We start from the raw sequence: 144,179 nt of genomic DNA, 5'->3' as shown, positions 1-144,179 counted from the left end.
ACTCACATGCATACGCACATGGACAAATAAGCAATTAGGCATGCAATCTCACCATACATCACACACATAAAATATTAAAACTGTGTTAAAAGAGCCATACTATTCGGCACAAGCTCTCACTCAGTCAGTCATTCACTTTCTCTCACCACTGAAGTCCTCCACCCCCCTCACATTTCGGATAAGTAGTGTGAGTACAGGAGGGTTTCGTTCATATCTTCACAAATGGCTCTTTTTTCTTCATGACTTGACAATTTGACTTTAGACTGCAGTATAGTATATACCTTGTGACCTTGCATTCGAATACTAGTTCGCTGTACCATATGCGGTAGTTGCAGTGGAGCACCACGAACACCACCACACAGGCACTGTAAGTAGTCTCCGTGATGCTGCACATAGCACACCCTTATCCCACCTCTGGGTGGCCCCATCTATAGTAAAATATGCGTACATTTTGGATCTTAGACCCACAAACTCCACAATCGGCAATCCGCTCAACTCATCTCTCCTTAAGCCAATAACCTTCTTGTTCTGGGGAAGAATATCGTAAGGATTATTGGCTGAGTATGCAGATGTGTCGAATTCATTAGCGTGACACCTCATTACCTCATATGGATCGCAGTTCTTCACCCAGTAGATGAAGCTATCTATATCCACGTAAAGTAACTTTGATTCCACGAAATGAGTTTTATCGAACTCATAGTGGAATCGGTACATGTAAAGCTAGGAGATGTCAGTGTACACATCCACAAATAAATAGGTTTCGTAAACTCTACTGAAACTTTGACTTCTCCACAGCAACAAACTTCTCTTTGAAAATAATGATGCAATTTCTTACATCATAACGCCCCTCCCATTTGGGCCCGCATCTCGTGGTCGTGCGGTAGCGTTCTCGCTTCCCACGCCCGGGTTCCCGGGTTCGATTCCCGGCGGGTTCAGGAATTTTCTCTGCCTCGTGATGGCTGGGTGTTGTGTGCTGTCCTTAGGTTAGTTAGGTTTAAGTAGTTCTAAGTTCTAGGGGACTGATGACCATAGATGTTGAGTCCTATAGTGCTCAGAGCCATTTGAACCAAGCCCTCCCATTTGGTCATAATCAAAATATCGCGTTAATTTCTTACATTTTGCAAGGTTTTACCGAAAGTAGAATTATTCACTAATTTATAAAAATCTTTTTCGGAATCACTAGTCGCATCCTCACTCTTTTCGGTATTTAGTTCAATAAACTCTTTCAACCAGAGGGGCTTCTAGGAGTTAGCCCAGATGATTCTACCTAGCTCCACACCTAGGCTGATGCACTGCTGGAGATTATGATAATGAATTATATGCCTCTGCTTCTGTCCAACAGTGGTCATCAGTTTAGGGACAGTGCTTCCTCATGGAACTTGTTACTCTGGACATAACGACAAGTCGCTTGTCGTTTCATACATAGTAACAGGGTATATGAGGTCTGCCTCCAGCACATACCCTACATCAGAATCAGCTGCCACTCCAATTACCTTTCCACCTAATCTTTGTAATTCGTTTCCGAGCACCCACTGAAACCCAGCAACCGGCAGTGGTTGCATCATGGCGTGCCCATATAAGTTATTCACATCCAAATATAGAATATGACTTGAATCCAGGGGTGCACTGAACCCCGCACCCATACGAGGGTTATTTGCCTTAGTGTGTCTATGGACACACTGGCAAAAGTCCCCCATGAATCCCTCACTAAAAGAAAAGAAGCATATGAGCATCAGTCAGAAGTTCGATATTGCGCCTTGTTTTCTTCAGCACTGGGCACCACGACAACCCAGGTGCTGTGTAGTAAAAGGCGGGCACCAGAGTGTACATACCCATGCATACACTCCAGAACTTTTCAGAAACATCCAAAAACTAGGGCACGTCAGTGTCTATATATAGTCCTGCATATTCACACAAATTGGGCATGTTGATTTCCTGCCAGACGTTGATGGCATGCTCATAATCTGTACTAGCTATGACATTGCTTATGAGAGTATTGGTAAATGCAGATACATTGGGTAGCCTGGTTCCGTCGAGTTTCGAATTACTGTCCAATGCTCGTAAGGAAAAACTCCTTCCCTAATCACAAGTTGAAAAATTTCCTCGTCAGGGTATGCTGATTGCGTGATGTCCATATCCTCCTGAGGTAGGGTGTCAATAAGTTTCTTGAGTGAAGTCTGCTTGAAATTAAAGAGTCAAGGAAGCGGGGTGTAATTTTGACAACTTTCATTTTGAGACAGAAATATTCTTCTCTACACTCTCAGGCAGGACAATGACCTGATATTTATTTATATCGAAATTAACCAACTGGTCAGCTAGAAATTGAGTGTTGTACCAGCTTCAATTATGGAAGAAAACGAATGTGTGTCGTGGTAACTTATATTTCAAATTGCATGCGTTGTGAGATGCACTGCAGAACTTTCCCGTAAGATGACAATGATATCTATCGGGAGTTCAGCTTTTCTATTAATTTCAGCCCACAAATATAACAATGAAGTGCATCACTGTATAAGTTTTCATCCTCCTCCAATATGGTCATGGGGTTATGGGGATGTTGGTGTTGTAAAGCCTATCAACATCTCTTGAGAGTTTTTCAAGCTCAGTGAGCAACCAAACTGCAGGATTATCCTCGACATAAGTTTCATAGCAGTTAAGACCTGAATCATATGATCATACACATTGGTACACTGCTGCATACAGTGCATGTCTTTACGTAAAGGTGGTATGTGATGCTAAGAGGTTCCCTTCACAGCGGGGGATAGGGGCAAGGATACATTCGAACTCAGCATGTACGACAAATGGACAACTCTCCTGGTGATGAGCATTCTTGAATTTAATGAATTCGTTTTCTTTTGAAGACGTAAAGACATATACCTGTTCCTTGGATTCACAGTCATTTAAATGCCTTTTCTAATACTTTTCTTCTGAGAGGGTATTTAGGCACCAAACTCAAAAATTTTCTTTACCCTTGTGTTTACTCATCTGGCAGGCAAGAAGACTGGACGTCTTTCATCCGTACATAATGCTGATTATTACTTTCAGAGAAGAGCAGCATGTTTACATGAAAATCATGCTCACCTGCATATTTAGAAAAATGGAGTGGTCCAACTACAGTCTTCATGCCCTGCTCATCCAGCTTATTTTTCTTCTCCAGGCTATAAATATGAACCAATATTAGAGGCTTTTGTGTCTCAAATTTAGGTATATCCTGAATCATTATGGGGAACTCGACAGTGTCAAAGCTGTAACACGTTAATATTAAGACCTGTTCTGTACCAATGTGTGCGTACCTTATAATTTCCCTCTCAAGCCCGGATCGCCCACCTAAAACAGGCATTGCATTCTTTATTTTGAACGTTAATACATACCTTCTTATCAGCTATATCCTTATGGAGCTTGGTATAACCTGACTCTACTTTTAAAGGATCATAGATATAAATACGGATGCTGAGGTGTGGTATTTGGCTGAGTGCTTTAGCTCACCCTCTTGCTTCCATTTCGGAAAACCAGGTCAGTATAGCACCCAAGGTGGATTCACGATACCACTGAGCGATTGATGTGGTCCGAGATGTAATGCTGCTATCCCCCAAATGTAGTGTAGGTTTCTCTCTTCAGCAGAACCCTGCTGTTTAGGTGGGTTAGTCCACTCGCAAACTACTGCTTTACATTTAATGGGATTATATCTCGGATCATCTAGGGCTTTGAGGAGCTCTGCCACTATCAGTGGGACGCATGTTTCTAGAAACCTGACTGGGTCGCAATAGCTCCAGCCAGATTCTCAATTCTAGTGAAAGAAATACTCCCATCAAAGGCACTAACATTCGTCGAGTATTAAGAAGGGTCATGACGCCACTAATTTCACGTCCTTAACTATCAGGATGGGAGAGAGGACTACCAATAGCCACAGGTTCATTATATTAACACTAAAAGTAGGAGACGACTGCATCCACATGGTGGATGACGGCGTTGAGGAGGAGACACCTGAGGTGAGGGGTATTCGCTGGCGCACACATACAGTCCGTTACCAGCGAGGATCAACAGTCAGAGAAAGAGTAGGATGAGATGGCGGCAGTGAAGCCCAGTGGGAGCACCCTGCTTGCAGTGACGGTGTTTAGCGATGCTACTGCTGCTATTACTGCTGCTATTGCATGCTGGAGCCTTCACCACCACCAACCCGGTGGCTTTGAGATTGTTGCTTTTCTTCTTTTTCTTTTTATTCTTCTTCTTCCTCCAATTGAACCACCCATGGAAACAAGAGGGTATTCGATGGTGCGGGGGCGTGTGCTGCAGCAGCCGCAGCTGATTCTGCCACCTCTTGTGCAGCCTCGAGTGACGCTTTGCACGGTAGTGCATGTCGCTCAGGTGCATGTTTCATTCCTGCCCCTGCATTCCTCTAGGCACTTGTTCCACAGCTAGCTGTTGTGGTGCTGGTGACGACTGTGGTGCCTCTGTGACATATGAGTAACGAAAAAAAAATCAGTACAACACTTAAGATTTTTTAAAAATATGTGCAGTAAGCAAATAACAACATTCGAGAATAATAATAATTATATGATGTAATGACAAGGGTTGCATTATAATCACCTTTCCCATTCTGGATCGAAGGATTGAAAATTTTAGTCAGGTTTTCAAATAGTTCTCCCACCCAACCCAATATTTCGTCATCCTCCTCCAAAAGGGTGAGATGGCGATGTCTTTCATGTCTCTCAGCAGCCGCCACCTCATGCACCCGCTCTGGTATTTGACCCTCGCCTCAGGGCCATCTGTCTTGCTCACTGATACTGCCTACAACAATTAGATATTGAACGTAATTATTTCCTGAAAATGTTAGATTCATACACAGAAAATCGTACTGAAAATTGTATTCTATAGCTCACTGAAATGTAAACAGAAAATTGTATTCCTTAGCTCACTGAAATATAAATAGAAAATCGTATTCTCTAGTTCACTGAAATGACTGATATATTAAACAGACTGAATTTACCAAGCGGGGTAGCCCAGCAGTCTGAGACGTCTTGCCACGGTCCGCGCGGCTCCACCCGTCGGAGGTTCGAGTCCTCCCTCGGGCATGGGTGTGTGTGTTGTCCATAACGTAAGTTAGTTTCAGTTAGATTCAGTAGTGTGTAAGCTTAGGGACCGATTACCTAAGCACTTTGGTCCAATAAGATCTTTCCACAAATTTACAATTTTTACTGAATTTGAAGATCGTATTGTGCTAGTTAGACTGAATCGATGACCCCTTGCTCTCGCCCTCGGCACATATCCATGCATCTCTTTCCTCATCCATAGAAATACCTAGAAAAGGAAAGAATGCGTCTCAGACAACTGAATGCTCCATGTTACGAAAAATAAATGTATATACATTCCCTAGCCCTCATCATAAGAGCCACAGTACATTGTGTGAACGAAAAATATATTTTCTCTAACAGATATATGTTACAAAATATGAATAAATAAATTCACTTACATCCTTGTTGCTCCGACTCGATTATTATTGCTGGAGGCTGTTGCTGCAATAGTCTCTCAGCCTCTAGATCGGACAACATCTCGGGGATGAAAGCTAGAATGACAAGAAAAAAAAAAGGACTGTAATACAAGCTACGAAATGAAAATTCGTCACACACTAAAACCACAGCAGTGAACCTTTCAAAAACTTCGTAGTACGGAGCTATGCTCTACCGACTACGAACTAAACAGTTGCTGTGAGGGATACTAATATAATGGGGCGCACAGATACATTGGATAATTAGAGGAATTAACTTACATCGCAGACTGTCCTGGCGAAGGCGTCTACTACTGCTACCACTGCTGATGCTGTCGCTGGAAATTCTGTGCTTTATTTTTTTCCCGAAAAACAAAATTGGCAGAAGAAAACACAGTCAACCACACAGGTGAAGTGACGATAGCAGAATGAGAGCGACTGCACCGCGGTGATGGTTTATACGAGGTTTATTCGGAAAGTCGCATACCGAATGAACAAGTGTGCCATCGCTCTTACGTCGCACCAATATACTTGGTCATTCAGTATATAGAAAGCGCACTCACACAGACCTTTACTTGCAAGCCACCAGTTGCCACCATCCGGCACAAACAATGGGTGTTTTGAAGACATTTATTCACCGAGCCCACGTCATCTCTGACACCAATAGTTTGCAAAACGGAACTGGAGCACCTGCAGACTGTATTTCTGAAGAATGGGTATTCGTCCCAGCAAGTGGTGAGAGCCCTGCAGACCTGTAAACGACGGAGCAAAGAAGAGGAACAGGCCTTTAAAACGACTGGCTATTTACCATATTCTGGTAATATTTCAGCGTCAATAGGCAGAATTCTAAGAAACTATAAAGTGAAAGCAAATCTTTCGTCGTCCTGCAAAAATTTCGTCGCTGTTGGGATCTGTCAAAGACGACCTAGAGCTGCGGAAGGCAGGTGTTTACAGGATTCCGTGTGAATTTGGCAAATCTTATATAGGGCAAACGATGCATACTGTGCAGGATCGCACTATAGAACATCAGCGGCATACTCGCCTTCTTCAGCTTTGTGGGTCTACCATCGCCAAACACTGAATTTCCACTGGTCATGCCATGAATTACAATGAGACAAAAATTGTGGCACATACGTCTAACTTTTGGAGTTCTATTATTAATCAATCTGTCGAAATATGGCTGTCTGACAATGAGTCTCTTATTAATCGTGACAGTGGTAGTAGTGGAACAACCTTCATACAGGGCCACTCTACATTGTTGACAAATTTATTCAAGATGGCGGCGATGACGTCGTCCAATATGGCGGCGTGTAGATGTGGCAACAGCGCCTGACGTCATTCAAGATGGCGGATTTTGGAGGGAAAAATGGGTCAATTGTGCTACATCCACAAACCTAACCCCCATAAAAATGGCGGGAAGTTTGAATTTTAGCAGGAAAATAGGCCAAAAGTGCTGTTTCCACTAACATGACCCTCCAGAAAAAATTGGCATGAAATTCAAATTCAAAAAGGTTAATGTCTTGAAAACTGTACTTGCCTTTATTATTATCATTTATTATCATTCATCATCATTCATTATCGTTTGTAATTATTTATTATTATTTACATCTTGCACATGTGTACACAGTCCAACTGTATTAGTTCATACCTCTGCCACCAGGGAGTGCCGCCGTGATGTTATTCAAGATGGCGGATTTTGGAGGGGAAAATAGATCAACTGGGCTACCTCCACTAACCTAAGCCACAGAAAGTTGGTGCGAAATTTGAATTTTGGCGGGAAAATAGGTCAATTATGCTATGTCCACTAACCTAACCCTGCAGCAAAATTGGCGCCAAATTCCAATTCCAACACCATAATGCATGCAGAACCTTACTTTTCTTTATTATTATTCATTATTTTTCATTATCATTTATTATTATATATGTTTATTTATTATTATTGGCCTACCTCCACTAGAAAATTGGGCCATATTCCAATTCCAACACGATAATGTCTCCAAAATTGTACTTCTATTTATTATTATTATCATTTATTATTTATTCAAGATGACCGATTTTGGTGGGAAGAAAGCCATTTGCATTACATCCATAACAAAAATCTGTCACAAGTTCAAATTCCAACACCATAATCGGTCACACGTACAAAATAGTCCACATCCTACGAACTTTGACTGTCACTTATGTTTTTCCACTGCTAACACCTATTAAAATCGCGTCAAATAATAAACTGCACTTGTACTAACTTAATTCACATCCTCTGATTTTGCAGGGAAAAAGGACTGAAGTCTTTACTTCAAGCAGTACAGTCATCACTTGTTCTCCAGCAGACTTAGTACACATCCTCGAGATCGCACCAACACCCAGTGCGCTCGCCACTATGTCCAGACTCCAACTGACTTAGTTCAAATTGTCGCCAGTAGAGGAGGCTATCCCTGGCGCCACCGGTCAGTTGTAGCCCGCCACTGGTCCAGCGGCCGCTCGGACCGCACTAGCTGCTGGACCCTGTAAACATGTTTTCACCGGACAAGCTGGAACCCGCCGATGCTGACGTCACACAACTGCCCGTCCATTCACGGTCCACCACGTGGTCGACATAGAATGCATTGCCACACTTTTGGCGCCAAATCTGTTTTGCTCGGACAGGTTGGAGCCTGTCCACGCCTACCTCACGACGGTCAGTTGGCCGCTCGGACCACTAAACATGTTTTGCTCGGTCGAACCTGCCGATTCTGACGTCACAACGGTAGCTTGTCCGTTCACCACGTGTATTCGTCCCTCCCACACATTTCACGCCAAAATTGTTCCCCTGAGAGTGGAATTTCCCCCAACGTCACAACGGTCGGTTAGCGATCCACCACGTGGTTTTGTGGCGGACAAAGAACATGCTTGGCGCCAAAGTTGTTTGCTGGAGAGTGGAATCTGCCCTGGCGTCCCACAACCGCCAGTCCATCACGAGCGTGCACGACAAAGAACTCTCTCTCTGAGTTACTGACTCAAGATCGTCTGCTCTGATGCGCGCGCGCTGTAACCGGACAAGCGCCGCCGTCCGACCGCTTACGTCACACACGCTCGATCGCCGCCTCCATACACGTGCCGGACATAGTCTTCTGTAAACATGCTAACACCCACATCGCGCTTCTAAGCTATCGATTGCCTAAGTACTTAATTGCATTTCAATTTTAATCATATTAAATAATTCAATTTACAATTTCATATAAGTATGGAAAGCGGTTCAACTATCTAATTTCAACTACTTTCAAGGTCGAGACCGCCATCTTTTCCTAGCAACTAGTGCCGAGTTTGAATCCTGGAAGTAAAGAAAGGTCACTTTCGCTTCCGCCACCAGCCTAACAAAATTGTTGCAAAAGAAGCTCATCACCACTAACCTAAGCCTCCAGGACGCAACCTCTTCCTACGGGTTTCTGGTAAATGGACTCAGCCTTCACTAGGCCCACGGATGGTGGAACGAATGTACTTTATTTAGGGATGGAGTATATGTATCACAGAACACACGCACTGACATGTCCCACGCCATACAGACCTGCATTGCACTTCTACATAACTGATTTATAATGCTCTACACACACGCTTGCTAACTGTAAACAGTTAAAAATAACGCATCGCACAGCCTACAGACATGCGAACCACTTGTAAATAATGCAAGACATTTACTTCCAAGCCGGCCGCGGTGGTCTAGCGGTTCTAGGGTCTCAGTCCGGAGCCTCGCGACTGCTACGGTCGCAGGTTCGAATCCTGCCTCGGGCATGGATGTGTGTGATGTCCTTAGGTTAGTTAGGTTTAAGTTGTTCTAAGTTCTAGGGGACTGATGACCATAGATGTTAAGTCCCATAGTGCTCAGAGCCATTTGAACCATTTTTTACTTCCAAATAGCCAAACAACTCTTAATTTTCCAAAAGACTTTCAGTGCAGACCTGCAGACTGCTCCTAAATAATACAGCACAATGACGTGTAGACACGCTAAGTAGTCGTAAACTATTCAAATAGCGCATCTGAAGGCCTACAGACCCGCTCCCGAAATAATGCAATCAACGCTCGCAACCACAGTCCATTGAGTACACAGGAGGTAGCGATAAGTGACGTACACCTCAGATGTCAAACCGCGCTCAGCCCCTGCTCGGCTTCCGCAAGCACGAGGTGGCGGCACCGCCCATTCGTACGTAACACCTGGGAAATTCCTATCCAAATACGTGTTCGTGCTGATGTGATCGTGGGGGAGCGCAACCGCGAGCTGCAGCCGAACGCAGGCCAAAGCTGTATGTAAGCGCCGTTAGTGATCGGGCGTTTACTTTCACACAACGCGCACTCCAAGCAGATCCGCGGGCGTTCGGTCTTCCTCACTCTAACTGCGGTCTGGCGAAGACACTTCAGAATTCCATTCCACGAAAGCAGAACCTGCTTTCCCCCCTTAGCGATTCTAACGCGCAGTAAGTGAGGATTGACTTACGCTTCACAGCGTACGCCACAACCCCACGAACTGAGGCAGCCACAGCTCGCACCCGCCAGCCGCCGCCACCGAACACCGGTGAATCTTGCATTCACACCAGTCTCATATTCGAGGCATCTCCTTGTCTCTGCAGGCCGTGTTGACACACACACATACTTAACTAGCCAGCGCGGCTCTCGCCTCGCCGTGAGATGTCTGCGTGGCCACTCGCCATCTAAAACGTTCTCACCATTATTCTTACGTCACATCTCTCTGCAAAAAATAAGAGCCAAGTCGACCTCTCGGGGACTGTATAGTGTCCCAGAAATAGTTAACGCTTGCTTTCTTCGTGCCTCAGCTTCCATGTACAGCAATTCTCCCCCATAACAGAACATTTTACCAAAATATCGCCTAATCCAGTCTTCCTCCAGGACATAACGTGATAGACTTCCTGCTCGCAACATGCGCAAATGTTCTCACCGCTCCTATATCCCATCACAATCAATCGAGCATTCTCATTACCTCTTATCGAATTTACCAGTCGAATTACTAACGCCCTATCTATCGAAGCACCATCCACCTTTTCTTTCTGGGGATCTCTCTCGTTATTTTGAAAAGATTGCTAATTTACACGGACAGTTCCCTCAGTCTATACACCGCCAACCTGTTCTTTCTTTCTACAAACGCTACACTCAATGCTAATAAACTATTTTACACTGATCACCATTTTTGACAGACAACTAAACGTCCCAAAGTTGTGTACAGGTCATCAAATACAAACGATACTCGCAAGAATATTGGCCTGTCAAACCGATCTGCAACGGGGGAATGTATCACCGAGTACAGTCTCGATCTAGGAAACATTCAGTTCATATCCCCAACCATACCATCACTCTCTTTACATCAGCGAACCCAAGTCACTCTCAGAACTGACGTTCAAAGACATGCTCATTTACCCTTGGCACAAACGCTCTACTTTTTCCGCTTTCTTGCTCGCATTTCTACAGTCATCTCCAGGCTAATCGATTACAAGAACACCCGTATTTTCGCCATAATATTATACAATTTTCGCCGTACTTCTCGATATCAAGCACGCAGCACTAGCCATCCGATCGCTGACGCAACATACTGCGCAAGATATACACTGTAATTTATTCCTCCACAAACACGTAACTTTAGCGAGGCGCAGCGTGCTGTAAACCATTGACTAACTACAAACAAGTAGAGTATTCTGATATTCGCACTCTCCAATACCGACGTCGGTGATCTAACAGATTCCACATGATCAATATTGTTTACAAACCAGATATGGTCTTTCCCACATCTAGAGAACTTGCAAACGTGGGTCCAACACACCACATTCCATATTCCCTCAAGTAAATAAAGGCAACAAATGTGCAGAAGCAGTCGTCCGAACAATTTACATGGGAGGGAATAACGCTCCACCGCAAACGCGCCATCTTCTCAAAGTTACACTTGATCACGAAAGCAGCCCAGGACATACTTAGTTAGCTATTCGGTCGTCTAGAACATGGTAAAGTTAACTATTATACATTCCTACAGTCCAACAGACATCGGCATTCGGAAGACCGTTACCATTAACGTGGGAACGCGAATCAATACCACCACAGACTTTGCATACACGAACACATTCTAGAAAACGCCTCACATATTTCTTCTGTCATTATACTTACAATTAAATCTTACGATCTAGGTCTCAACTGAACGGTATTTGGCAATGAGCGAAGTATTGGAAATACACTCTGTTGAACGCTGTGGCTCTGGAAGTACCTGTACCTTCCTTAGCACTAGACATACTCTTCCCTTCGCTATCACAGTACCCTAAGTCAAATCCGCACCCTCCCTACAACAGCACATAGACATTTCCTTTACACAAACAGATATGCTTTATAAACCTGATCCTCAAATGCGGACATATCACTCACCAGCCCAATGGATTTTGAAAGTCGTTCGTCTAAGGAACGCAGTATGTGACCGATATTTGCAACTCCATCACGTCGCTAGATATTTATTCAGTACGTGTAACGTATTCTGTCTCGATACCATGTTACATGTTCCGTTATACGAGGTGCATTCAAGTTCTAAGGCCTCCGAGTTTTTTCTAATTAATTACTCACCCGAAATCGATGAAACTGGCGTTACGTCTCGACGTAATCGCCCTGCAGACGTACACATTTTTCACAACGCTGACGCCATGATTCCATGGCAGCGGCGAAGGCTTCTTTAGGAGTCTGTTTTGACCACTGGAAAATCGCTGAGGCAATAGCAGCACGGCTGGTGAATGTGCGGCCACGGAGAGTGTCTTTCATTGTTGGAAAAAGCCAAAAGTCACTAGGAGCCAGGTCAGGTGAGTAGGGAGCATGAGGAATCACTTCAAAGTTGTTATCACGAAGAAACTGTTGCGAAACGTTAGCTCGATGTACGGGTGCGTTGTCTTGGTGAAACAGCACACGCGCAGCCCTTCCCGGACGTTTTTGTTGCAGTGCAGGAAGGAATTTGTTCTTCAAAACATTTTCGTAGAATGCACCTGTTACCGTAGTGCCCTTTGGAACGCAATGGGTAAGGATTACGCCCTCGCTGTCCCAGAACATGGACACCATCATTTTTTCAGCACTGGCGGTTACCCGAAATTTTTTTGGTGGCGGTGAATCTGTGTGCTTTCAGTGAGCTGACTGGCGCTTTGTCTCTGGATTGAAAAATGGCATCCACGTCTCATCCATTGTCACAACCGACGAAAAGAAAGTCCCATTCATGCTGTCGTTGCGCGTCAACATTGCTCGGCAACATGCCACACGGGCAGCCATGTGGTCGTCCGTCAGCATTCGTGGCACCCACCTGGATGACACTTTTCGCATTTTCAGGTCGTCATGCAGGATTGTGTGCACAGAACCCACAGAAATGCCAACTCTGGAGGCAATCTGTTCAACAGTCATTCGGCGATCCCCCAAAACAATTCTCTCCACTTTCTCGATCGTGTCGTCAGACCGGCTTGTGCGAGCCCGAGGTTGTTTCGGTTTGTTGTCACACGATGTTCTGCCTTCATTAAACTGTCGCACCCACGAACGCACTTTCGACACATCCATAACTCCATCACCACATGTCTCCTTCAACTGTCGATGAATTTCAATTGGTTTCACACCACGCAAATTCAGAAAACGAATGATTGCACACTGTTCAAGTAAGGAAAACGTCGCTATTTTAAGTATTTAAAACAGTTCTCATTCTCGCCGCTGGCGGTAAAATTCCATCTGCCGTACGGTGCTGCCATCTCTGGGACGTATTGACAATGAACGCGACCTCATTTTAAAACAATGCGCATGTTTCTATCTCTTTCCAGTCCGGAGAAAAAAAATCGGAGGCCTTAGAACTTGAATGCACCTCGTATATCCACTGAGTTAAAGGGATACTCATGGAGAAGGATCACAGCCACAACTGAATCATATCTCGAAACGAGACACCTTTCTCGAACCTATCTGCTACAGTAAAAATCCAACATGGTCTTAGTCAGTCCCTACACATCTGCAACTGCTCCCATTTAAACAGCTTTGCGCATGTGATCATGCCATTTTAAGTCGCAACTGAGCAGAAGTAGTACAAAGCCATATCCACCACCTTCTGCACCCCGTCTAGAAACAGAGCGAACTGAGTTACTGCGACAGGACCGTGTTTTGACCATTCCGCGGAAATGCTCGCATTGTTGTGCGTTCCCAAACTACATACAAGTACTACCGATCCACGTCCATTCAAATCTGTAAGCCCAACATCCTATCATCGTTATTCTCTACCGCCCAACAGACAAAATTAACAACTACAGAAGCTCAAATAACTTCATCCGATATAGAACTCACATAGACGCCATTACTCGCACGTTGATGCAAAACTGCGGTGGGGGTCCAGCGTGGAGAGCTGAGACTCCCATTATTCTTGTACAAGCCACTTCCTACTCGTCTTTTATAATTATGAAGCAAAATGCACTGTTTATATTGCTTACTATGTGGAATAAAGCAAATGTTTTAGACTTGTAATTATGGTCTAAAAGCGACTTCATCAAATGAAAGTAATAGGTAATTAGCGAGACCATTAGATGTGAATCTGAATTACAAATCAACCAAGAGCAGACCTGTGAGAAGTCTGTTACCCAAAAGAAGCCTCTTGTTAATGAAGCCTCTTATTAATGTAGCACACACTCCATTCATTTGAAATCTCCTCCCTTTTACCACTTTGCACAAAATTATGGTAACCTCTAAATTCCTTGAAGAACAGTTACCAATAAGTAAATCTTTTGCAAAGGTGGGATTACGGACATTATCATCTTTCTCTCCTATTAGGTGCTCTTTCTAAAAAAAAAGGTTCAAATGGCTCTGAGCACTATGGGACTCAACTTCTGAGGTCATTAGTCCCCTAGAACTTAGAACTAGTTAAACCTAACTAACCTAAGGACATCACACACATCCATGCCCGAGGCAGGCTTCGAACCTGCGACCGTAGCAGTCGCGCGGTTCCGGACTGAGCGCCTAGAACCGCTAGACCACCGCGGCCGACCGGTGCTCTTTCTACCTCACTTTGATTGCTCTACCTGATTGTCATATATAGTAACTGGGACAGTTGCTGCAAATCATTTTGTAGATGCTTGAGTTTGAGAATAGACCCTCAACACAGTTGAAAGTGTGCACAAGATCTTCTTTAAGTTATTATTCGTAGAAAACGTTACGCTAAATTTACATTTGTTCACCAAAAGACTTTCTACCCTATAGGATATATCGCCTAAAAAGGGGATGGAAATAAATATTATTTTCGTCTTTGTTGTATACAGATCTATTACACTGTAAAGTTCAAACTTTTTTCGTAGTTTTATCACTGAGGATATGATCTACTACATCAAGCTCTTATATATTGCTAATAGCAATAGATTTTAACACATGGATTTCGTTCTGTAGGGTAATAGGTGAAAGAGATGTTGTGGTGGTGGTGGTGGTTAGTGTTTAACGTCCCGTCGACAACGAGGTCATTAGAGACGGAGCGCAAGCTCGGGTTAGGGAAGGATTGGAAAGGAAATCGGCCGTGCCCTTTCAAAGGAACCATCCCGGCATTTGCCTGAAACGATTTAGGGAAATCACGGAAAACCTAAATCAGGATGGCTGGAGACGGGATTGAACCGTCGTCCTCCCGAATGCGAGTCCAGTGTGCTAACCACTGCGCCACCTCGCTCGGTGGTAGAGATGTTGTGATAATGTGGTTAATAGCAGAATGGAAGAATGCTAATTTGTGTGTTTGTGGGTGAGAGGAATCAGTGGGGACAATAGCAGTGTGACAAAGCGAGTTCTGGGACAACTTTGTTATCAAACACATATCAAATTAATTATGCAAATTAATTAACTGATCAATTAATTGGCCCCACCTCAAGATAACATCAGGAGTTTTCCCCAGTCGGCACATGGGTACCCCTCAGAGAGCTCCCAGCCCCTTCTCTCCTCCTGCCTCCCCCTCCCCTTCCCTTCCCCTCCCCTCAACACCTATGATGTAATTGAAGATGGCGTCCCATGGAAAATGATGGGAAATTCGCTCAGTTTGTGTCAAGCTGCTGGGCTGGGAGGAGCTCACGACAGTAGGTTTGCATAGAATGCATAATGCATAGTTTAAAGATATTGTTTGAGAATATTGATTATTTAATTTAGAAATTGCAATATGTCTCGAAGTTGATGGTGGTGTTTAAACAATTTAGATTATGTTAAGCAATTGTGGTAATTTTTTTAATGCTCACAGCGAAAGGAACCATGTTATTACACTATCACAGCCCACAATAAACATATCTGAAAAGCTCTCTCGAACATGCTCCGTCCACTGGAGGCATGTGCCATGCTTGCTGCACCAGCCAGTGTCCAATACACGGCAGCGACAGGTCTGAGCTAAGCACTTCTTGTCATGCAGGCAAATACCTCAGCCATAAGTCTCTCTGGCGGACTTTCTTAATTTGTGGCATGTGGATACCCATTGTCATTAAACACAGACTGCTTCGGGAGTTATTAAAACTGATGTTCGAGCAATGTGAAGAATATTGCCACATACATATCTTGAAGATGTCACAACACTCTGCAAATGTTTTGCTTCAGAAGAAACGCCACAGGAAATATTAATTAAACAATTCGCTTCACAAACCGAATATACACACATAAAAAAAGGTTTTGCATCATCCCAGTACCCAGAACTCCTGAAGACAGACGTTGACTATGGATATTGTATCGCAGACACAGTCCCTTTGACTGTTCAGAGATGTCACTGAACCTGCCCAAAGATGTAAACCACTATGCATAAGCAGCACCAATTAGATGGAGGGGCCCGATAGCCGATCAGCTCCAGCATTTCCACCAGGAAGGAGGTACACGGCTCGTGTTGTCTGTAGTTCAACTATGCGTAAATGGTCAATACCGTGGTTCGATGGCGTCCGCATTGTTACTTTGTGCCAGGAAGGGCTGTCAACAAGGGAAGTGTCCAGGCATCTCAGAGTGAACCAAAGCGATGATGTTGGAACATAGAGGAGATACAGAGAAACAGGAACTGTCAATGACATGCCTCGTTCAGGCCACCCAAGGGCTCCTACTACAGTGGACGACTGCTACCTATGGATTATGGCTTGGAGGAACCCTGACAGCAACGCCACCATGTTGAATAATGCTTTTCGTGCAGCCACAGGACGTCGTGCTACGACTCAGACTGTGCTCAATAGGTTGCATGATGCGGACCTTCACTCCCAACGTCCATGGCTTGGTCCATCCTTGCAACCACGAAACCATGCAGCGCAGTACAGATTGGCCCAACCTCATGCCGAATGGACTGCACAGGATTGGCATCACGTTCTCTTCACCGATGAGTGTCGCATATGCCTTCAACCAGACAATCGTCGAAGACGTGTTTGGATGCAGCCCGTTCAGGCTGAACGCCTTAGACACACTTTCCAGCGAGTGCAGCAAGGCGGAGGTTCCCTGCTGTTTTCGGGTGGAAGTATGTGGGGCCGACGTACGCCGCTGGTGGTCATGGAAGGCGCCGTAACGGCTGTACGATACTTCAATGCCATCCTCCAGCCGATAGTGCAACCATATCGGCAGCATATTGGCGAGGCATTTGTCTTCATGGACGACAATTCGCGCCCACATCGTGCACATCTTGTGAATGACATCTTTCAAGATAACGACATCGCTGGACTAGAGTGGCCAGCGTGTTCTCCAGACATGAACCCTATCGAACATGCCTTGGATACATTGAAAAGGGCTGTTTATGGACGACATGGCCAACCAACCACTCAGAGGAATCTACGCCGAATCGCCGTTGAGAAGTGAAACAATCTGGACCAACAGTGCCTTGATGAACTTGTGGAAAATATGCCACGACGAATACAGGTATGCATACATGCAAGAGGACGTGCTAATAGGTATTAGAGCTACCGGTGTGTGCAGCAATCTGGACGACCACCTCTGAAATTTTCGCTGTATGGTGGTACAACACGCAATGTGTGGTTTCCATTAGCAGTAAAAAGGGCGGAAATGATGTTTATGTTGATCTCTGTTGCAAATTTCTGTACAGGTCGCGGAACTCTTGAACCGAGGTGATGCAAACCTTTTTTTATGTGTGTTCATCAAATAACTACTCGAAATACAGAGAACACTGTGAGAGCCATAGTTGGAATTTAGAGGTTACCATAATTTTGTGCAAAGTCGTAAAAGGGAGGAGATTTCAAATGAATGGAGTGTGTACTACATTAATAAGAGGCTTCATTAACAAGAGGCTTCTTTTGGGTAAGAGACTTCTCACAGGTCTGCTCTTGGTTGATTTGTAGTTCAGATTCACATCTAATGGTCTCGCTAATTACGTATTACTTTCATTTCATGAAGTCGGTTTTGGAACATAATTACAAATCTAAAACATTTGCTTTATTCCACATAGTAAGCAATATAAACAGTGCATTTTGCTTCATAATTATAAAAGACGAGTAGGAAGTGACTTGTACAAGTATAATGGGAGTCTCAGCAAAATTGATGCGTATTGGCGAACAAATGCAGCATATTAATTTCAAACAGGATATAAAATTCCACACGGGAATAGCGCTAGGACATATGGGTAACTTAATTTTAATGCTCTTCTGCTATGAAGAATTATTATTGAAATATTGGGCCATTAAATTTGTTTATGGATGCAAAGTTATAACGCAGAAAAAAACAAGACGAGTGAGTTTACATAGTAAAATCGCCTAGAACCAGTGCACCAACGTCTAACTCACAGACGTCAGTAACACTCAACACATTTACTGTCTCATAAGCAACATATAGTGTGTCATGGACTCAGGTCAAGAGTGCATTCTTTATCTGATCTCAGGTAGAGTAGCTAGTAATGGAAAACACGGTATAATGGTACACAATTACTGACAAACCTTGTGAGGACATACTATGATTAAACTTTCGTTTAATTCTCGGTCAATCTTGGGGGTACTACATATAGGACAAAAAATATATAGGTCTTACAAAAATCACAACTGCAAAAAAATAATGCTAGTCGTAAGGCCTCCTTAGATAATTTCAAAAATTCACTCTAAAATTCAATAAAGACACTTTTATAAGTTAAAACGTAATTATTTGACTCTACAATACTGCCAACTTCCTGAAGTCAATCCCAGTACTTAAATTTAATGAAAAATGATGTATATCTAAATTCAGTTTTTTGAAACACAAATCATTCACTATAATGACACATGTATGTATATGCAAGCCTCGCAGACGGCTCTCAGGGCCCAGTCCCATCGGCTGGTGAACCAAAATTTGAACATAGAATACGTGTCCGGACATGGCGCGTGTTTGGTCCACCCGCAAACCCTATCGTACATGTGGCGCGTGGTGTATCCATCTCCGAACATAGTTCTGTATATTTAGTCCACGGCAGATCCACACCTGAACGCTAACTCGCATGTGATAGATTGTGGATATGCATCCCAACAATGCTTCGTACACTGCGCCTGACGGATCCACCTCCGAACCCCATCCCGTCTGATGCATACTGTGGATCCGCATCTCAACACTGATCTGGATATAACATGCGGCGGATCCACAGTCGAACGCTAACTCTGGTCTCCTACGGGTCCTGGGAATCGTCCTCGAGGCGTGCATATACAGAGACATACAGAAAGCAAGGCGAACGCTCTCCCAATGTGGGGGTGACTAGATACAGTCGAGTGCAGTGCTATGTTACACGTCCTGATCAATGCATTTGGGCTAGGTGGCGCCGTCTGTGCTACATTTAGAATCAATTTTAGAACACAGACCGAGATGTTATGTTATGATCGCATATATAGATCTGACCTCAAATCGATAGAATTGCGAAAAGCCACCAGGGAATATGTATATATCGACCGAATATAGAACCTAATGTGATGAACTTGAGGAAGTACTATGCTATCTTCTGGTTAGCGCAGAACAATTTGTATATCGGACCAAGTATGCTGCAACAAGAGGAATCCCGGAAAACGTGGACATCGAAACGAAGGGAATAAGTGAGGCAGTCAACTTTTTTTCCCATTGAGGCTGCATTATACTGTATGTCTACTGAGGTACGAGTGGTTCCGGATGCATCAGTCACGTGACATAGCCTGCGTTTTACTCGTATACAGTTAAATGTTCCGTATGTGTTCTAAAGCACTGTCTACTTGCGATCGTTAACGGTAAACCGGTCGGTCATCAGAGGACTTACATCTCATGTGTGAAGGAACCTGACACACTCCTCTAAAGGAGCTTTCATTTATGAGATCACCCCTGTCGCATCTTGGGTGTCAAATCGTAGCTTCAGGGTCATAACTAACTTAGCGGTAAGAGCTTGTGATGTGGTGCAATCCCTCTGTAGGCATTGCCCGACTGATGCGTTGTTTACAGAGTTAGTGACGGAATGACTTGTAATTTTCACATGTCGGACGCTGCTGCTTTGCGTTTATCTGTTTCCTCGTACGATGTATCCCCCGCTATCATTTTATGTAAGCCATATGCAGGCATCGTATAATTTCTGAACTGTGATCGGATGTGAACAGTGGACACTATACGTCTCCGCAAAGCTATATTGCGCTCATATCATGCACAGCAAATGTTTTACCATTCGATAACATAGTTCAGCATAGAGAAGCTGTGAAGAAGGACGTATGTCTGATAGGGGGAAAGGGTTTCGAACTAACATCATAGCCAGTTTTTAAGAGTAGAACGTCTTAGTCTTAGGAGTGTGTGTGTTTATGTTCTCTATCTTACCAATACCCTCCAAGTACAGATCCTAGACTCTAGAACAACAATTTAGAGTTCATAGCTTCGTTGATTTAGGTAAAAATGTATCCAACTCAATTCGTCTCGAACTCCATAGAGTATAAAAATAAGTCTTTTCTAGTTCTTCTTAACTGTATGCTATTACATTACCACACTTTGAAATCTGTTACTATACATCGATAAAGAGTGCTAAGCTCCTCAACATAGTAACATCTCGAGAAATCTCGCGCACTTGGATAGGTTGGGACTTCGATTCCCGGCGGGGTCAGGGATTTTCTCTGCCTCGTGATGACTAGGTGTTGTGTGATGTCCTTAGGTTAGTTAGGTTTAAGTAGTTCTGACTAGGTGTTGTGTGATGTCCTTAGGTTAGTTAGGTTTAAGTAGTTCTAAGTTCTAGGGGACTGATGACCATAGATGTTAAGTCCCATAGTGCTCAGAGCCATTTGAACTTGGAGAGCTATAGTCATTCATGAGACATGGAGTGTAGCGCTCTTCTTCTGATCGCTTGAAGATTAATTCTCTAACGGTGCTGCAGGGTGTGTTGGTTATTGTCAGTGTGAGGTTGGTCTTTTATCCTAAGACGTGGAGAATGCTCTGTGACTCCCATACGCTGAGAGATATATCGTAAATTAAACACTATACTCGAAGTGTTACAAATATGTAGAGCATTGTTTGATGTACTTTTATCATTTATGCGTTCGAGACTTAACAATGAATGCACGTACTGCGCAGTAATCCACCCAGATTCGTAATCATATTCGCAAAGTGATGTAACAGGGGCTGTTTAGCTGTGATACTGAAATTGGGGGTCATGCTGTCACATCAATGGCCGGTGCTGAACTTAGTGTAAAATTCTTCGAACTATCAAGTCTGTTGCTTAATATTACAGTACATCGAAGGTGTTTTTTCCATCACATCAGCACATCGGTTACCATATAATGATTGAGTGAGATAGCCTGTTTCAGTGGTGGGAGACAACTTCTGGGGGTTGCTAGCAGCTAAACAGCGATCGCCTACTTGTGTGCAAAATTATGAATAACTCGAAATGGAAGGCCGAGCCATCATCTGTTCCGTCACGGCGACATATAAACTTAAATGTAGAAGTCATGAATGACTTTCGCACGGTAGTTTGGAAACTCTCCACAATGCTGCCAAACTCCTCTACTTTCCTTATGTTGTAAGTGTGATTTAGTGAAAAATAATTCAGTGTTATGCTATCCGCGGTAAGAATATGATTTACATAGTGTGATGTCTAGTTTCCTGTGAGAGGTAGTGGATCGGAGCGTCTTAATTCCAGTTTAGAATGTGACATACAGGTCGAAGTCGTGGCAGAAAAAAGAAATGTTTGGCAGTGTACAAAGCGCGTTAGAAAACAGTGTTTCAAACAAGTAAACATGGCCGAAGTGGGCGTTTCTTGCGATTTACAGTATAGTGGGATACGATCATTCTCCTAGAGTGGAGGTGATGAAACTTTGAACTACACTCTGTAGTGTATCAGTAAGTGTGTATTTAATACGTTTGTTCGACACCGGAAGCAGTAGCAGCAGCAGTTTGAGGGGTAAATTCAGTGAGGGGCGAAGTATGCAGTTACGAATGCCTGGAGGGCTGCACGCTGTGCTATTCGGGGAAGCATTGCGAAATCTCTCTCTCTCTCTACCTCTATCTCTGTACAGTTCCCGGAACTCTTGAACCGAGGTGATGCAAACCTTTTTTATGTGTGTTCATCAAATAACTACTCGAAATACAGAGAACACTGTGAGAGCCATAGTTGGAATATTTAAACAATTTGCGGTGATATTGTATATTGTTAAATAATGTAGCCATTGTGTGGAATATTTCACACAATTCATGAACTGAAGATGTCACAGGACTACACAAAGAGAGAGAGAGATAGGTGTTCATTTTTCCGATCGGTTTTATTTTTTTATTTTTATTTATTTATTTATTGTTCCGTGGGACCAAATTAAGGAGAAATCTCCATGGTCATGGAACGAGTCAATACATGAAATTATAACACGATATTAGAAACAGATAAAATGAAATATAGAAAAAAAAACATATTTAGGTGACAAGTCATAAGTTTAAATGAAGACAATCAACAATGTAACACTGGAATTTGCTTAATTTTTTAGCTCTTCCAGGAGCTCCTCGACAGAATAGAAGGAGTGAGCCATGAGGAAACTCTTCAGTTTAGACTTAAAAGAGTTTGGGCTACTGCTAAGATTTTTGAGTTCTTGTGGTAGCTTATTGAAAATGGATGCAGCAGAATACTGCACTCCTTTCTGCACAAGAGTCAAGGAACTGCATTCTACATGCAGATTTGATTTCTGCCTAGTATTAACTGAGTGAAAGCTGCTAACTCTTGGGAATAGGCTAATATTGTTAACAACAAACGACATTAAAGAAAATATATACTGTGAGGGCAATGTCAGAATTCCCAGATTTTTGAATAGAGGTCGACAAGAGGTTCTCGAACTTACACCACATATAGCTCTAACAGCCCGTTTTTGAGCCAAAAATACCTTGTTTGAATCAGAAGAATTACCCCAAAAAATAATACCATACGACATAAGCGTATGAAAATATGCGAAGTAGACTACCTTTCGTGTTGAAGTGTCACTTATTTCAGATACTGTTCTAATGGTAAATAAAGCAGCATTTAGTTTCTGAACAAGATCCTGAACATGGGCTTTCCACAACAGCTTACTATCTATCCGTACGCCTAGGAACTTGAACTGTTCCGTCTCGCTTATAACATGCCCATTCTGTCTGATTAAAATATTAGTTCTTGTTGAATTGTGAGTTAGAAACTGTAAAAACTGAGTCTTACTGTGATTTAGCATCAAATTATTTTCCACAAGCCACGAACTTATTTCATGAACTACATTATTTGATAATGTTTCAATATTACACACAAGATCCTTCACTACCAAGCTGGTGTCATCAGCAAACAGGAATATTTTTGAATCACCGGTAATACTAGAAGGCATATCATTTATATAAATAAGAAACAGCAGTGGCCCCAGCACCGACCCTTGGGGAACGCCCCATTTAACAGTGCCCCATTGGGACTGAACATCATTACCACTCTCAATATTGCGGAGGATTACCTTCTGCTTTCTGTTCTTAAAGTAGGAGGCGAACCAATTGTAAGCTACTCCCCTTACTCCATAATGTTCCAACTTCTGCAGTAATATTTTGTGGTCAACACAGTCAAAAGCCTTCGTTAAATCAAAGAAAACACCTAACGTTCGCAACTTTTTATTTAATCCGTCCAAAACCTCACAGAGAAAAGAGACTATAGCATTTTCAGTTGTTAAGCCATTTCTAAAACCAAACTGTACATTTGACAGCAAATTATGTGAATTTAAATGCTGCAGTAACCTTGTATATACAACCCCCTCGATAACTTTAGCAAACACCGATGGCATAGAAATAGGTCTATAATTGTCAACATTATCCCTGTCTCCCTTTTTATAAAGTGGCTTCACTACCGAATACTTTAATCGGTCAGGAAACCGACCACTCCTAAGGGAAAAGTTACAGATATGGCTAAGTACTGGGCTAACATACATGGAACAATACTTCAGTATTCTGCTAGATACCCCGTCATATCCATGAGAGTTCTTGGTCTTTAGTGATTTAATTATTAACTCAATCTCCCTCTTGTCAGTATCATGGAGGAGCACTTCAGGTAACAGTCTCGGAACACTTTTTTCTAAGAGCGCTATATGATTCCCTGTTGGGACTAGGTTTCTATTTAGTTCACCTGCTATATTCAGAAAGTGATTATTAAATACTGTACATATATGCGACTTATCAGTAACATGGACATCCCCACTACGCACTGATTCTATATTCTCGACCTGTCTCTGCAGACCAGCCACTTCCTTTACGACTGACCATATGGTTTTAATTTTATCCTGAGACTTAGCTATTTTGTCTGCATACCACATACTTTTTGCTTTCCTAATAACTTTTTTAAGCACCTTACAATACTGTTTGTAATGGGCTGCTGCATTTAGATTTTGACTGTTTCTAACGTTTTGATATAATTGCCACTTTGTTCTACAAGATATTCTTATCCCTTTAGTCAGCCACCCAGGCTGCCTGTTTGTGCTAGTACCCTGTTTTGAACGTTCTAACGGAAAGCAACTTTCAACGAGCACGAGAAAAGTCTTGAGGAAAGCATTATATTTATCGTCTACTGTATCAGCACTATAAACATCTTGCCACTCTTGTTCCTTGATAAGGCTTACAAAAGTCTGTACAGCAACTGGATCAGCTTTCCTAAAAAGTTGGTAACTATATTTAACATGTGTTGCAGCACAAAAATCTTTTAGACTTAAAATTTGTGCATCATGATCTGAAAGGCCATTCACCTTTTTTCTAACAGAATGCCCTTCTAGTAATGAGGAATGAACAAAAATGTTGTCTATGGTTGTTCTACTGTTCCCTTGCACTCTCGTTGGAAAGAATACGGTTTGCATAAGATTATATGAATTAAAGAGGTCTACCAGCATCCTCTTCCTTGCACAATCACTTATACAATTAATATTGAAGTCACCACATATAACTAACTTTTTGTATTTCCTATAAAGTGAACCAAGAACCTCCTCTAGCTTTAGCAAAAATGCTGTGAAATCGGAGTCTGGGTATCTATAAATAACAACAGTTACAAGTTTAACTCCGTTAAATTTAACCACACCTGCACAACATTCAAACACCTTTTCAGTGCAGTACTTTGAAACATCAATTGACTCAAATGCGATGCCGTTTTTCACATACATGGCTACTCCCCCACACCGCAAAGAGCTCCTCGAAAAGCAGCCAGCCAACCTGTATCCTGGTAAAGGAAGCCTCTGAATTATCTCCTTATTTAAGAAGTGTTCAGATATACCAATAATTTCAGAGTCAACATCTATAAGCAGTTCACTAACTTTATCCCTAATACCTTGTATATTTTGATGAAATATACTAATTCCCTCATTACTCGGATACCTAAGCTTTGTCAAAAGTGATTCCCTTGTTAGAGAGACTTCCCTTAAGCAGGAATACCTATCAGCTGACTTCAATCTAAAAAAGGTGCAGCTCTAACACACACTACTGCAGGAATTTTCCCATGAGTGATCCCACCAACCCCACCTATGCTGCGGTGTTCGAGAGTGGGCTAAAAAATGGTTCAAATGGTTCAAATGGCTCTGAGCACTATTGGACTACTTAAACCTAACTAACCTCAGGACATCACACACTTCCATGCCCGAGGCAGGATTCGAACCTGCGACAGTAGGGGTCGCGCGGTAGCAGACTGTAGCGCCTAGAACCGCTCGGCCACTCGCGCCGGCGAGAGTTTTACAAATGACACAAGAATATTTAAACAATTTACGATGTAATTGCTTTTTATATTCCGAGGAATACCACCACACTTGAACACAGGCTCTAAAAAGATCGTAACGAGTCTGGAAAACTTGTGAAACCTACCAGTCTTCTTCGAGCCTTCCTCCCTGAGACAGTTTGTGCGCTTTTATGGGAAATACTACAGCCTTCCCTTGTCTTTGAGCACAGGCTGCTTTGGAAGTTATTAAATTCAATTGAATATGTCTCTAAATAAACTTTCGAAAGGATCGCTGCACAGTAATTTGCTTCAAATTGTGTCATAAATAAATAGGTAAAAAGTTTGCCAGGATGGATTTTACAAACTGAATATACTTTTGCACCATAGGAAATATTAATTAAAATTACATATCGACTCTGCTTTTCAATATATGCGCACATAAACAAATCAGATAGAGTGTTTGATGACTCAATAATATGCAAATGTTGCTTTAAATGATTTGTTTCAAAAACACTGGCACACAAAACATTGCACTGTCTTCCCGGGTGCACATGGAATGGAAATACATCGCATAAAAATAAACGAATGAAAATAAACTCGAAAATACATCACACGAGACCATTGCATATAATTTGGACTAAAATAAATGAACGCAAGTATAATGCATCAAAGCTCTGAAGACGATCCAACATCAGTAAAAATATTGTTAAATACACTGTTGCAGTAGTTTGCTACACGAGGCACAGTCGTGAACAGGGATAAAGCAGCGAGTCCGTCAACGACAGCAGCTCACCACAGAGTGAACTGGGGCCTTCAAGCGGACTCTCTGGTTCGGTCGATGACAGCGTCCAGCAGAAAGAACACATCAGTGGAAAAAATGGGTATTTCCAGAGTGCACCAGAACCCACATATAAATGTGTACAAAATCCCTGGCTCATCAGCAGATGCGTAGGAAGGCGGCACTCCTATTGGCTCCCTGCGTGAAATGGGGGTGGAGGGGGCAGAGGTTATACGAGGGGTATTCGGAAAGTAAGGAACGATAGGTCGCGAAATAGAAACCACTGTGAAAATCGGAATTGTTACACAAAATTTCGGTCGAACTGCCGGATGTTTGCAACTTCCTGCCACAATATTTCGGCGCAGAGTCTTCCTGGCCATCTTCAAGTGATACTGGCGAAAACTCGCTTGGATCTGGTATTTAAGGCCCCTCCGTCACGTGCTTGGCGGATTCACTTGGCGTTGCGCAAGCGCTATTTGAGCGTGTTCGATTCTGCTGCGCCGTGCGCCATCCGTGGTGAAAACTAGCTGCATCGGTATCAGTTCGATTGTCTTCCCAAGGTTCCATCACAGAACTATGCCGGTTGCATAGGACACGAAGTTTTTCGGCGACAGGATTACATGCCGATTCAATTGGTAACCACCAGTAGTGGAACAACCTTCGTACGAGGCCACTCTGTATTGTTGCCAAATTCATTCAAGATGGCGGCGATGATGTCATCCAAGATGGCGGCGTGTAGACTTGGCAACAGCACATGACGGCATTCAAGATGGCGGATTTTGTAGGGAAAAATAGGTCAATTGTGCTACATCCACTAACCTAACCCCCGTAAAAATGGCGGGAAATTTGAATTTTAGTGGGAAAATAGGCGAATTGTACTATGTCCTGACCCTCCAGAAAAAATTGGCATGAAATTCAAATCCCAAGAGGATAATGTCTCGAAAACTGTAGTTGCCTTTATTATCATCATTCATTATAATTCACCATCATTTATTATTATTTATATCATGCACATATGTATGCTGTCGAACTATGTTAGTTCATACCCCTGCCACCAGGGATCGCTGCCATGACGTTATTCAAGATGGCGGATTTTGGTGGGGAAAATAGGCCAACTGGGCTACCTCCACTAACCTAACCCCCAGAAAATAGGCGCGAGATTTGAATTTTGGCAGGAAAATAGGTCAATTGTGCTATGTCTACTAACCTAACCCTCCAGAGAAAATTGGCCCTAAATTCAAATTCTAACACGATAATGCATGCAAAACTGTACTTTCCATTATTATTATTATTCATTATTATCTATCGTCATTTATTATCATTTATTATTATTTCTTATTATTATTTTTATTATTTATCATTATTGGCCTACCTCCACTAGAAAATTGCGCCAAATTCAAAGTCCAACAAAGGAAATTCCGTTCAATACTTTAGTTCGTCCAGTCTTAGAGTATTGTTCGTCTGTATGGGACCCTTACCAGTTGTGTCTTATTCAAGAGATTTAGAAGGTCCAAAGAAGAGTGGCAAGATTCATGACTGGTACATTTAGCCATCGTGAGAGTGTCACAAATCTCATTGAAGTGGGACACACTTGCACACAGACAGCATGCTAAATGGAAGGGGCTGCTGACTAAATTCCGAAATCCGATCCCCAGCGAGGATGTACAGCAAATATTATTACCACCAACTTTCAAATCGCGCAATGATCACCATTCAAAGATAAGGGAAATTAGAGCTCACACTGAGGTGTTCAGACAGTCATTTTTCCCTCGCGCGATCTGCGAATGGAACAGAGGGGTGGAAATATGACTATGGCCCGAATTGGGCACTCCGCCACACATCGCATGGTGGCTAGCAGAGTATATATGTAGATGTAGGTGAAGAAGCTGCTCATTGATGGGGCTGTAATTTTAGGCACCACTTCCATACAATGCTGCAAGCTGTAACGATCGATGGCCATCTGTACAAAACAGTATTTTGACAAGGGAGGTACAGGAACACTCTGCACTGTTGCCAGATGTATCCAAGATGGCGGCGATGTCATCCAAGATGGCGTCATGTAGACTTGGCAACAGCACATGACTTCATTCAAAATGGTGGCTGTGACGTCAATCAAGATGGCAGATTTTGGCGGGAAGAAGGACACTTGGGATAATGTGTACTAACGTCCACTAATGTGCACTAACCTGTACCAATGTGCACTAACGTGCACACTGCATGAGGTCATTCAAGGTGGTGAGGCGAAATGGCGGGAAAACAGATCTGAACACAAGTCTTCATTTTACAGGTGGTGTCTCCAGCACGAGATTTACTGTCCACCTGACATAGTACACATTAGTGCCATCAGATAGTACTGTCATCCCTCCAATGACATAATCCCACATGGTGGTCTGTAGGGGCGAAAATTATGCTAAAATTACTCAGGCTGCGCTACATAGCTAGGGAGAGTGAGGAAGTAGTCCACTCCACTTACTTTCGATCATTTTATTTAGAGATCGAATATGTTTATCACACTGAGGCAAAACAGTCTGCATCTTATTCTTACGGTCACAATACACACTTTGCAGACACGGAAACAACTCCTAATTTACGCAAATAATTAAATTACAGACATTCACACTCCTCCTAAATAATTAAACACAGTTATGTCTAGATAACCTCAGTGCTCGTAAACTGTCCAAATAACGCATAGCACAGCCTACACACCTACTTGCAAAATAACTGAATCAACACCCACAAGCACCCTCCTCCAGTAGAGCTCACAGGCAGCCACAACGACGTGGTGCGGAAGTCACCTGCCAAACCATGCACAGGCTACCGCCCGGGTACCGCAAGCGGCGACATCTCATTCATACTTCATTTGTGAGAAATTCGTATCCATATACGTGTTCACCTAGACACACATGCTGACGTGTTCGGGTGGAAGCGCAGCTGTGAGCTGCCCCAAATGCAGGCGATAGTTGCGCCTACACTGTTTACCTTATACCAATGTCACAGATTCCAAGGCACAACCCCATACTCGAGACACCTCAGAGCAGCGTTGTCTTTACCACAGATGGCAGAATAGCGCAGCCTGCTTCCATCTAATGTATCATACGTGACGAGTTCAGCTGTGTGTACCTGCCATAGCATAGCTCACACTGCATTTCCTGGTGAAACGTCTGTGTCCGGCTCGCCATGTAACAAAGTTCCTAATGTTATTCTTACTTCACATGGCTTTGTAAAGAAAAATAGCAACTCGCCCTCACCAGAGTTGTATATTCTCCCAAAAGTAATTAATGCTAGCTTTCTATACGTCCCAGCTTGTATGCAAGGAAATTCCTACTCTAAAAGAACCTCCTTACGAAAATAACATGCAATGCACTCATCCCAACGAAGTCTTTTCCCTCCAGATTTCAACATATACAAACGTTTCTTCCGCTACGTACTGACCCCTACATCCCAGCACAAACCCTGTTAATGAATTGCGCATTCTGATGTGCTGTTATCGAATTCACACGCCCAATTGCTTACGCCGCTGGTATCGAAGCACCATCTACCTACTTTTTCTGGTGCTTTCAGCCATTACATTACACAGATCGCTAAATTGCAGTTAAACCCGCAAAATTGTCTCCACATTATCAAATACATACCAGACGCAGTATATGAGAGATATTTGCGACTCCCTCACACCGCCCCAATTAGAAAATTCTTTAGTATTTGCAACGCATTCTTTCTCGAGACCATATCGGAGGTTCCGCGATATATACGCCGAGTTATAGGCGATGACTGATTGAGAAGGACCACAAACAGTAGTAGTAGTAGTAGTAGTAGATGATGCACCGATTGAAGTCCTAAGGAGAAAAAATGTACACTAGCTTCGCAGATCTCTTGTGTTACGCTATATTTTAGAAATTATGTCCATCATTTGGTATCAGGTCTTTCCATTTAAGCACATACATGCATACGCTCATACCCACAAGTGAATCATATCTCTAAACGATCAAGTGTGTTGCTTAATATTACAGTACATCGGTGGTGTGTTTTCCATCCCATACGTGCATTGGTGCGCTGTTGCTTACCACATAATGACTGACTGAGAACGCTTGTTTGAGTTGGGGAAAAAGTTTTGTGGACGGGTGGCAACTTCTGGGGGTTGCTAGCAGTGAAGCAGTTATCGTGTACATGAGTGCAAAATGAGGAATCACCTGAAATGGAACGCAGAGACATCATCTATTCCGTCACTGTGACCTATGAGTTTAAATGTAGAGGTTGTGAATCCGTTTTGGACGGTAATTTTGAACCTCTCCACAACGCAGCCAAACTCTTCTATTTGCCTTATCTTCTAACTGTCTTTTATTTTAAATCGTCCAGTCTTATGATATCCGCCGTGAGAATATGATTTACACCGTGTGATGTCTAGTTTTCTGTGAGAGGCCGTGGATTAGAGCGTCTTAATGTCAGTTTAGAACCTGACACAGGCTTGGAAGAAAAAAAAAAACAGAAATGTTTGGCGTTGTAAAGAAGCGTGTTAGAAAACAGTGTTTGAAACAACTAAACAGGACAAGAGGGAGCGTCTCATACGATCATTCGCCTAGAGGATAGGTGATCAGACTTTAAAGTGTCCTCTGCATTGCCTGTATATATTTAATAGGATCGTGTGTACATAGGCATCTGCAGCAGAAGTAGCAGTTTGCGGTGAGGGATTGTGAGCACCGTTAGGAATGCTTGGATGGCTGCACTCGGCGCTATTATGGGAACATACTGTGAAACCTGTTTCTCCGCGCTGGAGGTCTCCCGCAGTTATGTGTCATTGCATCCGCATCAATGCCTAGATGACTTGTAAATGGTATGAGCTTTTCTAGTGCATAATTTTTCTATTTTGGGAGGGTAGAGAATAACGATGATAGCATGTTGGGCTGATTGATTTGAATGGACAAGTATCTGTAGTACTTGTATATAGTTTGGGGACGTACCACATTGCGCGCATTTCCATGAATGCTCAAAACACAGTCCTGTTGCAGTAACTCAAGTCGTTCTGTTTTTACACGGGTAGTAGAAGGTGATGGATATGTCTTTCTCCGACTTCTGCTCAGTTCCGACTTAAATTGGAACGAACACTTGTGGAAAGCTGTAGAAATGGGTGCGACTGCAAGATGTGTGGGGTGTGACTAAAACTAAGTTGTAATTTCACTGTAGCAGACAGGTTCGATGGAGGTGCCTCGTTTAGAGATATGATTCACTTGTGGTTGTGAGCGTATGCATCTATGTGCTTGAATGGAAAGACCTGATTCCAAATGATGTACATAATTTCTAACATACAGCGTAACACTAGAGATCTGGGAAGCTAGTGTACATTTTTTCTCCTTAGGACCTCAATCGGTGAATCATCTACTACTACTACTACTGTTTGTGGTCCTTCTCAATCAGTCATCGCCTATAACTCAGCGGGTATATCGCGAAACCTCTGAACTGGTCTCGAGAAAGAATGCGTTGCAAATACCGAAGAATTTTCTAGTTGGGGCGGTGTGAGGGAGTCGCAAATACCTCTCATATACTGCGTTCCTTAGCAGAATAACTGTCAAAGTTCATTGATTTTATGACGAAGTTGCATCGTTGGCTGATAATACGTATTCGTACGATCATCATGAAGGTATTTGTCCGGAAAACACCGCCTCATTCAGAGGTAATGTCAAACCCCGATTTGTAAAGAGGGTATATTATTTAACATGGATACTTGTGCACACTTGTAGAACAAAGACCGCTTGTGACAGTAACGTGCAGTAGTTGTTGGGATCGTGTTTTTTCTTTAACATCAGTTCGATTATGTCTATGACAGGGTGGTAGGACTCGCAGGAAGAACGTAAGAGGGATGCATACGGATAGTTGATTTTCGGTCAGTATTATTTATTATCGTAGGCATACAGTTATTGACGAGGTATTATAGATAGTATTAGTGCTGGGTGCGTGATATGTTCGCATTTGAGCATGAGGTTTGTAAAGTTTGTTTTTGTGTTCAACCCTAAGGTGGGTATGGATTCGACTTGGGGTACTGTGATGGCAAGGGGAAGAATATGTGCAGTAGTAAGGAAGGTACAGATATTTCCATTTCCAGAGCAACAGCCTTCAGCAGGGTGTATTTCTGATACTTCGCTCGTTGCCGAATGCCATTCAATTAAGACCGTGATCGTAACATTTAATTGTAAGTATAATGATAGAAGATATATGAGTCCAGTTTTCTAGAATGTTTCGTTGTATGAAAAGTCTGTGGTGGTATTGATTCACGTTCGCCGTTAACAGTAGCAGTCTTCCGAATGCAGAGGCCTGTTGGAGTGTTATTCACTCCCATGTAATGTATAAGTGTTAACTTTGCAGTCCTCTACACGACTGAATAGCGAACTAATGCTTAGTATGTGTCAGGGGTCTTTCGTGATCAAGTGGAAATTTTAGAAGATGGTGCTTTTGAGGTTTAGCGTTATTCGCTAGCATGTAAATTGTTCCGTTCACTCATTCTGCACATTTGGCGCCTTTATTTAGTTGCGAGAAGATCATTGTGGTGTGGGCATCTGGCATCTGGAAGACATGGTTGCCTGTTCTCTAGACATGGGAAAGAACTTCGTTGGCTTGTAAATTATAGGGCTGATTTGGGATGTCTTACATCAGCGAGATCGGTATTCGGGGGCAGAAATATGATTTTTAATGTGTTTTTTTTTTTCTAGTTACTCAGTGGTCTAGAGCACGCTCCACATAGGTAAAGTTTCGGGTTTGTAGAGGAATAATTTCAATTGTATATCTTCGGAATTATGTTGCGCTAGAGATTGGTATGCTACTGCTGTGTGCTTGATACCGATAAGTACGGCGAAAATGATATAATATTATGGTGAAAATAGGTGTGTTCATGTAATCCCAGAGTCTGGAGATGTCTGTAGAAACGCAAGCAAGCAGACAGGTCCGGACCAGAAAGAGTAGCGCGTTTGTGCCGTTGGGGAACCGAGTGTGTGTTTGTACATCAGTTATGAGAGTGACTTCGACTCATTGAGTGCTTTCTGATGCAAAATGGGTGATTTTGTATGGCGTAGGATATGAATTGTATGTTTACTAGATCGATACGGTGTGCATTGATATATTGCTGTGTTGGAGAGCGTTTTCATGCACTAATATTCCAGCTCCTAGTCCCAGTGGGAAGAGAGTGTAAATGAGTAGGGGTGTTTACGTATTTGACTATATGTATGGCACTTTGCAAGGTTTAGTTGTCGGTGCGAAGTGGTGATCAGTGTAAAGTAGTTCATTACTGCAGAATGCCGTGTCTGTAGAAGGAAAGAAAATGCTGATTGTGCTTCGCTAGAACTGGGGACCATCGTAACACATAGCGGGTGTAAGTGTAGGAGTACGATAACGTTTTCGGGTGATGTACAGATATAAAAGATATCTGCACTTTTTGGCTAAAGTGTGTATTTATTGTATTGTAAAGTTAGCGTGGCTTACATTGTGTAAAATGTCTATACATTACATTGTAAAGTTAGTATAATTTATGTTATGTCATGACTAGAGAGGATGACTGAGTATCCTATCGTGAGGGACGTATAGATTGAGCAGATTGAGAACGACGAGGGTATGAGTGAGAATTTTCAAGTGGAAAATTATATTCTCTATAAATACTGAAGTACAGTCGTCAAGAGGAGAGATTACGTGTACATTGACTGGTGTGAGACTGTAGCACCAATAATAATATTTAATTGTAGTTAGAGTGGTAAATATGTTCCTGGCGTGCAATATTCTTGTGAATCTGGTATGTATTTGATAATGGGGCGACAATTTTGCGGGTTTAACTGTGAATGCAATTTAGCGATCTGAGTAATATAACGGCCGAAAGCACCAGAAAGAATAGGTAGATGGTGCTTTGATACCCGCGATATAAGTACTTCGGAGTGTAAATTCGGTAACAGAAAATCAGAATGCTCGATACATTGAGATCGTTTGTGCTGGGATATAGGGGTCTGTACATAGCGGAGGGACCGTTTGCGTATGTTGAAATCTGGAGGGGAAAGACCTCAAGAGCAGTGGGATGAGTGCATTCCATGTTACCTTCGTATGGAGGTTCTATTAGAGTAGGAATTTCCTTGCATATAAGCTGGAACATATAGAAAGCTGGCGTCAACTATTTCTGGGTTAATATACTATTCCGGTGAGTTCGAGTTGGCTATTATTCTTTTTTACAAAGCCATTTGAAGTAAGAATAACATTGGGATCGTTGTCACATGGCGAGCCGCGACACAGACGTTTCGCCGGGAGACGCTTCATGAGCCATGCTGTGGCGGGTATGCACAGCTGGACATGTCCATTAGATGAAAGCAGGCTGCGCTATTCTGCAATCGGCGGTAAAGACAATGCTGGCCTGAAGTGTCTCGAGTATGGGGTTAAGCCTTGGAGTTCTGTGACGTGGAAATAAGGGAAACTGTATAGACGCAACTTTCGCCTGCGTTCAGGGGCAGCTCACGGTTGTGCACCCACCCGATGACGTCAGCACGTGTGTGTAGGTGAACACGTATTTGGACAGGAATTTCTCAGAAATGAAGTATGAATGAGACGTCGCCGCTTGCGGTACCCGGGGGGGGGGGGGGGGGGGGAGGGGGGGGCTGTGCGTGGTTTGACAGGTGACGGCCGTGCCACGTCGTTGGGGCTGCCTGTGCTCTCTACTGGACAGGGGTTGGCGGAGGGTGCTTGCAGGCATTGACTGCATTATTTTGCGAGTAGGTGTGTAGGCTGTGCTATGCGTTATTTGGACAGTTTGCGAGTACTGAGCGTGTCTAGACATAACTGTGCTGATTTATTTAGGAGGAGTGCGAATGTCTGTGATTAAATTATATGTGTAAATTAGGAGTTGTTTGCGTGTCTGCCGAGTGTGTATTGTGAGCGCAAGAATAAGATGAAGAGAGTTTTGCCTCAGTCTGTTAAATATATTCGATCTCTAAATAAAATGTTTGAAAGTAAATACAGTGGACTACTTCCTTACTCTCCCAGGCTACGTAGCACAGCCTGAGTAATTTTAGCATAATTTTCGGCCCTACAGACCACCAAGTGGGATTACGTCATTGGAGGGATGACAGTACGATCTGATGGCACTAATGTGTACTATGTCAGTTGGACAGTAAATCTCGTGCTGGAGACACAGCCTGTAAAATGAAGACTTGTGTTCAGATCTGTTTTCCCGCCATTTCGCTCCACCATCTTGAATGACCTCATGCAGTGTGCACGTTAGTATACTTTGGTACAGGTTAGTGCACGTTAGTGGACGTTAGTACACGTTAGCCTGCCAACATGGGTCGGTAAGGGGGTGTGGTGCTGGGTTGAGGATCGTGGTGGACACTTTAACTATTTGATTCCAAGTCCAGGTGGGTGTGGCAATGGTGAAAACTGATTACAAGTCCTAGGTTGTCTGAAGTCGAATCACATGCCTAATGCAGTAGCCAATAGGAGTGCAGCAGTCTAGTGTTGGGGGACCCTAGGTAATGAATGAACACTGCACTGATAGCGTGAAAATGTGGAACTTCTCAATTGATTGTTGAATATTCAAATTGTAAATTGACTTCGTGAATATGATCAAAATTGAAAAGGGATAAGTACTTAGGTAATTGATAGGTTACATGAGCGATGTTGGTGTCACTTGTGTTCAGTTCAATTCGTTATCATATTTACAGAACACTATGTCTGGCACGAGTATAAAGGTGCGGGCTTGAGGCTGTGATGTAAATGGTCACTCGCTCGCGGGCCGCTGACACGCCGTGTGTCCAGTTATAACGCGCACGAGAGAGAGAGAGCAGACGATCTTGTGTCATCACCCGACTTCATGGCAGCACCATCTGGTGGCCACGATATGAACTAAGTCAGTTGGGCTCTGGAGCTCGCGGAGAACACACTGGGAATACGGGTACTTGTGTCATGATCTGACGTCAAGGTGTGCTCTCTGGCAGCAGCGATATGAACTAAGTCAGTTGGAGTCCAGACTCAGTGTCGGACACACCTACTCGAAATTGGTTAAAAAATAAAGACAAGTCCTTTTTTCCCACATTTTCCTTGCTTAGTAGAGATAACAGTGGCGTGACACATTATCCTGTTGGAATTTGAACTTGGGGCGATTTTCTTTAGGGGTAGGGGGTTAGGTTAGTGGAGGTAGGCCGAGTGTCCTTCTTCCCGCTAAAATCCGCCATCTTGATTGACGTCACAGCCACCGTCTTGGATGACGTCATGCACTGTTGCCAAGTTTACACGACGCCATGTTGGATGACGTCCTCGCCACCATCTTGGATACATTTGGGAACAATGCAGAGTGTTCCCATACTCCCCTTGTCCCAATACTGCCAACAACTCATGCGAGCCTATCTGTATATAGAAAAATCCCAGTTGTCTAATACGTGAACTGTCGCACAAACCTCATCCGGAAAATGAACTCACTTTTTTCCTTTTGCTCCATGTCAGTAGCAGGGCAAACTGCTTTGTGAGTCAATTTTGATATCACTTCGATATTTAAATTTACTAAATTGTGACAGCTGACTGATTTATGACCTTAATCTATTGTTCTGCTAATTGGTTTTCTGTGTAACCCTTGACCCTCCCCTCGACCTAACATATTGCTTCGTTAATCGCTGTATGACCTCCTGGGCATAATCCATCCTTCTGAGAAACCACCACCCCTCCCCCTTCACCTCCACCTCCTGCACCTCCAACCTCTCTCATCCCCATCGCTGATACAAGTACACTTCCACACCTTAACTATTTGAATAGCCCCCTCCCACTTTGTCAATTTGATTGTCCAGTTAATTATGTGAATCGATAACCTTTTGTGTGGGACAATTTTTCTTGGTGGATACTGCTCCCTTCTGCAAATACTGATTGATTGATTATCTGGCAGGAAATGTATTCCAGTATATGGAATATTGCTTAAACAATTTCTGGTAGACAAGACAATGTGTGGAATACTGTTTATTTAAACAATTTATGGGTTACAACCCAGAGTTTGGAATATAGTCTACTTATTTATTTAAAAAATTTCGTGGGAAATCGATTCCAGTGAATGGAATATTGTCTAAACACTTTCTGGTAGACAGGGCAATGTGGGGAATGTTTTTTATTTACACAATTTATGGGATACAAGGCAGTGTATGAAATATACACTGGTGTCCCCCACCCTTTGTCTAATTCACAATATAATCACAGAAACTGTCAACACATGTCCATACAATTGTGTTTTGCACAGAAGACGGCATTCAGATCAGTGGGCAACCATACCAATGATGGCGTCAAGGGCACCTATAAAATGGGATAGTGCTACCGGGTAGTCCCACATCTAGAATCACTGTGTGCAGTCACAGACAGTGCAGTATGACAGAGAAGATGTCTACCAGACCCTCTGCAGTGGAGGAAGAATGGAAGCAGACGGTAGCAAACTGATATAGCCGCATGGCTTAATGTGAATCGTTCTGCTGTTACTCAGACGTGGTGACAGTTTATAGAGAACGAAACTGTATTCAGAAGACCAGGGCAGGGCCAACAACATGTGGCATCAAAATGAGAGGAGCATTATTTGGCTGTAAGGCATGAGAGTTCCACCTTAGTACTGCATGGCAACTGGCATCTGACCTTGCAGCATCCATTGGATATGTTGTATCGAGGCAAACGGTGTATAAAAGGTTTCGACAGGATGTTCTTTGTTGTCAGAGACCAGCTGTATTTGTACCTCTAAGACATCTTCACGGGAGATAGCGGGGTCATGGGGTCATCCACATGCCACCTGGATGTTCGAATAGTGGGCCAATGTTCTTTTCAGAGATAGGTCCTAATTTGCTCTGGAGAGTGATTCTCGAAGGATTCGCATCTGGAGGGAACGTAGAACACGATTTCAGGACCCTAAAATTGTGGAAAGAGACTAATATCGAGGAAGAATCCTAATTGTGTGAGCAGGGATTATGTTGACCACTCAAACGCTTCCTCGTGAAATTGTATAGATGAATTGGTGGGGTTTAACTGCTGTCAGGTATCTTGATGAGACCTTACAACCTCATGAGTAGTTGTTACGAAGTTCTGTGGATCCAGACTTTGTACTGATGGACGATAATGCTTGACCTTATAGAACAAGGCTGGTTATGTTTTCTTGGGAACATAAGATAGTGCACAGCTCGTGGTCGTGCGGCAGCGTTCTCGCTTCCCGCGCCCGGGTTCCCGGGTTCGATACCCGGCGGGATCAGGGATTTTCTCTGCCTCGTGATGACTGGGTGTTGTGTGATGTCCTTAGGTTAGTTAGGTTTAAGTAGTTCTAAGTTCTAGGCGACTGATGACCATAGATGTTAAGTCCCATAGTGCTCAGAGCCATTTGAACCATTTTGAACAGAAGATATTGCACACACGGCGTGGCCTGCTCGCTCACCTGATTTGAATCCCATAGAGCATGTCTGAGATGACCTTCGGAGATGGGGTGCATCACGTCAGCAACCACCAACCACTCTACAAGACTTACGAGCATCTCTGCGAGAAGAACTGGCGTCATTGCCTCAATATGATTTTGATGACATTATTCGCAGCATTCGCCATCGTTGTCAGGCCTCTATTGCCGCCAGAGGTGGTCACAACCCATACTGAGCACATTAACCAGTTGTCAGATTGCAAATCCATTAAGTTGGAAAAAACGAAGAACATTTTTGTCTGCACTTGTTTATGTTCTTTATTTTTTACGTTGTTTCTACTTTACTATGACATATTTTTTGTGGCAAAATAAACACAATTTTGCTAAATTTTTCTTTGTTGCTTTAATTTTGGATGACATTGTAGTTTATTTATTTAAAGAATTTGTTGGGAAATTGACTGCAATGTATGGAATACTGCTTATTTAAACAATATGTGGGTGAAAAGACAGTATGGAATATTTAAACAATTGCAGAGGTTTTTTATTCTGAACTGGTAAGAAAATTGTTATGAAACACTCAACACATGTAATTAAAATGTCACAGATCGCACGAAATTTATCTGGCGAAAAAAACTCCTGATCATGTCACTGACTGGTAGATCAATCACACTGCACTGCACGCGCCACTGGCCAGGGACTGCCGCAGCTGCTGGACCATGCAAACAAAGCACCAGGTGGTGGCATCCCTTTGAAATTTGATACCAGACTCACTGTCTGCCTCTCTATCCCTTTCTGTGTCTCAGACAGTTAGTTCCTGTTTGTGTGAACCTACGTTTGCAAACAAACACACACCAAGACGTCCCCCGACCCCTCCTACCTTCCATCACCCTTCTGTGCTCCCCGCACTTCTCATGCAATCCTGGCACTTGTAGTCAGTTTATCCGTTTGTTCTTACACTTCCACTGCTATGGAAACCTGTAGCAGGTGGAATAAAGACATTCAAGATGAATTAGGTAGCGTCTGTGGTGTACCACGCCATTGTCCTGAATAAAGCAGCAGATATCTGGAAAATCCCCAGCCCTTCCGAAAATGCTACTTTGTGAATGTCTTGGAAATATTCCCTCACTCTATCAGGCCGATTGACTAATTTCCCTTGAATCTTAGTCGTGGATCCTAGGACTGGTATATTTGGTGGGATCAGATCCTGCAAATACTTGGTTTCCAAACCCTTCTAGATTTTTTCCCCTTGCCTCCACTGGAGTGTACTGAGAAGCAGTAAACACCACAACTTAAACCAAATTCCATTCCATAATAATAATAGTGGTCACCATTAGATTTTGGAGATCGCTGAAGCACTTGCATATCCCACGTGCTCATGTCCTAATGTCTAAACAGAGTGCCCCAGGCCAGAGGCCATGTATTGCTAGTTGATTCCTTCCAGTCACATAAAAACTTGTGATCATGAAGCGCGTGACATCTGTTGACTACCGGTTAGCTGCACTGTGCTGGCCTGGAGAGTCCCACACCCACAGTAGCCATGCTGGCAGCTGCATGCGCTTGCTACAACATTCACACGCCGACCCTACCGAACGCTTGGCGGTTCGAGAGACAGTCACCAAGCAGTCAACTGACCAGTGTACATGGGGGACTAATCACCTTCTCACACAACACATACATACGTTTGTCCCCGCTCCGCTATTCGCTATTCAGCTATCCAGAGGGTGCCATGAGGGGTGCCGTTCCCACATCTGCGGGTAAGAGCCAGCTTGCCAACCAGCCAGAACTTTTATTTGTACCCACTACTCGCGACAGACTAAAGCCAGAAATGCCCATTCGTTCTGGTCACCGGCTACCTCCGCCACGCATCCAGACAGCAGGCAGAGGAAACCAGAAACATATTTATGACTGTATTTACAGCGAAATATTACGATTGCAGCCCCAGCTGGGGACATTCGACAATGAGAGAAGTATCAGAAATATCTCTTCCTGACAACTATGGTTCTCGAAATACCAGTTGCCCACGTAAATCTACATCCTCCTTAGGATTGGATATAATTTTATCCGGCGGCATCTCATTGATATCATATTTATACTAATTAAACTGATCATGAGAGTCACTTTGTACAGTGAGTAATTCTTTTCCAGTTGTTGTATTACACTCACTAGGTAGCTCAAATGGGAAGCCCTGGAAGAAAGACGATGCTCTTTTTGAGGAACACTACTGAGAACCACCATTTGAAGTGGACCACAGAAGGATTCTACCGCCACCAACGTACAGTTCCCAAAAGGCCATGAAGATACAATACGAGAAATTAGCGCTCTCAAGGAGGCATGTTGGCAGTCTTTTTCCCTTGCTATGTTTGCCAGGGTACCCTCCACCACACAGCATACGATCGCTTGCAAAGTAAGTATATAGACGTAAATTTCAATTTAGTCTACCTATTAAGACGACATTCCATCCACTTATAGGAACACAAAACTCACAGAAGAATGTTGTCTCTTACTTACCGAGAAAACTAAAGATGGAACTTCTGCTGCTGATTGTCTCTCGGTGAAAAATTCATATTAGCTCCTAATTTTCTCAGTCACTTTACAAGATGTAAGTGAGAGTTTGTAATATGTTTGGCCACAACACTTAGAAGAAGCGGTATAGAGCTCATCTCTCAACTCCTTTTTCGTCAGAGTATCGCTTACCTACCGTATTGTCACGAATCTTCCAGATTTCGATATATAGCATTTGAATCCATAGTAATGTCCCCCACCACGTCACAGAAACATGCTAATTCTCCCAAAATTCCATTACGTTTTGACAGCATTGCTCCATTATTTAGAAGGGTTAATATGTAGAGAGCTAGCTATCACAACGAGAAAAACAGCACACTAACTTACAGGAGAAAATTCACTACTATGCAGAGTATACATCGTCAAAACCAAGAAATTCAGAAGCATAACTTCTACAATTCTTCGATATCTAATAATGGTCTATAAATATCACCCTGTACATATCCTGATCTCCTTTTTCGTATTCCTATGATTACTACGTTAGAAACACGACAGCGTAATGGTGTAATAGACTTCGTTGACAGCACAGTGCCTCTTACTCCTCGTCATTTTTATGACATCCAACGGAGTGAAACTGCGAACCATAAAAACTTCCCTAACGTCACCTAGTAGACAACTCGATAATATGTTACCGCACCCCTCTCTTCCAATATATTGAAAAAGAAATGCTATCTGCATGTTGAAATAGTGCATATGTGGCGATCCTATTAAACATGCAGGTATTGGCCCATTGGAGCAGGTGGCCAGTGACAGAAGTCGCTTGCACGGACCAGTTTAAAGTTTTGTCACCCATATTAGAGGAGAACCATCAACCAGAGAGTGTTCCTGAGTTGTTCTTACATAAGCAGTCTGATACACGGTTTTTCTGCAGTCACACATAAAGGCAGTGCATGTATCCAGCTTCGTATACTGTCACACCCCATGTTGATGCTATAGCACATTACAAGAAATACTGAAAAATATTAAAGACTGTAATACAGGCATCAAAGCAAATATATAACGACGAAAAGATAGTCATATCAGATAACAAAATAAAGACAATAGGGATATAGTGAAGGAGGAGACCGGTAGAACCAGACATGAAGAGGGACAAATAGCATTAAGAGTAAATGATACATTGGTGACAGATGTGTGTAGTATTGCAGAACCTTTTAACAAACATTTTATAACTGTTATTGAAAAGATGGGGTTGTCAGGTTCTGTGGATGCTGCTATGGAATACCTCAGACTAGACGTATCAAGTAACTTCTATAATATGAATTTGACCCTAAATACCCCAGCAGAAATAGTGTCCACCATAAAATCTTTAAAATCAAAAACATCTAGTGGGTATGATGAAATATCAACAAAGTTAATTAAAGAATGTTATTCTGAGTTAAGTAACATATTAAGCTATCTGTGTAACCAGTCGTTTATCAGTGGAATATTTCCTGAATGGTTGAAATATACTGAAGTTAAGCCACTGTTTAAGAAGGGAGATAAAGAAATAGCATCAAGTTTCCATCCAATTTCACTTTTGCCAGCATTCTGAAAAATTTTAGAAAAACTAATGTACAACCGGCTTTATAACCATCTTATCTGAAATAACATACTGTCTAAGTCGCAGTTCGGATTTCTGAAGGGTTATGATAGTGAGAAGGCTATCTTCACTTACAGTGAAAATGTGCTTCATTCATTAGACAAAAAATTGCAGGCAACTGGTGTATTTTGTGATCTGTCAAAGGCATTTGACTGTGTAAATCACAACACCCTTTTTAGTAAATTAGAATATTATGGTGTAACAGGAAATGCTGCAAAATGGTTCAAATCTTATATCTCTGGCAGGAAACAAAGGCTGTTATTAGGAAAGAGACATGTATTAAGCAATCAGGCATCATCCAACTGGGATCTAATTACATGTGGGGTCCCACAAGGTTCCATTTTAGGGCCCTTGTCTTTTCTTGTGTATATCAATGACCTTTCATCAGTAACATTACCAGATGCCAAGTTCGTTTTGTTTGCCGATGATACAAACATTGGAATAAATAGCAAATCAAGTGTAGTCTCAGAAAGATCGGCTAGTAAAATATTTGTTGACATTAATCACTGGTTCCTGGCCAATTCTTTCTCACTAAACTTTGAAAAAACACACTACAATCAGTTCAGAACTTGTAAGGGGTGTCCCATGAGAATATGCCTAACATACGATGACAAGCAGATAGAAGAATTGGACAGTGTTAAATTCTTGGGATTACAGCTTGATAATAAATTCAACTGGGAGGAGCACACCACAGAACTGCTCAAGCGTCTTAACAAATCTCTATTTGCAATGCGAATTGTGTCAGACATAGGAGATATAAAAATGAAAAAGCTGGCATACTATATTTACTTTCATTCCATAATGTCATATGGGATTATTTTTTGGGGTAATTCATCAAGTGAAGCTAAAGTTTTCCGGGCACAAAAACGTGCAGTAAAAGTTATATGTGCTGTGAACTCAAGAACATCCTGCAGAAGTCTGTTTAGGGAACTAGAGATACTAACTACTGCTTCCCAATATATTTATTCCTTAATGGAATTTGTCATTAAAAATATATCACTTTTTCAAACCAATAGCTCAATTCATGGAATCAAAACTAGAAATAAGAATAATCTTCACAAAGATTTTAAGTCACTTACTCTTGTACAAAAAGGTGTGCATTATTGAGGAACATACATTTTCAATAACTTTCCAGCAGCCATAAAAAGCTTAACAACCAATGAAATTCAGTTTAAGAGGAACCTAAAGGATTTATTGGTGGCCACCTCCTTCTACTCCATTGATGAGTTTCTCAGCAGAACCAACTGATTTGAGTGTGTGTGTGTGTGTGTGTGTGTGTGTGTGCGTGTAAGTCCAATATAACTTCTGCATAATTTCAGTGCAGTAATGTGTTCATTGTAAATAAGTATTATAGTAGTTATATTACATGTTTATTACCTTATAAAAACAAACTTTTTTATTTTAAATTCAGTGCATTAGTGTTTGTAAAATGATTATTTCATATTGTGTTCATTAAAAAATGACGATCATTCCACTTGGGCCTTGTGGAAGGTACATTAGCTTATTTGTTTCAGTTGTAAATATTTGTCCTGTATTACTGTTTTTCTGACATGTTCTATATCCTGGAGGACCTCCTCACTACAGATCAATTTGAATGAAAGTAAATCTAAACTAATCTAATCTGATCGCACATTTTGCTTTTCCTCCATGACTTCGAGGTCTGTGTCAGGTGATAAACTGACATTAACAGGTTTCGATCCATTAGCTCTCACAGAAAGATTGACATCACGTTATGTAAACTATGCTGCTCCCACAAAACACAGTATGGTTGAAATAAAAGACAGAGCTGGTATTTCTTATTGACAAAAGTGTGGATGAGATCGCAATACATGTAAACTGGAAGACTTAGCGGAATTGTGGACATGGCATCTTTAATTTTTATGACTTACAGTGCATAACCACATGTGGAACAAGACGGTATTCTGCAGGACTTATTGCCATAAAGCACAGATAGTATGCACCATCAGTTGTCAATCCCACCGGTGGAGGAAAGGAAATTATTTTCATACACCCAGGAGAGAATTTAAGTACTCGCATCCCTCCACACTCTTTGCCATATTCTCATCACTTTTACCTATTTTCCATCAGTTTTCGTAATTTTATCAGATCTCTGTCATTTCAAAGCACTTAATTACTAGAGGTCCAAACCACCACTCTCGACCAGCTGTAATGTCAAAATGACTCATTGCGTCGATGTCGTGATGCTATCAGCTAGTGACATTGTGGCATGGTTCTCAGTTTCTGTGACATTGCTAAACCACCCACTCCATTACTTTGTGAGGATCACATACACGTAGACCCATCAAAGGGATGCCACTACTTGATGCTTTGATTGCAGAGATTAGTATGGTCCAGCAGCTGCGACAGTCCCTGACTAGTGACGTCTGCAGTGCGATGCGATTGATCCAGCAATCACTGAGGTGATCAGGAGTTTGTTTTTTCGCCAGATGTGTTTAGCGCGATCTGTAACAGTGTAATTACGTGTGGTGAGTGTTTCATGACAGTATTCCTTGCACGATCGAAATAAAAAAGCGCTGTAATTGTTTAAATATTCCATACTGCCCTGTAACCCACGAAATGTTTAAATAAACAGTATTACTTTTCCAACAATTTTTTTAACCATAGAATAACAAGGTGGAGTAAAAATTACTCCAGTCAATATAATTTTTTATCCTAAGTTGGTACTAGTGGCTTCTTGGGCGAGGGGCCATTGTTTACTTTTCCATTCAGTATTTTTCTTCATGTTGAGGAGGTTATAATCTCTCAGGTTTTATTCTCCATCATCCATTAACAGATGGAACTGGAAATGAAGTCCTGTACTTCTTGCAGAGTGTAGGGGAATGATGCGGGAGACCCGCACCGATGTACTAGCAAAGTCCTAATGGAGGTGGTTTGCCCCTCCGACCGTAATGGGGATGAATGATGATGATGATGAAGACGACACAACAACACCCAGTGATTTCGACGCAGGTGAAAATCCCTGACCCCATCAGAAATCGAACCCCGGACCCCGTGCTCGGGAAACGAGAACGATACCGGGCGACCACGAATTGCGGATCATTAACAGATAAATAGTGAAATTTATCCGTTGGGGAAAAAATTACACTGTATTGTAATTTAAGTAAAATTTTTTGTTTACAAAATAGGTGGTAATTTCTTTTGCATACACAGAAAATGTCTTCTGACAAAATATTAAGAAGTCCAGAGGATATCATTAGAGAATTTGAGTGTCAAGAGGCTGAAAACGTATATTACAGTGACTCAGACGAAGATGAGAATGAACCTGAAGACAGTCACATCACAGATCAGAAGAAGGATGATGAATTCGATGTAACACCATTTGTGTTGATTCATTTGAGGAAAAAAGGAAAAATTTTATGGCCAAAATGGGTATTGTTGGAACACACATCACTTTGATATAAAAGTGTTGAGACTGCCAGCAAAGAATATAGTGGTGCAAGTACCTGGTGCACTAGGTGAGGCAACAAATGAAACGTCTCCCTTGAAATTATTTGAACTGTTGCTTACAAATGTCATGGATTCACTAATAGGTATGTACACAAACCGAAACATTGCTGATGCAAGGGCAAAATTCACGTCGGCACAATGGTATATTGGAGACACCAACCAAAAGTAAATAAAACCATAATTTGGTATACTTTGTATGAGTGGACGTCTAAAAAATGTGCATGTCATTTACACTGATGTGTTGTCTGTAGCATACAGGTACCAATTTTTCCCAGGAGATTCGAATTTTTGATCAATAATCTAAGATTTGATGACCACACACTAGATTGCAAAGAAGAACGGTAGACACGTTCACTATATTCCGTGATTTATGGTGTATGTTTATAAAGCATAGTCAAGAACTATACACACCTTTTGCTCTCCTCGCTATTGACGAGACACTTCTTAGCTTCTGAGGCAGATGCCCTTCAGAACATATCTGTCAAGCAAAGCAGACAAATATGGGCTAAAGATAATTTCATTATGTGACGCAAACTACTATTACTTTTATGGTGGCATCCCATATTTGGGAAAAGGGACTAGGGATAAATATGTTTCAGTTCCTACATATTATGTCATGAAATTTTTTAACCTATATGTGGAACCAAGCGGAACATTATGAGTGACAACTAGTTTTTCTTCTTGTGAAATAGCCGACAAACTGGCTGACAAAAAGTTGACAATGTTTGGCATCAGAAATTCCAGCACCCCTGCCTCAAACCATTAAGAGGCAGTTTCTTCGTCTGTATTCATTTACAGGAGAGAAAAAAATGTGGGAGTCATACGTTCCGAAGACAAATAAAAACGTTATTCTTTTATCAACAATGCGTGAGATAGGTGAAATTCACTGAAAAGCCAAAGAAAATAGTACAACTGCCTAAAATCGTATAGGGCTCCCGTTAGCACGCAGAAGTGCCGCAACATGACTGCATGGACACGACTAATGTCTGAAGTAGTGCTGGAGGGAAGTGACACCATGAATCCGGCAGGGCTGTCCATAAATCCGTAAGAGTACGAGGGTGTGGAAATCTCTTCTGAACAGAATGTAGCAAGGCATCCCAGATATGCTCAATAAAGTTCATGTCTGGGTAATTTAGTGGCCTGTTTAAGCTCATAAGAGTCTTCCTGGAGCCACTCTGTAGCCATTTTGTACGTATAGGGTGTCGCATTGTCCTGCTGGAATTAGCCAAGTCCGTCAGAATGCACAATGGATATGAATAGATGCAGGTATCAGACAGGATGCTTACTTACGTGTCACCCGTCAGAGTCGTATCTAGACGCATCAGGGGTTCCATATCACTCCAACTGCAAACGCCCCAGACCACTGCACAGCCTGGACGAGCTTGAAGAGTTCCCTGCTGACATGCAGGGTACATCGATCCATGAGGTTGTCTCCATACTGGTACACGTAGATCCGCTTGATACAATTTGAAACGAGACTCGTCCGACCAGGCAACATGTTTCCAGTCATCAACAATCCAATGTCGGTGACGACAGGTCAGGGCGAGGCGTTAAGTTTTGTGTCGTGCAGTCATCAAGGGTACATGAGTGGGTCTTCGACTCCGAAAACCTGTCTCGATGATGTATCATTGGATGGTTCACACGATGACACTTGCTGAAGGCGCAGCACTCAAATCTGCAACAATTCGCGGAAGGGTTGCACTTCTGTCACGTTGGACGATTCTCTTGAGTCGTCATTGGTCACGTTAATGCAGGATCTTTTTCTGGTCCCAGCAATGTCGGAGACTGGATGTTTTACCGGATTCCTGCTATTCACGGCATACGCGTCAAATGGTCATACGGGAAAATCCACACTTCATCGCTACGTTGGAGTTGTTGTGTCCCGTCGCTCATGTGCCGACTATAACACCAAGTTCAAACTCACTTAAATATTGATAACCTGCCATTGTAGCAGCAGTAACCGATCTAACAACTGCACTAGAAATTATTGTCTTATACAGGTGCCGACCGCTGCACTGTCTTCTGCCTGTTTACATAGCTTTTTATTTGAATATGCAAGGCTATACCAGTTTCTTTAGCACTTCATTGTAGATGAGAAGGCAAAGAAATCTAACATAGTACTTTTCTATCATGATAACCAAGGGCGAGCCGCTGTATTTGATTTGCTGTGGCACAACAAGACCACGGTACAAAAAAGCAGGCGCTGGTCAAAGCGATACATGTATGGTCTTTTAGATGTGTCTGGAATAGACGCCTACGTCGGCACAACCAGCAGAAGCAATTTTCTCAAGGCATTTGCTTTGGGCTGGTTGAAGCACAAATGAAAGACAGATTCATCAGAAAAATTTTAGCGAAAGAGCTTCACATAACCATGGAACAGATTTTGACATATTTTGGGTGTGATATTTCAACCAGCAGCACAACCAAAAACGAGCTCAAAAGAAGTGGACGTACTTTCTCTGCAGTCGAAAAAAGGCTGGAAAAGTCCTTTTGAATGCTGTGTCTGTTCAAAACCAGTGTGCAATGACCATTCCAAACTTCTTCTATCTTTGAAATTAATTTATAAAATCTATATTTCGTTTTACATCAGGAGCTATTTTTTTCGTAGTTGTTAGCTTTATATTTTTTACCAACTTGCATATTATTTGTAATATTATACTGAACAGTTCTTTCAATAATTCTTATGGTTTATGATACGTTCTATTATGTTTTACAGTTTTATAACGAAAAGGGTAATTGAATACAATATAGAAGTACAATCTCATATTTCCATGTATGACAACCATGAGACAATAAAAAACATTCATATTGTGGTATCAACGTTCGATAGCACACTTGTTGGGGGTTGCAGTTTTCGACCGCGTTCCGTATTAGTATCGTTGGACCGCTAGCGCCGCTCTGCAGCTTGTATCGAGTTTCTAGCGAGCTCTCGTCCACTCTTGCTCGGGATGTCAAGTAGTAAAGTAGCATAGCCTTCAGCTGATAGGACGCAACCTCTAACAAGGCTCTTAGTAACGTACGGCCTAAGTAAGGTCTCAATAGCTATTTGTTGATAATTATACAGGGTGTTACAAAAAGGTACGGCCAAACTTTCAGGAAACATTCCTCACACACAAAGAAAGAAAATATGTTATGTGGACATGTGTCCGGAAACGCTTACTTTCCATGTTAGAGCTCATTTTATTACTTCTCTTCAAATCACATTAATCATGGAATGGAAACACACAGCAACAGAACGTACCAGCGTGACTTCAAACACTTTGTTACAGGAAATGTTCAAAATGTCCTCCGTTAGCGAGGATACATGCATCCACCCTCCGTCGCATGGAATCCCTGGTGCGCTGATGCAGCCCTGGAGAATGGCGTATTGTATCACAGCCGTCCACAATACGAGCACGAAGAGTCTCTACATTTGGTACCGGGGTTGCGTAGACAAGAGCTTTCAAATGCCCTCATAAATGAAAGTCAAGAGGGTTGAAGTCAGGAGAGCGTGGAGGCCATGGAATTGGTCCGCCTCTACCAATCCATCGGTCACCGAATCTGTTGTTCAGAAGCGTACGAACACTTCGACTGAAATGTGCAGGAGCTCCATCGTGCATGAACCACATGTTGCGTCGTACTTGTAAAGGCACATGTTCTAGCAGCACAGGTAGAGTATCCCGTATGAAATCATGGCGGTGAATCTAGGAAGTACAGTACATACTGACGAAACTAAAATGAGCCCTAACATGGAAATTAAGCGTTTCCGGACACATGTCCACATAACATCTTCTCTTTATTTGTGTGTGAGGACTGTTTCCTGAAAGTTTGGCCGTACCTTTTTGTAACACCCTGTATGTATGCAGCCAAGAAGAATCCTGTACAACCAATTAAGTACAATATATATTATTTTTTTACCAACGACTTCTAATTATTGTAGTTGTTGCAGATTCAGACCATGCAGCCAGCACCTTGTCGACGTTACTGACAAACCTGCTGTGATTTATATGTTTCTATTTAGCATTGGCCACCAGTCAACATTGGCGACGATTCGTTCGTCGTCATCATAACACATACTATAGTTATCATTTGCTTTGTCCTATTGTAAAACATTAACAATACTTTGAAATGAGTGTTGCAAATTTTTTGATTATTTTGACGAAGACATCTACATCTACATCTACATGGATACTCTGCAAATCACATTTAAGTGCCTGGAAGAGGGTTCATCGAACCACCGTCATAATTTTCTATTACTCCAATCTCGTTTAGCGCGCGGAAAGAATGAACACACATATCTTTCCGTACGAGCTCTGATTTACCTTATTTTATCGTGGTGATCGTTCCGCCCTATGTAGGTCGATGTCAACATAATATTTTCGCCTTTGGAGGAGAAAGTTGGTGACTGTAATTTCGTGAGAAGATTCCGTCGCAACGATAAACGCCTTTCTTTTAATGGTTTCCAGCCCAAATCCTGTATCATTTCTGTGACACTCTCTCCCATATTTCGCGATAATACAAAACGTGCTGCCTTTCTCTGAACTTTTTCGATGTACTCCGTCAGTCCTACCTGGTAAGGATTCCACACCGCACAGCAGTATTCTAAAAGAGGACAGACAAGCGTAGTGTAGGCAGTCTTCTTAGTAGGTCTATTACATTTTCTAAGCGTCCTGCCAATAAAACGCAGCCTTTGGTTAGCCTTCCCCCCCCCCCCCCCCCCAACATTTTCCAATTTAAGTTGTTCTCAATTGTAATACCTTGGTATTTAGTTGAATTTAGGGCTTTTAGATTATAAGTTTAACGAGTTCCTTTTCGCACTCATGTGGATGATCTCACACTTTTCGTTATTTAGGGTCAACTGCCACTTTTCGCACCGTTCAGGTATTTTTTCTAAATCGTTTTGCAGTTTGTTTTGATCTTCTGATGATCTTATTAGTCGATAAACGACAGCGTCATCTGCAAACAACTGAAGACGGCTGCTCTGATTGTCTCCCAAATCGTTTATATAGATAAGCAACAGCAAATGGCCTATAACACTACATTGGGGAACGCGTGAAATCACTTCTGTTTTACTCGATGACTTTTCGTCAGTTACTACGAACTGTAACCTGACGGACAGGAAATCGCAAATCCAGTCAGATAACTGAGACGATATTCCATAAGCACGCAATTTTAGTACGAGTCGCTTGTGTGGTACAGTGTCAAAAGCCTTCCGGAAATCCAGGAATACGGAATCGATCTGAAATCCCTTGTCAATAGCATTCAGCAATTCATGTGAATAAAGAGCTAGCTGTGTTTCACAGGAACGATGTTTTCTAAACCCATGTTTACCGTGTGTCAATAGACCGTTTCCTTCGAGGTAATTCATAATGTTCGAACACAATGTATGTTCTAAAATCCTGCTGCATATCGACGTTCACTATATGGGCCTGTTATTTTTGTGGATTACTCCTACTATCTTTCTTCAATATTGGTGTGACCTGTGCAACTTTCCAGTCTTTGGGTACGGATCTTTCGTCGAGCGAACGGTTGTATATGATTGTTAAGTATGGAGCTAATGCATCAGCCCACTCCGAAAGGAACCTAATTGGTATACAGTCTGGACCAGAAGACTTGCTTTTATTAAGATATTTGAGTAGTTTCACTACTCTGAGGATATGTACTTCTAAGTAAGGCTGTGTTTAGTAACTCTGCTTTGGCAGCACTGTCTTCGATAGTATCTCCACTGCTATCGCGCAGAGATGGCATTGATTGTTTCTTGCCATTAACATACTTCACATATGAACAGAATCTCTTTGGATTTTCTGCCAGGTTTCGAGACAAAGTTTCGTTGTGGAAACTGTTATAGGCGTCTCGCATTGAACTCCGTGCTAAGTTTCAAGCTTCTGTAAAGGATTGCCAATCTTGGGGATTTTGCGTCTGTTTAAATTTGGAATGTTTATTTCGTCTTTTCTGCAACAGTGTTCTAACCAGTTTTGTGTGCCAAGGAGCATCAGCTCAGTCGTTTGTTAGTTTATTTGGTATAAACCTCTCAATTGCTGCCGATACTATTTCTTTGAATCTAACTCATATCTGGTCTACACTTATATTATTAATTTGGAATGAGTGGAGATTGTCTCTCAGGAAGGCGTCAAGTGAATTTTTATCTGCTTTTTTGAATAGGTTTGTTTTTGGCTTATTTTTCGAGGATTTGGGGATTACAATATTCAGTCTCGCTACGACAACCCTGTGTTCACTAATCCCCATATCGGTTTTGATGCTGGTTATTAACTCAGGATTATTTGTTGCTAAGAGGTCAAGTGTGTTTTCACAGCCGTTTACTATTTGCGTGGGCTCATGAACTAATTGCTCGAAATAATTTTCAGAGAATGCGTTTAGCAGAATTTAGGATGATATTTTATGCGTACCTCCGGAATTAGACATGTATTTTCACCAACATATCGCGGGTGAATTAAAGTCACCACCAACTATTATTGTATGAGTCGGGTACGTGTTTGAAATCAAACTCAAATTTTCTTTGAACCTTTCAGCAACTGTATCATCTGAACTGGGAGTTCGGTAAAAGGATCCAATTATTATTTTATTCTGGTTGCCACCAATGACCTCTGCCAAGTTTTCTTTGAACCTTTCAGCAACTGTATCATCTGAACTGGGGGATCGGTAAAATGATCCAATTATTATTTTATTCTGGTTGCCACCAATGACCTCTGTCCATACTAACTCACAGGAAGTATCTACTTCAATTTCGCGACATATTAAACTACTTCTAACAGCAACAAACACGCCACTGCCAACAGTGTTTAGCCTATCTTTTCGGAACGCCGTTAGGTTCTTCGCAATAATCTCGGCTAAGCTTATATCCGGCTTTAGCCAGCTTTCAGTGCCTATAACGATTTGAGTATCAGTGCTTTCTATTAGCGTTTGGAGCTCTGGTACTTTCCCAACACAGCTACGACAATTTACAATTGTTACACCAATGGTTCTTGTTACTATGTTCTTTCTCTGTCCAGCCTGCACCCTTTGTGACTGAAGCCCGTCTTGTGTTTTCCCGAGACCCTCTCACCTAAAAAAACCGCCCAGTCCACGCCACACAGCCCCTGCTACCCGTGTAGCCGCCTCCTGAGTATAGTGGACATTTGACGTATTCATCGGAACCCGAAACCCAACCACCCTTTGGCGCAAGTCGAGGAATCTGCAGCCTACACGGTCGCAGAACCGTCTGAGCCTCTGATTCAGACCCTCCACTCGGCTCTGTACCAGAGGTCCGCAATGGGTCCTGTCGACTGTGCTGCAAATGGTCAGCTCTGCTTTCATCTTGCAAGCAAGACTGGCAGCCTTTACTACTTCCGTTAGCCGCTCGAAACCAGAGAGAATCTCTTCTGATCCAAAGTGACACACATCACTGGTACCGACGTGAGCAACCACCTGCAGTTGGCTGCACCCTGTGCTCCTCATAGCATCTGGGAGGATCCTTTCCACATCTGGAATAACTACATCCGGTATGCACACGCACATTGGTTTTCTTTTCTTACCTTCCTTGTCGCCAAGTCCATAAGGGGTCCCATAACGTGCCTAACGTTGGGGCTCCCAACTGACAATAGTCCCACCCTCTGCGATTGGCCGGATCTTGCAGGCTGAGTGGTTTCCTCTGAAACAGGACAAGCGACAACATCCAGCTCAGCGACAGTGCCAGCCACAGACAGCACCTGGAATCGGTTTGTCAGACAAACCGGTGAGGCGTTACGTGCGGCCACGTGGGAAGTCATTCACGGCCTGCTTCGCCCCGGGGCGACCCCCCACTCGACCACAGGTGAGGGGTCAGCCTCAGTGCGAGCAGCAACTTGGTTGGCCGCCGGTGAGGACCGATCGGAGGCCTCTGACGTGCTGGTCGTCCATTGTATCCCCATGGCCGGCCCACAACAATGGTGCCCATCCACTGCAGCCTCAAGCTGTGTAACCGAAGCCATCACAGCCTGAAGCTGTGTCACCAACTCGGCTCGCATCCTCACACAGCAATCGCAGTCCCTGTCCATACCAAAGACCATGGGAAACTAAACTATGCAGATAAACGGCCTATCGGCATGTGCTGCGCAGCTCTAATGTAGACCCTAATGAAAACGTATGAACTGTGTCTAGTAATACGCAGATATTCAAGAACCTAACTACCGAAGCACTCAGGTGAAACTAAATAATTTTCCCCTGACCAAGAACTTGTAATATGTCACAAAATCGGTTTACTTTCTGACGCAGACGCAAAACGCGAGAACTGTGGCTATTAGATTTTAAATTTACATGCAGAAACTCAAGAAACAAAACCATTAAAGCACACAGATGATATAATAAAATTCGCTCGTTGTTAGGAACTCGTAAAAGTCACAAAAACGGTTTACTTATCTGTTGCTGCGTCTGTCGCGGTCGGCTACTACTGCCTGACTGACTGGCTGACAAACGCCAACAAGCGGTCACACTAGTTTTCAAAACAAGCGAACAAACGACTATCGACTCGCACTACAGAAATCTACTGCAGACCATGACGAAAACACACGAACTGTGTCTAGTAATACAGGGCAAATTTTTACCCCACTTTGTTATTTGTCCTTGGGTACTCACCTTGTTACTCTAGGGTCAAATAAATAAGTAAACAATATTCTATACACTGCATTGTATCTCATAAATTGGCTTTATAAACGTTGTCCCACACGTTTCCTCTAGCAGAAATTGTTTAAAGAATATTCCATACACTGGAATCGATGTCCTGCTAAATTCTTTAAATAAATAAATAAACTACATTCCATACAAAGCCTTGTATCCCATAAACTATTCAAATAAACAGTATTCTACACATTGTCTTGTCTACCAAAAATTGTTCAAACAATATTCCTTAGATTGCAATCGATTTCCCATCAAATAGCCGCCCAATATTTCCAGAAGGGGGCAGTATCCACCAAGGAAAACTGTCCCATACAAAAGGTTATTGATTTCATTAATTAGTCAATTGGTAGAGTGGGAGGGGCTATTTGAATAACCCAGCCCTAAAAGTGTGCCTCGGTCGGCGAGGGGAGGGGGGGGGGGAGGACAGGATTGGAGCTTTCCAGAGGGGTGGAGCTGGTTGATGGGAAGCGTGAAGGTTTGGGGGTTTTTCAGAAGGATGGATTATCCCCATAGTGTCATAAATCAATTAACAGAACGATTGTTAAGGGGAATGCGAGGGATTAGATGGAAAACCATTAGAAGAACAATAGATTATGATTATGTATCAATCAGCTGTCACAATTCAATTAATTTGCATATCAATTTGATATCAATAGTCGCTCAGAACGCAGTTTGCTCTACTACTCACATCATATCTCATTTTCACATCTAACCAGTAACTCTGCGTTTTATCGCTACCGAGTGAGCTGTGGACCACACATACTAGCTGACATCCGTCACCTTCCCCAGCAGCCACTCTTGTACGTATCAGATATCTAAACTAATGCACCTGCATCTCCAAATCGTACATCAGATATCAAAGCCATGCACCTCGTCGCGTGTGTGTGCCAAGGCCAGTGGCTTTCTGTGAATCTCAGTATACCGACCTTGTCTGACACAAGACAACGCTAAACTGTCTGCGTATTATTATTTTCTTATTAAATACTGATGTCTCGTCGACTTCTGACCAGGCCATGCACCCGACTATCCACAATCTGGTATTGGCAGCATCATTATTCCCCTGCCTCAGATCTGTCAGCGTAATATTATACGCTTTTTACACCTTGATGTCTCGTTTACTTCCAGTCAGGTCACTCACATGCACAGCCAAGTAAAGTAGCTATTTTTTATGGCCTAGCCTGTCAATTCACCAGTTTTACAATGAATCCTATAAATTTCCATATTCGTGACCATCTCACGTTAGAATACTTTATTTGGACCCCGGAACGTCAAACCCTTAACTAAAAACGACAACATAGTTCTCGTGAAGCTCTGCTGGGTAATGTTTTAGGGAACATACGTTTGAGGTATGTTGCACGATAATTATATCCCACTTTTCTATTAATCGAACTTGGTAAGGATCACAGGCTGACGAGCAGTTACGGTAACACGATGTATTTTTCCGTAACACAACACGAAAAATGCACTTGAAATTTGAGTCGTTTCCCGAAACGTGTTATGCAAGTGATAAATAAATATAGATAAGATCGATCCTGATCAGCAATCGAAGGTAGTTTAACAATGGAATACTGACATTAGCTTAACACAGCGGAACTGAAATACTTGCACTTTTCCACATGCACTGTTATATGTTCGTAGCAACAGAGCACAAGGCTAACAGCACCTAACACACACATGGAAAACATCACGAAACAACTTATCACACAACGTAATTTTAATCGATAGTTGCAACACATCTCTCAACACCTCATTCAAAGTGCTCAGTTTTACAGTAGGCAGACACAAATTCTAGCTCATGCGAGCTGTACTTGACTTGTGTTATCTTCTGGCATTACAATGGACTGCTGAAATAGTGCTCCTAGTGTGGTCTCATAACTATTTTATAGCATTCAACCTATTAGTCAATTTGTACTAGTGATAATAATGGAAACTCTGCAGCAGTGTAACAAAAGTTACAACTAAGGCTGGACACATCTCGTATTGATGTGCGGCAATAGGTGTTTTTGATAAGATAGTGAATGTGTCAGAGCATGACATTTGGTGTCAGATACTGAGTCTTAAAATTATATTTTACAACCAGATGATATCAGTGTGTATAAACTATTATATCACAAATAGTAACTGGTCAGCAGTGAAATGGTCAACTATTACAGACATAGAAGTAGCACTGTAGTACACACTTCTTAGTTTTAGACACTAATTTGACGACTACATGAGTATGTGGAAATTAATATTACGGTAAGTGGCATAAGAATTGCACGTTATTGTGTGACAGACGTATTTTTGCAGAACTTTTGTACTTATTGTGACAATTGTGAATCATAATGGATGTGTAAAATAATTAATTTAAGGCTTAGTTACACCTTGAACCAAGCGCTACACATAGAGTAAACAATTATCGATTTTTACCAGTGCAGACATCTGTTGGTGAGAGTAATATACACACATTAAAAAAAGTTTTGCATCACCTGGGTTCCCAGAACTCCAGAAGATAGACATTGACTGTGGGTATTGTATCACAGACACAGTCCCTTTAACTGTTCAGAGGTGTCACTAAACCCGCCCAAAGATGTAACAAACCATCCTATTAGACAGCCGATCAGTTCCAGTCATTCCACCAGGAAGGAGCTACATGGCTAGTGTTGTCTTTAGTTCAACCATGCCTAGACGGTCAATACTGCTTCGATCGCGTCCGTATTGTTACTTTGCGCCAGGAACCAGGAAGGGCTGTCAAAAATGGAAGTGTCCAGGGGTCTCGGAGTGAACCAAAGCGACGTTGTTTGGACATCGAGGAGATATAGAGGCACAGGAACTGTCGATGACATGCCTCGCTCAGGCCGCTCAAGGGTTACTACTGCAGTGGATGACCGATACCTTCGGATTATGGCTCGGAAGAACCCTGACAGCATCGCCACCATGTTGAATAATGCTTTTCGTGCAGCCACAGGACGTCGTATTACGACTCAAACTGATCGCAGTAGGCTGCATGATACGCAACTTCACTCCCGACGTCCATGACGAGGTACATCTTTGCAACCACGAAACCATACAGCGCGGTACAAATGGGCCCAACCACATACCGAATGGACCACTCAAGATTGGCATCACCTTCTCTTCACCGAAGAGTGTCGTACTTGCCTTCAACCAAACAATCGTCGGAGACGTGTTTGGAGGCAACCTGGTCAGGCTGAACGCCTTAGGCACACTGTCGAGCGAGTGCAGCAAGGTTGTTCTGGAGTGGCATTATGTCGTGCAGACGTGCGCCGCTGGTGGTCATAGAAGGCGTTATAACGGCTGTACGGTACTTGAATGCCATCCTCCAACCGATAGTGCAACCATATCGGCAGCATATTGGCGAGGCATTTCTCTTCATGGACGACAATTCGCGCCCACATCGTGCACATCTTGTGAATGACTTCTTTCAGGATAACGACATCGCTCGACCAGAGTGGCCAGCATGTTCTCTAGACATCAACCCTATCGAACATGCCAGGGTTTGATTGAAAAGGGCTGTTTATGGAGGACGTTACCCACCAACCACTCTACATCTACATCTACATCCATACTCCGCAAGCCACCTGACGGTGTGTGGCGGAGGGTTCTTTGAGTACCTCTATCGGTTCTCCCTTCTATTCCAGTCTCGTATTGTTCGTGGAAAGAAAGATTGTCTGTATGCCTCTGTGTGGGCTCTAATCTCTCTGATTTTATCCTCATGGTCTCTTCGTGAGATATACGTAGGAGGAAGCAATACACTGCTTGACTCCTCGGTGAAGGTATGTTCTCGAAACTTCAACAAAAGCCCGTACCGAGCTACTGAGGGTCTCTCCGGCAGAGTCTTCCACTAGAGTTTGTCTATCATCCCCGTAACGTTTTCGCGTTTGCTAAATGATCCTGTAACGAAGCGCGCTGATCTCAGTTGGATTGTCTCTACCTCTTCTATCAACCCTATCTGGTACAGATCGCACACCGGTGAGCAGTATTCAAGCAGTGGGCGAACAAGTGTCCTGTAACCTACTTCCTTTGTTTTCGGATTGCATTTCCTTAGGATTCTTCCAATGAATCTCAGTCTGGCATCTGCTTTACCGACGATCAACTTTATATGGTCATTCAATTTTAAATCACTCCTAATGCCTACGCCCAGATAATTTATGGAATTAACTGCTTCCAGTTGCTGACCTGCTATATTGTAGCTAAATGATGAAGGATCTTTCGTTCTATGTATTCGTAGCACATTACACTTGTCTACATTGAGATTCAGTTGCCATTCCCTGCACCATGCGTCAATTCGTTGCAGATCCTCCTGCATTTAAGTACAATTTTCCATTGTTACAACCTCTCGATATACTACAACATCATCTGCAAAAAGCCTCAGTGATCTCCCGATGTTATCCACAAGGTCATTTTTGTATATTGTGAATAGAAACGGTCCTACGACACTCCCCTGCGGCACACCTGAAATCACTCTTACTTCGGAAGACTCCTGTCCATTGAGAATGACATGGTGCGATCTGTTATCTAGGAACTCTTCAATCCAATCACAAAATTGGTCTCATAGTCCATATGCTCTTACTTTGTTCATTAAACGACTGTGGTGAACTGTATCGAACGTCTTGTGGAAGTCAAGAAACACGGCAGCTACCTGGGAAGCCGTGTCTATGGCCCTCTGAGTCGTGGACGAAATGGTGCGGTCTAAACCTGGCAGTGTGGTATTCAGAGGGATCTACGCCGAATCTCCGTTGAGGAGTGGGACAATGTGGACCAACGGTGCCTTGATGAACTTGTGGATAGTATGCCACGACGAATACAGGAATGCATCAGTGCAAGAGGACGTGCTACAGGGCATTAGAGGTACTGGTGTGTACAGCAATCTGGACCGCCAGCTCCTAATGTTTCGCTGTATGGTGCTACAACATGGAATGTGTGGTTTTCGTGAGCTATAATAAGCGCGGAAATGATGTTTATGTTTATCTTTATTCCAATTTTCTGTACACATTGCGGAACTCTCTGAACCGAGGTGAAGCAATTCTTTTTTTATGTGTGCACTTGTGGTTCCCAGATCGAACAATGTGCATTTTATCAGTACAGCCACCTGTTGGTGTCAGCGAGTAGCTGGGACAAAAAATTGCAGTAGATTTTGTTTTGCGGTTTTCAGGGTTTGCTGAATGGTATTTAAAGTAAAACTTACGTTCAACAACTATGTGTTAGTAATTTATTAATCATATTTTATAAGTAAATGTTGGTTTTTGAATTATTGGTTAATTTATACGGTATGTATCTACTCGTTCTAATATTCCGTAGTAAATGATACGGAGCTTCAAACGAAACTGGCCACTGTGACTGGTGAACCAGTCCATAAATGGTTTTTGGGAGTCAGTAGTGGAAACATAGTTCGTAATGTTTTGCACAATTCAGATTGTATAACGTATTTTTTGATAAATATTTCGGACACTTTAGAACACAGTCCAGATGTGGCTAAACTGTAGTTGTAATACTAGGCTATGACTGAAGGAGATGAGAGGGTGATATGTGCCGCATTTTATTCATAAATAATTAAGGTCTTTTAGATTCTTTTGAGCACAACCCATATTGACCTATTTTCAAACCTGATAGTCTTATTCTATTTTTATTCTGACTAGAAGCCCTGACTGGTCCTTGTTGACGGTGCTTTGAATGATTATTTAACTATGATGTATAGATCTCTAATGAGAGTTAATTGGCTTTTTTTCTGTCCTGTCACGTTAATGTGACTACCGGTCAAAAGACTGAATAACCACCTTCTGCAGTGCAGACCGCTTTGAGACATGTAAGAATAGAGTTAGTGAGGTTCTGACAGGTGTGCTGAGCCGTGCCATGGCCATCTGGTCTATGGATCCATAGCACGTACAGCCCAATAGAGGTGGTCTCGCAGATTCTCGATTGGGTTTAAGTCCAAGGAGTTGGGCGGCCAGGGGAGTACGGTAAACTCATCCTGGTGCTCTTTGAACCCTCTACCTACAATGAAAGCTGTGTGACACATTGCATCGTCCTGCTGTTAGATGCCATCATGCCGAGGAAAGCGAAATTGTCTGTAGGGATGGACATGGTGCCCAAGGATAGATGCATACCTTTATTGATCCGTTGTGCCTTCCAGAATGATATGATCACACAGGGAATTCCACAAAAACATTCCTCAGACCGTAATGCTATGGCCTGGATCCTTGAAGTAATTGTTGCAGTGTGTTTACTTTCAGACGTTTCGTGTTTTAAACGAAGATGGCCATATTTCCACCATAGCATAAAACGTGATTCATCTGTCATCTGTCACCAGTCAGTGGACGTCCAGTTGCCGTACTGGTGTGCAAATTTCAGCTTTCGTCGACAGTGAAAAGCAATCAGATCACCTGAATGAGGAGGCCCATACAAAGCAATGTTCGCTGAACGGTTGTTGAGGATACGCTGTTGGTAGTCTCTCGGTTCTTCTAGCTCAGGCGCTCGACGTTTGCACATCTATTTACTGGCACACATTTCCGCAGCCATCGTTCACCCTTGTCGTTCATGGCCCATGGTGCACCACAGCTGCGTTGGCGCCAGTTTTAGACCGCACCATTTCGCCAGGCATAGTATATTTTCACCATAGTGATGTACACACTGTTTACAAACTTATTCTGTACAAAATGCTTCCACCATTAGCCAAAGGCCAATGTTTATGCCCGTTTGGGCGCCAGACAAATTTCTCCATTTCTGCATTAAGGCAATGACTACACTGTTTTGTGCATCCCCCTGACATGCTTTGTATATTCTCCACTGCTATTGCTGCCACTTTCTGTCTGTGAGTGGTTACTGCATGTTGATGTCAAAAACATAGGTGGTAGTCACGTCAAAGTGACTAGAATGTATATTAAGAAAGAGGAGGGAGAGGGGAACTCGACTCATATTGCTCGAGAGCAGTGCGTATCCATGGCTACTGGCTAAGAACACGACGATGTCGACAAACGATGGGACGAGAGCAAAGCTGTGGGTGTAGGTGGGTAGGTGAGGAGAGGATAGTAAAGGAAGAGGGAGGGAGCTGCAGTGGAGGGAAAGTTGGAGGAAGGAGAGGAGCAAAGGGTTGTAAGCTAAAGGGAGGGGAGGGAAAGGGAGGGGAGTTGCGACCTTGAACAATTGCTTCAGCTGGAACCCAACATTGGAAATGTTGACTTTGCTGCTACAAAACCCACAATGCTTCCATGCTAACAATTGCCTCAGCTGTAATGTGACGCCAGAACTGCTAACCTTGCTGTCACCAAACTCTCTTTGCTGCCCTACATTTATTAGTTTTTAGAGTGAATGAGGTCCTTATTAACAGCACTATTTTAATGCAGTTGTATTTTTCGTAAGACATATTATATGTGTTGTGCCATATATAAGACCTCAAAAATTGTCTGAGAGCTAAGTGAATGTTTAATAATTGGATGTGCTCAGAACGTTTCAAATAGTTAGGGAAGAAATTGTGTCTGGAAGGATAAAAAATGTGGGATCCCCTTATACCACGTCCTTCAATATTCGTTGCTTTCCACAGGATGCACTATTAGCCTGAGTTCCACGACAGACAATACGTGACTCATGAGAGAGCAATAATGCTACTGAAATCTATGAGTTAGACATTGCTGTGTTGACCCAACGGAATTTTATTATGTCAAATCGCTCTTAAATTAAAGAACAAGAAATACGTTAGTTCTTAGGTGTACTGTGTGTTTTTGTGTTATCAGTTGGAATCCAAAAACCAATTTAATTGCCTAAAATTCCAATAAGAACTGTTCACAAGAGAAGAACGGTCAAATGGCCGATCGCCACACTGTGTGTATCTAATATCCAGTCTTTGTTCGACAATATACATTAGTTTTGTCGCCAAAATTTAAAGGTAGCCATTATAGAAAGATCCACCATGTCTCTAATTATAGGGAACTACCTCCAACGAGAAGAGATTTGCTAGAACCGGTTTAGGTTATTATGATGAGCCGCGGAAACTGCCACGGGTTTCCTGACGTGGTACCTGAATACCAGCTTAACAATAAAACACTCCCATTATACTGAATACAAATCACTTCCCACTCGTCTTTGTTATTTATTGAATACAATGCACAGTTTTTAATACTTGCTATGTGGAATAAAACAAATGCTTTAGATCCGTAATTATGGTCTAAAACCGATTCCGTGAAATTCATCACCACCTGCAGAACTCAAACAAAGATCTTGGAGACCCGATCTCCTCTCAACAAGATGAAAGTAATACGTAAATTGCGAGAGCAAGAAACGTTTATAAAAGCTACAACCAAGGTCAGGGTTAAGAGAAGTCCGTTACCCAAAAGAAGCCTCGTATTAATTGAATTTCTTGAAATAAGACAGCCTCGGTTGCAAAATCTTTTTTTATTTACAGGAAATGATGCGTTTCTTATTTCAAGAAATTCATAACCGGCTGCTGTACCAGGCGCCCAGTATGGAATGGAACCAATTTTCCTCTTATTGATGTAAGGTACACTCTATCAATTTGATAGGAATTGTGAGTATATGATAGGCTTCGGTCTTGTAAATCATTTAATTATCGTGTAGCACAATTAAATTTCTTTAACAGTATGGCGGGGTATGTATATACAGACATAACTAAGTAAATTAATATAGAGTCGTTTGTACCGTGCTAAGGAAGTTAATTTTATAGTTTCACTTCATCAGAAACTAGAAACTGCTTCTTTTCAATGACACTCGCTCCCTTTTACACTGGAAAGAAACTGCAGTAAACACTTAATCCTATAGGAGACTGACCAACCTACTGACAACTGAAAATGCTACAAATTTTATTCCCCCGTACGCACCTTAATCGCTTTGTGACACTATCATCGATATTACCTACATTTGTCTTATCTAACTTCTTTGTCTGTGTTTAGTTAATGTGACTTCAGTAGCACCAGGCTCTTTGATGTAACATCTTTGCAAATGCTGTATTCTTCATTTATGTCAGTTTATGTCAAAGTAATTAATCTATGGATTTTGAAAATCATGTTCCGTAAAAGAGTGGCAATGTTAAAACTTTACTTGTAATACTGGTCCATGCATAGTAAAAGTAGCTCTTTAATCATGTAAAACTTGGAGGTAAATCTCTCCACCACGAAACGGGCTGACAGGAATAGAAAATGTGGAATTTGTGACCGAACTGGAAGGGTGCTTTGTGGCAATAGATAATCACGGCTAGCAGGCAAAGTGTTCGCATCCTGTGAACTGAACGAGGTAAGAAGAACAGCAAAATTACGTAATACAGCGTAGGATGTGGAAGCAATTAAGCTTATTGTCCGTGCTATATATTGGTTAGCTCTTTACAATGAAATTTCGACACTAAGAAGAGAATTTTCAGAGCTCGTTATACAGAAAGAGCCACGGATACTTTTTCCGCCTCTTCTGAATAGCCATAAGAGATCGACAATGGCACCACTTTCATCTCAAATTATATTTTGAGTACTACACATGGTGATTCAAAAGTAACTGTACACACTTCATGGGTATAAATTATGGAGCAACATAACAGTGCAATTTTAAATAAATTTTTGTCTGAAAATGCTTAATTTCCGAGTTACGATGCCTAATGTCATTTGTGATAGACATTACGTCATGGGCCAGTACAGGCATTTGGCACGTCGTGTTAACCTCCGTACTGACTGATGCCCAATGGTGTCCCTCCACAAGTCAGTAGGGAGGCAAGAGAGTATCTGAAAGTTGCTTAGCCCGATAAGTGGACATGTCGTCCAGGACCACCAGATCTCCGGATCTCAGTCCCTGAAGTTCTACCTTTGGGGCCGTCTCAAGGAGCTCGTGTATTGTGGTGCAATTGATAATGTAGCACAACTGTAGCAGCGAATTTAAAATAGCTTTGCAACTGTGCAGAATGAGATGAACGGAGCCCGCACATTCCGAGAGCGGTAAGAAGTCCAGCACGTCAGATTCTTCGTCTACATAGACATCATTTTCAACGTGTCCTGGGATAAATGTACACTATACAGTTGAGTTAAATTTCGGCTCCCTTCGTGTCGTCGCTTTCTGAGAAGAATAATTTTTGTTTTGTTTGTGTTACACTTGTGATCCCTACTCTAGTCCATAACTATAAAATAAAGCAATTCCAAACAAAATTTTATGTAACGTTATACTCTTATTTTTATGCATACATTACGACCACAAAATATGTATGGTTACTTTTGAATCACTTTGAGTAGCTGCTTGGACGAGTTATGGGCTCTCTTTTTCTATAATAAGTTTATATTCCTTAAAAAAAATTAAAATCCTTTCGCAGGAGAAACATTATCGGTGGACTGGTGCGTTTTTAGAACGGCCGGTAGTGTTGCTTGCATCATATATAGGGTCTTACGAGAATATAATCGTTCTTTCAATATTCTGTTCTTAAGTTACCCGACCTTCATAGCTACACTTCATATGGACTATAGCTGTTTTTTACAATTTTAACAGAGCGTCTCTGAGGTCGTTCGATATTGCTGTCATACACACTTGATAATAGCTCCAAATGCTGGTATGCAACACTGCATATTTCGCGTTGGATGCACTACACTTTCATATAATCCTTCCAACGGATCTTTCAACCATTCACTCTACCTGTTACACAGGTTACACGTGTTCGTCACTTTGCATATTGCTTCCCTTACTCCTATAACGTGTAACAATGGGACGTGCCTCAGATGTCGATACTGATCTGGTAATTGGCTTTTTCCCTTTGTTGTAGCCACATCCACCTATTATAAGACCAGTGGAATATCTTGACCAACTTATTGTTTCTCCACAATCGTCCATTGACTAAATTTTCCTGTACACAAGCATATCGTCAGTGTACACCCTGATAGTGCTGCGAATTTGGCCAGAAAAGAGAGGAGAGATGGTTGTGTGAAACTTTTAACCACCATACTAGCGTCATTAGTAGTGCCAGGCCATTTCGTTAGTGCGGGTTGCCTACATCAGGGGCAGGTATGCTCTCAGGGTCAAACCTGTTGTTCTGTTAAGCGCTTTTCCATGTCCACCTATACTTCCATTAAGTGCTTTTCCATGTCGACCCCATTTCCTTTTGATTGCCAGGCACTTAAACTGTTGTTCCCCCTGCCCCTCCCACTCCCTCATCCATGTCCCCCCTCGCTACTACAGGTACACTTTCAGGTCTGAGTTATTGGAATAGGCCCCCCTCTCACTCTTATCAATTTGATTGACTACATAATGAAATTGATCAATTAGTTAACCTCTCTGGTGGGAAAGTGAAACACCCCACTGGCGGGAAGTTCAGATTCTATCAGGACAGTGCAACCTCTACTAACCTAAGAGAATGGAGGGAAAAAAGGGCACTTCCACTAACCTAAGTCATCTGACTGCCACCTCTTCCTAGGAATTGTCGGGAATAAGACTCAGTTGATCGATCATTTGGGGGGTATTCGATTGTAGTGTATGGAATATTGTTTAAACAATTTAGACATTATGTGGAATATTGTTTATTTAAATAATTTAGGGGATTCAAGGCATTGTATGGAATATATGGAAATTGGTGGAGAAGAAGTATCTCATAACAGGAAATTCGAGGGTACATTGTTTATTTACAAAAAAATCAATTTGTGGCGGTTGGATTTCTCTTGATCATCATCCCCTGCTGTCTGGAAACACGTAGGTCTTGTAACAAGTAATTACATGGAGGAAACATGATGCATAACCTAATATTCGGCACTGTACTCTGGGTGTCTTAACTTAATGTTTGGGCCTTTGTTCACACTTAACCTGTTGTTCAGTTAAGTGGTTTTCCATGTCACCCCCATTTCCTTAAAATATTCTACCGCCATTTATACCAAATTAAGTAATTAGTTATCTTCAAAAATGGTTCAAATGGCTCTGTGCACTATGGGACTTAACTTCTGAGGTCATCAGTCCCCTAGAACTTAGAACTACTTAAACCTAACTAACCTAAGGACGTCACACACATCAATGCCCGAGGCAGGATTCGAACCTGCGACTGTAGCGATCGCGCGGTTCCAGACTGTAGCGCCTAGAACCGCTTGGCCACCCCGGCCGGCCAATTAGTTATGTCCTCCCACCATTTTCTGGTATACTTTTCGAATTTCACATGCTTTTGAACGCCATTTCTGGCTCATTCTTCTTTGCCACAAACACCCTTAAACTTTTGTACTGCGTTTTTTCACATAAAAATTATGCAAATTAACCTAGTGTTATGCACTTAACCTGCTGTTCTGCTCCACGCTACCCACTCAGACACTCCCTCCCATTAACTACTGTACCGGTAACACCACATTGATATAAAAATGTATGCAAATTAATTAAATCGCTATTCTTGAGATGTGTGGGGTAGTTTTTTTTTAATTCGCTGCTTCCTATTGGTCGGTGAAATCGATGGAATATATTTTAAACAAAAGATTGCTAATAAAAAACACATCCTGCCACTCGACACCCTACCTGCTGCCGTCCCCGCTGCAGCCGCCGCCGCCGCCGCCCCCGCCGCGAGCCACCGCCGATTACAAGCCAGTGCTCTCCATGGCTCTCATACCACTACAGGTGAAAGTTGGGTCTATTTTCGTGTATATAGTTAGAATTCTTCGAGTGTTGTACTGACGTCACAGAACTCCAAGGCGCGCTTACGCTGGTCCCATACGTGATGACGCATAGCTGTGGTACAGTCCAGCACCGTGAGAGATGTTCCAATACTTCCCAGAATAGCACAGGGTGCATTGTTCCTCACGATCCTAACGGAACTTGCGAGCTGTGTCTAGCGTGCACACGTACCCAGTACGGCTAACGCTTCGCAGCGAAATGTTCGTCCTGCTGTCAATATGCATCTCAGAAACGTTAATTCTTTACACCACTATACTTACAATTAAATGTTATGATTGCAGTTTCAGTTGAATGACATTTGACAATAAGCGAAGTATAAGAAATACATCCTGCTGACGGCTGTGACCCTAGAAATACAAATATCGGTACCCATTCTTATGACTTGACATACTCTACCCTTTGCTATCAAAGTATTCCACGTCAAATCCACACCTTCCTTACTACTGGACATAGTCATTTCCCTTGAATATGTCGGAACACAAATACATACTTTATAAGCCTGATGCTCAGGGTGAACCTATCACACATCAGATACTACTTCTAAGTATAATACTTGGTCAGTAACTGATTGCCTACGATACGAAATAATACTGAGAGAAATTCAACCATGGGTGGACATGTATAATAAGTTTTTATTGTGAGTGATGCCACTCTGTTTTAGAAAGATAGGCGTAACTGTCTTACAAACTGCCAGATGTTAAAAAACATACTGCTGTATGTTACTGTCACAAGCAGTCTTGGTTCTACAGGTGCACACAAGCATCCATGTTAAAAGCTATACTTGCTTTATAAATCAAGGTACGCCATTACCTACGAACCAGTGGTTTTTCCAGACAAATAATGAGACGGTGACCGTAGGAGTGTATATTATCTGACTGGCAGTCTGGTCACACGTAACCCACGATGCACCCTTGTCATAAAATCACTCAATTTTGAAACTGATTCTGTGGTGTCACCGCCAGACACCACACTTGCTAGGTGGTAGCCTTTAAATCGGCCGCGGTCCGTTAGTATACGTCGGACCCGCGTGTCGCCACTATCAGTGATTGCAGACCGAGCGCCGCCACATGGCAGGTCTAGAGAGACTTCCTAGCACTCGCCCCAGTTGTACAACCGACTTTGCTAGCGATGGTTCACTGACAAAATACGCTCTCATTTGCCGAGACGATAGTTAGCATAGCCTTCAGCTACGTCATTTGCTACGACCTAGCAAGTCGCCATTACCAGTTACTATTGATACTGAGCCATGTACAGTCAAGAGCGACGCTCATCATTAATGGATTAAAGTTAAGTATTCCACCAGCTACGTCCGTTTTTTCTAAATTCTAATTTCCTTGTCCTGTTCCAGACCTCACGCCAGCCTGCGTGAGCTAAAACGCATGCCTTTCGGCTTCCTCCAAAATCACGGTGTTGGCTCTCCTGCCAACCCACAACAGATTCGGCTAAGGAACGTGCGTTATGGAACCGGTATTTGCGAATCCCTCATGCCACCGCAGCTAGATATTTCTACAGTATTTGTAACGCATTCTGTCTCGATCCCATGTCGGAGGTTCAGTGATATATCCACTGGGCCATAGGCGATGAGTGATTGAGAAGGGTCACTAACAGTAGTAGTTGGTGTGCTGGATGAGGTCGTAAGAAAATGTACACTAATTTTCAGATCTCTAATACTGCGCTATCCGCTAGAAATGCTGTCTTGTATTTGGAATGAAGTCTCTCCATTGAACCACATACCTGTGTTCAATCCTATGGAGAAGTCATTTAATGATTACAGCCACTACTCAATCATATTTCTGGCAGTCCCATAACTCGAGACGAGTCACCTTTCTCGAAACTGGCTGCTATAGTAAAATTGCTGTGTGGTTTTACTCGAGACGAGTCACCTTTCTCGAAACTGGCTGCTATAGTAAAATTGCTGTGTGGTTTTAGTCACCCACTACGCACCTTGCAACTACTCCCATTTCTACAGCTTTCTGCATGTGATCGTTCCAGTTTAATTCGGAACGGAGCAGAAGTCGGAGAAAGCCATTTCCACCTCCTTATGCAACCCATATAGAAACAGAACGATCTGAGATACTGCAACTGGACTGTGTTTTGACCATTCAATGGAAATGCACGCGTTGTGGTGCATCTCCAAACTAGATACAGATGCGACAGTCATAAGAAGATCTGTGTCCATTCACATATATCAGCTCAACTTGCTTTCATCGTTATTCTTTACCACCCCCCTCCCCCCCGCCCCGCAGAGAAAAATTAGGAACTATAGAAACTTCATCTGATATAGAACTCACCTAGGCACCGTTGCTCATGTGATGATGCATAGCTGCGATGTGGCCCAGCGCGGAGATTTCGCAATGCTTCCCAGAATAGCACAGTGTATATTACTCCTAGTATTCCTAACGGAATACCCCATTTCTCAGAGAATTTACACATCAAACTGTTACTGCTCTTATTAAATATACAGCTATTGATCAACTCCAGAGTCCAGTTTAAAGTGTAGGAGGATGACCGTATCCCACAGTACCGTAAGCCACAAGAGACGCTCCCTGTAATCCTGTCTTGTTGATTGCAACATTTTCTTTCTGCTGTAATACACTTTGTCCAGGGCAATACATTTTGTTTTCCTGCCACGGCTTCGAATTTTGTGTCAGGTTCTAAATTGACTTTAAGACCTTCTGATCCACAGCCTGTCTCAGAAAATTAGATATCGCACAATGCAAATCATATTATTACTGTGGCTACCATAACACGCCATAAACACTGGATGATTTTAAAGAAAAGAGAGTTACAACATAAGGAAAATGAAAGAGTTATACGGTGTTGTGGAGAGTTTTCAAACTGATGTCGGAAAGTGATTGCTGACTTCTACATTTAAACTCATCTGTCACAGTGACGGAATAGATGATGGCTCTGCGTTCCCTTTCGACTGATTACTCATATTGCACTATGTAGGTGGTCACTGTTTCGGTGCCAGCAATCCCCAGAAGGTGCTGTCCATCCACCAAAACTCTTTCTCCAGCTCAAACAAGCGCTATCAGTCAACCACTATGTGGTAACCAACAGTGTGCTAGTGCACGGATAGGACGGAAAAGGCAACATCGATCTACTCTAATAATAAACATCACAGTTGAAAGTGCAAATATTTTTATAGTAATTTCAACGCCGACCAATGATGTGACAGCATGTTTCTCAGTTTCAGTATCATAGCTAAACCACCCCGTCTCCACCTTGTGCATATCATTGCAAACGTGGATAGATGACTGCGCAGTACGTCCATTCATTGTTAATTCTCGAACACATACAATATCAAAGTATATCAGACTGCGCTCTACATATTTCTAAGACCTTAAGCATAGTGCTTAATTTACGATCTATCTGTCTGCATATGGGAGTCACAAAGCATTCTCGCTGTCTAAGGGTAAAATTAGAGGGTGTAAGACCTTCCTCACATTGTCTATGACCAATCAACCCTGCAGCACCATTACCGATTTAGTCTGCAACCGACCAGAAGAGGACGTCTCGTGAATGAATGGAGCTTGCCGAGTCCTCACCCATCCAAGTGCACAAGATTTCTCGAGATGCTCCCATGTCGAGGAGCTTAGCACTCCTTGTCGATGTATAGTAACAGGTTTGAAAATGTCATGATGTAATAGGAGACGGCTAAGAAGTATAAGAAATGGATGATTTTTATGCGTGATGGATATACAGATGGACAGAGTTTGAAACATTTTTACGTGAATCAACCAAGATATCAATTTTAAAATATTATTTCAGAGTCCAGGATCAGGACCTGGAAGATATTAGCAAAAGAGAACATAAACACACACTCCTAGGGTTACAACGTTCTGCACTCAAAATGGGCTATAATGTTAGATCGCTTGCGTCTCCAACCTATCAGTCATATGGAATGTACCGCTGTTAATATTCCAATGTAAGATACATTTCAAGCACATCACATACATCCTTCTTCCAGGTTTCTCTACTATCAACTATGCTATCGAACAGTAAAACGAAAAAACTACTTCCGTAAAACATTTGCTTTGCGTGATATGAGCCAATGTAGCTTTCCGGAGATGTATAGCGTCCACTGTTCACATCCGATCACGGTGCAGAAATTATATGATGCCCGCATCAGCCCTGTATAAAATGATCGTTAGTAATGGGGGATACCTCTTAGAAGGAAACATATAAATGCATAGCAGCAGCATCCGACATATGAAAATTACAAGTCATTCAACCACTAACTCTGTAAACACCACATATGTCAGGCAAATGTATACACGGGGATTGCAGTACCTCACAAACACCTATCACTAACTTAGTTATGAAGCTGAAGTCACCCGATTTTACACCCAAGATGCGACAGGGGGATGAAGTACACCGCATAAACCAAAGTTCACTTACAGGGAAGTGTCATGTTTCATCACACATGAGACTGAAGTCCTCTGATGACCAACAGGTTTATCGTTAATGATCGCATGGAGACAGAGCTTTAAATCACATACAGAAGACGTGGCTGTATTCGAGTCGAACGCCGGTTGTGTCATGTGACTGATGCATCCTGACAGAACAATGAAAACATTGACCTGTAGCAACTCCTCCCTCTCTCGAATGTATCATCAGTCTACCATTAAATCTCCAGCTCCAGCTCCATCTAAATCGATCAATCCGTCCACTCTCTGTTATCCTTTAATGCAGATGCAAGTAAGTTCATAGTTGGATGGTTCTCTATCTTCCAGAAAAGCGTCAAATAGAGTAGACAACTAGCTTGTATCACTCGCACCTCAATGGACATACAGTATAACGCTACGTTGACGGAGAAAAATTGACTGCTTCCCTGATTCCCTTTGCTTCCATGTCAACATTTTCTCGGATTTCCAGTGCTGCCACATACATGTCCCCATGTACAAACTGTTCTGCGAGAACCAGACGGTACGGATGTACTTCCTCAATTTCCCCGCATTTTGGTGTATATGTAGACAATTTATACCTATTTCCTGTCATTTTTCGCAATTCTATGGATTTTTTTATGTCAGTTCTATCCATGCGAACATGACATAACTTCTCGTTCTGTGTTCGTTTGCTCTTATAGCAGACGGCTCCCAGGACCCAGTCCCCTCCCGCTGGTGGACAAAACTTCGGATATAGATTACGTGTTAACATGGGGTTGGACCACCTGCAAACCCTATTGCAGATGTGTCGTGTAGTGGATCCGTCTCAGAGCATTGGTCCAGTTAAATAGCTCGTGGCAGATCCACAATCAAACACTAACTTGGATCTAGTATGTTGTGGATCTGCATCCCAACACTGCTTCGTACATTGTGCGTGGTGGATCCACCTTCAAACCCTAATCCGTGCACGCCATATTGTGGACCCGCATCCCAACATCGCTCCGGATATAATTCTTGGCGGATCCACACCCAAACGCTAAGTCGGGTCTACTACAGGTCCTGGGAACCATCCACGATAGTAGAATATACACAGGCATACAGAAAACAAAGTGAACGCTCTCCAAATGTGAAGGTGACTGGATACATTCGAATACAGTGCTAAACTATGCTTTTGGGGTAGGTGTTGGCAGCTGTGCTACATTTACAAGCAGTTTTAGAAAACAGAACGAGAGGTTATGTCATGATCCCATGGATAGAACTGAAGTGTACAAAAACAAGTTGAAGCAGACCATCCATCTCTGGCGGGGATGCTGTCATACGCCACCATGCCATTAGGACATCTCCAGACCTGTAGCTGTGGGATACAGATAATTCGGAACATTTTTCTCTTCTGTGTGATAGTACTCCGAATTCTGTTTGCGTAATTGTCCTTATTTCTGCCCGTCTATGCTTAGACAGTGATCTCTTCCCAAACAACAAGAATGCTTTTACAATTAATGGTATTTTCGCATGACAGCACAGGCTTTTTAGTGGTGTAAACGATTAACGTTTCTGAGATGTATATTGACAGGGACGAACATTTCGCCGAGAAGCGTTAGCCGCGCTGGGTACGCGTGCACACTAGACACAGCTCGCAAGTTCCATTAGGATAGCGAGGAACAATGCACCCTGTGCTATTATAGGAAGCATTGGAAAATGTTTCTCAGTGCTGGACCACACCACAGCTATGCGTCACCGCGTATGGGACCAGTGTGAGCGCGCCTTGGAGTTCTGTGACGTCAGTATAACACTCAAACAATTCTAACTGCATACTCGAAAATAGACCCAACTTTCACCTGCAGTGGTGTGAGAGCCATGGCTCGCACTGACTTGTGTTCGGCGGCGGTGGCGGACAGCGGCGGCGGAGGGCATCGAGTGGCGGAATGTGCCTTTTATTAGCCGTCTTTACTTTAAACTATATTCCATCGATTCACCGACCAATAGGATGCTGCGAATTATGAAAAACTACCCCATACATCTGAAGAATACTGATTTAATTAATTTGCGTAAATTTTCTTATATCATTGTGGTGTTAGCGGTACAGTAGTTAATGAGAGGGTGTGTGTGAGTGGGTGACATGGAACAGAACAGCAGCTTAAGTGCATAACACTAGGTTAATTTGCATAATTTTTATGTTTAAGGGTGTGTGTGGCAAAGAAGAATGAGCTAGAAATGGCGTTCAAAGGCATGTGAAATTCGAAAAGTATACCAGAAAATGGTGGGAGGACATAACTAATTACTTAATTTGGTATCAATGGCGGTATAATATTTTAAGGAAGTGGCGGTGACATGGGAAACCACTTAACAGAGCAATAGGTTAAGTGCCGACAAAGGCCCAAACATTAGTTTAAGACACACAGAGTACAGTGCCAAACACTAGATTATGCATCATGTTTGCTCCATGTAATTTCTTCTTACAAGACCTACGTGTTTCCAGACAGCAGGGGATGATGGAATGATGATCAAGAGAAATCCAACCGCCACAAATTGATTTTTTTGTAAATAAACAATGTACCCTTGAATTTCCTGTTATGAGATACTTCCTCTCCACCAATTTCCATATATTCCATACAATGCCTTGAATCCCCTAAATTATTTAAATAAACAATATTCCACATGATGGCTAAATTCTTTAAACAATATTCCAAACACTACAATCGAATACCCTCCAAATGATCAATCAACTGAGTCTTCTTCCCGCCATTCTTAGGTTAGTAGAGGCTGCATTGTCCTGATGAAATTTGAACTTCCTGTCAGGGGGCATGTCACTTTCCCACCAGAGAGGTTTACTAATTGATCAATTTAATTAAGTAGTCAATCAAATTGATAAGAGTGAGAGGGGGGCTTATTCCAATAACTCAGAACTACTAGTGTACCTGTAGCAGTGAGCCGTGAGGGGGTTGGGGGAGGACGAGTTGGTGGGGGGAACAATAGGTTAAGTGCCTGTCAATCAAAAGGAAGGGGGGTGACATGGAAAAGCACTTAACAGAACATTAGGTTAAGTACCTGTCAATCAAAGGAGAATAATAGGTTTGACCCCTAAGTGCATACCTTCCCCTGATATAGGCAACCCACACTAACAAAGTGGCCCAGCCCTCCTTTCCTGAGGGGGGAGGGAAGTGGGATGGGGTGGGAGACAATAGGTTAAGTGCAGCGACATGGAAAAGCACTTAACAGAACAACAGGTTGACATTGAAAAACACTTAACGGAACTATAGGTTTGTCCTTGAGTGCATACCTGCCCCTAATGTAGGCAAGCCACACTAACAAAATGGCCTGGCACCCCTGTAGCCCCCCCCCCTACTGTCATTGTCCTGGGTTACAATGCAAATGTCTGTGAAAGGCCTTAGGGAAAAGCACGTGTGACATTGTTGGTGATGAAACGTTTGTCAGATAAGGATGTGTTTTCACAAAATAAAATGCTGTGTGTAGCAAACAGGTGTCAGTCTCTCCCCTTTCCTCCGCTTAATCTAAAACATAACTACGATCCTTTGCTATACCTGCATTCATCACTGTCATCTACCCCCAAAATTACGAGTGAAGATACTCGATAAGAAAGTCGTCCCGTTGTTGTCAACCTCAGAAACCTGCATCAATTCGGGAGCCACACAAGTAAACTGATCTCACAACACAGAGGCGATCTGGGTACAGTTCTCCAAATGACAGGAAATTTGTTAGCGCGAGTTGCATTGCAATCCGAATCCATAACGTGGCAGACATTCGAAAATCGTTTAAATGCGGATATGACCTTGCTGTGCTGCAATTAATGGGACATGTGTAGCGGCTGCAAAGTGCAGTCCTGAGTCCCAAACTCAAAACTATGTTCCTTAAAATCCACCCCACGTAGGCTCTACATAACACTAATATGACTTATATTTAACTACGGGCGCTACCAGAAACAGCTGCACATACTTATCGCTGCACAGTAAATGTGCAAAGTAAAATGTCTCAACCGTATCGTACTAGACAAGTGACATGCGCCTTACTCCTGCTGTTGGAAACATGTTGAATAAGAGATTATTCTGCGTGGACACGCTCCTAACATCACCTATATCAAAATCTTCAAAGGGCTGTCGAATTTCTTTTGCAGCAGTGAAATTGTAGCCCTGATGGTGCATAGCCCTTCCATGGCCTAGAGGAGAAACCTTAAGGATATTGTAATTTGTTAAGTTATCTTTCACACAGTGCGTGTCTAAAAGTCATGAGAAGACTCCAGATATGGCGCTGGTCATCTGCTGCTGAAGCATATGCGGTGCATTTGTCTATGTGCAGCCCTACCAGAAATGGATTTTTGAAGCCGCACATTCAAACCTGCTGCGATCTGACTCACAATGGACCATCGACGACCCCACATAGTTTTGCAATGCCGACGTCGCGTCCGTTCGTCAAACAACTTAGTCGTCCTTTGCGACTTTTTACGTGTGTTGCAATCTTGAAGAGCAAGTCTAGACATTACTGAGCTCGGAAAGTGGAATTGTTTTGTTATCTCAGCTGGCCGGAGTGGCCGAGCGATTCTAGGCGCTACAGTCTGGAACCGCGCGACCGCTAAGGTCGCAGGTTCGAATCCTGCCTCGGGCATGGATGTGTGTGATGTCCTTAGGTTAGTTAGGTTTAAGTAGTTCTAAGTTCTAGGGGACTGATGACCACAGCAGTTAAGTCCCATAGTGCTCAGAGCCATTTTTTTTTGTTATCTCTGGTATGATATGGCTAATGTGTCCAGCATTGACTGTCATCCCGCTTTCAAAGGGAAGGATTGCATCATGGTTGTAGCACAGTAGGTTCCACGTAGCTGCACTGAAAGTACATATCTTTCTACAGAAGCACAACACCAAGTGAGACAATCTGAAGTTCTCTTCCCTGAAGTATTAATCAGTGTAGCCAAGACACTGAAATGTCGTATTAATATTCAATGTTATCATTTTGGTAGTACATTAGGTACACCAAACAGTGGGACCATAATAACATCTCCATTGTTCAAGGTGGCGGACAGCATGATGTGTCAACACCACACTCTTGCAGAATCCATACTCTTTCACCAACGTAGAATTAGTGCAAAAACCAAGTATAGTGCTCCATGATCATGAGGATGGACAGGACAAACGGATATTGCAGTAATTTCTGGTAATTAGGTCAGAAGGTGAAGGACATTAAGTCTTATGCTAGTCATCATTGAGAATTACACTAGTCTATCAACCGATTTGAGTAATTGGTGGCACTCATAGCCTAGTTACTAAACATTTCTGTACTATGTATGAAGTATTACAGAATATTGTTCATAAGTCATCTGATTACAGTGAACATTGGCACTCATTGGCCAGTTACAAACCATTTTTATGAATTATTCAGAAGTCATCATTCAAAACAAGAGTTAATTAATGGCATAGCATTAATAATTCATGTAGTTATAGTAATCATTGGCACTCATTGGCCAGTTACAAACCATCAGAAGTCATCATTCAAAACAAGAGTTAATTAATGGCATAGCATTAACATAATTCATCTAGTTATAGTAATCATTGGCACTCATTGGCCAGTTACAAACCATCAGAAGTCATCATTCAAAACAAGAGTTAATTAATGGCATAGCATTAACATAATTCATCTAGTTATAGTAATCATTGGCACTCATTGGCCAGTTACAAACCATAAGTCATCATTCAAAACGGGAGTTAATGAGTGTAGCATCAAGCTACTGGTATTCATATATAATAGCATGTAAGTGACATAAGACAAATTTAAAATATAAGAAACAGTGGCACTCATTGTCCAATTACAAAGTATTCATATAGTTTTATAAAACATTATTCAGTATTATTCAGAAGTCATCATTCAAAATAAAAGTTAATTATTGGCATAGCATTTATAGAGTATAACAAAAATATTATTTACAGAAATTATTGGCATAGCATATATGCATTATTACAAAACATTTTTCAGTATTACTCAGAACTTATCATTCAAGTGACATAGGACATATTTAAAATGTAACACACTGTAACTATTACTCAAGGTCTGTGGTTAGAAAACATCATTCAGTATTACTCAGAACTCTCTTAAACTGGTAGCGTTATTTGGGACTTGTAATACATTTTTTTGTGCTAGCAATGCATTGCGTTGGGATCGATAATTAATTGCTGGGTCATGAAAATATTTGCTTTTGACTTATTGCTGCATATAAGGATTAGTAACGTCATTCGTCATGAGTCAGCTGTAGCAAGGTTATGAAACAAGTAGAGTATATGTGATCACATTCATGAATGACACACACAAATGGGTAAAAAAAATGCAAGTACTAGACCAGGTTTAATGACTAACTGCTTATAGCACATTAATTTCATAAATAGCTTCTCCTAGAAAAAATACAAAATGGATTATTAAGCTGAAAGAAGAAACATATTATGCTGAAAAGTAGTGAACTTCGAATTAACAGGTAATGAAACGTGTACTCAATATGTATGTACTCTAGCTGTCCTTTCCAAAACATTCAGTCATTATACCATGCGACATAAGACATACTGTCAAAACGAACTGCAACAAATACTTAAATAACTACATAGCATTTCTTAACTAATAGTAAATATATAAACTTCATCATTATTCTCGTCTGCAAGGAAAAACTTAAAAGTGGTGCGTTAAGTGTCCATATAAAATTCATCACTATCATCACCTGCAAAGAAAAACTTCATTATTCATAGTACCATATTCTTCATATAACTATTCATCATCATTCATTATCATCTGCAAAAAAGACACTTCATTATTCATATTACCATTTACTTCATACAACTATTCATAGTATAGAGTTTCTTATTTCTAGCATATTTCATCACTAAAACTAAGATGTGTAGTTCTGTCTGACAGCCTACATCAATCGCCTCGTATTCTGAAAGAAACATAATTTGTTAAGACTGCTATCATACGATGTGTATAGTATATTCTTGTTAATGTTCGTTAATTCTGATCCATTTACTCTTCATGACGAGGTACTGCATCTTCTTTCGTTCATTCCGAAGGTGAAATTCCCATTTCACAGTAATCCACTGTGGTTTGTTTAATTTATTTCTTTTACACGTTATTACTTTCTGAAAATGATGAATAAGGATTAATATCTTGCATTTAAATCATATACCCATTAAATAAAAACTGGTTTCTAGTGATATAATTAAGCATACAGCATAGCATGACAGAAAACGTATTATGTCAAAAACATAGACAGTGTTCAGGTGCAAAAATGTACACAGAGTATCATAATGTAGTAGCAAAAAAATGTAAAATAGTCACGATGTTTAGATAACATAAGGCAAAATGTCAAAGTCAACTGGTGTTTGTTATATCTTAAAGATTTCGTAGTGCATACAAACAAAACAGGAAAACAATCATACATACATGAAAAATGGAAAATGTGCACGGTCTGATATATAACGACAAGAAATGACTTTCTTTGTGTTCAGCTTGTATGTTGTGTAGTTGATAGAGCCGAGAGTTGAAGACTTTAATGGAGAAAGAATTTGATAAAATTAATATGTCACTAGATAGAATTGCATAATTGGTCATAAAATATGTAAGTTTATCCGAAAAAATGTGCACGGTCTGATGTGTAACGACAAGAAAAGCGACCTGCTAACCTTACCTTGCCGGTCACTTGCCAAGAAAAAATATGATAATCATCAGCAAGTAGTCACATAAATATAATTGCATCATTGGTCATATAAAAATCAGAAAATGGCATTACAGTGTGATAAATCATAAAGTATGTTCATTTAATAAAGGTTTTAATATTGGAGACATGGTGATTGCCTTTACTTTTTCTGGTTCTCAGAGTTTCGACGTGTACTACATTGGGGTGAGGAATGCTGCGAATTCTATATGGACCTGCGTATAGAAGCTCAAATTTACTGCATCTATTCTTTCCTCTGTTGGATAAATAGTGTGTACGTACTAATATCTTCTGTCAATGTGAAAGTCACGGCGTGTACAAACCTGTTTTTGCTGTCTTCTCCGGCGCTCTGCGGCACGTTTGATGTTGTTCAGCGCAATGTCAATTATTTCATGGTGTCGTAGTCGACGAGATGTAGGAAAGGATACTAATTCTTTAATTTTGTTAGATGGTTCAACATTTTTCATTATAACAGTCGGAGATAGCATAGTAGATTCATTTGGTATCGAGTTAATTACAACCTGGAATGAGAGTATGTGTATGTCTCAATCAATATGTTTTTTATGGCAGTATATTCTACATAGTTTACCAATTTCTTTCACTAGTCGTTCACAACGGTTCGAAGAAGCATGATACTTGGATATATAGATCGGAGAAATGTTTCTAGCTCGTAACATACGTGTCCATATAGCAGATCGAAACTGTGATCCATTGTCGGAAATTACTTTCAATACATATCCTACATGAAATAGAAAATGTTTTACAAATGCTTTCGAAACAGATTTAGCAGTAGCTTTGCGTAACGGAGTGAAGGTAACAAATTTCGAAGTGAGTTCAACAGCGACAAAGATGTAGCAAAAACCTGTATTAGTTCTGGGAATCGGACCAAAAATATCTACAGCGGCCATGTGTCTCAATTTAACAGGTACAATGGGATGTAATGGAGGAATATGTGAAGTCGTATCTGACTTAGCTTTCTGGCAGATTTTACATGATGCTAAAACTCGTCGAATACGTTTCTCCATGTTGGCAAAATAACAGTTCTGTCTCAGTATAAGAAAACATTTTCTGGCTCCGTAATGTGCGTAACTTAAATGAGTATACCAAATTAATTTGTTAACAAGCTCGTCAGGAATACATAATAACCAATTGTTACTGTCAGGGTGAGAGCGGCGAAACAGAATGTTATTGCGTACAGTGTAATGGTTTCTAATGGTAACATTATACCTATCTTGCCAAAGGTGTTTAATTTCTTTCCATACGTTGACTTTACTCTGCTCTTGTGCTATGTCTCGTAATGACGCCGAAATGAAATTTTCAAATGCAACTTGTTGAATATACATGACGCTAAAATTTGCTTTGCAGAAGTTGGTTGCGATGTCTTGCTGATTGTTGCCGAGAGAACGGGATAGTGCGTCTGCTACAATATTTTGTGTACCGGGAATGTGAACAATTGTAAAATTAAATTCCTGTAAATAAAGTTTCCATCTGCTTAATCTGTCGTGTGTAAATTTAGCGGAAAGTAACAACTGAATAGCTCTATGATCTGTGTAAACGGTCGTATGTCTTCCATAAAGAAAATGCCGAAATCTCGTAAATGCCCATCCAACACATAATGTTTCAATTTCTGTAACAGAATAATTGCGTTCAGCAGGTGACAGAATGCGACTCGCAAAAGCGATGTTTTTAATTACTATACAACCATCTTCTTCAATTTCCTGAAAAATGTGAACGCCTAAAGCGGTGTTAGAACTGTCGGTGGCAATGGAAAAATTTCTAGTAAGATCTGGATGCGATAAAAGTGGTGCATTCAACAAAGCTTGTTTTAGATTGACAAATTCAGAATGTGCTTGGCTATCCCAGGACCAAATAGTGTTTTTGCCTGTCAATTGACATAATCTAGGGGTGTCTAAAGCAGAGTAATGAATAAATTTACGAAAAAAGTTAATTAAACCCAAAAAGCTGCGTAGTTGTTTCTTCGTCGTAGGAACAGTAATGTCACGTAAAGCTTGAAGTTTTTCCGGGTCAGGCGCAATGCCTTCTGCTGAAATTACATGGCCAAGAAATTTTATAGAAGTTTTGCCAAAGTGCGATTTGCTGAGATTAACTGTGAGTCCTTGTGCACGAAAAGTTCGTAACAGTTGTTCCAGAATCAAATTGTGTTCAGACCAGTTGGCTTCTGCGATAACGATGTCGTCTACATACGTTGTGATTCTGTCTTTCATGCAAAATTGTGTATCGGATGTCGTCAAAACTAATAACATTTTCGTTAACAACATTCTGTGTGTCAAAAGTATGGCTTACGTTGCTGGAAGATGCAACCTGTACTGTATCTAGTCAAATTCTTTCTGACGTGCTGTTATTTGCGGGAGGATGCTGTGGCATTTCAACTATTTGTACTGTTCTGTTATTTCTTCCTGACGTATTACGTTCGGGATGATATCTACTGTCTGGTTCATTCATGATAATCTGTTGTTGCGGATTATTTTGTTGCTGGTAAGACCGACTGTTATAAAACGTACGCTGAAAATTGTGCTCATTACTTTTACGTCTGTCATGATAGTCATTTCTATACGGTGCATTGCGATATGAGCTGAAATGGTGTGTTTTCTGTACGTACTGATTTCCTTATTGCTGTGCGTTACTATTTGGTGTGGCCGACGCTATACGTGTAGGCGGCGAAACATTAAAGCTTGGTTGACCTTGCAGACTGCATTGTTGGTTTGGTATGCTAACCGGTTGGTTTTGTTGCTGTTGTTGGGAAAAACCTCTATTGTTACCAAAATGTGGTTCCTGTTGCTGACAATTTTGACGATACTGATAATTAAAATTTTGTCTGTTATTAAAACTCTGGTGGTTGTCATTCCTGGAGCGTATAATGATAACTGTCACTTTCAGGTAAAACTTGTATCAGGATTCTTTACTAATTCCTAATTATAGATAGATCGATAGTTGAAGAGCTGGTTTGATAGATATAAAGGATAGTAAAAGAGAAGGCAGCAGTGCAGAAAACTGAAGATGAAATAGCACTACTACGGCTCGGCGCCCTGTGCACGCTACAGCACATATTCATCGAACTGTAATGAATTCCCTGAGGTCACTTACGCGCTGCAAATAAATTTTAATTTCTGCATTACACGTAATGCCGGTGAAAATTCAAAAGCAAATTGTTGTATCCAATCCAAGGGGTGAATCTATGTTCTGTCATTATTAAATACTTTAAATTTTCTCACGGATAGAAAGTGCTTGTAATCAAAATTGTCGTCTCAGAATGTCTGAGCAGGTTCAGGATTGAATGATAATCTGTTTGTCTGTGACTGTTCGGAATCTAACTACATCTACATCTACATCCATACTCCGCAAGCCACCTGACGGTGTGTGGCGGAGGGTACCTTCAGTACCTCTATCGGTTCTCCCTTCTATTCCAGTCTCGTATTGTTCGTGGAAAGAAGGATTGTCGGTATGCCTCTGTGTGGGCTCTAATCTCTCTGATTTTATCCTCATGGTCTCTTCGCGAGATATACGTAGGAGGGAGCAATATACTGCTTGACTCTTCGGTGAAGGTATGTTCTCGAAACTTTGACAAAAGCCCGTACCGAGCTACTGAGCGTCTCTCCTGCAGAGTCTTCCACTGGAGTTTATCTATCATCTCCGTAACGCTTTCGCGATTACTAAATGATCCTGTAACGAAGCGCGCTGCTCTCCGTTGGATCTTCTCTATATCTTCTATCAACCCTATCTGGTATGGATCCCACACTGCTGAGCAGTATTCAAGCAGTGGGCGAACAAGCGTACTGTGCTCTCTGTAAATTACCTAAATTATACAGGCTGTTTGAGTGTGAGAAATGTTCGGAATGTGGCGTATGCTGTGCCGTGTTAGACGCTGAAACATTTTTCATCTCTGTCACTTCTTGCTGTAAAATTGACAATTTTCTACGTAATCTATTATTGGACGAACCTATCTCACTGATTGTCTGCTGTAAATTTTGGAATTCGGGTGTTTGATTAAACGAAACTGGTGACGTATCGTCTGATTTGGTGTCATTATTATTTTCGATAACATCAATACGACTGGCCAATTCATCATATTTTTCAGTCAGTACTTTTACCTGATCATCGTTTTTAGTATCGCAAGCATTAATTTGTTCTTGTATTTTACGTGTGGTTTTGTTTAATTTCTTAACGTCTGCTTTGATGGCATCGGGATCTTGTATTAGTTATAATTGTTCAAGTCTGTCGGTCACTGTCTGAAAGTCTACTGTGTGTGTGTCTGTTTTTGTTTTAAGATCAGAGATTTCATCATGTAATTCGGTGTTCAACTGTTTGATAGTATTAATTTCGTCTGATACTGTAGCACTATTGTTGTCTACGTATGTTTTTGCTTTCGTAAACAATTTACGCTTATCTTCCTGTCTCTGTGCAGTAATTGTTTCCATGACTTGTTGCTTTACTTTATTCTGTTCCTGTATAAATTTACGGTAACGCGTTTCACTGTTTTGTAGGTGGTGATTAAAACGTTCGTCGATTTGGCTGTTCTGTTGGTCAAATTTCGCGTCTACTTTCGCATCCAGTGTACGTGAAAGTTCTGCTGACATTAATTTAAACTCGTCACGTAACTGTGTTGCGTTTTCAGAGCATTGTTTAGCGACTGCACTAATTTCATCTCTAAGTAATTTAGTTGTGGCTGTATGTGTATTACTTAATTCTTGAGCCACAGATCTAATTTCTTCACTACTACTCCTAGCACAAGCCTTAATTTCCTCACGTAATTGTTCTTTAGTATCATGACATTGCGCGGAAACGGCTGTAATCTGTCACTAAGTTGTTTGTTCTGTTCATTTAGGTTGTCGTGTTTTTCATTAAGTTGTTTGAAACTGTCGCCTTGTTCTTTCTTGAATTGTAGTAATAATGCTACAACTTGATCCATGCCAAAATTACCTACTCTATTCTCTGTGCTGTTTGATGGCGTACCTGCAATTGTCATGTTTTGTGTAACCATTTGGTCATTCTGTGATTCTCGAAAAGGTTTGCCAATCGGATGTGCACTGTGGGTCACTACCTCGAAACCAAATAAATCTGACGTATTTTGACTACATTGAAACTTCCTGGCAGATTAAAACTGTGTGCCCGACCGAGACTCGAACCCGGGACCTTTGCCTTTCGCGGGCAAGTGCTCTACCATCTGAGCTACCGAAGCTTCGGTAGCTCAGATGGTAGAGCACTTGCCCGCGAAAGGCAAAGGTCCCGAGTTCGAGTCTCGGTCGGGCACACAGTTTTAATCTGCCAGGAAGTTTCATATCAGCGCACACTCCGCTGCAGAGTGAAAATCTCATTCTGTTTGACTACATTGTTCATCTTCGTGAGAAAAATTTATCTGTTCACAATTCAAATTTTTCAAACCGGGTGTGTCAAACTGGGCAGCGTTCATTGTATCGGAACGTGCCGCGTCATCAATTGTTAAATTTACTGTGGACATAATTGAATTTATTTGCCCATCATTAGGATTTGACTCAATACTAGTGATCGGCAGGCACTGATTATCTGTAACTAGGGGATCATCATTATTACACTGAGTGTCGCAAGTATTATCGATCAAATTATTCGAGTCGACTATTTCACTCATTGCACATCACGATGTACTGTCAACAGTTTGCCGGCCGATGTGGCCGAGCGGTTCTAGGCGCTTCAGTCTGGAACCGCGCGACCACTACGGTCGCAGGTTCGAATCCTGTCTCGGGCATGGATGTGTGTGATGTCCTTAGGTTAGTTAGGTTTAAGTAGTTCTAAGTTCTAGGGGACTGATGACCTCAGATGTTAAGTCCCATAGTGCTCCGAGCCATTTGAACCATTTTTTGTCAACAGTTTTTCGCGGCATTTTTCACAAATCAAAATTAACCACAAAATGAAACAAAGACAAAGCGAAATGGAATAAACACAATTACAACAAAGAGCAATAAATTGCCGATGATCTGTGAAAGAAATAGTGACAAATTAGTAAATGCGTTGCGCCAGATGCAAACTACATATAAGTAAATAAGAGCAGATATATGACTACTTCTCAGAGATTCACAAAGAAATACGATCCTGGCCGGTTGTCGCCAAGTGTAACCTCCCAACAAAATTGTATAAATAATAATAATGAATATGTGATTCTAATTTTAGTGTAACCTCAGAACAAAATTGGTTCCCATTTGTAACCTCCCTACTGAAATGCACACACAATTTGTTTCCCATTTAATGTACCCACAAAATTCTTTTCTCATCTAATGTAAGCTCGAACAGAAAAATTCCTAAACCTCGTAATAAAAAATAAATTCAGTAACCTGGTAAATTTTGGACGACAGTAGTGCTGCGTCATGGCCCTGTAAGATCATTCTGAATAAAAAAAGGACAAATTCTTACCTCAATAAAATTGTCGAATATATCTGCTCTTACAATAAATTTTTCCGGCACAGCTCTGTGCAATGCTGGCCGATAGATTGGTCATTTATGAAAGGAAGCAACTGATTTTTCTTTTGCAACAATCGTAATGATCATGGACTGGAGAAATTAGTAAATTCTTTAAATTGAAATGAATGCTTGTTAGAAATTACTTTATATGACAAAGATTATTATTAGGACACTTTTAAAAAATTATCATGGGAGTTCATATAACATTACTAGATATGGGCGAGGCTGCTTTTTACCTTATACAATAATACTCAGGCTCCGGCATCGCTGCACCGCGACCGACCAGCCAACACGATACACCATACCAGACCAGAGCAGACTCCAGACTAGCGCAGACTAGCAACAACTTACTGCTACAGCTACACAGTTCCTACTCAGTCAACACTGCTTTCTGGTCAGCGATTCTCTTATACCTTGCATATCGCAGGCATCGCATGAGCAATACATCGAAATTACATCTTCTCGGACCTCTTACAAAGTTTACTTAGAATAATGTACACATAGGCTTATATACTTTCTGTGTAGGTCCTACCATCTTTGCACAAGACACTATGAACCTCGCATTGTAGATTTGTGTTTATAATGGTTTGCTCACGCACTTGTGTATGTGTGTGTGGGGGGAGAGGGGGGGGGCGGAGGGGAGGGGGACGTGGGGGAGCTGACTGTCCAGTTTTTTAAAAAAAAGCATTGAAAATACTTCTTGTGGTAAGCCAAGATTATTTCAGGAAAAAATTTTAATGACGTTACAGTAAACAGTACTTCGTAATTTTTGTTAATATTGACGAAAATAAGCTAATGATTACTTGTATGGCTCTAAAAGCACCGTTTTTGTCTACCATTGACGGTTTTCCTAGCATCAGAATCTACAACTTCATCAACTGTCACAAGCCGAGTTGTCTAACTTGAAGAGTTTGTTGGGTTTAGGTGTTGCAATGGTTCAGAACTACAGTGTGTTTTACATTGAGGCCACAAGGAGGAATACCTTTTGGGAAATACAGTATAACGAGACGGTCAGTTACAGTTTTTAACCTCTACAGCTGTTTCTAGCACCAGGGAAGTTATTCCGTGATGTCTTAATACAAATCCTATCATCCTGGCCCTTCTTCTTGTCAGTTTTTTCCATATATTCCTCATCGATTCGGCGGAGAAGCGCATCGTTCCTAACCTTACCAGTCAACCTAATTTTGATCTTTCTTCTGTAACACCACATCTCAAATGTTTAGGCTCAATAGGCTGATTGCCGTCATAGTGCGTAGTGGTGCTGCCTTTCTAGGAATTAAGTTGGTAGGGGGATGAAGGACTTTTGTGTGTCTTTGCAGAGATGTGGTCTCTTTATTGGGCTATTTCTGAGTTCCTTCCTGTGGCTATTGACTGATTTGCTGTCTTCCGTCTGTTAGCTCCTGTTCGTCTTCTGTGTTGCCTTTTGAATATGTAGGAGAGGGTTAGTTAAAGACTACGGTATATGATTTGGCTGACGTCTTCCTGTCAAATTGATTGAAAAATCATGATTACAGATATCTTTCTGAATATGTTAGTCTATTTTTATGTAAGTCTGCAAGTTTCGGTTCCGTTGAAGGTAAAATAATCTAGGTTTTTAGGTCGCGTCATTTTGCTCTTCAAACCTCTTCTTCACAATAGATGTTAGTTCCTAATGATAGGATTTTCTTTAGGATGTACTGATGTTCCCTTGTTTGCTGAAACTGTCTAGGACCTGTGTCGCTTTTTGTGTATACATTATTTTTTGACATGTTTTATACCATCTAACATTGTGGTGTAAGTTTTTAATTAGCACTCTTCACGCGCTGTCGAGGCGGCCGATAGGTATTTCATAACTCTGGCTCCCTCCCCAGGAAGGGGCGCGGTGCAGAGAGCGAGCCCGGCCTTCACGGACTTCGGTCTAGGACGTGCGTCTGAGCGGCGCGGCGCGTCGCTCTTGGCATACGCTGTCCTAGGACTACAGTCCCGAACCGCACCGAAGAGAGGCGTAGATTTGCTAGTCGCTTAGTCTGGCGGCGACAGGGCAGTTGGTATCTAGCAGACGGACTGCATGCGGTGAGACGTGTTCGTGAATTGCCAAGCTGTATTCTAAATAATACGAAACCAAAATAGAAGATACTTGCTAATACTGTTTGTAGCTGTCTTTATACTGCTCCAGATCGTTTTATCGCAATTTTACGGGTAGGTCGACTACTGTCCATTCTCTCACAAGTTTAAACGCTGAAAACAATCTGCGTTGTGGAATGATTCTTCTCTTTTGACATGTTTTAGTTTTAGGAATGTAGTGCTTATCATTCCGATTGCGAACTGATGTTGCCTTGCTTTCATGGAAGCTGTATGAATTTAGATAGCATGGGCTTCATTAACTGTAAAGATCTCGTTAATTAAGACTAAGAGTTGAGAAGTGATTCTGACTTTTTGTTTGTTCAGGACCACAGGACACTTACAGGTATGATATGTACTGACTTGGGCCAGTATTTCTTCAGGGCGGAAAGATCATTGCTGACTAGGACAAGGGTATCACTATTTTTCACGAAGGTCTGAGTGTGAGAACGACTGGTATTCATTTGACATACGCTGTATACGCGCTTGAACATGTTGCATTTTACACTCGAATCGATACACGAGCAAGAATATCTACGGATGCGGGTCTTACAGTCGGGACAGATCAGTTTGCAGCTGCATTCCACTTGATTGTCTTTGATCAAATAATGATCCATTACTTCTGAGTCAGACGGTACTCTCCACTTACAGTCATCCTCGAAAATGAGGTCCTTGTTTATTGCCGTCCGTGGTGGCCGAGCGGTTCTAGGCGCTCCAGTCCGGAATCGCGCTGCTGCTACGGTCGCAGGTTCGAATCCTGCCTCGGGCATGGATGTGTGTGAAATCCTTAGGTTTAAGTAGTTCTAAGTCTAGGGGCTGATGACCTGAGATGTTGAGTCCCATAGTGCTCAGAGCCATTTGAACCATTTGAACCTTGTTTATTACTGCACTCGATTTACGTCTAAGACGAATATCTTTCATCTCGCTTGTGAGCTTCCTTTTCATCTTCATTATTATTCTGTCAAACAATTTGTGCTTAACTTCGATACGCATATTCGTCTCCATCACGGCATGCAGTCTATGGCTATATGCTCAGCAACGCGTGTTATGAACATACCTGTAGTTCTCCAGAGAGTAGGTCCTAAACTCTGTTGTATCAGAATCACGCTGTAAGTATGAATACATCAGACATCGTAACTTCAAATGCAGCTGCTTCTGTCTCCCGTAACAATCTCCTCAGGATCTCGTACATCAATGCTAATTTCTCGCGGCCCGTTACTTAAATGCTTATATTCTTATGATGATTACCTCACATTATCAGCTGTATTGGAGGCGACCTCTGAATCTAAACGCGGTTATTCTTCTTATTACAGACGTTTATTCGCCAAATTCGCACAAAGATACCCAAAGATTACTAGTTACCGCGAAATTAAATCGCCATCTTCACAATATTTACGTAGAAAAATTTTTTACAGTGCCCAACCATTTTGTCAACAGTTCACATTAACTGGATACAACTTACAAAGACAACATTCCATAATACCGTCTCTCGCCAGACAATAAGAGAATAGTTGTGCGAACAGTGTACAATAATTACAGATAAGATACATAAGACGTGTATAAAATGTTTCCATGTTGTGCTCTTGTTGACATCTGATAGCAGCTCCCTATCAGATGGCAGCAAGAACAAAACATGAAAACATTTTGTACACATTTTAAGTAGTTTCTCTGTAACTACTGTGCACTGTTCGCACAACTACTCTCTTATTGCATAACAAGAGACGATACTATGAAATGTCGTCTCTATAAGTTGTGTCCAATTAACGTGAACAGTCGACGTGATGGACTGGCCTTATAAAAATATTTTCTGTCAAATGTTCTGAAGATGGTGATTTAATTTCGCCGAAATTGGTACTCACTGTGCATTTTTGTGCGATCTGGGCGGATAAACTTACGTAATAAGAACAACCGTGTTTATGTTTTACTTCCAGGTCGTGTCTACGTGCCATGTACAATAAAGCCTAATTTTAGAGTCTTCCGTTGAAACATTCCAATCTTCAAAGAAAGTTTCTTCCATACCCGACACGAAAACTTTCGATGAAATGGCTCCATCCTCAGATTTTACATAGTCGAAGAACAGGGATAGTACTTGTTGATAGTTTCTGTTTGGTATGAAGAAGAGGCATGGGAATCCTCGATTCATATCATCCAACACATGTAATGTCGTCAGATCAAAATCATTATTATTGAGTCCCACCTATAGAAAGGCAGTCGTTCCCGTACTTCTTCAAAATATCTCCCTGGGCACTGTTCACTACAATTAACACAAAATCTGCGCTTTTCAGCTCCGGATGCTACTCCTTAAATGTATCCTGTGGCTTATGAAATAACACACACGCGCTAACTTCATGCAGCCAGCTTCAACACTGCTAGCATCATTGTCACAGCGGAGGACGAGTTGTAGTCATGCTCAATCTTACATAAGTCCTGCCCGGAAACAGATAAATTCTTTCATGTTGACAGGCACAAACCGAGTTTCGTATTTTATCTAGTACAAAGCGGAACGGAATTTTTCTGACGGTGTCCGCAGCTATACTTCCGTTTTCTGTTTCAGTCAGCGCCAAGTAACTTAAGTTATGTGTCTGACCAACGCGAGTAGACACGAATTTGATTCATGACGTTTAGTTTCGTTGGAAATTCGCACATTTTATTGCTGCCTTGTGAGCTGAGCAGCCTAACGCCTTTATGTAAACTGAAAGTGGAATGGGGAGCAAAGAAAAGAGCGGGAAGGAAATACAGAGGGACTTCATGCGGAATCAGTTGCGACGAATAAAAATGTGTGGTGGTCCAGGACGCGAACCTGCTTACTAGACAGTTGCGTTAACCACTGCACTGAACACACGCAGCGTCGATTGCCAATGCGCGAAGTACCTCGGCCGACCAACATGGCCTCCTAGTGCCGCCACTTCTCTGCGGTCCCCGTCCAGCTCCTCTGTGCTCGCTGATTTTAGACTCCCGCTAGAGGTCGAACGTAAATGTGCAACTGCACTAGTGGTCGTGGATTCGTAGCCCATCGAGGCTTATCAATTATATAAATGCACGATGTCTGTTCTTTCGCACATGTATATCCAAAGGAACATTGTACCGTAGTTCTGAAGAACCCGCACACTGCAATATTGCATTTCCCGCTAGTGTTCGGCCTGTAACTCTAGGACGGCATCTGTTGCTAACGCCAAGCCGTTGCGCGGCGCGGCGCTCTTGCCAGTCGAACGGCGCAGATACGATTTTTTTTTTTTAAGTAACAGCATCTAGTAAGACAACGTCGCCCCTTCGTCAGAGACATTGTTCACATAATTTACGTCACCCCTGTTACTCTAGCTTGACTGTAATTGCTTGAATAATACGCTGCTGCAGTGAATTTGTTTAACCAGTAATAAGGTAAGGACATTATCACGTTTTGGAGAGATAGTGGGAGGGAAATTGAGACGCAGGAGGTGGATGCCAGAGGAAGGGGAACTAACTTCCTTTCTGCCAGAACATCTTGAAGGATACGACTGAAGTGCCTCCACGGGACCAAGTTGCAGTCGTGGTGTGAAGCCCGAGTAATTCCGATCTTTCGTCCGTATCGACACTTGGGGTGGGTGGCGAATCTGAATCACTTTCTGATACTAAACTGAAAATGAACTACTGCAAGGGCAGAATAATGTGTTAGAAACTCGTCTTGTTGGCCCTAAAGCTGTGTATGTTACCTACGTTCCACATTACATAGCGTCTCGTCAAAAATTGTGAAAGCCATGGGAAAAACTGGAAGTGGATTCATGTAATCGCAGGAGAAGTTTCCGAGGATCACTTAATCAGTAATGAAGGAAAGAATATTTGTAGGACTGCAGATTAGGAAATTAATATGCAGTCAACATTTCCTTGATTTGTTGAGAGATGTTGAAAGAATGACATGCCTGTCTTTCCCGTGTTTCTGCACGAATGTTTTATAATACCACAGAGCATACAACTATGGCAATATTGTTCAAGAAATACTGAGACCATACCACATTATGGGTTGTAACATCTCACTGAAACTGTATTTCTGGAATGACCAATGGGAGTTATTCCCAGGTCATATAGGCGACGATAGTGATGAACAACGAGAATGGCTCCATTATAACATATGGTAAACGGAAAATAGAGTAACACAATATTGTCCAAAAACCGCTGGTCTGCCTTACCAGAGACAAAGTAATGCAGGAAATCACGAAGGAAATTTTAGAAGGTATGATTCTTTACTTTGCTTTCCTCGTATGTTACTCATGCCTTTGATTCCCTTGTGTAACAAAAGACTTACTGCTATTTCTTATTTTACAACAGATTTAATATAATTATTTACGTTTCATTCGAAACGTATTACCACTGTCTCGTCCATACTGGTCTGATTTGTACTGAAGCTGCAGTCGGAAGGGGGTTCACCATTGCATCTTAACGCATCAGGAAAGATCGCATATATCTGTAAATCGTACTAATCTGATGTCACTCCTTGTTGTTGTGCCAGCGCAGTGAAAGGCGAGGTGTCAGGTCTCCATATTAGTTAAATAAAGGAGCTGTAGTGCCATGTGCAATCCAGTACATGCCAGCATTCCTCAGTCGCATACACCAACGGATATTTTATTGTGACATCAACTGCCTCCTACAACACATGATATGCTTTGAAAGATGATAAAGTAATCATGGCTGCAAGACTCACATGTGTTGGAATTTGGAAGTCATGTGGTAGTTGTGTGACTTTTTTTTACGTACATCCAGGGTGTATCGTAATTAATGGCATAAACCCATACACACGAAAGTACACGATACTAGAAGCGAAAAAGTTTCAATAAACATATGTCCACAAACGAAAAGTTTGCGAGATTACCGCGACTTTGTGATTATCAGCCAATACTGATGTGATTATGTGTAAACACCGCATGCCGGTCACTGATATGATCTTCGTTTGCGATTTTGAAACTTGGAGTTGTAAACAGAATGGATATGACAGTACAGTACACAGTGAGAGTGCCACTCATGTAAGTTGTTTGACGTTTGCCTGCCGCCAAAAAGGCTAGTGATTTAATATACACTCCTGGAAATTGAAATAAGAACACCGTGAATTCATTGTCCCAGGAAGGGGAAACTTTATTGACACATTCCTGGGGTCAGATACATCACATGATCACACTGACAGAACCACAGGCACATAGACACAGGCAACAGAGCATGCACAATGTCGACACTAGTACAGTGTATATCCACCTTTCGCAACAATGCAGGCTGCTATTCTCCCATGGAGACGATCGTAGAGATGCTGGATGTAGTCCTGTGGAACGGCTTGCCATGCCATTTCCACCTGGCGCCTCAGTTGGACCAGCGTTCGTGCTGGACGTGCAGACTGCGTGAGACGACGCTTCATCCAGTCCCAAACATGCTCAATGGGGGACAGATCCGGAGATCTTGCTGGCCAGGGTAGTTGACTTACACCTTCTAGAGCACGTTGGGTGGCACGGGATACATGCGGACGTGCATTGTCCTGTTGGAACAGCAAGTTCCCTTGCCGGTCGGGAATGGTAGAACGATGGGTTCGATGACGGTTTGGATGTACCGTGCACTATTCAGTGTCCCCTCGACGATCACCAGTGGTGTATGGCCAGTGTAGGAGATCGCTCCCCACACCATGATGCCGGCTGTTGGCCCTGTGTGCCTCGGTCGTATGCAGTCCTGATTGTGGCGCTCACCTGCACGGCGCCAAACACGCATACGACCATCATTGGCACCAAGGCAGAAGCGACTCTCATCGCTGAAGACGACACGTCTCCATTTGTCCCTCCATTCACGCCTGTCGCGACACCACTGGAGGCGGGCTGCACGATGTTGGGGCGTGAGCGGAAGACGGCCTAACGGTGTGCGGGACCGTAGCCCAGCTTCATGGAGACGGTTGCGAATGGTCCTCGCCGATACCCCAGGAGCAACAGTGTCCCTAATTTGCTGGGAAGTGGCGGTGCGGTCCCCTACGGCACTGCGTAGGATCCTACGGTCTTGGCGTGCATCCGTACGTCGCTGCGGTCCGGCCCAGGTCGACGGGCACGTGCACCTTCCGCCGACCACTGGCGACAACATCGATGTACTGTGGAGACCTCACGCCCCACGTGTTGAGCAATTCGGCGGTACGTCCACCCGGCCTCCCGCATGCCAACTATACGCCCTCGCTCAAAGTCCGTCAACTGCACATACGGTTCACGTCCACGCTGTCGCGGCATGCTACCAGTGTTAAAGACTGCGATGGAGCTCCGTATGCCACGGCAAACTGGCTGACACTGACGTCGGCGGTGCACAAATGCTGCGCAGCTAGCGCCATTCGACGGCCAACACAGCGGGTCCTGGTGTGTCCGCTGTGCCGTGCGTGTGATCATTGCTTGTACAGCCCTCTCGCAGTGTCCGGAGCAAGTATGGTGGGTCTGACACACCGGTGTCAATGTGTTCTTTTTTCCATTTCCAGGAGTGTAAATGCAAGTCATGTGGAATAACTGACATAACACACCTGTTGTGTCTTCCAAAGACATGAGAGACAGCGAAACACAGAACGTCAGTTGTGGTGCACGAGTGTTGGCAGTAACATGGAAGATTACAGCAACGAGGAGCATGTGGATATGCATTTCGTGTATGGTAGGGCCATCGGGAATGCACCGGAAGCCGCTCGCTCGTACCAATAAGCATACCTTGCCTGAAGGCACCCCGAAAGACGAACGTTTATAAGAGAGCATCAACGACTCCGAAAAACTTGAAACTTTGCACGTGTTGTGGAAGCGGGAAGGACATCATGAATTACACCTGTGCTTGAAGATGTGGTGCTGGAAACAGTCGAACACTCATCAGTAATTTCGACAAGGTTACATATCAATCAAATTCATGGAAAGAACCACAGTAATGTTTGTAGAATAATGCATCACAACGAAGTGTACCCGTACCATCTCCAACAGGTTTACTGTTTTAGTGAGGCGGACATTGGTTCTACACAAATTTTCTGTCACTGGGTGCAACAACAAGCTGTAGGCAATCCCCCGTTTACAATACCATTTTATTTAGAGATGAAGCAAGGTTAACTTGTGATGTGTCTTCCGCTATCACAAGTCTCACGTCTCAGTCCCTCATGCTGTGTGTGAATATCCACGTTAGTGACGTTGCTCATTGAATGTGTGGTTAATAGTACTAGGTGATCGTTTTGCTGGGCCGTAAATGTTACCAAGCAAACTCAGTACACGGAATTGCCTTCGGTATCTGTGGTATCATCTTGCAGGATTGCTTGAGGATGTTCCTTTAGAGCCACGACAGAGGAGGAGATATACGCATGATGGAGCACCGGCACATTTGAAGCTATGGTGAGACGACATCTAATGCGCCAATGTGACCAAGATGGATTGGGCGAGGAGAAGCTGTATTGTAGCCTCTGAACTCCAAGGCTATGTATTTGGGGCCACTTTAAAGGTGCAGTGTCCGTCACTCCAGCCTGAAGAATTTGAGCAGAGACTTGTAAATGTTTGTTAGTTATTTCGAAATTATCCAGGCACGTTTGAAAAGATTCGAGATTTATTGCGGTGACGGATACAGGCCTGCATCCATGTACAGGAATGACATTTCGAACCATTCCTTTAACTATGAGTACAGTCATCTAACTGTTCATATATTGATTGAAAACAACTGCACATCTACCAAAGTATCTCTCATAACTTTTCTTAATGTTGTACAGTAGTGTTACCTTTTCCTAAATCGGATCACGTTTACTCAGAGTTAAGTCAGTGGTGGCTGGTAACCACGAAGTCCCAATTATAATGCATGCGGTTTCCAGATATACGCTTACTGAGACTTCTTTGTGTCTAGTATCAAGCATGCGTTTATCCCATTAATTATGATACACCCTGTGTAATACATAGGGTGTCATATGCATTTTAAAAAATCGTTATTACCTGAAAACTGAAGCTGGTACAGAAATTGTGAAATATCTTCTGAATACACAGCTAATTATCTTTCAGGAAGAGTCCTCGTACAATAAAAATATGATTTTTACTGTCTAATGTTATCAGGTAGTTATGTATTTCATGTAGTTGAAGTTAAAACTTACATAAACTTATCTTCTCCCGGTCTGATTAAATCTCTGTCCTAACGACTAATAAGGTGATCGGAATAACTTGAACCCTTTCTCGACGAAAATGGCAAGAGTGAAAAGCCATGATATAAAACGTTAGATGGTGATCGAGAATCAGTGAAGTTATCGATAACCAAGCAGGGAGAAGGGAAAAAGTTTTGCAAACGTCTCGTTGGTAGCTACATGGACTGGCGGAAGAGGATGTAAATCACATTACAAGTTATACACCAGGCGACACTGTTTCTGTCTGTTACTAAAAACTAAATGATTACAATGCGTTGCACAGAAATTTATTAATATTAGCCTTACATTAAATTTAGATTTACACACTATCTGAGAACCACGTATAACACTTTATTGCGTCACGTGTTATATTAACTTACAGCGTATTACCAGTTATGGTATTACGACGCAGTTAATGTTACCCTCTGGGAGTATTTTTGAAAATTGACAATGAATTACCTAATGGGTTTGGCTTATCGAACCTGAATTTAATGCTACAGAAGAAACCAGAAAGCTAAAGATTGAAATTTGGAAAATGTTTTAAGTAACCAAGTTTACTTAAATGAAATAAAAAGCGGTCGCCAGCCTAATTAGACACAGTAAGGTGAAACATTACTTTTATATAGTCTGTATAGAGTTATGATAAAGGAAAGCTACCATTACTTCTTCCTTAAAAAATGCAATTGACTCTACCATAATCAGACAAGTGGTAGAGTGATGCTAGCAGCTATAAATAGTATATTATGCAAGTTCTCACAGAAACAGTTAACAGCTTTATCTCTTCTTAACAGTAATACTTTGTCATATATAAATTATCTCATCATCAAATGTTGTGAAATACACTACTAAACCAAAATTGAGCATTGACATAGTCCTGTTTCAATAGTTACTATGCATGTAGTACAAATATAATTAAATGTCACTGGCAATAGGGTTTTTATACTAATTAAGAAGTAATATTGTTTCTATTTTTATGGATAAGAGAAATTAAAGGAACTTTATCTTCAATAAGAAACTTGTTGGTTGAGGTTCTCAAACTGACTTTCCAATTTTCATTACACAAAACGCAAATTTTACTTCAACTGCAATTAATGTATTCATTATTCAAGTAGGTTTATTCATTTTAAGCAACTCATAATTGGAGACACTTAAACTGTCCATTACTATAAAGCAATCTAAACACACTTTTCTGAGACACTTTGTAAGATGAAAATTTTGGTATTATTCATTCACTAATTTCACTCACTTTGCATGGTTTTTAAAACAGCTAATGCCAGCAATTTTCTCTATATAATTTTAAGTAAGACTTCAAGTACATTTATACTCAGGACAATGTGCTGTCTTATTGCCATTAATTCAACCAGTAATTTTCACTAAATGAATTTAAGGCAGTTACTGTCTAAAGCACAAGCAATTTGAAATAAAGCAAATCAATCAGTATGGAGGTTTTTATATATGCACCACTTACTTCCTTAACTTCAATTGAAACAACAGTATTTCTAGACATCGTTTTGCATTCAGAATTATGTAAATAAGCAAATATTCATTTTTATCCGTTTTTAACACACAAGATTCTCGGATGTCAGTATTTACGTGGAGTGGATCCTAAGAGGTTTCATGAGTGGAACCAAATCAAGGACCAGACACAAATTTCACAAAATTGGCCTTATTATTGCAAACTAAACAACACTTAAATGTACTGTTTCATACTTTGACATAAATCAGACCTCTTAGATTTGCTTAAGTGATGGTGCAATATTGGTGGCGAGTACATGATGGCTACCTGGTGTTTCCTCTGGACGTAATTTGCTCTTTTATCTTCTTCTTGGCTGTGATACTTCCAACATTTGAACCTTTTTCATTAATAGAGCACCATTTTATAGCCGTACACACATCTGAGGCCTTTCCATATTAATCCAGGTACTGGATGCCACCCTCGGCACTTGCTGCTCCGACCAGACTATCCAGTAGCTAACTGCTGACAGACTTCTATTCCACTTTTTTTCCCGCGCCAACCACATTTTGGCATGCGGCAACTCACTTCCGTAGAAAATGGGAAGTACTGTTGCTTTTAATTTTTTACAGTGGAAGTCCCTAGGTATGAACCAGCTCATACATAGTTGTAAATAAACATCTTTTAAAAATGTTAATATTTAAATACATTAACATGTAGACACAAAAGCCACATAATTATGAAATTTTCCTCCACTTAATACAAAGAATTTGAATAGTAAAGAGAAAACATTTTACACAACTTTCCACTTCATTACAATAGGTGAAAGACATCACACAGTGAAAAATACATACTTGACATTAAACAGAAATAATCAGTACAACATATTTACAGTATCAATTATGGTGTTACACATGTATTTCAGCATGTATATGAAGATTCATTGTAATCACCCCAACTGTTCCAGAGTTATGCTTTACATTTCACGGTTTTCTGCCACTTCACTCATACCTAAAGATTAAATTTGATCAAGGCTACCACCAGTCACCCTAATGATCCCAAAAACAATTGATTTGGTATAAATTTAATAATATAATTCATGCTGAATAATTTACTTAAGTCATCTGTTCTATCTTCCAAAGAGATGAGAGACAGCGATATACAGCAGAACAATGAGCCATCTACATCGCAGACCAAATTGAGTTAAGGCTAGTGTACTGAGAGGGTTGTAGCCTCTCCCCGATGTTATTCAATCTGTATATTGATCAAGCAGTAAAGGAAACAAAAGAAAAATTCGGAGTAGGTATTAAAATCCATGGAGAAGAAATAAAAACTTTGAGGTTCGCCGATGACATTGTAATTCTGTCAGAGACAGCAAAGGACTTGGAAGAGCAGTTGAACGGAATGGATGGTGTCTTGAAGGGAGGATATAAGATGAACATCAACAAAAGCAAAACGAGGATAATGGAATGTAGTCGAATTAAGTCAGGTGATGTTGAGGGTATTGGATTAGGAAATGAGGCACTTAAAGTAGTAAAGGAGTTTTGCTATTTCGGGAGCAAAATAACTGATGATGGTCGAAGTAGAGAGGATATAAAATGTAGACTGGCAATGGCAAGGAAAGCGTTTCTGAAGAAGAGAAATTTGTTAACATCGAGTATAGATTTAAGTGTCAGGAAGTCATTTCTGAAAGTATTTGTATGGAGTGTAGCCATGTATGGAAGTGAAACATGGACGATAAATAGTTTGGACAAGAAGAGAATAGAAGCTTTCGAAATGTGGTGCTACAGAAGAATGCTGAAGATTAGATGGGTAGATCACATAACTAATGAGGAGGTACTGAATAGGATTGGGGAGAAGGGGAGTTTGTGGCACAACTTGACCAGAAGAAGGGATCGGTTGGTAGGACATGTTCTGAGGCATCAAGGGATCATCACCAATTTAGTATTGGAGGGCAGCGTGGAGGGTAAAAATCGTAGGTGGAGACCAAGAGATGAATACACTAAGCAGATTCAGAAGGATGTAGGTTGCAGTAGGTACTGGGAGATGAAGAAGCTTGCACAGGATAGAGTAGCATGGAGAGCTGCATCAAACCAGTCTCAGGACTGAAGACCACAACAACAACAACAACAACAACTGAGAGGGCGGCATGCATTAATAAATATTTTATGTTTCCTGTGTACATCACCCAAATAGTTCCCAAGTAACCTTTAGTAGGTTTCACCACTGGTTCTGCCTACAATTCCAGACATCAGCAATTTGCTAGAATCACAAAGTCATCAGTATTTTACCTTGGAATTCCCTCTCGCCTACACCTACCCTCTCTGCTTCCCCTCCCCCTTCATGATGCGAGTAGGGAAATCTAATTAAATGTGTTGAAGAATTCGTCGTAAATATAGGTGGCTGCCAGTTGTCCTCTAACCATTGTTAAGATGGGTTTCACATGTTTAGATTCCCAAGTGACCACAAACAAAGGAAATGATGGGCTTTAAATTACCATATTGAGAACTGGGAACCAGGACCAGGCACTCAACTGTCTATTATAAGTATTTATTAGCAGAAGTAGTTACAAACATAAAACCAATTGTATTCAATTACGTTTCCTTCCACAGTCGAAGACTGTTCTGAAGCAATTTGTCTTAAAATGTTTTGATTCTTGAGATGTATTCACAATTGTCAAAGTGGAGACGAATATTTATTGTGATATATTTATACATCGTTCTCATAAATATACATACACAAACTAAGTAACACTTAACCTCATTTCTTATAAAGGTACTGCGGGATGAGTAATAATTAAGATATTTTTATAGTGGATGGGTCATTGTGAGGGAACCTGCACAAGTAACACAACCTTCAAACAAGAAAGTTTTGATATTTTCTGATACTTCTCTATCACGTCTTCAAATTGAATGAACGACAGATGAAACGATTAATAAACATTTGTTTCGTTGTAACATGAAACTATAGCTCCCCTCCCCCTCCCCCTGTATAATAAAACTGCCACATTAATTAAAGTACCTGCTTATAGCTAAAAATAAACATCGGTTTTGGAAGTGTCTAAATGTGGGCAAAAACTACCAAATAGGCACAGGTTTTTACTGCATAACGCATGTATTTGAAGACATTGGCACTGAGTTCTTAACTCCTTACATTTAATATTTGTAAACTATCATTCAATTTAAAAACCTACATTTCTATTGCTGTTGTAAAGTCGCAGCTATTTACTTGGCTGCAGAATTTTGCAGTAAGTTTTATTCCGTTAGGTCAAGCTGTATTGGAGGCTGGCAATGAAGCCTCGAGCCCCGGCTGTTGTGTGGTCAGCTGATGGAGTCATAATGCCATCTGTCGCAGTGTGCGGACCGTGAGAACTGCGCTGTGTGGAGTGTACAAAGATCACAATCTCACCCAAGAAACTAAATAACTATAATAAATATGATCTGTTTCTTTTCAAATTTGGTGTAGGAAATTTCATAATTTAGAAGGATTGTGTGTAAAATTTTCATGTGGATAACTTGTATATTTTTGAAAATATAAAAAAAAAGCTATTAAAAAGTAGTTAACCGACACTTACTAAAGTAAATTTAGATAGGAATCATGACAGTTTAAGTTTCTTTGCCATTTGAAAATACTAACAGCACTCTCAGTGCGTACAAGCTGTTTTTAAAGAATATTAATTCTAAACTTTTAATAATTTAGCTTTCGTAAGGAAAATAATAGTTTCAAAGTTGATGTTTATATTTTGTGTTAGGTTGGGAGTAGATGAGAGTGAATGTGAGAGTGTATGTGGGGACATACGTAAAATTCCAATTTTATAATGTATTACGCCATCTGTAACTAGCAAGTGTTACGTCACCAGGATGTCCCCCTAATTGGTGGATGACGTATCTCTAGGAGCGTTTGATTTTGTGATAAGGCAGCCAGAAGGATAGTAAGAGGATACTTCTAAAGTATATTTCAAGCATAGTTTCTTTTTGATTTCCATTTCGTTTGGTTTTGTGGTACACTTTGTGAAATTTTGCAATATGAAATGACGTAGATGCATGTGCGAATGCTGCTTGGAGTAAAGCGGTTTGCGCGCGAAATTGATCATGAAAGGTTAATCTGATGGGATGATCGTTTTGATCAACGAATGAGAGAAAAATCTTTCCCGCGTAATTGAATGAGTTATATTCCCTGTGAGCGACGGCATTCGGGCAATCCTGGAGTCCCTGATGGACAAGAAGGCCATGTTAAATGTGTCCCAAAAAATTATCTGTAAGATGTAGAAATGAAGGTTAAATCGCACTCGGTTTATATCGCCGTGCTAGCATATGCAATTACAGACATTTCGGTGAAGTTTTGAGAAGTTTTGGAATGTTGGTTGCAGAATAAACTGCGTGTGAAACTATCGGCCTTTGTGTATAATTCTGCGTGGCGTGTTCCGTATATATGTACAGAACATTTTGGCGAGCATTTTCTTTCGAAGAATCCACTGAAAAGGACCGAATGTGAACTCGTTTTGTAACAGTGTATTGCTTGTGTGAATCCCGTAATATTTCAGGTGTGACTTAGCACATTTCTGGCTGCCTTACGTGTCATATAAGCTGCACGAACTAGTAGTAAATGTACTATCAACGTAAATGTGGGCTTGGTGACACCATAAATGAAAAGGACCGTAATAAAACATCAGTATCTATAAACAATTTTTTTCAATGAAGGGAGGAAGCACAGACTTATCTTGTTACTTGAGTTACGCGGACTTTGTAATCGTAAGTATGGACGGTGGTTTTCTTCAACGCTGCTTTTCTCATCGTCTACATAGTACCTACGAATGCAGAGCAAAGGCTGGTGAATGGACGCTATACTGAGGTAGGTGGACATCAGTAATTAAATCGCAAGGAAGCGCACCAGCCCCGCCGCACTATGTAATATTACATTTCAATTTTCCCGTTATATGGAAAGAGCATTCTAAATTAATCTGAACACAGTAATTGCTGTTTTTCAAACTTCATATTCTTCTTCTTCTTCTTCGTGGATGGATCACTTAGGATCACGCATAATCAGCATTTGTTGGCCTTCCTCTTCGCCCAGGATTCCTCCATACGCAACGAATGGGCTAGTTTTCATTGCACAGACCACGTTTGTCTGTTAGTTTTTCTCTCTTCTTCCTCAAAACCCCATGTGTTTGTGATTTTTCTGTTTTCATTTCTGTCATGTAGATTTGGAGACCCTAATTCTCTCAGGTCTTTTTCCGTCTGTTTGTACCAGTTCGGTCTTGTAGTTATGTTCTTTAAAAATGTATGGATTTTCTGCGTTAACCTGTTTGAGTCCATTCTTTCTAAATGCCCCAAGAATTGGATTCTTCTCATGCGCATTGCGTCTGTTATTTTGGAGATTTTTATATATTTCTGCGTTGGATTTTGGATAATGGACACCATCGTTAGTTCTTGGTCCTAGGATTTTCCTCGTTATTTTACGTTCTTTCACTTATAATTCCATATTTAGTGGTCTGTGTTGAAGATTTAGTGTCTCAGATGCGTAGAGAGCTTCAGGTTTAATTACTGTTATGTAGTGTCGTATTTTGCAGTTCCACTCTTTCTGCTGTAAACATTTTTTGTTAACTGAAACGCCGTCTCCATTTTCTGGACTCTTGATCTGAGAGATTTCGTTTCATTACAATTTTCTGTAATCCATTCACACTTCATATTTTATAAGAAATCTTGTAAAAAGTTGCATGAATGTGAACGACCCACAAAGGCAAACATTGGCAAATCCTCAAAGTTGGGGAAAATACGGCGACAGTTCAACGTATTATATAGGAGCTCTAACCAGTAATATGCAAGCTTAGCCCCCATCCCTAGACCAGTATTAATTTTTATGATTTGATTACATGAGCGTCATCATTTGCTGTCTATACTTCACACTGTTGACAGGATGAAACGCCAGCAGCAGCAGTCATCAGCTAGACAGAGTAAGAAGAAGAAGACTATCAGTAAATATTTTTTCCATCCATCTACATTGTTATTATTATTATATGTATGTGTTTCATTATACATAGGTTTTATTATTGCTACAGATAATGACCCAATGCTGGAAGACTACACATGGGTGTTCCACAACATACCATTACCTAAACAACCACGGTAGCAGTCACTGCCCATAGGATATCTTCCCGACCTAATGGACCTGTTGTTATTGGGCTACGGAATATCACAGCTGTAAGAGCAGCAGGCAGAATTGGAGTCTCAGCTAAGTGCCACCAGAATACTGCTATTCCCCATTACACGCAATGTGATAGCAAGTGGGTCTCAACGTATAGTCCGAGGACTACACAGTGACTTTGATGTGGTAACTGAAATAGAGAACTTTCAGCATCTTGGGAGTGATTGCAGTATGCATGGTACAAATGGGACTGTCTGGGTGATATGATGGAGTTCATAGAGAAAAAAAAATGATGATTTAATACAACCCATCACACAACACCCTATTAACATCAGTATGTTATGGAGTGAGGCATGAGTTTTGATATGCATGGAGAAGCAGTGCTTTAGTTAAAGTCTGAGGGCACAGTCATATACATTTATCATTCCAAAGTGGTGGATTTAAACGCCCTGTACAATGCTTTTGTAATTGCAACAGACAGGCTGAATTGCTGACTTCTTTATATTAATGCTGCACTCTGTGAATTTATTGACTATTTGCGTGAGCGCAGTGTGAATACAAATCAATTAGAACAGTGTATAAATTTAATCTCATCCACATTTTGCAGCTTCGAATGCGGCTGTATTCAATACACTGGAAGTATGAATTAAAAAACACCTTTAGTCACAAATTTTCCAGCTTTATTAAATACACTATGCATTTCGGACCGTGTAGGTCCATCATCAGGTCTTAATACATGATTTATTTTTTCTCCCGAATGAGGTGAATGCATATTCCTGCCATGAAACAGTTTGATGTTAGGTTATGAATTTCGTAAGTCAAACGCAGAAAATATGTGTGAAATAGTGGGAAAAATGAACAGTGTAAACTTACAACATAATCTAAGACCAGCAGTGTTAACTTTTTAGCACCATCATGCATAAACATACATTCTTTTCTCCATCCTATTCGTACATGTCACTTCACTCAAGAGGCACATTTGCATACACATTTTTGCAAACACTTCACAGATGTTCTTATACATGGTGTGATCAAAAACAAGTCTGCTGCAGCCCTGGTTGCCAAAAGGATATGTGAGGTAGTGTGGGTGAAGACAGGAGTAAAATCTCAGTATAAGAAGAAAGAAGATATTATTAAGTGCTGTTGTTACATATATTTACAATTAGCTAATACACTACACCCATTAGAACTAAAAGCTGCCGAAGAGTATGTTGGAAGTATTGTAAATAAAATGCAATCTGAGATCACACACATGCGTCATAAGAAATTAGAAGCCATGCAAAAAAACTGCATCAGCAACAGGACAATCAGTTATCCAACAAAACACAGTTTCATCAAAGACTCATTAACCAAACTGACATCACCTTCAGTGAAAAAGAACATCATATAATCAGGAAACGTGTGAAACACAAATCCCAAACTAAGTAACAGTAACCTAAAAACCTCATCATAGACACTAAAAAAGCAACAGAGTTACCTGACCTAAACGACACTGAACAGACTGTCCTAGCACACAATGTAAACAAAATTATTCAGAATAGCATAAGTAACCATAAAGAAACCCTCAAAGCAGTTTATCAAGAGAGATAGCTAAAACAGCATAAACGAGAAATGCAATAATAACAATGGCATGCTTCTGAAATCCGACAAAATCAGTTGTGTAATAATTATGAACAAAGATGAGTACATTACTAAAACACTGACTTTCGTTTCTGAAAACAACATAACAGAGCTTAAACAACATCCAACTGTAAAATTCCAAAATAAAATCAGAAAAATGGTTTATAAATGTGTAAGATGCAAGAACTATGCCCCTTACATAAAGTCATTAAAGCTCACCTAACTCACGTTGAGCGAACAGTAGGGCTGAACAAAAATGACTGACAAGGCACAGTGCATCTTGTAGAGGGTCTAGTATGGACGTATTGGAATAATTAATGTCGGGTGATGTAAAGTAATTCACACAACATGAAAACTTTGTGGAAACGCATCGATTTACTGGAGGCTAGTTTATCCCTGGGAAGTATTCAGAGTTGAACGTGGCCTGCTGGGGAGTGGCAAAGGGAAGCGACAATAGGCAGCTTAGGGCGGCTCAAGCTCTGAGAAAGTGGTAACGAGGTGCGGCCTCCAGCTACCTTAAGATGAGTGACAGCAAGTGGGTGATTGACCCCATGCTGGTGTACCAGGAAGCAGACAGAGAACTTGTACGCCTGTTGATAAATGTCCATCATCCCGTTTTCAGGGAAACGTGCGCGAAAGCCGCGCAAAGCTACGGTGGAGCAGTCAACAGAGGTCAAAATATGCGTATTCGTGACTATAGCAACTTCATGCTGAATTAACGAACCGCAGAGTCTGAAGTAAATCAGGTGAGGAGTGACAGAATGAAATAAGCCAGCCTCCGATGGGAACGTAGGACCGAGGAATTTGAAGTACTCTCCTGGGAGTCAGAATTCAGGAAAAATTGGTGTTTGTGCAGATGCAAACCTTGATGGGTGACCTGGCAGGAGCTAAATAGCAGAAGTTGAGAGGAAGGGAAATTTTGTGGGAATTTGTTCACTTCCCAGAGCAGGCATTGGTCGGCGCTGGGAAGAGACGCATAATTAACGTGACTTGCGCTGCAATTGTCGTAAGTGATTTTGATGGAGGGGAAACCGAGGCGAAGAGCAGACTGGGAGAAGTCTCCGTAGGGGTCTTCCATTCCCAGTTTGCCTAGAGTGCGGACGTGGCGTTCTTGACTCAGCTTGCCTGAAAAAGAGTGAGAATCTCTGCAGTTTAGGACTTAGTAAGTGGAACGATTGAGCTTGGAGATAGAGAGTTTTGGTTCAGCTATGTACTGAGCAAGATAGCTAGGAGTGAATATACATGCGCAGCCTTGCAGCACCAAGAGGCCGGCCGACGTCCTCACAACGACACAGCCCCGGCACGCTGAATTTGGTGATATTGCATCCGCTCCGGCTTGAATTAGGCCACATTAATTTGTTGGATCACGTCGGCAAAGTTTCCACGAGGATTTCATGGGCTGTGTATTGGGGAATTCTTCTCGCACATCACATTATGCCTGGGTCAGTTGATAGGAATTAATTTTGATTTATCGCGCTTTACTCCACATAAACGCAATTTATTACCACTGCCTGATGGGATAGTCATGTAATGTGATGATAGAAGGTCGGGAGCTAAAATAAATTTCTGCTAATCGACTGCATCTGTTTTCAATCAAGTAGTTGAAATCCCAAGTCATTTTCTTAATTAATTTTATGTTCAACATTTGCATCTGGTGTTCAATAGCTGAATATAACATAAATGTGCACCCATTTTTAATTAAAAGTGATCAATTCTGAATCAATTAATGTCAACACTGCCACCGCAGTTGAAACAGGAGTCACAGGGCCTTATTACTTTCTTTGCATTATCCAATATTGCGGCAGTTTTGCACTCTTTGTTGATTTGTTAGTCAATTACCTGGGGTGAACACACGCCAAAACCAGAACTTCACAGGAAAACAAACAAAGGCATGCATTTTAATGAACCCAACAGACTGACAGCTCAACCTAAGACCCATAAGCCCCATGTTCCAATGAGGCCTACTGTTAATTGTAAAAATACAGCTGCCTCCAAAGTCTCCCAATTCCTGAACGAAATTCTGAGGCAGTACTATACCCTTGATAAGTCATACTCATTTAAAACACAAATGAATTAGCAACTAAAATTAAAGATATAAATATTCCTGCAGGTGGCAGGTTTTCCTCTTTTGATTTCACTATCCTATTTACAAATATACCAACCAAAGAAACAATGGACACAATATTTGAAAGCTTAATATAACATAAAAAATTGTCAATGGCAGAAATATCAGAAGTCAAGGACATGCTGTAGCTACTAATGTCTCACAGTTACTTTACATGTAATGGGAAAGTTTACCAACAGAAAGAGGGTCTTGCCATGGGCAGTTGCATATCAAGTATTCTGGCAGGTATGTTTCCCAATCACCTGGAAAGTAAGTTTTTTAATGAAAAGGATAGACTCAAAAGCAAAATAATATATTACTAGAGATATAATTATGATTATTGCTGCTATTTGACTGAACAAAAGAGGAGATTGAAGAAGTACTAGCAGTATTCAATTCTTTCCCCAAAAACACAAGATTCACAGTAGAACATGAGGTCAACAAAAGCATAAATTTCCTCGACCTTAAAATCACGAACAAAAACATAAGTTAAGCACACACAGAAAACACATAGACACAGACACAACACTGAACAACTCACATGCCATCTCACCACAGGGAAACATGCTGCATTTAGGACCATGCTACACAGAGTACACTCTCTTGATTTATAAGAAAACAGCCTCAGGAATGAGGCAGATATAATAAAGACCATTGCCATAAGCATATGACTACTTAGACAAATACGCGAAGTAAGACAACAAATGGCCACATTGCGAGAGAAGAGAAAATATTACCAGTATACCATACCTACCTGGGCCCCATATCACAAAAAATCGCTACCCTTTTAAAAAATTGTAACAGTTGCTCCCTCAACTAATAATAATTTAGGGAACTTACTCGTCCATAACATAAAATATGTGTTGTGTACATAGTTCCGTGTAGTCGGCGCGTACGCAGCTTTCCCACTAGAGCGCGCCCCGCTAAGCACAACAGCGCAGGCGCAGCGCTCATCCGTCTCCGCTCTACGAGATGGTGCTGCCATAAAGACAGACCAAACTCTGATCCGCCGATCCACGTATTAATATGTAACGCAGCCAATGAGACTGCTGCTAACGTAGAACCTTTTCTCCTCGCGGATCACACTCGTGCAGTGATACCTGAACACTCGAGGTATTATAACGAGTGTACAGACCTCCGATTAGTCACTCTGCATTTGTCTGCACCAGTCTGTACCAGTCTGCATTAGTCTGTAGTCAAGTTTCAGTCTGCACCTAATAAGATTATCATATTCCTGTACATAGCCATGAAGATAAATGACTAGACACTTTGTCAAGTATCAGAGATATGTGAGAATAAGATTAACATACCAAAACCAAAGGAACTTCAGATTATCAATTGTAAATAGCATCCAGAATCCAGTTAAGTAAGGTTTATGATTTTTATTATTTTAATAAATGTGTGTGAAAATTAATCAAGTTCTGTTTATAGTTGGTCATCGTCAATCTGCTACTCTACGCGTGCAAGTGGCATTTCTATCATCTGACCTAACGCCACGATAAGACCACGAGACATATTGCTGACACTCGCCTACTTCGTTAGAGCGACAAGTCAAATAATCTGATGGTGTGTGCACCGAAGGTCTTAGAGTACGAACACCACAATATGAGATACACAAACATTCAGCAGCGGAGTGTACAAAGTATCGTGCCTCAGTTGTCCTGCCTACTATGTAGGGAAAACAGGCAGAAACTTCAGAAACCATTTTCAACAACACATAAATGCCTTCACGCTCAACCACTTCGAAAAATCAGTTATTGCATATCATATTCTGAAAACGAAACATGTCCTCAATAATCTAGAAAACAATTCGGTAGAACTACATAATGAAGCCAATGGTAAGACTCTATATCCGTTAGGACAACTGGAGATATACCTCCATAAAATCAAAAAACTAGAGTCTTTGTTAAATGAACAAACAGATTACGCAAGCCACAGTTAATTCAGTAATTTTATAAACGTATCCTAAAATTATGCCAATTCTTTAATAATTAGATCTCTGGCACTACGAATAAATTCATCTTTGATCACATCATGTATAAAAACGTCTGTGAAGTATTTACAAATACGTGCATGCAAACGTGAATCTCGAGTGTACGAACAGGATGGAGAAAAGAATGAATAATGGAGCTAAAATGTTAAGAACGATTTTTTGGATTATGTGGTAAGTTTATACTCTTTATTTTTTCATTATTTCACACATATTTTCCACACTTGACTTACGAAATTCATGATCTAACATCAAACCTTTTCTTGACAGGAATATGCATTTAAACTTATTCAAGAGAGAAATAAATCATGTATTAAGACAAATTACACCTGATATCGACCTAAGTGGTTAGAAATGCATCATGTATTTAATAAAAGATGAAAATTTGCGACTGAAGGCGTTTTTTAATTGAAACTTCCAGTGCAGCGAATAAATGCTTATATTCTTCCAGCACCAAAATGTGCATCTAAAAATGCTATAATCATAAAATTTATGGAAGTTTAATTACTGAACAACTATCTACATATGTAATGGCACCTTTAGGGTTGAACAGGGTTAAGGCAGAATTCCAAGCACGTAGAAAACAGTTATTTGGGCGATAGTGCAAAACTGAATGATTGTGTGGCGATGTACATATATATGAAAATAAAAATGTCCTACTAAAAAAATTGTTGTTATTTGTTTCCACCCCACCCTATCAACAATAATGTTCATAGCGAAAGGGTCAGGGTCTTATATAAATAATAACACCGATATAACAAATAAACATAGTTTATTATCATTAACCATACATTTTTCAGCGTTATTTAGAATTCTTGTTTTAATAATTATTCTATTTACAATAAATAATTGAGAAAAAGAACTTATATGCAGAGATACATTTTTCACATTAATACTGTTATGGGAGGATAATCAATCGAACATACTTCTACTATGGATTTAAAATATAATTCATTGTTGAATGTTTCTTCTATGATATTGCATAAGACTTAGCAGAAATGGAGCCACTGTACATTACTGTTCACAGCTATGGTCACGAGAATGTACGGTTCCAAGAAGACCAGGCTCCAGACGGCCACATGTCACTGCTGAGAGAGAAAACCATTGAGCTTGATGTAAGGCCCTGTCTCGTGGTACTGCATCTGGAGCAGTAATTTGAGCAGCAGTTGGCACCACAGTGACATAGTTTAAATCATAATATATATATACAATACTTACACTGTATGATACTAACAGCAGCAGCAGTATGTGAAGACAACACCCCCCCCACCCACCCACACACACACACACACACACACACATATATATATATATATATATATATATATATATATATATATATATATATATATATATATGAGTATTTCCTGACATTTGCGGCTCCATGTGTATGAATTAAATTACTGGTTCCATCGTCATCTACGTCTCTTCGACGGTTTTTTAAACGTTAATAAGAATTACTATATAGCATTATAGATTATGTTTACTTTGGTCACGTCTGTATACTAACACAATAGATGAAGTGGGACTTTAGGTCGCAATGACAAGAAATAATTATCTGCATGTGAGGGAAAAATTATCTACGCAGTTCTTCCTTTAATTACTTTTATTTTCTCAATGAAATGTTATTAAATTAAGTAATCTAAAATAGTATATAGATGTATTCAATTCGAGCTTGAGAATTCCAGAGAAGACCGTGCTGTCACGGATTACGAGTAGTGTTTGTATAAGATAGGTATATCTCTGAGCTGAGCTCTTCTTGTGGTTGTTGAGCACAGGCAGATGTCACGGACTATCAGTCGTGAGTTGTCAGTCAGCGGGGCAGTATGGGGATGGGAGGCAACGTCGCCTTGTATTGTGTATAACTGAAGTTAATATTAAAAGTGTGTACTTCGACGATTTGAAATTATGAGTTACAGAAGAGAAAAATGCACATCAGAAATGATTTCAAGTTGTGTCCTGACAGAGCATTATAGAAAGAGAATCCTGCCCATATAACTGCACGGCGACTGAACGTCTACACAGGATCAGACGAACAATTCATACGTCAACATCTCTTAGACAAAAGAAGAGATACAAGATACTGTCATAACTGATTAGCAAAACGTAACAATAGAGAACAGTTCTGTATAAAAAAATACTCTGTAGGAAGCCGGTTTAATTACGCTGCGACTGGGAAATAAGTGATGGTATTGTAGAACTGTATCCACATTTGTCACAATTTCCAATTCCACACATTTAAATATCGACGTATGCTCTCATTTATGTAAATAAACAACATCTCTTTATTGCTCTTTTTTATAATTTAACTATTTTTTATTAGAATCTGCTACACAGGCCACATAAACGAAAGTTGGTAACGTGTTTCCACATCTGAAAGATGATATCTGTTAAAAGTTCGCGCCAGTCACATAACAGTTGCGCTAGTAGCGCCACTATGAGGATACACGTCAGGTTTCCTTTAAATACATGCTGTAACGGTCGTGAGCGCTAGTGACATATGAGAATCAACGTTGAGACTTGATGTTCGTATAGAATGCCGTTAAGGCGGCAAAGACGCCATTATCGACACCTTATTGAGTTTGAACAAGATCGTCTAAGAGGGATACTAGAAGCTGGATGTTCTTTTTGTGATGTTGTGGAAAGATTTGGCAGCAATGTAACCACTACACATGACTGCTGGCAGCGTTGGTCACGAGAATGCACAGTTGCAAGCAGACCGCGTTCCGGACTGCCCCATGGCACTACCGAGAGGGAAGATCATGGTGTTGGGCGTGCGACTCTGCCTCTGAAGCAGCGGTTTGAGCAGCAGTCGGCACCACACTGACGCAACCAACTCTTACAAATTAGTTACTTAAAGGACAGCTCCGAGTCAGCGCCCTGTAGTGTGTATTCCACTGAAACCAAACCACCGCCATTTGCTATTTCAATGGAGTCGAACGGGAACTCACTGGAGGGCAGAATGGATTACTGTTGTGTTCCTGATGGTCGTGTGTTGATTCCAGTTAAGTGCCTGCTACTAACCTTTTTAGCTGCTAGACACACTGGACTTCACCTGCAGTTATGATGTGGGATGCGATTTCGTATGGCAGCAGGAGTACTCTCGTGGTTATCCCACACTCCCGGATTGCAGGTTTGTACGTCCATCTGATGACTCTACCTGTTCTGCTGCCAATCATGAACAGCATTCCACAGAGTTTTTTTCCAGCAGGATGATGCACGCCTACATACCGCTATGTAACACAAAATGCTCTACAGTGTCGACATGATGCCCTGACCTGCTCAATCATCAAATCTGACTCCAGTCGAGCACATACGGCACATCATCAGACGATGACTCTAGCGTCATCCACAAACAGCATTAACCGTCACTGTACTAAGCGACCAAGTACAACAGGCATAGAACTCTATCCCACAAGCTGACATCTGACTGCTATACAACATAGTGCATGCACGTTTGCGTACTTGCATTCAACAGTTTAGCGGTCACACTGGTTATTAATGTTACCAGCAGTTCACATTTACAATTACTTATGCTTACATGTTAATTGGCGTAAAATTTTTAAACCAAACTTCACAATACATTCAGAAAGGAATAGGTTATATACCTTCATAATATATGAATCTATACATAGTAGACACAGACTATATATATATATATATATATATATATATATATATATATATTCCTGGAAATGGAAAAAAGAACACATTGACACCGGTGTGTCAGACCCACCATACTTGCTCCGGACACTGCGAGAGGGCTGTACAAGCAATGATCACACGCACGGCACAGCGGACACACCAGGAACCGCGGTGTTGGCCGTCGAATGGCGCTAGCTGCGCAGCATTTGTGCACCGCCGACGTCAGTGTCAGCCAGTTTGCCGTGGCATACGGAGCTCCATCGCAGTCTTTAACACTGGTAGCATGCCGCGACAGCGTGGACGTGAACCGTATGTGCAGTTGACGGACTTTGAGCGAGGGCGTATAGTGGGCATGCGGGAGGCCGGGTGGACGTACCGCCGAATTGCTCAACACGTGGGGCGTGAGGTCTCCACAGTACATCGATGTTGTCGCCAGTGGTCGGCGGAAGGTGCACGTGCCCGTCGACCTGGGACCGGACCGCAGCGACGCACGGATGCACGCCAAGACCGTAGGATCCTACGCAGTGCCGCAGGGGACCGCACCGCCACTTCCCAGCAAATTAGGGACACTGTTGCTCCTGGGGTATCGGCGAGGACCATTCGCAACCGTCTCCATGAAGCTGGGCTACGGTCCCGTACACCGTTAGGCCGTCTTCCGCTCACGCCCCAACATCGTGCAGCCCGCCTCCAGTGGTGTCGCGACAGGCGTGAATGGAGGGACGAATGGAGACGTGTCGTCTTCAGCGATGAGAGTCGCTTCTGCCTTGGTGCCAATGATGGTCGTATGCGTGTTTGGCGCCGTGCAGGTGAGCGCCACAATCAGGACTGCATACGACCGAGGCACACAGGGCCAACAGCCGGCATCATGGTGTGGGGAGCGATCTCCTACACTGGCCGTACACCACTGGTGATCGTCGAGGGGACACTGAATAGTGCACGGTACATCCAAACCGTCATCGAACCCGTCGTTCTACCATTCCTAGACCGGCAAGGGAACTTGCTGTTCCAACAGGACAATGCACGTCCGCATGTATCCCGTGCCACCCAACGTGCTCTAGAAGGTGTAAGTCAACTACCCTGGCCAGCAAGATCTCCGGATCCGTCCCCCATTGAGCATGTTTGGGACTGGATGAAGCGTCGTCTCATGCGGTCTGCACGTCCAGCACGAACGCTGGTCCAACTGAGGCGCCAGGTGGAAATGGCATGGCAAGCCGTTCCACAGGACTACATCCAGCATCTCTACGATCGTCTCCATGGGAGAATAGCAGCCTGCATTGCTGCGAAAGGTGGATATGCACTGTACTAGTGCCGACATTGTGCATGCTCTGTTGCCTGTGTCTATGTGCCTGTGGTTCTGTCAGTGTGATCATGTGATGTATCTGACCCCAGGAATGTGTCAATAAAGTTTCCCCTTCCTGGGACAATGAATTCACGGTGTTCTTACTTCAATTTCCAGGAATATATATATATATATATATATATATATATATATATATATATATATATATATATATATATATATATATATATATTAATGGGAGACCTTTTTAGCACATCCTTAAAAACTTATTGCCTGAGTTACTTCAAATGTTACACCACGTTCTAATAAACATTCAAACTCTCATAGGCTGTATTATTTTATAACATATGAATATATGCATAATATGTAAATGGGAAAAGTTGTTAACAAAAATGTCGAAAAATTCTTGAACATTTACTTCGAAGTTTTGCGCGAAAGTGTAATAAACATTCAGAAGGACATAGACTGCATAGGTTTCTTAAACAACAATGTGCAGGGTTTCTGTTAAAACTAACTACAAAAGAAAGAAGCTGTGCCTGGTTTAATTTTCTTTCTCGAGGACATTTTTAACTGTAGCACACCGACCATATTCGGTCAGAAATACGCAAAGTAGGAAATTGATTAAAGTGGATTACAGCAGAGCAAACCGCCAGTTAGCGTGAACGTTATGCCATGCAAAACACAGCCATTACAGAATAGTTAGTATATGTGTTACAAGGCACAGAAAAGCTCAAACAAGCGTAACCCATGAGTGTATTAAATATGTAGCCACTTTTGTACTAAAATCTTGTTGTATTAGTATCGCAGCGCTACCACCATGAGGCTATGACAGATGGGAGCCATACAGAATGCTGTACAGATTCCACAGCTGAAATTGCATCGAGGTAGCCAGCCCCGAGTTACGAGACGAGACGCAGAGCCGCTGTGATCATGGGGTGAGCCGAGCTCTTGGACATAGCACACCGGCCGCAGCGCTTCTACAGGGTGACACACGGGAGACGGACGGCTTTTAATGAAATAATACTCAGCCAACTTTAAAATTAATGTATGTTTATTTACACAAAATCAAAGCTCATTATTTGCCTTTTTAGTTAACAAAGTTATTTGTGAAAAATAATGTCAAGGTGATGTCCATCATTTCGAATGCAGGACTCGAGTCTCTTCTCAAAATCCTCCATCACACGGACTAAAGTCTCTGCAGGGATGGCAGCAATTTCTTGAATGATTGCATTCTTCATCTCGTCCAAATTTCGTTGTTTGTGGTTATAGACACAGTTCTTAAGGTACACCCAGAGAAAAAAGTCACATATTGACAAGTCGGGAGAACTGGGAGGCCAAGGAACATTGCCAAAACGTGAGATAATCCGGCCGGGAAACATGCGTCTAAGAACTGTCATTGGAGTGTTTGCGGTGTAGGATGTTGCCCCATCCTGCTGGAACCAAAAGCGTTTTAAGTGGATTCATCGTCTTCTTAGTTCTGGTCTCAAGAATGTTTCAAGCATCCGAATGTAACGAACCGAATTAACAGTAACTGTGGCCCCGTTCGCTTAAAAAAATAATAAAAAATAAGGTCCAATAATGCCAACAGAGCCAAGAGCACACCAGACGGTTACTTTTTCTGAGTGTAGAGGACGCTGGTGGATAAGGTGTGGATGCTCTGGAGCCCAGTAACGTAGGTTTTGCTTACTCACGGTCCCATTTAAATGAAAATGAGCTTCATCGCTCATCAATAAAATTTCATTTTCATTCGATCCCAAAATCACTCGCATTCTGTAAGCGAGGTCTTCTCGTACAGCAAAATCAGTTTCCTTAAGTTGTTGGAGAGTGAGCATTTTGTAGGGATGGAATTTTAATTCTTTATGCAAAATTCGTCTAACCGATTCACGATTGATTCGTAACTCACTAGCATGACGTCTAGTTGATCGTCCTGGGCTTCTGACTGCCGCTTGCCTTACCCTTTCAACATTTTCTGGTGTCGTTACTCTGCGTCTCGGGCCAGGATGATTCTTATCCAGTATGTTTCCAGTTGATCTGAAGTTTTCCACCCATCTGAGGATCGTGTTACGGCTCGGAACAGCTCCATGTCGACCGACATTGAACCGCGCACGAAACAATCGCTGCGTAGCAATAATAGACTCAACACTTTCACGAAACTGTCATAGACAAACACTCGACGTTGCAAGTCCCACTGCTCCATAGTGACTGAGTAAATGAAATGGCGTCTTGTGTGGATCAGAACTGTCCCCACCACGATCACCTCCCACCACCGCGCCCTCAGTACTACGCAATCCAGGAGTGTCCGTCTCCCCTGAACAATGGGTCGAGGCCGCTGCGCCCCTTGGAGGCATCAGCCGTGCCTCTGCCGCCGCTGCCGCTGTCTCAGCTGCCGAGTCTGGAGGACGTCGTTGACTCCGGCAGCGGGATTGCACCACCGTTCGGCCACGCTGTCCGTGTCAGCAATATGGGATGTCATGCACACAGGCAAACACGCACACACTCAATCGGCATCTCGATACCTCAACCATACTGCTATTGCCTGTAATAGATCACGGTGGAGGGTTGTAATAAAGGAATATGAAAAGCACAAATCACGTCTACTCCAGTCGTATTTCTTTGGTGTCAGGACACTGATGTAGCCTTGTTACAAGAATGTCTGAACCTACAGTCTACAGTATGGTGAATCACGAAAATTTAATTGTTTTTGAGTGTTTTCGTTATGAGAAAGAAGCCTGATGGCCATGCTTTTTGCAAGATTAAGTTCTTCGGAAGTAAAGAGTCAGCTGATTTGTTGCACTTCAAAGGTAGTACCTGTTAGATGTACATAGTGTAACTTAGATGGAAATTCAGTACCATGTACAGAATCAGTATCAGTAGTATGTTTCATACGTACACGATACAGGTTATGCCTAGGCAATGCCGAGAGTCGAGATCGTTAATGAATAGATGTAAGAAATGGGTTAATGTACTTTATTGTGTGTCTCGTGATTACTGGTGCTTGGAAACGAATGTCGTTAAGGACAAGGCTTCTGCAGAGTCAGAGACATCAGTACCAGAGGTAGTTTGCATATTGTTGGAAAAGGTGGCGCAGTTGACAACAGATAGTACGGAATTATGTTGTCTAGTGGGGCTGCAGTCGCCACAGGGAGATAGAGATTTGTCAACAGCAAGTTAAGTTGCTCCTTTCTCTGGCAAATGTGCAAGCATTTGTGGAAGACCCTAAAAATTTGGCAGAGGTGGAAGGATATTCTATCAAGGAATGTTGAAGGTAATGTGCCTGCAAACACTTGAAAGAATACTAACAATTTCTATGAAGTTTACACGGCTCTAACTAAAAAGAGTGAACTCTGAGTAGGGCAAAAATTGCAAGACAATAGGAGTGTTTCTTGCAGAACAATTATATAAACAATTAATCACTTCAGTTCCCACGTCGACTTTGATAAATTTTTTTTATAAAGTTCAGTAAATTAAATTTTTATATGCCGGTCCATACTTGGAATCTATCCTCTGATTAACTATCTTACTTAGATGTTGGAAAATTACACATTAACTCTCTAACAAGTAGACAACAATCATGTCAATTGCGGCTCAAGTTTTTATTCTAAAATGTGTACATCTAATAATCAAAATAATTAATTAGTATGTATTTTCCTTCCTGTTAAGGCAACTGTAAACCACCTCCATTAGGACTCTACCTAGTACGGCGGTGTGGGTCTGCCTCATCGTTCCCCTCCGCTCTGTCAAGAAGCATGGGACTTCATTTCCATTTCCAATTCCTTCCTGTAAGTGGTATGCTAGTGTCTGTAGTTTAATTTTTCTCCAAATGGTACCCTTAAACATGCCTAACGATTTCTGACCGCTAGCTCAAATAGATTTTTGTGGCCAGCCGGTGTTACCGTGCGGTTCTAGGCGCTTCAGTCTAGAACCGCTTGCAGGTTCGAATCCTGCCTCGGGTATAGATGTGTGGGACGTCCTTAGGTTAGTTAGTGTGGGGCGGCGGGAAGAATTAATTGTTATTTAAAATAATGTTTTGTTTGTTTTTCCTGGCCGATTCACCATATGTGGGGCGGCGGGTGGAATTAATTGTTATATAAATGTTCTTGTTATTTATACTGTCTTTTGCCGTTCTCAACACTGGCTCTCTGACTACAATATTGGCAACCAGAAAGTGATTAGCAAAACTTGAAGCCTGTAATTAGAATTCCTAGTGCCCACTTCATCTGAGAAATACACTTATAGCTACAGCTTGTAGTACTGAGGAATTGGGAGATTGTCTGGGATTCATAATCAAAAGCCATTTTCTCTAAAATGTTAACCATATTCTGAAAGTCACAGACCAAAAAGAATCCACACAATCCAACTACCAGCGCAGTTCAGAGTCTAATGCGCTGATGCAACTATAACCGTTCAAACTAAATGTTTAAGTGAATGCTCGCCATAATTTGATGATAATGTTCATCAAACGCCACGTTAAATAATGGTAGAATGTTTGTCCCTCGGCGGCACATGAAAATACTACATTCGCAAACTGAAGATAGATCATTAAAGTCATCCCAGAACTAACACTTCACTCGAAAATGATTTCATGGTTACACGTATCCCGAGTAACTTATTACGGCATCCGAGGCTGTTTATAGCAATGATACCGACGCGACGCGACTCCCGGCACAGGTGGTGTGCTATTCAGCGTCTGGAGTGAACTGGGGCCTTCTTTCGCGCAGCTTTCTTATATATAAAGCCGCGGTGCGGACGGCTAAGGGAACGCCTGATCAAAATTGCTCTCCCGACTAGCCGCTGGGCTAGTAATGCACCACTTCAAGTTATCGAATAAATCATTGCTTCCTTTGCTGATGGCCGATGAAGCTCTCAATTTAAATGTGCATTCAGCACACAGGTAAGTAATCATAATAAAAGTCTGATGTGGCTAAGTAAAATATTTTGGGCGAGAGAAATAATTTAATTACACTACACGCAGTAGACGAGCTCTGAACTTGCCCTTTGGAGATACGCTATCGCTATAGTTTTATAGTTATTCAATTGAAACTTCTCACATTTTTATGATTATAGCGGATCTCCCTTCTACTTAAATTTAAACATCCCAGCCTTATTTATTAGCCTACTTAATATATCTCGCTTCCTTAATTTTTAAGACAAAAACCAGAAAATCATGAATTTCAACTGAAATCTTAATTTGTGAGATCCAGAATACTGTTTCTACTAAATTATTATGCAAAAGGAATCTAAATACAAATTTTTAAGTTTCTAGCTCTTTTCTATTGCCTCGATGATTTTTACAGAAAAACGTCCAAATTTCGAAAATGGTTAAAGTTATTGAACTGACATTCAACACATATTGATTTAGTATTACGCCTGACGTGCTAGAAACGTTTCAGGTTGTTTACTTGATTTTTAAAGTATTGCGCAACATTTATGGCGTCAGAGCTAGTTACAGCGGACTAGGCTGGCACACAATGGAAAGACTGATGTGAATTTTATACGGCGTGAGTAGGCTGCTTCCCTACATCATCGTCTACTCAATTTTTTTTGAATGTAAAAAAATATTTATTACAAAAAGGGAAGCAAGAGTACAGCTTAAATCCCTATGAAAAATTAAAATTTAAATGTAAACATATAGAAATATTAAAAGAAAACTTATTACCTACTTCAATTATCTTATTATGCTGGAATGTTCACTACTTAATAAGCAACATTATCAATCAAAATTTAAGCAAAATTAATGAAACACTTTGGAATACATATTGCCTTAGACAGGCAAACACATAAAGTATGTAAAATTATGAAAATCTTAAATCCATTAAATACATTTTTACATACACAAATTCAAAGAAAATATAACAGTTATTCATGATACATAAACAGATAATTATATCTTAGCAGTCTTTTCTAAACCTGAAAGAAAATTTCACAAATCACGACAATTTCATTTTTACACACGTGGTTGTAGCCGCTTTGGCTGGCGTTCTACACTTCCATTCACAAGAGTAGAGGAGGGGAAGTTGCTATGATGTGCGTCCTTCACGTTCACTCTAAATTACATGGGGAAAGGGGAGGGGTCACTGTGAGTTGTGTCCAAGTCACTCCACACTTTCACGCAGCTACCAGGCTGCCATTATCTGGTTTGTCCTGTAGAACAAACAAAAAGAGTGCCTCAGACTCTGTTCACTTAATATCTAAGGGTGGGTCACAATGAAATGGGGATATATACATTTTATCTTTCAATATGTTACTGGAACAAAGTTAACAGAAGTTTTTCAATTTTACTCTCGTGGTTACTTAACTGTCATAAAATCGGTAAACAAATGGCTCAAAACGCCGTTAGTCACGTACTAGAGAAAATTTATGCTCAGGGCATACAATCATAAATCTTAGTTAATTTCAATTTATTATTTCTGGGTCGCAACACTGAACCAATGCTCGGTACATTCCTGATACAATTGTGTTTTATTTACTTAGCTGACTCATCTTCGATTACCTTATTCTTAGAGATAGTATGAGTATATTTGATTAGTAGTTGTCTTCTCAGATTCTTTGTACATGTGAGTAACTTGTGGTAATAGTACAGTTCTGAATATTCAAAACACACTACGTTTAGTTGACTACTAAATCCACTTATTGGTCCTCTGCTGCTGTGTCAGTTCCACATCTGCAATTATGTACTTACTTCATCGAAGTGTATTTATGCTGAGCTATAAATAATGTTTCACGTCTGCCATTATGTTACTCAATTAAGTTGCTAGTTTATGAACTTAAGTAATACTCACTCCATTAAAATTTAAAGCATAGGATAGCACATTTATTTCATATCTATAGTGTATTGCAGCTGATCAGTTTGCTCACGTGGCAATCCATTTCCACTCGATCGGACGCTGAAACCACAGGTAGTCTCTCTCAACCTACCACTAAAGTGCATTAAGTAATTATGGACGAGCGTAATGCTAAATTCCTTAAACCTATAGGACACCATGAGCTACTCTGTCTCATCTAACACAAGGGTACCTATGGTCGCATTCACGCCTCCAACACATAACCTCAATACCTGTAGGTGTGTCACCGCACACCCAACACCAAAATAATGGCCAGCTCCAAAATTATAAATACTTCAGGGACGTGTCCTTCACGTCTCAACCACAAACACTGTTCAATTCTGTTACACTGCCATTCCTTGCTACACAAGGTGAGTTCCTTCTTAGAACTTATCTGCATATTTTTCATAACACTAAGCAATCTCTTTTACTATTAATTAGTTAGCTCTACAGCATACAATAGGTTTCACTGTCACTTCAGATCCTGCTTGTACACGAATTTGTATATCTTTTTAAATTACTGTTGGTGGACCATTTCCAATAAAACAACACTTTGTACTTACAATATTACCAGGGTTCTACACATAATTGTTACTGAAATACATTTGTATCTTAATCACATCATACTTTTCTGTTGTTTATATTGCAGTTAGGTTTGTCGCAGTAGGTTTTTTTTCACTGATCGATGGATAGAATGGTTACAGAACTCATCGCTTGATAGCCATGACGAAAAATTTTTGTATTGCAAAGAAGGATTGGTGGATAGGAAAGATGAAGAATGAGTAAGACCTGAAGAAGAAAGAAGATCTCACACAGCTGAGACTGCACAGCTGCCACACTGTGTAGAGGTTACAGAACAACCTCCTCCCTACAGAATTCATTAGTTTATTATTGGCTTGATAACCATAACGGAAAATTTAATGTGTTGGAAAGAAGAGGTCGAAATTTTAGGTGGACAGAAAAGATGAAGAATGAGTGAGATCTGATATGGGAAAGAAGATCTCACACAGCTGGGACTGCACAGCTGCCACACTGTGTAGAGGTTACAGAACAACCTCCTCCCTACAGAATTCATTAGTTTATTATTGGCTTGATAACCATGACGGAAAATTAAATGTGCTGGAAAGAAGAGGTCGAAATTTTAGGTGGATAGAAACGATGAAGAGAGAGTGAAATCTGAAATGGGAAAGAAGATCTCACACAGCTGGGACTGCACAGCTGCCACACTGTGTAGAGGTTACAGAACAACCTCCTCCCTACAGAATTAATTGGTTTCAGAAAATTTTGGTATTGGAAAGAAGGGGTCGAAATTTTTTGTAGACAGGAAAGATGAAGAATGAGTGAGACCTGAAAACGGAAGAAGATCTCACACAGCTGGGACTGCACAGCTGCCACACTGTGTACAGGTTACAGAACAACCTCCTCCCTATAGAATTCATTCACTACCTATGAACTTCTTTAGGTCGATCACGTTCCTGAGACCTAATAGCTTTTTACTCTTAGGGTACTCTAGCCTATATGCATTGGCATGTGGTTTTCCTATGATCCTGAAAGATCCTTGGTATTTACTAAGATTAGCACCTTCGTCCCAATATCTTCTATTTTTCAGAACTCGGATAGGCAGCTCCCAAGTTTCATCATTAGTTACTACATGTTTCTCAATAAAAGGTACCGTAGTTACTCCGGTTATCGGCAAGATCATTTTTAACTGGCTTCTTTCAAAGTCAACAACACTCTGATATTTCGACAAGAAATCTATGCCAATTAAAACCTCAATACTGAGATTATTTACAATTAAGCATGGATGATCAATTAAATTACCATTAATGTTAAAGGGCAGCAAAGCTTCTTGCTGTACCGTTTTTGACACCTTGCCAGTAGCACCAATTATTCTTAGTCCTGATACCCTCATTACTGTAAGCTTGTCTTTACCAGGTAATGCATCAAAGAAGGACTGAGATATCGCACTCACCTAACTTCCACTGTCTAAGAGACAACGTACATTAATACCCAACATATTCACTAATATTACAGGGTGGCTTATTTTAGTTTGTACAGGTGGTTCCTCAAATTCATCCAATAGTTCCTTTTGGATTTGTCTCCAACTAAAGTGATCGACATCTGTCTTCATTACATTTAGGTCAAAGTGTGTAGGGGTTTCCTGAATTACATTTCCAGCTGCCTTTTCCAGTTGGTCTATTAATTTCAAATCGAAACACCGCACGACTTCATTACATTTAGTTTGCTGAACATGACCCAAATTACTGTAGTCGGGGCGATTCTGCGCCTCCAGACCTGGCATAACACTAGTTACAGCTGAACCACTTTCACCATTATCGTCGGGTTCCTTCTCAAGTGACAACTGGTCACAGCTACTGGGTTCATCGAACCCCAACAGGCTACCCTCTACATTCTCACTTACCTCCTGTCCTAACTCTATTAGTACAGTATCAACATTCTGCACAGGCACTTTAGATAAGAGCACATCACTCTCATCGTAAATATAAGCATGAATTTCTTCTGCTTCTTCACCTGACAATTCAGTATTTTGCAGCTCTTCCCTACCGTTACACTGCTGCGCCTTCTCTTTCTCTTCCCACTTAGAAAGCGTCTCTAACACGGTATCTATCCAATACTGTGAGTGATCTAATATTTCTGCTGTATACTTAGACGCTACCGACCCTTCACCCACATGTTCAGTTTGAGTATTCTGATCTGTCTTACCAATTACTGTAATTACTGGCTTAGGAAAAGTAACCGCCTGGTGAGCGCCAGTGTCCTCATAGACGGGAACTAGTTTTCCAGCCTCGGCCTGCTACTGTTTCCTTTATTTCCATTATAGTTAACTGGCACAGCATTGCTTTCCGCACTGTTTTTTACCTGCATAATTTTTTTCGGAACAAAATTAGTATCATTTGGATGCCATTGTTTGTTCTGATAATTATTTCTCCAATTCCTACCTTTCTTAGGATGGCGAACACCTACTGTTCTGATGTTTACATTGCCATTCTGCTCGTTCTTAAAATTACTACTAGTGTTATTAGCATTTCTGTTATTACGTGCTTGCTCCTCATTGGCAGCCACACGCTCTACACGTTCCAAATATTCAATGAAACGATCCAGATTGTCTCTAGGTTCAGATATAATTCTAGTTTGCCAATACCATGGCAGTTTGGCTTCAAGACGTAGTATTATCATTTCAGGTTTTAGCTTTTCGGCCAAATGTGACAAACGTGAGTTCCATGACCTCGCAAACTCTTTAATAGATTCCTTGCCTGCATTGTAGCGTTTTCCACTCCAAAATTCTCTCAACACTTCATTTTGCTTATTACTAGACCAATACTCATTAATGAAAGCTGTTTTAAATTCCGCTAATGTTTTACACTTCAACATAACATCAGCTGACCAACGAATGGCGTCACCTGCTAAATGGCTTCTAATAAATGATATTTTCTCTCGTTCAGACCAAGTTGGTGGAATCACATCTTCAAAATCGTTCCAGAAATGTAGCGGGTGGATATTTTTATCTGGATCGAACCGCAAGAACTGCCGACACCCGATAAATGCGGCGTTTGCAGCTACAACTTGTTGTATACTACCATTACCAGAAGTTACTGAAGCTCCTTTACTCTCAATGTTAGCAATGTTACTACTAATATTTTCTACTCTCATTCCAACATTATCTACTCTTTGCACAATATGAGTAGTATCAGTTTTGATTGCATCTACTTCTGCTTGACATATGTTTACTTTTATATTAACATCTATAAATCTATCTCAGCACAGTTCAGATTCCGCCTCGATCTTTTCTGTTAACGTGTGCTCCAGCTTCGCATCTTCCATTTGGAAGTCTTTGCGAACCTCAGCAACTTCGGATTTTACTGTTTTATACATTTCAGAAAATTGTTGAGCAACCTTTTTCTTAATATCCTCATGACTGTAATCAATTTTATACTTCAAACTGTCCAGATCCTCTTTCAACTTATTGCAACCAGCCTTGAAGGTATTGTCCATTACCTCCAATCGTTATTAAAATTAGTTTGGCTGGCCACAATTCTGTTATTTACCTCAATTATATCAGATTTTAACTCAGCTGTCATTCTAGCATTACTGGCTGACATTTTTGTATTACTGCTTTTGACCTCAGTTATTTCAGACTTTAATTCAGTTGTCATTCTAGCTTTACTGGCTGACAATTTTGCATTACTGGCAGCTATTGCTTGTGATATAACATTTAAATCAATAGCCCCAGTATCTTTGTGTTGCTCACTAGCTGGCTTTTTACCACACTCAGGTGAGGAAAAACTAGCTCCAATTCCAGAATCATAAAAACTAAATGAAACATCTGATAGATCAGCCATATCTAACTTATCCTTTTTAAACTCTACCACCTCTGATGACTGTTTCGTTTTTAATTCATCAGATAAACTATCATCCAATAAATTAACAATTTCTGATTTCTGCTTTACTACAGGGGTCTCTATTATTGAATCATTGCCCCTTCTCACACTAGTGTCAGGAGACAATACTTCATATTTCACTTTAACATTACTATTTTCATGCATATTTACACGTTGACCGATGTCTGCATTTACAGTTCCCTCAACAGACATAAGTTCTGATTTAAGTTTAACCTCAGGTTCTTCTGGCGGTTCCATCGCCGACAGTCTTTTAGTGCAGGTTAGTAAAATTTTTAACAGCTTTTCACTTAACTTAGTTCCTTCTGCATGATGTATGGCGTTGCCAGCGCGGCGTACCAGGATTACTGATGCGACGTGGCGCGTTGAACTGCAGATGGCACTTCGACGGCTGCTGTGTCTTGACATGGCCCACAAATGCAGGCGCGGTTCCGGTTGCTCCGGCGGACGACTGCGAAGAGGCGAAACACGCTTCTCGCGATGCCGGCAGCGCCGCTAGACTCAGTGCCAGCTCAGTCAATCCAGATGCGTTGTTAATCCTATTGCGTCGCCCACATGCACATGTAACACTATCACTGTTCTATTACTCAGTTGCGTGTCGCATTTCACTCCCGAATCCGAATATTTAAAAATCACTTTCACTTTTACTCAGTTTTTTTCCCGACCGATGCAACATATGTGGGACGGCGGGTAGAACTGGTTCAAAATGGCTCTGAGCACTATGGGACTTAACATCTGAGGTCATCAGTCCACTGGAACTTAGAACTACTTAAACCTAACTAACCTAAGGACATCACACACATCCATGCCCGAGACAGGATGCGAACCTGCGACCGTAGCAGTCGCGCGGTTCCGGACTGCGCGCCTAGAACCGCTAGACAACCGCGGCCGGCGCGGGTAGAATTAATTGTTATTGAAAATAATGTTTTGTTTGTTTTTCCTGGGCGATTCACCATATGTGGGGCGGCGGGTGGAATTAATGTTATTATAAATGATACATGTTTTGTTCTTCCCGGCCGATGCACCATATGTGGGGCGGTGGGTGGAATAATTGTTGTTATTTAAATGTAGAGTGTAATGTAGAAAAGATGCATTTCCCGGCCGATTAGCACCATATGTGGGGCGGCGGGTGGAATTAATTGTTATATAAATGTTCCTGTTATTTATACTGTCTTTTGCCGTTCTCAACACTGGCTCTCTGACTACAATATTGGCAACCAGAAAGTGAATAGCAAAACTTGAAGCCTGTAATTAGAATTCCTAGTGCCCACTTCATCTGAGAAATACACTTATAGCTACAGCTTGTAGTACTGAGGAATTGGGAGATTGTCTGGGATTCATAATCAAAAGCCATTTTCTCTAAAATGTTAACCATATTCTGAAAGTCACAGACCAAAAAGAATCCACACAATCCAACTACCAGCGCAGTTCAGAGTCTAATGCGCTGATGCAACTATAACCGTTCAAACTAAATGTTTAAGTGAATGCTCGCCATAATTTGATGATAATGTTCATCAAACGCCACGTTAAATAATGGTAGAATGTTTGTCCCTCGGCGGCACATGAAAATACTACATTCGCAAACTGAAGATAGATCATTAAAGTCATCCCAGAACTAACACTTCACTCGAAAATGATTTCATGGTTACACGTATCCCGAGTAACTTATTACGGCATCCGAGGCTGTTTATAGCAATGATACCGACGCGACGCGACTCCCGGCACAGGTGGTGTGCTATTCAGCGTCTGGAGTGAACTGGGGCCTTCTTTCGCGCAGCTTCCTTATATATAAAGCCGCGGTGCGGACGGCTAAGGGAACACCTGATCAAAATTGCTCTCCCGACTAGCCGCTGGGCTAGTAATGCACCACTTCAAGTTATCGAATAAATCATTGCTTCCTTTGCTGATGGCCGATGAAGCTCTCAATTTAAATGTGCATTCAGCACACAGGTAAGTAATCATAATAAAAGTCTGACGTGGCTAAGTAAAATATTTTGGGCGAGAGAAATAATTTAATTACACTACACGCAGTAGACGAGCTCTGAACTTGCCCTTTGGAGATACGCTATCGCTATAGTTTTATAGTTATTCAATTGAAACTTCTCACATTTTTATGATTATAGCGGATCTCCCTTCTACTTAAATTTAAACATCCCAGCCTTATTTATTAGCCTACTTAATATATCTCGCTTCCTTAATTTTTAAGACAAAAACCAGAAAATCATGAATTTCAACTGAAATCTTAATTTGTGAGATCCAGAATACTGTTTCTACTAAATTATTATGCAAAAGGAATCTAAATACAAATTTTTAAGTTTCTAGCTCTTTTCTGTTGCCTCGATGATTTTTACAGAAAAACGTCCAAATTTCGAAAATGGTTAAAGTTATTGAACTGACATTCAACACATATTGATTTAGTGTTACTCCTGACATGCTAGAAACGTTTCAGGTTGTTTACTTGATTTTTAAAGTATTGTGCAACATTTATGACGTCAGAGCTAGTTACAGCGGACTAGGCTGGCACACAATGGAAAGACTGATGTGAATTTTATTCGGCGTGAGTAGGCTGCTTCCCTACATTAGGTTTAAGTAGTTCTAAGTTCTAGGGGACTGATGACCACAGATGTTAAGTCCCATAGTGCTCAGAGCCATTTGAACCATTTTTTAGATTTTTCTGCATAAAATAAACATGTCAGAAAATTCAACTCCCAAGGAATTCAGCTCCAAGTTCTATTTGATCTATTTCTCATACCTGTTGTTCCTAATACACAGCAGTTGCATAATCTTTTTAGTTTACAAGTTCCTCATCGTCTCTCTTCCTTTTCTTGGTTCTCCTTGTTATTCTGGCCTTTATAGTTGCCTCAAGGACTCAGTTTTCAGCTTTAGCCCCTCTCATGGAATCACTTGCCAACAGTGGCTGTCTCATATTAAAGCCAGAATATATTCCTAACAAAAAAATGGTTCAAATGGCTCTGAGCAGTGTGGGACTCAACATCTGAAGTCATCAGTCCCCTAGAACGTAGAACTACTTAAACCTAACTAACCTAAGGACATCACACACATCCATGCCCGAGGCAGGATTCGAACCTGCGACCTAAGCGGTCGCGCGGTTCCAGACTGAAGCGCCTAGAACCGCTCGGCCACAACGGCCGATTATTCCTAACAGTTCAAGAACTTCCCACCTCCTAGCTAGCCCACATTACAACAAATTACAGATGTAATAATTTTCGGGAATGAAAGTAGCAGCAGCTCACACAAACTAAAGTTTAGAAGGAAAACAATGCTCGAGAACCAAGGGAAACATACAGGGTGTTTCAAAAATGACCGGTATATTTGAAACGGCAATACAAACTAAACGAGCAGCGATAGAAATACACCGTTTGTTGCAATATGCTTGGGACAACAGTACATTTTCAGGCAGACAAACTTTCGAAATTACAGTAGTTACAACTGTCAACAACAGATGGCGCTGCGGTCTGGGAAACTCTGAGGATGCAGGGACGATGGGACTGCAACATGGGGCTTTTCGGTTCCCCATATGCGCCAGTTCTGTTTATTGACGAAGCCGTCCAGGTAAAAATAAGCTTCGTCGGTAAACCAAATGCTGCCCACATGCATATCGCCGTCATCAATCCTGTGCACTATATCGTTAGCGAATGTCTCTCGTGCAGCAATGGTAGCGGCGCTGAGGGGTTGCCGCGTTTTAATTTTGTATGGATAGAGGTGTAAACTCTGGCGCATGAGACGATACGTGGACGTTGGCGTCATTTGGACCGCAGCTGCAACACGGCGAACGGAAACCCGAGGCCGCTGTTGGATCACCTGCTGCACTAGCTGCGCGTTGCCCTCTGTGGTTGCCGTACACGGTTGCCCTACCTTTCCAGCACGTTCATCCGTCACGTTCCCAGTCCGTTGAAATTTTTCAAACAGATCCTTTATTGTATCGCTTTTCGGTCCTTTGGTTACATTAAACCTCCGTTGAAAACGTTGTCTTGTTGCAACAACACTGTGTTCTAGGCGGTGGAATTCCAACACCAGAAAAATCCTCTGTTCTAAGGAATAAACCATGTTGTCCACAGCACACTTGCACGTTGTGAACAGCACACGCTTACAGCAGAAAGACGACGTACAGAATGGCGCACCCACAGACTGCGTTGTCGTCTATATCTTTCACATCACTTGCAGCGCCATCTGTTGTTGAAAATTGTAACTACTGTAATTTCGAAAGTTTGTCCGCCTGAAAATGTACTGTTGTCCCAAGCATATTGCAACAAACGGTGTATTTCTATCGCTGCTCGTTTAGTTTTTATTGCCGTTTCAAATATACCGGTCATTTTTGAAACACCCTGTATGAGCACTGCAAAACGCATCTTCTAACAGGGCTGTCAACTTAAAAAACAGTTGTAAAGTACGTTTATCGAACAGGAGTTTAATGACAACATTGACGTTCCAAAGCAACGGAAACATAGGTGTGGACGCACACCAAGAGGTTTTTGAGTTGATTCCTGTACAATTCAGTTTTTTTAACCAGAATTTTGCTAGAAAAACCTTAACTATCGATTTAATACGAAAACAAAAAGAAATACGTTTTTGAAGTGGAATCAGAGACAAACTACCTCAAATGCAGCAAAGTTGAGATTATCAGGTGAAGCAAAAACTTGTGCGGGGTATAAGGAAGCTCTCACTGGAGCTACAACGTTTGAAGAATTTAAGAAGGAGGTTAGATCAGAGGTATAGTGCCATAAATCTTAAGGAACAATTGGAGATTGTAACAAAGAAGTCGATGGAGAAATTTTCAGACGGAATAAGGAAGATTAATGGGTGTTCTTAGTAGTTGGGACAGAATTCTACCGCGAATGAGGTGATTTTACAAAAGGCTCACCAGAGGGCGTTTGACGCATTTTGAAGTGGATTATCTTCAGTGTTGTCAAGAAGAGTAGAGACAGGGGGTTCGACTGACTTGTGCACAGATTAATAATAGAATGTGGAGAGACTGACGTGTCAGCAAGAGTGCAGGTTACACAGACACAACATAAGGTGACATAGTTATGGACAAACTGGACATGTGAGGAGGCAGTGTCGCCTGCCTCTGGACACTGGGAGTAGAGGCAGAGGTCACAGTAGTTTCAGAAGTAGGCGACCGGGAAAGAACAAGACATTAAACGACAAACGGAGCCCAAGATCCGCCTACAGTCATTCCCAGTAAGATTAGATGATACAAAGCTGTATGCAGATATGGAATATGCTGTCAAAGGAATAATAGGAAAGAGAATTTGCAGGATATTGTTGGAAACGTGGGCTCATGTGTCGGCTACCAGTGGAAATCTGGTGAAATGGAAGACACCACAGTATAGATTATTTGGAGTGGGGGATAAATATGCCACACCATCGGCATTGGTGGGCGTAGATTTTTGCCTGGGTATCTTCCACCTCAGTCGATATGCAGGGATTGTGCGAAACGTGAGTAGGAGCTACGACGTGATTCTGGAGATGGATTTCTTGTGTCAGCGCTGTGCCAGAATCGATCTTTGTCAGCATATGGGAGAGCTTGAAGTGAAAATGCTTCAGTTAGGTGAAACTGCTGAAGTGCAGCGAGTTCATTAGGAGAGTCTAGCGCAAATTACAAACAACTTAAACCACGAAGAATCAGACACACATTTGTGTGCGTAAGCGTACGTGGAAATCGATTTGGGTTAATGTTAGGTCTAGCTTACTGGGAGGAATTTTGTGTGTGACGGAACTACTGGACGTATTGGATCATACAGGTTGTTTAATGCAGAGAGATGTTGTACACAGAGAGAAATAAATTGTGAAAAATGTAAGTGTATTTGCGGATAATTTTAGCGCCGAGGATTTACGGTTAACAAAGGGGTTGTTTATCGCTAATGTAGATATCCTGGAGGTGGAACAGTGGGACAAGAGGGATGTCGCCAAACGCCATTGAATCTGCAATTACGAGTGAAGGTTAATCACTTAAAAAGAAGGATAGGGAATGAGTGAAATGCTGGCTTTTGGAATTTAGAGATTTATTTTTTTCGAAAAGAACCATTCTCAGCTACGCATATTACATACCACCGGATACCAGCAGTAGCAGTTTACCACAAACCATACGGAACACCAAGATTTTTGCGGCCGACTCTGGACGAATTTATCGGTCAGGAGATGAAGGCTGGGACTACTGAGGAGAGTAACAGCCCATGGGGGGCCGGAATTACCGTCATGCCCAAGAAGTCACCAGATGGATCACAGAAGTATATGTTCTGTTGCGGTTATCAACATCTCAATGCGAAGACTATTACCGATGCCTATCCGTTTCAGAACATTAAGGAAACCATAAACTATCTGAGCCAGTGCGAGTATTTTTAGCAATGAACTTACCAAGTGGCTATCATAAGCAGCTAGAAGTCGCTCTGGAAGATCGACCATAAACAGCATTTGGGGTCATTATCAGTTTAGGAGGACGCCTTTCAAATTAAAGAATGCACCTGCGATGCTTCAGAGATTGTTAGATGGAGTTCTTAGAGGGTTGATACCACGTCGGCGCTTGTACACTGGTGTCCAAAATTAAAGTAACAAGAGGGAATTTTGCAAGGTTGCGTTTATTTTGCCACAAAACTGTATAAATAGGTGATAGTAAAGTGAAAACAATGTAAAAAATAAACAGCATAAACAACTGCAACATGCATAGCGGTAGACAAAAACGTTCTTCGTTTTTTCCAACGGATTTGCACACACATTCTGACAACTGGTTTATGTGCTCAGCATGGAGTGTGACCACCTCTGGCAGCAATACGTGCCAGACAACGACGGAGCATAAAATTACCAAATAAGCAGCAACCAGTCGCAAAATCATGTTTTCTTTATTTACTTTTGCAAATCGATTTCAACTGATTAACATCCATCATCGGTGCTTACAACGAATATGTGCCCTGAGTAGTAACACTGCCAGAGGTGCTCGCAGTCTTGGAGAGTGATTGGCGGCTGCTTACGTGATAGAAGCTGTCTCCCTAGTGCTTCCCAGATGTTTCATGCGATTCAAATTTGGAGAGCAAGCAGGCCACGCCATGCGCTCAATATCTTCCGTTTCCAAGAAAACATCAGTCTCTGTTGTTCTATGAGGTCGAGGCACACAGCACTTCGCAACTGAAGCCACAAGATCTCGCCACGATACCTGACAACAGTTCAACCTTGCCGATTCACCAGTATAATTTCATAAAGAGGGGTTCGAGTGGTAAGCACAATCCCTGCCCACACCATTAGTGATCCTCCTCGATCTCGGTCTATTTCCACGATATTTGGTTCCCGAAATCGTGTTCCACGTTCCCTCCAGATGTGGAATCCATCGAGAATCACTCTCCAGACTAAATCGGGACTCATGTGTGAAAACAACGCTGGCCAATTGTTACACCGCTCAGATGGTATGTTGATGAGTAAACTCTAGACGCTCCCTTCTGTGAAGACGCGGCAGAGGTAGACATACACCACGTCTCCGACAGTAAAAGCCACTCTGCCGAAGCCTTCTGCACACCGTTTGCCTCGATACAATTCGTCCAGTGGAGTCTGCTATCTCACATACCAGTTGCCATGCAGTACTAAGGCGCTACGTCGTGCCCTTACAGCCAAATAACGGCCCTTTCTTCTGAAGTCAAACGTGGTGGGCCCCGCAATGGTCTTCGGGATAGAATTTCGGTCTCTATAAACTGTCGCCACATCCAAGAAACCAAAGAACGATTCACATTAAGCCATAGGGGACAAATCAGTTTGCGACAGTCCTGCTTCCTTTCTTTCTATGGCCCTCCACCGCAGAAAGTCTGGTAGGCATCTTCTCTGTACCATACTGCACCGTTTGTGACTGTGTACACAGCGATTATGGATGTGGGGCTGCCAGGCAAACACTACCTCGTGTCATACGTGCCCTGACGTAGTTAGCATGGTTGCCCGTAGACCGGAATACCATCTTCCGTACAGACCACGATCGTATGGACATCTGGTGTACAGTTTGTATGATGATATACTGAATTAGACACAGGACTGGGAAATAGCGGTTTTTTGTTTTAATTTTGGACATCACTGTATATATTGATGACATAATCTTTCATATGAGTCATGTGCAACAGCAAACACAATAATCAAAATATCCACGTGTGTACTGCCGGTCTACAGTGTCCAACGGGCACAATATTTCGGCGATCATACATGTCGCCATCATCAGGTGAACTGACGGATTGAGCTCCTGTGAACGTGCCGGTACGGAGATCCGTACGCTATGGCTGCTCAGGGGGAACTGGTCTCGGCCGCGGCGGCGGCCGATTTAAATACCCTCCGCCCGCGGCGCACTCCCTCCGCCGTCCGCGCTCCGCGCCATGGTCGCGCGGTGGAACAAATTGCAACGGCGTCTGAGATGACTTCGGTGTGATGGCTCTGTCCGCCGTGCACGTCACAACTATACGTTTGCTCGATTTACTCTTGATTAACCCAATAGCTGGTTCCCAAGCCTTGCTAAGATTATAGCCACAGTCACGGTTTATGAGGTCGTCATTGGTGCGAATTTCGATGGCCTCTCTAACAACGTTGTCCCAGTATCTCGACGTCTGTACCAGAATCCTCGTGTGTTCATACTCCATAGCGTGATTTTCCGACAGACAATGTTCAGCGACCGCCGACTTGCTCGGATACATCAGTCGAGTGTGCCCCTGGTGTTCACGGCATCGATCCTCGACGGTACGCATCGTCTGACCAATATACAACTTGTCACATTGACACGGAATCTGGTACACGCCGGCCTTCCTCAAACCGAGGTCATCTTTGGCGCTCCCCACCAGTCCACGAGTTTTATTCGGAGGACAAAACACAGTTCCGACCCGGTGTTTCTTCAAAATGCGGGTGATTTTCCCCGAGAGTGCGCCTGTATATGGAATAAACGCAGTGCCTACCTCCTCCCTAGTGATTTCATCCATCTCCACAGGTTGTGCTGTAGTGGTTGGGCGGAGAGCACGTTGAATCTGCCACTCTGAGTACCCATTTTTTCGAAATACAGTTCTCAGATGTTCCAATTCCTGGGGTAGACTCTCTGCGTCAGAGATAGCGCGCGCCCTATGTACTAGAGTTTTAAGTACCCCATTCCTCTGTGAAGGGTGGTGGCAGCTGTCTGCGTGCAAATAAAGATCAGTGTGCGTTGTCTTCCGATACAGCCCATGGCCTAGGGTGCCGTCAGCCCTTCTCTTCACCAAGACGTCAAGGAAAGGTAATTTACCCTCCGTTTCAGTCTCCATGGTGAATTTGATGTTGGGGTGTATGGAGTTTAGATGTGTAAGGAAGTCAAGGAGTTTATCCATACCATGTGGCCAGATGACGAACGTGTCGTCCACGTAACGGAAAAAGCAAGTAGGTTTCCATTCGGATGAAGACAGGGCTTCCTCCTCGAAGTTCTCCATGTACAAATTCGCTACCACCAGTGAGAGTGGGCTACCCATGGCGACTCCCTCCGTTTGTTCGTAGTATTCTCCATTAAAAAGAAAATACGTGGAAGTCAAGACATGCCTAAAAAGTTTAGTGGTCTTCTCGTCAAAATTCCGACTAATCAATTCTAGTGACTCTGGCAGGGGTACTCTCGTAAACAAGGAAACGACGTCAAAACTCACCATGATATCTGACTCACCCAACCTGAAGCTATCAAGGCGTTTACATCCGTTTACATCCGTAATTCCGTGGATTTTGTTAACACTCAGGAATCACAGCAATCACAATGCTTGAGGAAAGTATTCTTGAGGTTGAGGTCAGCGCTTTTAACGCTGAGCACGGAAAGCGAAATTTTTTAGTAGAAGAGGTGGACTATTTAGTGAGATAATTAGTAAGAATGGGCTTACGACGGACCCAGATATTGCGTAAACCTATACGCAAATGTTCTTTGCCTGAGTCAGTAAAGAAACTAAAATCATTATCTGGAGTCGCAAATTACTACCGTACATTTGTAAATGATTTGCACATGTTGCCATACTATCGACACAATTACTGAGGAAAGATGCAAAATTTGTTTGGTCAGAGGCTAGTCAGTATGTTTTTGAGAAACTGAAAGAGGCTTTGACATCAAGTCCAATCTTAGTGATTCCAGATTTCAGTAAGGATTTCCTTCTGTCATATGATGTGCCAAACCATGCACTTGGTTGTGTGTTGTCTCAAGAAATAGAGAGTGTAGAGCGCTTGGTACCCTACGCATCAAGGCAAATGAGCGTAACAGAGAGAAATTACTCCATGACAGGAAAAGAGAAAAAAATTGGAAATTTGTGGTAAGTTCTATGCGACCAAACTGCTGAGGTCATCGGTCCCTAAGCTTACACACTACTTAATTTAACTTAAACTAACTTACAATAAGGACAACACACACACCCAAGCCCAAGGGAGGACTCGAACCTCCGACAGGGGGAGCCCTGCGAACCGTGGAAAGGCGCCTCAGACCGCACGGCTACCCCGCGCGGCGGAAAAAGAGATGTTGAGCCTTATCTATGGGATCACATAAGGGTAAAAGTTTCGAGTGATAGCAGATCGTGCATCGCCGAAATTCTTGCTGTGGTTTAAGGAGACGTTTAGTACGTTGACACGATGAGTGTTACGATTGAGTGACTTTGATTTTGAGGTTGTACATTAATCTGGAATGAAACACGGGAACACAGATGGCTTATGTAGGAAAGTAGCAGTGTTGCAAATAGGTGGTAATGAGCTTAAGAAGTGGCAGACAGCGCAGAAGATGGATGATGATTGTAAGCAGTTTTGTATATAGGATAAGCTGCTGTACAGAGAAACAAAGTTGGAGCTACGAGTAGTAGTACTGGTGAAACTGAAGAACAGAGTGCTGGGACACATGGCCACTTGTTAGGAAGTCATGGACGATGCCAGTCTACCAACAGAAGAGTAGTAGAGAGGTGTTGGTAAGAGAACAGGAAAACAGACGTGATCCAATATATGCGGAATTGCATAAAGTGTGCATGGAGAGCGGATTTGTGTAGAACGAGAGTACCTCTACAGAGATTACCTGAAGCATTAGCACCATTTAAATTTCTTGGGATTGATGTTGTAGGTCCTTTCAACAAGACACTTGCACTGAGTGCATACGTACTCATTATTACGTACCAATTTTGGAGGTATGTGGAAACTGTGGATATGTGGAATGCCAAACCAACAGGCAGCAACCTTGGAACACGCGATAGTAAACAATTGGGTGCTGAAAAATGGTGTACCTGGTATAGTAATAACGGACCTACGAACCAAGTTTATGTCAGCTTTGTTCAAGAAATTGTGTAAGCTGCTCTGTTTAAAGAGATTAAGAAAGGGTCATACACCTCTTCAAACCGATGGAAGAAAGGAAAGGGTGCATAGAACTATAGGGGAGACATTAGGATCCAATTTAGACGCACACCATACCAGTCGGGATATCTATTTCAGGTATGTGGTCTCAGTGTACAACTAGAAGCAGCACCCGAGTAAATGACTGACGTCATATGAGATAGCGTATGGTAGTAAAAAGACATCACTGTTCAGCGTGCTGAAAATCGAGAAGGGGAAGACTAGAGAATCGGTCAAGGAACTTGTGAGGATGATAAGAGAAATGTGAAGCAGGATGCACAAGGCGAACACATGGACAGTGGGAAAGCAAGAGGAAGCAGTGAGCCATACAGCAAGATTGGCCATTGGGTAATGCTATCGACTTCGTAACTCCAAAGGGGAAGACGAAGAAATTTTTTACGAAGTATCAACGGCCATATCAAGTTGTGGCACGACAAGTTTCATTTGCCGACGAGAATGACAACTGTGCACGGCGACATCTGAAACCTTTTAGAGGAAGTCCAAAAGTTATCCCAGGAACAGGAGGGCCAGACGAGAGAGGGAAAGTGGAAAAGACGGTACGGAGGAGGAAGCGAGAGATTGTAGGTGAAGGAGCAATAAGAACTTGGTATGTGTTACATATAAGGGTAGCATAATGTTTAGTATAGACAAAATGAACTGCTATTGGACAGCATCGGACTTTTAGGAGAGGAAAGAGAAGTAGGTATGCCTGTTCTCAGGTGAGACATGTAGGTAGACAGGGTGATGCTGGTCATAACCGGGCTACCTACTTTGTCGTCATTGGAGTGAAGGTGTTGCGGAAACAGCACCTGGAGGGGCGAGTGCTGTTTGCGACGCAAGAAGATGTGATCATTACCGGTCATCGCTGGGTGATACGGGTGGTATTTGACGCATGCGAGATGCGGAATGAGGTGAGACGGCTAGAAGAAGCCTATGATAATTTCAGATAGGGGCAGAGAATCACAGAGAGCTTAAAGGACGTACTGGGGTATGTAGGAGATTATACAGCATACTAGGAGGGGAGTCTGGATCGATACGAGAGGCCGACGTCTGAAAACTGTGTTTGAGGCAGATGATGAGAAGGACATCAGGAGAGTGGATGACACAGCGGAAGCTACGAAACAATGGGTGAAAGGCAACAAGGCATCAACTAATCATAGAAATTTATGATTTTATTTTAACATAGCCACAGTAGAAGCAAGGACCTATAGAGCGAAAGTATACGTTTTGGTTTCCTTTCCAGTAGCAGGGAAGCAGGTATGCCACCATCGTTATGAAATCCACACGTGTCCTGTTAAGTGAGGGATGTCGAACAAGTTTGTCAGCGTAAAGGTACAAAGGTTGTTGTTGGTTGTGGAAGACAATAGTGGAGATGTGGAAACAGAAGAAGCAGAGTTACACAAGTGTTACAGGGTTGAGATTTCGGTACGTCCAAAAAGGTAGTTAGAGTGGGTCAGCGAAGTTACTGCTAAGTCAGGAAGCGGAGAAGGATTGCAAGAAGAAGATGATTATGCCTGATTAGTACTTCCAGCAGATTGACGCACATTGCTTGTACTCTACCTTCGATAAAATAACAATAGTAGCCAGTTGTTTCAAGTAGGGGAAACTCACGACAACAAGAAGGTCAGAACTAGATGGGAGTAGGTCATGTGGAATAGTGGGGCCTGCTAACAGGGTTAACCTGTTTAAGCATTTCGCAGCCTCGGTTGCACTGGGCAGAGGAATCCATGAAATCTATGTTAAATCAGACTTTGGGGTCCCGAGTTCATACAGTATACAGACAAATTCGTTAACGAGCAGGAGCGTTAAATCGTGTAGGCACTGATGCAGCACATGAGTCAGTACAGGAAGAATCAGTGCCGCAGGGAAACACCGTCATACCACCAACTGCAGGGATACTTACTGTGCTCAGCACAGTCGTTGTTTACACATACAAAAAGTGGGAAACGAGACAAAGCTTCTACTCAGTCGTTGTACAAATTCTGACGGACTGGATTCCCAGAGCCTAGGAGGCGCTAGGGAGAATTGCAACAGTGAGTTAAGTTGCACAGAAAACTAAAGAACTTAGAACAAATAGTGTTTAAGGGAACTTGGTCTGGTTTCTCACATTATCGTTAATCTGCCGTTTGTTTTGTTCAAGTTAACCATCATAAGCATTACCGACGTAATAAAATTGTGGTTCAAAGTTTACAAAACTCCTTTAAATTACGATGTCGTGTCGTATCTGAATCTGCTACGGAGGCCTTATGCTCTCTTGTGAATAATACCTATTCAGGGAGAGATATTTCTTGTCAGAAGAAGATATGAATGAAAGTAAAATCGCGTTCTTTAGCCTTGTGCTCCTGTCTGTACCACCCATTCTCCATTCATCTTTTTGCCCCCATGTTATCCTTTGCGCTCCGCTTGTAGCACAAACGCTTGGTACCGACCTAATGTATAGAAACGTGCTCAAAGTTAAATTTCACAACGAACAAAAAACGTGGAAAGTTAATGATAAACAGGTAATGAGAGCGCTCAACCATAGGAAGTGGCATTCGTGGAACAAGACAGATAAGTAGCAGTTAGCTTTCAATACGTCGTGTCTGAACCTCATGTGTTGGAATCAGTGTTACTGGGTAATTTACAAAGGCCAAAGTCGTAAAAGATCCACATATGTGATTTGAAGTCTTACATCACCTTCATCTATGAAGTACTTTGTCTACCCCGTATCTTGAAATATCTCGTTCATCAGGAGGGAGAATGAGTCTAATTTTCCGCACTGACTCACAAAATTGGATACGAGAGGCTGTTATATTGCGAACGGCGTTCTTTCTGTCTATTTTTAAGGCTCGACGAGGAGTCCACATTAACTTTAACAAGAACCAAACTTAATTTAATCGTTGGAAACAAAGTACTTTTCAGTTGGTCTTTTCACAAATATTTTGATACAAGAGGCCGAAAAGATTTTAACTGAGTTAAGAGCTCATTCGCAGTTCGTGGTTTACGATAATTATACTATTAGCCCCCGGGGCGTCCGATGGCGTAATTTGTCTGCCGTCCATTTCGCTGACGGCCATTACTTGATGCTTATTAAGAGATCACCTCCACAAAATAAACGTTACAGAGAATGGAAAAGAGGCTGGCGGGTTTTTGCAACTCTGTCTCACAGCTACCGTTTGGAAAGAACGTAAGCAGGGTGCTGTCATCATCAGGCTGTAATTTACATACATCATAGAGTAACTAGAATTCATAGATATCGAAATTACGTATTAATGGAATATGTAAGCAATGGAACAGAACTCCTGAAATATGTTAGCGATTATTATAAACTTTTATCAGTAACACTATTTTTTATATACGAGTATCTACTACCTAAACTCCCCTCTAGAGGTTATGCTTTGCATCCGCCATGTTACAGCTTTTTAACCTTTGATTAAAACTGTTCGATACACAAAAATACACTTTTAGGATTAAAAAATTTAGATTAATCTGGAAGAGACGGTGATGTGTGTGATCTCAAAACCGGTAACTATGATGGTGCTTTGGGCTCTTGGTAATATTTCCTGAGTTAAGGTTGATGGGACTAGGAAATAAGTGAAATGACAAAGTATGTGGTATGAACATTGGACAGGATTAAGAGATGAAATTTAGGTGGTAGTAGGAGGTAAGAATGAAGTTACGTAATTAAATATCGGTTGGAGCCTTCATTTGGAGCGGATGAGGTTATAGTTGATAGGATGGGTCGATTACAGGAATGATTTCCTGTTCTGGGAAGGTAGTTGAAATTCCAATGGAAAATCGTAGGTAGTGTCTGGAGATGCAATGAAGATGGGATATGGTGATTGATACGTGCATAGTGACAACAGGTCATGTTTGAAGACGAATTCCACTTTAATGTTGACTAAATAAAATTTACATACATATTATATGAAGTTACTGTGAGATCTACATAAAATATTTCGCTAACTTCAAGCAGGCCGTTGTGTAAGCGTATCTGAATTCCAACACTACAATTCCTGAGGAAACATTTTCTCATCATATATGTGGTTAATAGTACGTGTTTATTCAAATGGAAGTGCAGCTGTCACTGAATGAATAGTCAGCTCGAAGATGATGCGCATTTCAGTAGTATAATTGTTATAACTACACCGAGAGACAAGGCACAGTGGTTGGCACATTTGACTCGCATTCAGAAGGATGATGGTCCAGATCCCCGTCCTACCATCCAGATTTAGGAATTCCGTGATTCGCCGAAATCGTTCCAGGCAAATGCCGGGATCGTTCCTTTAAAAAGGGCCCTGCCGATATCTTCCCCATTCTTTCGATTTCCAAGATTGTGATCCTGCAGCGTGGCGGGTTAGAAATCCGTCGTCTCTGTGCTGGCTACTAATTAAAACTTGAGCTACCTCAGAAAGGCGTCTGCTCGATGTCCCTCCACTCGTTGACGCAGATATTTACAAAGATGATGTAAAAGCAGTGTTCATAAAAAACACCATCTAAAATTAGAATTATGGGCTGGGCAACTCAAGTAATGAAATAAAATTCTGTAGAAAACAGTCATTAACAAAATTTATTGGGCGGTAAGATTATGGATCGGCTTCTGGAAAATAATCTCCGAAATTTCCACACAAGAATGTTTATTTGTTCTCATAGCCAAAGAAACGGTACTATTCAGTCCACATTTAGACTACTGGTTATTTTCGTCAGGTTCACAGTTGATACACTCATTTCGCATGCACCGCAGCCAAAAATCTGCCCAAACGCGACACGAACTAAACAATGTTTGCACAGTCACTAACTTCACCACTAATTTGAGTTAATACAGCCGTGCTGTGCGGACGTGTGCTGAGTTTCGTGAGCCGCGGTTTGCTGTGCTTCGGCGTGGCAAGTCACAGTGCTTCTTGCATCGTTGCAGAAATCCTACTCATATTGAAATTTGAAATATGAATTCGTGATGGCCCACTTGAACAGACAAGATACTTTGAAATTCTCGTTTGATCGTAATTACGCCCGACCTAAACTACACGAAATCGAAGATTGGTTGGAATATGAAGTGAAAGTTGATTCAGAGGATGTCATTGGAATACATCTTTCGACAGTGAGCAGCGTTGTATTTGTGAAATTGAGGAATGCTAACTTAATAGTTGAGTCTTGCGGAGGAATTGTGAAGTTTAAACATTGTGATGGAAACGTAGGCGAAGTCACCGTAACACATGCAGGGTTTGGAATGCGAACGATCAGGATATTCGAACTACCATTCGAAGTACCGGCGGAACAAATAAACGCAGTGATAGCGCCGTACGGTAAAGTTCTCAGCAATGTTGCCGAACGGTGGTCCAACGCACGCAAATTCCAAGTTCTCAACGGAGTGAGACAATTAAAGGTCGATTTGCACAAGCATGTACCGTTATATACGACGGCCAGCCGAGGACGTGCGCGGCGTGCAACTCTCCCGGCCAGGCGCCGCGACCGCCGGCTATGACTGCGCTGCCAGCGACTGACGCTACGGCTGGCCGCGGCCAAGTCCTGACCCCAAGCCCTAATGTGAACTCGGAGAACCATCCACCCCGAGAAGAAGCCCAAATTGCCACTACTGACACAACAGAAGCTAGACCACCCGAACCTAAGGAAATCGTGACAGCTGTGACGGTTTCAACACAACAGACACCGAAAGATATTGGAAGCCACAGCAAATGCTCCGAATCCTCCGCCGTTGAGAATTACATGCAAGAACCATCCCGGAATGAGCATCCTCATAGTGAACCGATTTCTCTATTGGCACCATCATCCACCAAGAGCACGGTCGACAATTTGGCTCGAAACACAACCCGCTTAGAAGATTTGAAGAATGCTGAGGAAGACAACATCAGAGAGCAGCCGGTGAAACCTAAACGGCAAACACGAAAACAGAGCCCTGAAGAGGTTCGAGAACTGGAGAAAAAGCTCTCCCGTACCAAAAAAATTCTTAAAACAGATCGAAGCGGAAACCAAGGCGTGGCAGACATCGGAAAACCAGACATCCCCAACCCGAATGAGAACGTACAGATGAACCTCGCCCCTCCAATTGAAGAACCTGTAACGCCGGAAATGCATATCCTCCTATTTCCATCTGTTGTACTGTAAGTTTTTTCCTTAATTTGTTACCTGAATATATGACATTTCTGTGCCTTTATATATTGTAATTGTTTTACTATGTATATATATATATATATATATATATATATATATATATATATATATATATGTATGCATTTATGTCGGTGTATAATTGGTTTGTTTCGTAAATATTATTTGTATTTTTACGCTGGGTCTTGCCTAGGGAAAACTGCTATCCAACGATTACATCGATAGGTCGTGTGAAGAATCAAAGTGTGTAGGATCTTTGGTAGTGTTAACTCTGCCGCGTGGAGCGCGGGCAGGGCAGTTGGGGTCTGGCTGGAGTAGCGAGTGGAGCAGGTGTGTGGTGTGACGCTCCCGCGAGTTGCCGCGCTTTCGGGGTTTAGCAGCATGTAATTGCGCTCGACTTGCTATGTTAGTTTCTGGCACGGGTTCGCGGACGGGAAGCATTAGCCGGCGCACATCAAGAGCCGGTTTCGTTTGGTGACCGTGTCGAGAAGAAGGCGCGCCAACATCCAGCTTCTGCAACAGCGACGGCCGACAATGAGTGACCGTCGCCACCTCCTCGATCGACGGCTTCAAACCTTCAATCAACTAACAAGGAAGACTAAAAGCACGTAAAGTTTCAGAACTGTATGGCAGACCTCAGCTTTTCAAATTGTTCCATTTGCCTCGCAAAATTACAGCAACTCAGCATGAACCTTTGTTGCTTATTGTCCCAATTGCATTACCAAGCAGGGTCCCTTCCTTTTCCGTAATGAAACCGAGTGTCGTTGAAATTCAGACGCCAGCATTAAAGTACTATCATTGCAATTCATTACTTTAGTTTCCAAGTGCAGTTAAAGCATATCTGGCTACAATAGTTAGATTACACAAGCACAAATTAAGAGTGCGAGTTTTGTTAGCATATTTTAGCTTACCTGTGAC

The sequence above is a fragment of the Schistocerca nitens genome, chromosome 3 (assembly GCF_023898315.1).
Source record: "Schistocerca nitens isolate TAMUIC-IGC-003100 chromosome 3, iqSchNite1.1, whole genome shotgun sequence".
NCBI lineage: Eukaryota > Metazoa > Arthropoda > Insecta > Orthoptera > Acrididae > Schistocerca > Schistocerca nitens.
This window is presented reverse-complemented; position numbering follows the sequence as displayed.